At 39.7% G+C, this 144,179-nt stretch overlaps 1 protein-coding gene across 3 annotated transcripts; it reads left to right on the top strand.

Annotated features, from left to right (window-relative positions):
- Window positions 1–48,305: 48,305 nt before the first annotated feature.
- On the top strand, window positions 48,306–132,925 carry GADL1 (glutamate decarboxylase like 1). Of its 3 annotated transcripts, none has more exons than XM_074900578.1 (15): window positions 48,306–48,476; window positions 59,733–59,888; window positions 60,670–60,796; window positions 62,488–62,578; window positions 63,277–63,383; window positions 64,945–65,060; window positions 70,120–70,199; window positions 70,315–70,369; window positions 73,776–73,892; window positions 79,974–80,038; window positions 80,285–80,366; window positions 87,689–87,888; window positions 92,170–92,221; window positions 95,310–95,399; window positions 129,994–132,925. In XM_074900578.1, the coding sequence occupies exons 2-15, from the start codon at window positions 59,736–59,738 to the stop codon at window positions 130,165–130,167; spliced, it is 1,509 nt and encodes a 502-aa protein (XP_074756679.1). In that variant the 5' UTR covers window positions 48,306–48,476; window positions 59,733–59,735; the 3' UTR covers window positions 130,168–132,925. The 3 variants fall into 3 exon arrangements, with proteins under 3 accessions (XP_074756679.1, XP_074756677.1, XP_074756678.1); XM_074900576.1 differs by having other exon boundaries at window positions 48,367–48,476; window positions 59,716–59,888; window positions 129,994–132,924; XM_074900577.1 differs by lacking the exon at window positions 48,306–48,476 and adding an exon at window positions 49,950–50,061 and having other exon boundaries at window positions 59,716–59,888.
- The last annotated feature ends 11,254 nt before the right edge of the window (window positions 132,926–144,179 follow it).

The following is a 144,179-nucleotide window of genomic DNA, read 5'->3' as shown; positions in this document are numbered from 1 at the left end:
TTAATTTTATTTTTTTTCTGCCTTGCCCTGTCTTTTTCATTGAGCTTCCATTAAAGCAAGAGCAAAAATCTGATACGTTTAGCTGACTGTGATTCTTTAATGCCATTTAGAAAACAGGTTCACTGGCATATATGTGCAGTATATACCTCTGGTAAACAGAAATGGATCATCCACATATCAGCTTATTTTTTCCAGCAAGGATATTTTTAAAGACTTAAAGAGTTGAAAAGAGCAGAGCAGGCAAAGCAAGGGATTGTTTTATCAGTCCTTTTCACGCTAAGCACGTGACATTTTTCTGAGCAGTAAGAAATTTGTTTTCAAAAGACAACGTCAAGTTCACAGAACATTGACTCCTGGTAGCAATGTAAGATTGAGACAGTAGTGACGGGCTTTATTTCAGGACACTGCATATCATACAAAATAAGCTTCCTTCAGCTGGAATGATGTTTGAATTACGATAGCACCATGAAAATCAACGGCCATTTAGATCAGCCAAGCAAGAAGTATGCAGGATTTCTGATCAGTCACGTACAGCTCCTTTCAGCTTTGCTGGTGATACTTTCTGTAGGCAGCCTCTGTGGGGGCAGTCCTGCAGCTGAGCATCCTTGGCTCCCTCTCCAACCTGTCCGTCCAGGAACTGCAGAGAGAGCAGAATGTTGCGGCCATACTCAGGCATTAATTATTTTTGCCAGAAGGGGTTTGTTTGGCCTTTGATTTTGAACTAGCAGTTAATAGATGGGGCAGTTTCAGAACTGGGTGTGTTTCACAGCACTTGGCAAATAACTGCCTAAATCACAGGTACAGTTTGCAATTGCAGTGATATAAAACGTCTCTCTGTTTACTCTTTTATTCAGGATATGTATTCACAAAAAAGATATTTTTTTCAGTACAGTGAATGGTGTATTGGCATTGAGAAGGTGAGGTTTACAGAAAGTAATTGGGTAAATGTTATTATCATTGCGTTACAGGCCTGCCTGTATTTGGCTGCACAAGAGGTATGTCTACAGGCAGGAGCAGCCTGAGGCAGCCCTGTGAGGTCTGTTGGGGGTAGAGAGCCTGCATTATGGACTGGGGCAGCTGGAGCATGTAGGGCTCCATGGCTGTGTCTATACTGCAGAAGAGACTAGGGCCAGGGAATGAACTCCTGGGGCTGCTGATTGTTGCTCCTGCTCAATGCTTGTTTTGCAGTGTGGTGCTGTTGTGTGTTGTCAGGACCAGGTTTGTTTTCCTCACCCTCAGATGATATCCTAGGATATACTTTGCACCTTCAAGGCTTCTGCTACACCACAGTGCAACATACAGCCTCAATTTCATGCTGATAAAATGTTATTTTGATGAGTTGTGACACAGTCATCACATTATTCAAAATGCTCTGAACTGAGAATAATATGCAATGAAATAGTGTTTATGCATTCAGCCTATGAGGTGACTACAGGGGATCAAAGGGAAACTGTGTGCTAAACATTATGTAGTGTGGCCAGGCAATGCCTTGAGCTTTATTTAGCAATATAGATAAAGTCCGAATCCTCATCTTAGTATATCTGAGCTGATGTAAAATGCCGTCTGGTATGAAGTGTATTATCTGTGGTCATTTTCTAGCAGTCAAACAAAGGCGATAAGGTGGGCAAGTCAAAGAACTCACTGCAGCTTCTGAAAATACCCTAAGAGCTGAGATGGAATCTCATGAACTGGTGTGAGAGCAATTTGGACTTCCAGACTACCAATCCTTGTGTTCCTAATCTCCAGAAAATGCTACTGAAATACAATAAAAGAGGAAAAAAGCATCCAAAGAAGGTAAAATTATGGTTCCAGGTGACACACTTTCTGTTGTCTCATCAGTTGGATGGAGAATTGTGGTAGAGCAGGACTAGTTCTGCTCTCTGGAGCCTCTGGGAGCTCTGGCTTTATTTGCAGTAGAAGCTGTACTGAATTCTGAAGTAATAAGAAGTTTAAGTCAAATGCATTACTAAAATTATGTGTTATGGATGCATGAGGGATTAGAGTTTAAAAATAATGATTTACTCAAGTCAGACTTGAGGATCAAAGCTTTGGCTTCACGGCTGTCTCAAGGTGGACTTAGTACCTCATGGGATAGTTTCATGGCTCAATGCAACACAGATAATTTGGCACTCAAAGCTGTCAACAGCATGGATTAATAAAGCATTTACAGTATCTTTAAAGTTATTGCAAGCCAACTCTCATACCCTTCCTGAGTGCAGCTGTAGCCGTTTGTTTCTGAATGCAGAGTTTCTGCTTTTTTTTTTTTCCCCCTTTAGGGAAAATATCCTTGAAAGATGGGGATAGGTGTTCAAAACCATAAGGAAATGTATAAGGGAATTGGTGGTGGTCTAATCAGGGATTTAGAGACTCCAGCAGGGGAGACGTATTTTAGAAATTTAATACGAGGGTAAATAGTATTATCACCATTTTGCAAATCCAAGAATTTATTCATATCATTATTCATAGCTCAGGAGTTTTTGTGTTTCTTTTCTTAGCTAACTGCATCATGCCCCTGTCTCCAGCAGAAGGGCAGGAAGATGCATATAAACTGAACTTCTTAGCTGGGATTATCTCATAAGGCAACCTTAAATTTTGGCAGCAAGTCAAAGGTTTACAGCACATCAGCAAATGAAACATGAGGACAGTTCATGGTACTGCTATCAACTCTTTCTCTATCAACTTCCAACAAGCAGAGGTCAGAGTAATTATCTCCTTGTCACTTGTGGGATCTTTGTAGCAAATGAGGCGATCAAACTGTGCTATGGAAAAGCATTATAATGCTTGGGTAGTTTCAGCACAATGCAGTTCTTTTGTAAGGCTCCATGGCCCTTGCAGAGCAAACTCCTGGCCTGCTCTCAGCTTGCAAGGAAAAGATCCGATGGTCATTATGACTGGTTCCTCTCACTGAGCCTTGTCCAAAGTGGGAAATATGTGCTTCCTTGCCATGCACTTGCTGAAACAGAGTTCCAATCCTTTCAAATGGGTCTCTGAGGAAATTAATACCCTACATATTGAATACCTGTACTTTGCACAGGTTCGGTGCCTTAAGCGGAAGATGCTATAGACAGATAAATGGAGTAATTGAGAGGTGTTGTATGGATAAAATTTAACTGCTAACTTCTAATGTACATATGAACATTTAGACAAATTGAGAGAAAAGGCAACTTGACTACCTAATTATTATGAAAAATGGTATTCATGTTTTGTACAATTATGACTATATTAAGCTTATTTCAAGCAACTAATATGCAGATCTGATTCAGAAGAGATTAATTGGTGATACGAACATTTAAGCTATATAATTTACTCTGATTGAAGAGGCAATACTGAAATGTGGCATTAGCAGATGTTGGATGTGGTTTTGCTCTGAATCCATTTACTGAATATGCTAGGTAAAGCTTCCCTTATTCTAAACAATTAAATACTCTAATCCCTGGATTTGACTTGTGTCTGTGTTTTGTTTCTTTGAATTATTCTCCAAGTGCTGTTGCTGTAGCAATAGCCAGTTCTGTGGTGAAATGAAGCACATTCCAGATTCAGCTCTTAAGGTCTGTATGGTGGCCCTTTGGCAGGATCAGGCAGGGTGCTTATTAAAAAAACACCTGATCCTTTCTGTTTAATATTCAACACCATATTTTCTTTCTCCATAAACTCACTGGTCATCACAGGGCATGTCTCTGGGCATTCAACTAGGTGCTGTGAATTATTCACTGTCACTCTTCTCGCCCTAGAACAGAGAAAGTGCGCTTTGTGCATCATGCTGGCCCCAGCAATTCCCTAAATCCACATTGTCTGAGATGGAAGATAAGATGCAAGTAATTTCCTTAATTCCACTGACAATGAACTAGTTAAATACATTCATTCATTCAAGCTCCTAGCTTCTAATCCAGATCCAGAATTTCATGTTCAGTGTGGATACCCCTGAAAACTGAAGTGTGAAGTAAGGGAAGAGATAGACGAATTATTAAACTGCAGTATCTCAAATGCACAAAATAAAAACTGACTATGATCAGAGTTCAGCTGGGGGCCAACTTTTTCTGCATGGTATCCGTTTCATATGCTATAAACACAGAAATTACACCTGGATGCCAGCATACATACTATGCAAATTTGCCTTAAAACTGTAAAGTCCTAAAGTATTAGCAGAGCAGGATCCTATAAGAGCTGTGTCCAGAATGCCTAACTGTGTGCAGTTAACACAGATATTAAATTGAATGCTCCTTTTGCTATTATAAATGACTGCTTTGCTGTCTTTGTCAGCAGAGTTGTGGCATTCATCCTGTCACTAAGAATAAGATGACCATCTGCATTTCTGCAGAGTGATGGCTACCCAGAGTGAGTTCAATAAAAGAAAATTATGGCTTTGTGCTTTGCTACAGCCAATAAATCACAAGCCGGTCTTGCACTGAGGCAAAAAATGAAAAATAACATTTTGTGGAATGTCTCTTTATAGGGTACCAGCTGAGCAGCCACTTGAATTGTAATACCCCCAAAAAGAACATCATGCAAGGGTGATAAGTAATGACCTGTTTATGAGGAAATGAGCACACTGGGTTGTTAGTGACACTGGTGGATACATGTCTGGGAAACCCTAAAGGTATGCTGGTGATCTTTGTGTGAAACCATGTCAGCACAAGAACACAAGCTATCAGGCCATTTTCTGATCAGCTTCCATTTTCTTCTTTCAAAATAAATCTCTTCAGCACTAGTTCAGCATATCATTCTTTTCATTTTCTCTGACCTAGGGTCTTCTACAACAGCCCGTTCCTCTAGCATGAAAGACTATCCCCTGGAAATCAAAGCAGGTTAAAAGATGGCCTCAGGGACCCCTTGGAGGTGGTATAGGCCTCCTTTTTAGGGTTTGAATATACCATATTGGAGGCTGGGATTTTCTGACCAGACACATCACAGTAAAACCTTCAGTTATCTTATTTGTCAAGTAATAAAAGCCTTTCTCAGTGGTGGGGTCTCTAAAATCAATTGAAACCTAAGCAGAAGTTTTTAGTCTCCTGAAGAGGTTCTTCCCATAGGCAGTTGATTTTCTGGTTTTATTTCCTCTTTCAGTCTACTTTGCGTCAGTGACTAAAGCTCTAATGCTTTCTTCCCAGTTTAGTTATCCTGAGTAGGGGGTTCATTACATGCATAGCTTTGCAAATGAACACAAATATGTGCTAAATGAAGATGGAGTAAAAGCTGTGGGAAGTGGGTTTCTAAGTAGAGTTTTGACTGTCATCTCATAAATATTCATTGGGGTCTATAATACAGTCCGATATTTTCAATATAGTAGTAAACTAAATCATCATTTAAAGACTATTTGTAGCCATTTTCTTATATTAATAGGTAAATAACAGTTTAAGGCCAAATTTTGATCTGAATTTAGTAGGAATAGCTTAAGGGGTCTCTGTTGAAATCAGGTGTAATACAGATCATAGTGTGGCTCCAGATATTCAGAACTGTACTCCTATCTATTTCTTTTTCAATTTTACAGTCTCTGCTTAAATACCGTGGTGATTGTCAGTCAAGAAATGCCTCCAGGTGGATTTTCCCAATGGACCCAGCATGGTGTCAATGGGAACAGTGCTTTAGGAAACCTCAGCTTGAGCAAATAGCAAAAAGGACAATAATCACCAGAATCTGGTTATCTAGAAATACTATCAAATGCACTGTGGGGAAAAATGGAGAGAAGGGGGAAAATACTTTTTCTGAATCTGAGTTTATTACTCTTTATTGCTAATTAATAAACATATGGACCGTATTTATTTTCTAAAGGACCACTAGATGTCAGCACATATCTAGGTTAGCACAGCTGGCACAACAATCATCTGGTAGTAAAAAAACCTCTCTACCCTGTAATGATATGGTTTAGACAGCATAGTCACTGGTTTGGTTTGACTTTATAAAGATTTCAGGTACCCAAACTGTAACAGTGACTGTTTTGGCAATCAAAACAGGGGGACTTTTATGTATGCTACTTCTTGCACTTATTCTTGTTTTGCAGACTACATTAATTGTCAGCTGTGTTCTGTCCATTGTCTTTTAGGAAGCACTTCTTGTGTGACAGTCTACCCAGGTGCAGCTTTATAGTGAGGTTGCTATTGGTTTTTTATCTAAATATTTAATGGCCAAACTTAATTTAAACATGAACATGACAGCTAATTCTGTTGAATTTTCTGTGTGGAAAACCAGAAATCTGAATAAAACTTATAATATTCATAGTATAACATGAAGTGCAACTGTTCTGTGAGGTCAGGCAAAAAAACCCTAGTGTGTTCTGAATGTGCTCAACTCACCTGTATTGCATATAAGAAATAATTAAAAAAATTTAGATTATTATGCATTCAGCCTATTTAAAATGCATAGACACACTTCACTGCTTGCATTATTTTTAAGTTAGATCAAAAGCCTTCCTGATCAATTTTGCCACAGAGTAGTAAGGATTAGTATTTGGCCATATATATGTTCATATGCTGTGTGTTCATTACTTAATATATAGCTAGATCCAGTGTCAAAACAAGGAAGAGTTTGGGTAGTTTTGACACGTAATCCATTCTTCCTAACTACCCATATCTTCAGGACAAATACGTTTTGGAAAATTAGACATATAAACTGGAAACTGTTATTTAAACAGGTTTTTTCTAATGGAGTGGAATACAGGGTACTTAGCTATTGTAGCAATTTGAACAGACACAACAACTGCTGCTATCAGTAGTTAGGGGACATCGTGTCACGGCTGAATCAGGATGTAGTGAACTATAGTGCAACCCTTACAGTGCTGTCAGTCGATTAGCTATCAAAAAAGAGCTCCACGCTCTCATTCACCCCACTTCATCAAAGACTCTCAGTTAAAGCATGTGGGCTAGCGGCAGAACAAATTTCCCTCCAGAGACTATCTGAACTGCCTGCTGAAGGGCACGTACAGAGGGAGCCTAGGCATTAGAAGCCTCAGTGAAGCACCTGAAGTTAGCTGGGGTGAATCTGGGCCCATAACATGAAGTTTCTATGAAATGACTTGTCTCGTGACCCACAAGTCACTTACTATCAATAAAGCCCCAGTTTCTCTGCTTCCACTGTGTCTTTGCTGGGGCAGTGGTGCGCATGTATTCCCTGCACAGAGTTACAGGTCCCTGCAGTCTCTGTGGTCCTGTGCACCAGATACAGGTGATACCGGACAAAAAGTAAAGAGGCTTTTCACTGGCTCTGAGTGGCTTCCTTCAGCCTGCCCTTGGATGCAACCTGGTGTGAGGGGGGTTATTTCATAGCAGACACACCTATCTTATTTGCACTGAGCATATTTTGCCTGCCCTGTCCCAGCATCTCTCAAGGGTTTGCATCATGTATTTTCAGTACAGCAGAACATTCACCAGGCTGCCAGGCTTAGGTGCATTGCAATAATCAACCTCTTCCATGATGGCTGTGCTGAACGGAGTGCCAGCCTGTATAAGGAGGTGCTTCATCCTTGCAGCATTTCAAAGCTAATAAACAGGTGACCAAGTACAGAGAGGGAGACATGCAGAGTAAGGGGAAATTCGGAGTCAAGAGTGAGAGCAAGTCTGCTACCAAATTTTACTTGCAGAAAATATATGCCATTGAACTACAAACTTGACTAACCTTATTCACACTGTGCTTAAGGCAGGTTGCCTAGCAGCAGACATCTTAGCAGGATTTAGCCACAAACAATGTCTTGCTGTCCATGTCTCTCATCTGTTAGTAAAATTTAGGACGCATAGGAATTTCCATGCCAAAGGTGGAAGAAAGCAAGGTATGGTCCCCCTGAATGTCAGACAAGCAAAGCAATGCAAACCTAGGTAGACTGGCTTTATTGTGTCTGGAAAATATTTGGATCGCACATCACCTCATCTTTTTCTAAGGTGAAATAAAGAAACTGATCTGTTTTTTTTAAACAGATTGCTGTAAATTCTGCATATTTGAGCAGGATAAATAATGGTGAGAAGTGGGAAGGAGCTGAGGGGGAGTAATGCTTGGTTTAGAAGTAAATTTCATTGTGACTACTTGCTGTCTTGTTATCATGTGAATACTTGAGAAACCTGTGAGGAAACTGGTTGAATAAATGTGAATGTTGGAGTCTGCTGGAAATATTTTGGCTGCCTGAGATAAAATCAATGATTTGTATAATTGTCCTGACTTGGCACACTGATCCAAATGTCTCTTGTTCCTTAGCACAACCTTGTACAACTCTGTCCCCTGGCCCAAAGCAGAGGCTGATTGTCAGCAGTGCTAATGAAGAAATGACAGTATTCCATTAGCTGCTCATTGAGTAAGGAAAAGTTCAGCAAAGGGGAAGTGAGCTTTGCAGTTTTCCAATACTTTCAATATTCCCTGTCACTACAGCATCAGCCCAGGATGAACTGCCAAGTTTTTGGCTCACCATTGATCATTCTTCTTTCTCAGACTTGATCTTTCTCCATGGATGTCTTTTATTTCTAAGGAAAGTCTTTGGCTTCTCAGAGTTTAAAACCAGATAGATGAAGAATGCTCAAGAATTTTAAGACTGGTAAAATGTAGGATGATAATTTTCAGTGTTCATATGGCACCTGGAAGCATTTTCATTTCTGTTTGTTTCTAGAAGATGGGCAATGATATCTGCTGGTGGAAGTCTGAATATTTTTACTGCAGTCTATGTTGTGAATTAAAATTGGCAGATCATTTGACTGAATAGGTCTGTAAACTATTGTGATGTGATATAAAATACATATGTACTTACTGCTTAGTGTTGCGTTTTAGCTCATAAGACAGTAGCATCCTCAAAATCCATTCATATCTGCCCCTACTGCTGAATCAGACCTTCTCCTTGTTGGGGTTCTGTGAATTTTTACTTGGTAGCACTTCCTTGGTACACAAGTGCTGTGTTCAGTTTTGTCCCATTTTAGTGAATAATTGTTGGTTAAAAATAAAAACAAAACAGATTTTTTCAGTTGCTCTGTTCTGCTTCTTAGGGCAGAAAAATATCGTCCTTCCTGAATGAATGAAAAAGATTATAGCAACTAATTTCACATTCACATCTCTAATGAGATGGAAACCTTTAGTCTCCAGTGCAGTCACTGGGTATAAAGAAAAGGTGTATGTTTTGTGGGGAACTGTTTTGTCCAGTTCCTGACATCAGTTGCTTTTCCTGCTATAGCTCTGTGTTTACACCTGGAAGGATCCAAAAAAGATAATTTTGTAGCAGTTATCCATGATGGTGAACACTGGGATTCAGGGAAGTAAGGTACTTTTCTAAAAAAGAAGAGAATTGATCGCTGGAAACCATTTATGTGGAATAGTGGTTGGTCCTTGACAATTGCTAATTGTTTAAATCAGGATTCAATGTTTTCTTTTGAAAGATTTGTTCTAGTTCAATTGCACACGATCATTGGACTTGATGCAGGAGTTAATAAAGGGAAATCTTATGGCTTTTAATATTTTGAAGTTCATTAACTGTTAGTCCAAAATCATCAGTTCATTGCTAAGAGGAAATAGTCTAATAACGGTGCCAAGTACTGTCCTTGCTTCTCCATGCCAAAACCTTACTAAAAGGGAATTATAGGACCAGAGATGTATTCATTAATTACTATTTTTCTGAAATGAGAACATTTCTCCATATAGATAATATCCTCTTTTTATTTATGGCATTTATTGTTGTATGTATCTTGCAAAGAGGCTTATTTGCTCAAAGTAAGGCTAGTTTCATCAAATACCCAGCATGGTCACATCTTTTTGGACAAGTCTGTTTGAGGATGCAGTGTGCTGCCCTGTGTGCCTATAATTTTTGTGTGTTATGACAGTCATGGCCTTAGAGTGCTTTCATGTCCTAAACCGGCATAAGAACTCTGCAAGTTGAATGACTGCACTAGTGAATCTCTAGTTATTAATTCCAGAGTAGTACATGTAGCTTTAAATGATGAATCTGACAGAGTGAAGCTGGCCATTGGAGTGCACTTGTTGTTAATTGAAGCCATGACTCATTCATTTGCATTTTTCCTTCCCAGAAAGAATGTTTAAGCAAGACCCTTTGCTTCTTTTAAGATCTTGAAATCTGTGTCTTGCTATATCTCAGAGATGCTACTGATCACAATGGTTGATCAGGATGCTTTAATCTGGAATCAGGAGTGTGTTCTGCATTTTGAACTTCTTCAACTTGAAAACTGACCAGAATTTTTGGGCAGCCTGCTTTTCCGTGCTATAGGATACTGTGGCCAAGTGTGGGATACAGAGGTTGTTCTGGGTCACTGATTACACTGCATGTGAACAGTGTCTCCTTGCCCAAGACCTACTCATCTGTCTAGTTACAAATTGTGCACACACATTGCTGAAGTAAAAGGCAACCAAAGTCAATTTTCCATATTTCTCCTACTTTGTTTTTCTTGCTGAAGATCAAGTAAGTTCAAGTTGTAATGAGCACACCAGTGGATTGGTTACTGTAACTGCATTCAGTAACTGACAGTCCTGGGCTCAGGAAATTTTCAATATAAATTAATCAGGTAGCTGCAAAATAAGAAGCAAAAACATTGCAGAGCAGTGACAGAATTAGTTATATGTTACCCAGCAGTCAGGGGCCAAATAGAGATCCTGTCTCCACCAGGCAAGAATGGACTGGTTGGAATTCCCTAAATATCAAAGCCTTGAAAGAACAGAATGTCTTTATAAAATGTATCTCCCTTTTTATACCCTAGAAAAAAAAGTCCTGTAGTAGTGTGCAATAAGGATATAATTTTCAACCAAGTTGCTCAAATGGTCTTCACAGGCTTTTTTTCACTTTTCTATTAGATTCTAACAGACTATATAAATTAGAGATTAATTTGGCCCATTAAATATTAAAAGATTAACACTTTTCTCATTTTTCTCACAATTTAGAAGCTGCATTACAATCATTCCACTTAATTTTACTTTTCATGTCATTTTTCTCCCAGCATTAATTTTGTCCATGTTGCAGCATTCAGCTCAGGACATATCTCACTGCAGTCCATTATCTGACCAGTCGAGCCTGCAGCAACAGGGAATCTTACTTAATTGGAAAGATGCAGTGACGCAGAAAAGGTACATGTAACTTCTTGCACTAGCTATACCTTTTAAAACTGCATCATTACAAAGATGACAAACTGTCGTCTATTCTTTGATCTGAAAGATTTTCAGAAGCTGCTAGAGTCAGAAAGTAGAAGGGCTGAAGCCTAAAATTTCTTCCATGTTGTGTTATGGAATAGATGTGTAAAGAATGACTGTATGGGAAGCATAAGGTGAGAATTTTTAGAAGCTTTCCAAAGCAATCAGTGAAATCTGATTTAAGAGTACCACTTCATTTTGCACTTAATAGTTTTCTCCAGATAAACTGTATTCCAATATGCTTCACAAAGTTGAATAATACAGCTACTGAGATAAATAACAGCAGAAGGAGACAGTCACAGCAAATTATAGGCTCATGTGAGCTCAGGCAGTTCATTGCTAGAGTATTGTCCAAAATTTAACTGTCCTTGGAAATTGTGAACTCTGCCTAGTCTTATTTTCCTTGATCCTGATACCAGAGCAGGTTTCTAAATCAACTGTAAGAGCAGCATTCTTCTGGAGATGGAAAGCAAACCTCAGGGTTTTACAATAGAATTACTTCAATTTACAAACCTCAGGGTTAATACAATAGAATTACCTCAATTTACACCTCTGAGAAGTGTGCTAAAGCAGCTGTATCTGATCAGCATCTATATTCTTATCTCAGATTCAAATCATAATCGGAGACAGTTTTAAGATTTTGAATACCACAGGGAAAAAAAGATGGAGATATGTGCCATAATAGTTCATCTGAAAAGGTCTTGTAGGTATAGTCATCAACTGTTTAAAGATTTCACCATTCATATATCTTTTTTAACAGTTTCTTTCAAATGCTATACACTTTAGATTTGACACACTTCAGGCAGAGAAGTGATATCACTACAATACCATATCCCAAGCCTGAAGAAACACAAATAATGCTATAAAAATTGCACACATTTTACCACTGTCTCAATATTTTACTGCAGAAATGTTGGTTTAGATAGATCCTTAACTGTCTTTTCCCTGTAGTACCCTCAGCATCCCAGTAACAATGAGCCAGCTACTCAGGTACTTTTCCCAGCCTCCTCAAACAGGAGTCATGATGTGCACAGCATTATTAGGGCTCAAAAGGAGGAAATGGGCATACGTTCAGCCTACTTTTTAGGGTTTGCCTAGCAGCTTTGGAAATCAGTGGCAAGATTCACCCTGATGTTAGGGGCTTGTACACATAGACATTGCTCTACTATTTAAAAGACAATTTTTCAACTTTTAACGTGTTCCCCATAGCTTCCTCCTTCTACCACAATACCACAAGATGCACTCCACAGAAACTGGGGGGGGGGTGTGTGTGTGAGTCCACTCTAGGTATGATTTGTGCTCATTTTAACAAAGCAAATTAATCTGCAGTTATTTTGTGGGACTATGGTATTGTGCTAATAGTAATGACTCTGATGGGTGAAGGATATTACATTTGATGACGATTTGACAAGAACACCCATCTTTGTTAAGCTTAGTGAGCTGATGTTGTTAATGGCATTCTGGACATCAGTATTTGTGAAAAGAAAAATGGTTGTCTGTATCTGTTGATCTTTCGTAAGTGTTCACTCCTAAGTAACACACTCAATATTCAGGATGCTCTGCTTTGTCATTCCTGAAGTAAAGCCTTACTTAGGCATAATTCATTTTTGGTTTAATCTCCTTGTGGCTGAAAAGATGCATGGACTGAATATGGTTCATCATCCCTCCCACTTACACCACTTATGTCAGGTTTGAATATAAACAAGAAGTCAGTGTTGTACAAAAGGGATACAGTGTAACGACAAAAAAATACAGCATAGCAGCAGATTTAGTTTTTTAATATTAGAGCTAAAAGGATGACTGTTTCCTAGAAACTTGTTTGAAATTATTATAAAATAAATGCTCTCCTCAGGAAAATGACAGGATGCAACTGGAATCAAAAGGATAATTTCAAAGGGATAAAAACCACTGCAAAGCTAAATTGAAATGTCTGATGTATTTACAGGGAAAGACATTAGCAGTATGCTGTCTAAAACTGCTTCTCATTGTCCAGTATTTCAAAGTCTAACTTAGGAAAGGTATGAAGAAATGGAGAAGATCTGTAACCCAAAATTGTGAGGATCAAGAGGGAGAGAGAAAAACCTGATGTACTGTAAGCGTTCTACAGACACGGTAGGTGAAAGTAAGCTTTTAATAAACATCTGCCATCAAGCATAATGTTGAAATACATGTGGTGGTAAACATTCTGGAATCCATGTCTTTCTGGGCTGCATTCCTATAAACTAATGAAAACAAGTTTGATGTACATTTGGCTGGTGAGCATTTGGTCACCCACAAAGTCATCTGCTCGAAAGCATTGTCTTTGGCATTGCTAAGTGCCTATATCTCTAAACAAGAAGTGAATCCATCATGGAATTGTGTAGGGGAAGAGAGGTAGAGATTTGGGGTAAAACTAAAACAACATTTTAAAGTAAGACAAGTATAAAACCTAAAGGCTATCTGACATTCCCCTGAACTGGCAAATTCTTTGAGGTGAGTAATGGAATGAAGGTGAGATTGGCTTTTTCAAACTGTGAAGCTTGCAGGAGAATAAGACCCCTTTTTTTGTGTGTCTGTGTTGGTGGCAACAGTGGGGGGATATACCTTCAGAGGGCTGTGATGCTGTAGGTAATGGAGCAGAACACAGTGCTCACTGAAGCTTAGCCAAACCCACTGTTTGTCAAAGACATCCTGTTTGCAAATATTAAACAGATATTGAAAGCATGGTTGTGAACAATTTGTATTTTTAGCAACAGGAAAGCAGGACAGAGAACTGTGTTGCCAAGATCTAATATATGTAATATACACTTCTTGTGGAACTAATTATTGTTTTCCAAAACTACTGCAGAGTTGTATGCTACTGTGACTGAAAAGAGAGGTCTTTGTACAATGTTAACATCAGGAGATAAAGGTTCTAGTCCCAGCTTTTGCAAGAAATTAAAACTATTTTACTTCCAGTAGTGCTTATCTTCCCATCAACATTAGATTGGCTTTTAGACTGCTTTGCCCTCTTTTAAAAATGCTAGCCTAAAAAGATCAAAGTGCTTTGCAGGAATTCAGCAAGTAGACACCTACAGTTATTCTTACTACTGTGAAAACTGAGGCAGATGAGTATGATAGTCTGATTTTCTAAGGACTCCACTCACTTTAATGTGTCTAGTAAGATAGATGTCAGCATATGAAGGAAACAAGAAGCAAAAGTTTTCTATGACACCAATAGGCTAAATTTCTGGATTCACAGCAGAATATTAAAGCTTGCTTTCACTGAGTATTTTATTCTCCTCTGTATATTTTCCTCAGCATGAAGATTGCATCCCTGTGGTACATACATAAACAACTAAAACAAAGATCTACTGTGGGCCGTTAAAAAGTGCCCAGATCTGATTTCACAATTACAAGGTATGAACAATTTTGTGGCATTTTGAAGGCTGAATATAGAATGTGCAATCAGGAAAAATGAGTACTGATGTACCACAGACATTAATTGGTGAATGTGTTGCCAATACAAGCTTGAGTTTTCATTATGTTGCTAAAAACCAGGCTCAGGGAGGGAAAGCACCCAAGAAATCAAACTGTCAGTGTGCAAGATATCCTGCATCATCAAGCAAAGCTGCTGAAGCAAAGCAAGTGGGCCGATATGATTCCGGCACCTGATACTGCCCACCGGTGTCCACTGGAATGTGTCAGACGACCAAATATGAATGGGCTCCAGTGGGAGGAATGGCCTTTTCCTTGCAAATATTTCTTCAGCTCTTATGTTGCCCCTCAGCAATAATGGTTGGCTTTTTATAGAACACTGTCTGATTCATTGGCAACCTTTAGGTATTTTATTGATTTAACATTTCTTCAGAGATGCAGTGAAATATATGACCCATGGACAATGTGATTTTTTGAAAGCCGATGCTGATGTCAGGTGTATGTTGCCTGGTTCAAGCTCTGCTGTCTCTCGAGTTCATTAGAAGTTGTTTTAAATATACTTTCTGCTCTGTTTATGAACTACATTTCTTTTTCCACACTTGGTAAGGGTGCTGTTTTACACTGCCTTTGCTGTATATTTCAAACCTTCTTGCTGAATTAAGTCATTTCACGGTGAAGTAAGCTGAATGTAAGAGAAATATGCCTTGGTTGGGACACTGTGGTTTAGTATATCAAAGCAATAAAGAGTGAGGAACAGGTTGGGAGAACTTTCAGAATCCCCTTTATTTATTACTTAAAAGTAATGAAGCAAAATGTATTTGGTTGTGCCCTCTGAATGTTAATCTGTCCAGCAGCTGAAATCACAGTGCAAGGCAATAGCAGGCTCTGAAAGAATTGGGGTAGCTCATCTGAACATAAGGCTAGTTGGCAAGATACTGAATCAGAAGCTAATGAGCGGGAGGGCTGGGATTTAGCCTGTGATAGAAGTGGGTTCACCACACAAGAGTTTCAGAAATAGAAGCGCAGACCTGAGCAGCCAAGTTTGTGCTGAGACAGGGGCAGGCTAACTGTGAAAGCTTCTGAGTATGCAGCAGCCACCACTGACCATTTGATGCCAGTGTCTAAATGTAGCTCTGACTTTACGTTTCTATTTCTGAAAACTCTGGCCCAAGTCTTAAGGGGTTTTTAAACTGTGCTGTAAAGGACAAAATGTGTAGCAGAATAGAGATAATGGTATTCACTGTCCTTTGGCAGATACTTTGTAATACTGACATGTCAGGCTGACCATCCTTCGGCTCCTGTTCCTGTACATCCATATGTATCAAAAGAAGATGTGATTGAAGGAGCTCATACTTTCCCCCTCCCCTTCCTTACACTTACTTTATCTGTCCAGGCAGCCCCACAGGTATTAGCATTGCAGCTGCTTCTATTTAGCCAGTACTGCTGCACAGTCCCCATTCTTCTTTTCCACTCTAGAGATGGAGCAAGAAGAGACTTGGTAAACTTAAAGTTGCTCCTAGTCCACTGAAAGCTTGAGCCAAGAAGCTAGAAGACCACATAGTATGACAGCACCCTTCCACACCCTGCAGGGATGGCTCGGAAATGGCACTGAATAAGCAGGCCAGAAGACTGGAGTCAGTGTGTCTGGATTTGGTGGCAGAGAGAGTAGCTAGCTGTTGTTGCTACACATGACTAGCAAGATGTGGAAATAGCCCTGTGTAGAAACAGAGGGATTTCCAAAACTGGTGGGGCAGTTTCATGCTAGAGCCAACAGTAGTGTAATACAGACTGAAAGCAGCTGGCCAGCTGGCCTTTCCAAATTCTGTCAGGAGCTGTAAATCACTAGGTCCCCCTCTTACATAAGCGGAGCTACTGTAACACACACGGCTCACCTCTGAGGAGTTCTAAATAGCTAGGGCTGGAATAACTCCTGTGTCACTCCACGCTTCTGCTGATGCATGATAAAGTTACACGGGGATGGAAATGCCATGGTGAATCAGATTGGAGCACAAACGATAATGACTTCTGTGTGTTTGCTTAAAGCCAGGTGATAGCTGGTTCTACAGAAGAGCAGAGCGTCAGTGAAGTCTTCCTCATCCTGCCCTCTGCAGTGGCCAGCTATTGTGGCCAGTGAGGACCACATGTATTGAACAGCTGCTGGTGGTGCTGGTGCACTAGATTTCCCAAAAGAAAGTCTGAGGAAAACAAAACTGTGGTCTCTACTCATCCCTCCAGTGCAGGGAGAAAAACTAAGGCATGTGAAAGGCAGTGGATGTTATAGACCCTCTAAAGTGGCTCAGAATTTGTCTGACTTCTGCTGCCACAGGCACCCTCCCCCTCCTTTCTAACAAACCTGGTGTCTTAGAATTGATTCTGATGTTTTAATCTTTAAAGCAGGAAGCAGTGAGAGCAATAAGATTTAATCAACAGAGTACTTGTTTTATCAAGTAAATGGATAATTGTGACATCTGACATTCTTACAAGACTTTATTTCTTGAACATTTGCCTAATTATCTCCCTTTAAAAATTCTATTCAGATTCCAGTTTAGCAGTTACCACATAATCAGATGCAGCTTTTCTGAAGCATTTTATTATTATTATTACTGTTGTCATTATTGTTAGTTCATTCTCTTGGAAATGTCAATTATGTTGTCAAATATTGTACTAATTTCAGTTTCCTTTGCCACAGCCCTGGACTTTATTAAGAAAGTACATACTGTGAGTAGGTCATTCCAGTAACCACTCTATCCTGAGGAACATGGGATAACTCAGATCAGCAGCCAGAGAATCTCTGTATAGTTAAAGGCACTCTATTAAAGGTCCCTTTTAACTCTTATTTTCTTGGATCAGCTGTTTACAGCATGGTATCTTCCCATTCTAGAGGCATGCTTTTGGCAGTGAATCTGTGTCACCTAACTATAGTTGTCAGAAACTAGGCATTCATCAGGCTTTCTCCTAAGTTAATGGAGGAAGAAATAACATCTCCTGAAGGCAATTTATCCCCAGCGTCTGTAATACCTAATCTTAGGATGAGTGGAATTTCCCTCTGAAAAGCCTGCTTCTCCCAGCTGATAGAAGAAACATAGAAAAAAATGGCTTAGACTAGACATTCAAGATCTAAACAGCAGAAGTTAGGTAAAATTAGGCTTGGCCTGCCTGAGGGAAGTGTCATTCTGTACCTGACAAGTTTTTGTAGGTTCCAAAAGTGACAGGACAAATGCATGGACTGAGAAATAAAAATACATCATCAATGGTTCAGGAAGCTGTAAATTGCTGATGGCTGGCATGGTACTTTGGGACAGTTTCTCTGCATGTTAACTCTGTTCTTCTTCTCTTCCCTAAGCATCCAGTTCTGGTCCCTGTCAGAGAGAGGATTTCAGCAGAAGGGACCTCTGGGCACACCTGCTGGGACTGTTACTACATTCCTGAATTCCACCTGTGCTGAATATTTCTTAGTATTCACTCAGGTGTAGTCAGAAGGGATAGATGTTGTGTGTCTTTGGAGGATTAGTACAAGGACTATGTATCATCTGGGTTTCCTTTCTGCTTCAAATAGTCCATAGACCATGTGCCAGCCCTCTGAAGTTGGCATTGAGTCCACAGAGTGTGAGCTGGTTTCCTGAATGGATGAGAAGGCAGGTGGCAAGCCAAAAAAAATCTAGTTTTCAAAGCTTGTGACTGGAAAGACACAGATGTGTAAAGAAATATCTGTATTATAGATCTAGACAGACATTAATGAGTATGTGTTCTATCATACCAAGGTTATAAACCCCTGCTTACACACAAGACAGATCTAGTTTGTCTAGTTCAAACTCTGGCAGTTCAAACTCCCTCTTAATTACAAGATTTATGCTTTTGCCTTTATCCTAAGGGCTGACTTAAAAGAATGAAAGAGTCGTTCAGTCTCTTAAGTCCCATTGCTTCTTGTTCTCATTATCATAAAGGTAAAGGTGCCAGTTAAAGTTGGTCAGACATTTTTATAATTAAGGCTTAAAATTTAACAGTGAAGCAAATGTCTTACACTTTGGTACCTTTGGTTGCTCCATCAAATATTGTTTGTGATCTTCATAATGAAATGAATGCAGTGGGGTGCTGAAATACTTCAAATAATTTGTCCTCGGGGTTTCCTCCTCTTGATCTCCATTTTTGTTTTAAAAAATTGCTTTCCTGTGGTGCAACGGTTTGTGAAGTTCTGGCAATGTCACTCAGTAGTTCAGAGATTAATTTTGAGTCATCCCCAGGATAAGGAGTCACAGGTGCATGTCATGTGTGGCTGGAACTCCTCTGAATCTGCCAGCATCTCTGTCACTTGTCCCAGGGCCAGTGGAGAGTAAGGATGGCTCATTTAGTGTATTGATGGCAGGGCACCTGGAGCTTTTCATTCATTCAGAACCTGTTTTTTGTCATTTTAGAGTTTACTAATCTATCAGAGTGATTGCAAGTTGAGGCTTGTCTCACAGCTTCCAATTTGTTCCAATTTATCCTTAGAAAGACGAGGAAACATTTTGATCCCACTGAATTTGGTAGGAAGAATCTCAAAGGTACCCCAAGTGGAGCTACAGATGCCTCTTCTCTTGCCTCTGACCTCGTAGATAATCTTGTCCTTTCCCCTCTTCCTCCTTCTGCCTCCTTTTCAAGTACACTCACGTTTTCTTGCAGGCATTTTTTCCCCTCAGCAGTCCCACAAATGCTTTACGTGCTCTGTGCTCTGCTGATAAGTGCCTACTTGGTGGTGGTTTGTGCTGGAGTAGTTTGCTCGTTACCCAGTGTGTCCTGGCAGGTGGCGTGTCCTTCTTCAGAGAGAGGTGAAGAAGCACTGCACTGCTGTCCTTGCACACAGAGATCAGTAATTTCTTTACCAGTGGAGCAGTGGCTTTAGTGCTCCTTCATTGCCTGCCTACTGAGACTGACAGTTCAGATTATTGTGTACGTTCAGAGAGATCTAGGAAGAACATAACAAGTTCTCTGTGCCTCAGAAGTTGCTCCTTTTACAACACTGATTCTGCTAGATAGATATATATTGTTTATATGAAGAAAATAAATCAGTATGTGTTTGTTTTGAGAATGCAGCATCATAGAATAGATTTAATTTCATTGCAACGTTGTCAACATTGATAGCAAATAACTTTAAGGCAGAACAGAAGGGTCATTTATTTCTTCTTTTTCTCTTATCATCTTCATATTGTTTTCCCTTCTATTTGATCCTGCTGCTATAGACTAGGGAACCTTTGTGCAAAGCACAGAGACAACTTCAGTTCTCATCAGATTATTCCGTGCCTAGCAAAAATGGATTTTAATGGGAACTTGATGTCATGTTCAAAAAACATTATTTTGTGCTGCTCCATGGCAACATTATTTTTACATTTAAATCCTTGAAAAAAAATGTGCTTGAATGCTGATTGGATGAAAAACTGGATCTCACTTTTAGAAGATCTTTGGATTTTTTAGTAATGCCTTACTGAAAGCATTGATTATGGTTATATGTCCATCCAAGTTAGCATACCTTTTCAAATTAAATTATGAATCTCTCTTGAACTACGATTGTTTGAAGAGGCACAGGTAGTCCTGCGCACATGATGGTTTTTGAAGAGTACGTTTTGCTCTGTTTCACCTAAGCAGTCAAACGGAATCGAAAGGAAAATCCTCATGAGTAAATATAAAAAAAATCCACAGAGCTTTTTATGGCTGTGCCTACCAAGCAGTGAAGAGGCACAGCATGCATACACTTACCAGAAAGTATCCTGTACACCAAGGGTACTTCTAAAAATGGGCAGGCTTCAGAGGAATTCACAACACCCCTCTGTTTCAAAACCTTCATTAATACAAATATTTTTCTGCTTACCTGTGGCATTTCTGTAGTTTTTCAGAAGAGTATTCATATTTATCCTAACCTCTTGGGAGGAAATTCAGCTCCATTCAAGAGCCAGGAAAAAGTATAGACAACCATTTATGTCTCGCTTAAAGCCTTGTTTTGAAGGTTTAAGTGCAATTTTCTACACGGAGATGAATTTCATTCTCCAGTAGTTCTAAGTATGCTGTTAAAACTGGCTATATGTTACACCAAAAGGACAGCTCATCTCATGGTCCCTGCGATGTTCCTTAACCTTTTTTACACAAACAGTACCTATAAAATGCCTTTACCCAGAGCAGAATTGCCTTTTGCTTGCTTCCTACCCTCCTCCAATAACAAATAGGCCGTATTTGGTTGGTTAGAACAACTCCTGATTTTGAGATTAATACAGCAAATGATGTTGGCTGAAACAAAGAAATAAACAAAACGAAGAGATGGAAATGTTGACAAGGATAGTTCTGTTAGTTTCCAAACATGAGTATTTCAGCATTAATTTGATTGATTTGATTCAGAAAGGAACTTAGATACCACTTGCAACAATAAAGAAGAGGATGATACCTTCCTTTTCTCCATTAATAGCCCATGTTCCTGTGGTTCTTGCTTGGGCTTTAGATGAGGAAGTTTTAAATCAAGGCTGAACCTAAATCACAATAGCGGTTCTCACATCTTGGAACAGCCCTTGTTGCTCATCTCTGGGATGTGGTGTGTTGACTCCTCTTGATGTAACATTTTTACTGCATAGTAATACAGAAGCATTTATTGTAGCAGAGAGACCTGATAGCTTCCTTTACAAGTAAGACCTGAAACCATCCAGAGTGATTCTCACTGTCTCTCTCTCTTGTCAAACTATTTGAATACGCTCTATACTAAAGATAATTTTCAGATGAAACCATATAGTTTAATGTTGAGTCAAAATATTTTTTCCATTTCTTAGTTTGGTCGTCGAATCAGAAAAATTGGGTATTTTTGCTTCTTATTCATGACTGGGAAGAGCTTCAGAAGAATATGCATTTAGTAACGCACATATTAATTATAATGCGCACCACTAAATGCTAGATCAAGAAGCTTTAAGCAGGTTAAACAGTAGTTTAAATAGAGTATATTACACAGACATAGCTATTTCAGGTGCAAACCCCCACCAGAGGTAAAACTGATGTAAAATCTTACAGACTTCTAGTTAACAAGACATAGCTGAATCATAAGGGATTGTGGGGGTAACAGGCCTGACCTGTGAAAATCTTTTGTGAATCACTTCCCAGTTTTCCAGGAACCTGGATGTGGTAAACAAACGAATAAGTGGTCTTGTCAAAATAATTAAGATAAACCAAGTACTGAACAGCCCTCAGCTCCAGGTTCAGTGAAAATTCTGTCACTAAAACAACAGGCTGAAGGGAGAACCATTAATATGTAAATGGGTGGTCATCTTCTGCTGCAGCTGTAGCCCTGTTTCTGACTATAGCAAGAACAAGATAGAACTCAGTGACTAAGAAATGAATCTGGTGACGATGATTATTGAAAATCAGGTGTGCTCCTTCCTTTGTTAAAATCCTGCTAAGCAGTAACTTTTTGCAGGTTCCCAAGAAGTATTCCTTTTCGTACAGAACTTTATCTTTGGTGCAGAATCAATACTTTTCATCTTGTGGCTATGGAAGTTTGCTGAAGTAGGAAAAATTACGTGGCTTCAGCATTTTTTTGTTGTTAGAGGAATATATCCTGGAAGATCCCCAGAAGTTTGTCTTTAATATAGGATTATTTTTGCTCTACCTCCAGCATTTACAACTCTCCTTTGTCCAGCCAGTCTATTATGTTTAAAATTAAACTTCTGCTAGCATTTTGGGTAGCATGTCCCAGTTGTCCTACAAGATTTCCCCACATATAAGATATCCTCTTTTTAACAGTTATATCAGCTATCTTAGATTAAGTTTACTATATAAACAGCTTCTCCTTCTTTGCCTGTCACCCTTAGGAAAGAACATTAAGGGCTTCTGCTTGAATTGTTATCATTTCCATTGGGTTGCTAAGCACATTTTAAATGTAGGCTGTCATTTCTTTCTTTGCTTTCTTTCTTCTTCCTCTTTTTTCCTCCCTTTGTCTCCAAGTCCGTTTGTGATATGTTTGTGGAGTTGTTCTTCAGCTTCATTAGAGCATTGATTTTTTTTGGTTAATTTGTCTAATTCCCAGTCAAATTAGGACATGGTACTTGTAAATCATTTAGTTTCTCATTAATCTCTTCCAGTTCTGGCTCAATTTTTCAGCTGTCTTCCTATTTACTATCTCTAGCGAAAAATATCCAGTGTTCCCATCACTTGTCACAAGTAATGTCACGGTTGCTGTGAATCCATTGGCCTGAATAATCAACATGATTTTTTTTATTAGAAATCAAAATATTTGCTGCTGCTCTAGAAAGCCGCATCTTAAATCCCATGCAAGGAAGTTTACTAAATGAAATTGAATAAACAGAAGATCTAAAGCCTGCCCTGTTACTTGGTGCCAAATCTTATTCATTAGTTTTTATTTAACAATAGCTGTAGAATTTTAAGATGCTGTTTAGAAGAGCAGAAATACTGAGATCTGCATCCCTGATACCCCTCTGGCAGAGATCTCATTGAGATGAGAGGAATAAGGACTTCAGCATTCACTTGAGAGATGCAAGTATCAGCTTAGTCAAACCCACAGATAAAGAATTCTCTGCTGCTATCCTTGACTATAAAACACTGGTATCACATCAGACTTACAAGGTGCTTATAGGTAGATTGGCAGGCCAGGCAGGGTGCCTGCTCATATAGCAAACTAGCAAGAAAATAATTTTCTCCTGAAATGAAGATTTTTCAGGGCAATAGGTGGTACTCCACCTTCCAGCTCAGCACCAAATAGTGCCCTAGCAGGGTAGGAAAGAAGATTAAGCTAAATTCCCAGCTGAAGGGAATGGCTGTCATTGCCCATAGCTGTTATATTAGTTTTATTGTTGAGGTAGGATGGGCCTTGGCTTTAATGTTCCCTGGCCAAATCTATCCTTCAGCTGCATGAAAAGAGTAGACTCTTGTGTCCCCCAACATTGCTCTGTACTATATGACAGCTCTTCCAAGTGCATTTTCATTGCATTTCAGAGATATTTGCAGCTTATTTCTGTATAAGCATACATAGACTTTGTGATCTTTAGATTATTAATCTCAGACACTGATTATTATCTTATTTTGAAAAGAGAGATTTTGTCAATAGACTTTTTCTTGGTGTCAGTCATCCTGACTTTGTCAATAGGCTTTGTGCAATAGTCGCTGAAAACAACTTCAATGCCATGGTTATTTTAGTTGCCACTCAGTGACTCATCTTCTGCTGGCTGTAATGGGATTTAAGGAGCATTTAATGTTCCCTGCCATGTACGGGGCAGTTACTTAGCCAATAGCATGATAAGCATCTTAGATTTACTATAGATAGAGAAGTTAGGCTGATGGGAAGGATTAAAACATGTACACATTTTGTATTTGAGACAACAAATAAAAAATACTGCCTCTTCAAGAACAAAAGTCCTGTGTAGGGAAGATGAGGCCACCGTGTTTCTTCATGTGGCAAAAATATCAGAAGAGATGGAAGAAATTGGTGAAGCTTTGTTTGTAAAGCATGCACCGGTTAAATTGCTGCCCCTTGCTGATCGGTCTAATCCTTTTAATGAGGCTAGGTAAGCAAAAAGGAGGCAGTAATGATGCTGATGACTCAGAGATTTCTCTCTGTGAAAGAAAACAAGCAGAAGATGGTTGTCTAAAGAGTACAGTACAGTCACTCTCCAGGTGTCCTTTTCACCTGTAAAATGGTTGCTGGATGACAAGCTAACCAAACTCAGAGGGTCCCAGTGCCCCTAGGTACAAGTGCTAGAATGCAAATCAGTATAGTGTAAGAGTGTGAGACTTGTTATGTTTCAGCCACCCTTCACCTTGCAGCGTGCATTTTTCTTAAGCCTGGATTTGTGCTGGTCCTTTCTGTTTAAAGAATAATGAAGCAGCACAACAGCTCAGAGGCTAGAACCAGCACACAGAGACACCGGGACACTTTGTTCTGCTCTGATGGACGAGATTTAACTCATCTTGATGAAACTGCCCTGATCTGAGGATAAGGGATGGATGCTGTTTCTTTTCCATCCCCTCATTGTGTTTTTTTGTAAAATAATTAAAGATTTAGGGGGCATGCTTTGTATTCAGTGATTCTCCCATGGAAAGTCCTGGGAGACCATCCCTTCACCAGTGTTGAATTCACTGTTTATTGTAACATTTCATTGCAAAATTTGTAGTCACTTCTATTGATCTAGGACTGCAAACTCCGTGGGGAGAATCCTGACCACTAGGTGACAGAGTTAGGTTACTTTCCTTCATCCAATGAACTTTTAATTTTTTATGCAAAGTGAAGCAGACTCAGCCAGAGAGATAGTAAGGACTCCTGCTCCATAAAATAGCCAAACACTTGTGGTAAGAGCAGGGTTTTTTTAGAAGCCAGTTGAATCCTCTCAGGCAGAAGATGGCTTTGAACGTGTGTTTTCTGCCACTTCATTTGCTGAACTTACCACTAGATTGTGGTACAAATGGAGGAGTGGTAGTTGATTCGTTAGCTGTGCTTCAAAAGGCAGGAGTAACACTCTTCAGACTTTCTGATAGACCACCACCTGGATCACCTGTCAACTGGAACACTAACTGGTGGGACCCAGCAAGGATTGCCAACTGACGTTAAGTATCTGTGTGTATGGCCAGACATACTTGGGGAACATATATACATATGGCCTTTGGATACTTGGGGAACACTCATGTTTACACTTGAGTCCCTTGAGGGACTTGAGGATTTACATGCCAGTTGGGGAAGAAGGCAACCAGCAGTTTTATGTTTCTCAGCTTCAGGGCTGGGTGGTAAACACAAAGAAAAGTGAAATGTAGATGTCCTAGCCTTCTTGTGCATCTGGTACTTAGTAGCTTTATCACTTGAGCAACGTGGCGTTCTGCCATTGCAACATCATGCCAAGGAAACCACAGTAATGTATATTTGGTGCCAGCTGTACAAGTTACACAAAGAAAACTAGTTAGAGGAAAGTTTAGAAAATCTGAATGATTTCTGCAGGGGATTTTTTTTCACCTGCAAGGCTTAATTAGCAGGACTCCAGATTGTAACAGTGCGGTGCTTGAAAATGTGTTGGATTGCATTGAGACATGCTTTTTATGGGATGCTTTCATTTGCAAGTTCTGATGATATAGTGAAGTTGTTGAAAAATCCAGCAGCACTTGCTCAGGTATCTCCAGTTCACGCACACTGCTTTGGATATTGGAACCCGTTTCATTGCAGGCCAGAAAGCTTCACGTTTGACTTATTTTTCTTCATACAGTTCTTACAACAGTTTTATTTTTGAATTTGTCACTATAAAAATCTACATGACCTTTACTATAATCTTGTCTAGTTGTAGTAGGCTCAGAACAATGTATGTTCAAATGTAGCTCACAAGGTAGGTGAGAATGTCACAGAACATCTCTGTGCTTTGCCTGGGGAGCTGTTAGCCTACTACGCACAAGAAAGCAGAACAGAGCACAGTGCATTTCACAGTGCATATGGCTAGCTAAGCACTTGGTAATATTTTTCCCTTTCTATAGATATACTATAAAGCAAAAATGTCAGTATACATATTTCTAGGCAACAGTGCATTTTTGCACATTGATAAATACCGTAATTCTCTTCTGCTTGTCAAGATGTGCTACCTGTGAGTGTGGGGCTTCAAAGGAGGCCATTAAAAAACATAATTTTCCAGTCTTGATTGGCACTTACATGCCCCCCCCCAAAGCGAGTCATTGAGACTGCAATTTTGAAAACCTGCTAAAAAAAGGCAGTATCTCTCCCCTGACGTGTCTGTGCACTTACTGCTGGAAACCAGTTAAATCAAGAGAATATTTATAGCACCAGTGAGAGAATAAAGTTGGTCCCTTAACTGTGACACAGCCCATTTCATTCCTGTCAGCTGTCTCCTTTCTTAGCTGAACATCAGAAAGCAAGTTCCATTCAATGGTGGCTTCATGCTGCTCTCTGCTGCTAGCTGAATCTTCAGTCAATGTCAGTGTGAGTTGGTTATTAGACCCTTCTGTCTGTACTGGCTGCAGCTCCTGCTTTTGATCCCTGATCTCTTGCACCTAACATCTACTTGCCCTCTTCATTGTGTAATGCTTTGTGGAAGTTTTCTAGTCCATCTGTGTGTAGGATATTTTAAGTATATGCTAATTTTATTGTAAATTATTGACAAGATGAATACGGAAAGATCTGTTTGTACACTGCTTTTGATACTGGAGAAATCTGATCAGTCATTTTCCATCAAGGAAGCCTCTTGTCCTGTTTTCCCCTCTTTGTATGCTTCATTGCGAGTGTCTCCTGCTTGGCAAGTGGTCTGAGAAACTAAGAACTAGCCCCACAGTGTCCATAGCTGCAAATACATGAGAGGTATAATCAAGTTTAGGCAGCTCAGGCTGACTGATTATGTTGGTGTCTGCATGTTTGGCTCTGTGGTGTCTACCACGAATTCCTTCCCTGCTGGTTAGGATGAGGAGGCCTAGTGAACATCTTCTGATACATGCTAAAGCAAGCCCCAAGAACAGTGTTTAAGGCAGATGGATATCATTAACTAACACTCTAAGTGAACTTCCTTAACTAAACCTACTAGCAATCCTTTGACCTTTCAGTTATTGTGGGTTGTTATTAGGATTATTTTTAGGATGTTATTAGGATAATTGTCATTAGGATTAAGAGCCCCAAGCTCTTTTCCTCCTAAATGGATAATGTGTTCCTTTTATTTTAGATTAAGGAAATCACAGACCTGTCAAATCTCATGATTGCTCAAGAGGCTACTGCCGTGGAGTCACATCTTGATTTCCTCACCTGCCTGTCCTTTGTCTTACCCGTCCTCTATATAACACCCTGCTCTTTCTCCTGCTTTGTGGAACCTGATGATGGAAGATGTGCATGACGAATGTGATCTGAATCTCCCAGTAGTGGCACCTGGTGCATGGGTTTGTGGAGGGACAAGGCTGTGGTGCTACCATGAAGCACAGATATGGTCTTGCAGTGAGATCCAGTATTCAAAAGAGAATTCCACAACTTCTTCAGCAGGAACCTTTTTCCAAGATACTTGCCTGTCACAGGTTTACTAGATCATCCACTGAAGGCACTGGGACTTGAATATTGGGAAAGAAGCAGCTTGCAAATTCTGCAAAAAAACCAAATCAAAACAATCCAATCTCCTTTAGTGAAGGCTATGTGAACACCTTCCTTAATAGTCAGAAGTGGCTCTGATACAAAATGTTTGCTAGGGTAAGGAGTCTGAAAGCAGAATGCATAGAAAACATACTTTGGCTGCATAAATCACTGAATCTGAAAATATTACCAGTGTCCCCTGTGCGGTTCCCTGTTGATTATCTGTGCTGTAGAGAATATAGTTTTTATTTCCCTCCTGCAAACTGATTTTGTACACACTTGTTTGACATACAAACCTTTCAAAAAAAACTGATTTATTTTTTCTGGTCCAGACCCTGAGTTCCTCCAGTTAGCTGCCAGAAATTAAATCCAGATTCTTTGATTCATGACCATGTCTCTTTCCCATTATGACTGAGGACTGATACCCTAAACACTGAATTCTGGGAATTTGGTTCTGAACTTCACTGTCTTGGCTTCTCCATCTGTGTGCACATACCCAATGGGTACTATGTCCTTATGTGCTCTGAATTGGTATCTCTGTTTAGAGATTCTTGTCTGATATTTCTGGGACTTGGAATTTGCTCTTTTGGATTCTCTTGGCAGAGAGAACTGAACTTGGCCCTCTGCCTGCTTCCTTTGGCCTTTAGCCTTTTCAGTGGTATGTTCTTCTTTCCTGAGACCTGTCTTCGTCTCAGATGTCTGGGAGAACTCTCTGACTTTTCCCACCCTTTGCCCTCCAGTTTTGCAGGACTCTGACATGACTGTGATCTGCATGGGATATTGCAGGGAATATTGCAGGGAATGGGATTTATTGCAAATCTTGTCCTTGATGTTCTTTTTTTTTTTTTTTTTTTTCCATTTCCTTTTCCAGGTATCCGTCTTAGCACCTTTGTTTTTCACTTGGCCTTGATTTAATAACTCATGCAACTTCACACTTTTCCCACTTCACAGTATTTCATCTACCTGCTGATGTTAAACTAATTCAAAATGTCTTGCAGAGCCCTGATTCAGTTGTAAAAATATGAAAATATCAATATGGAGGACATTTCAAGAGGAACCAAAACAAAAGAGTTAGATACTGTCTTATTATTGTTTTAAAAGCCCCTAAATATTCACATCTATTGCACTTGGCCAAACATTGCTGGAGCTGAAAATGTCCTTTTAGATTAAACATTGTGGAAAAAGTTTACATGAGTTCATTAATGACTTCAAAATACAACAGTTAATTTTCATTTCCCTCCCTCTTGAAAAAAACGTAATTTGGTGGTATAAACTGCGATGATCTGAAGTCTTTTAGTAAAAGTTTTACAGACTTCCTGAGCAGTGTCAGACGGCTTTCATTGTTGGAAAGTTATATTCCTATCTCACCTAAATATATACCTATTCTCTTTCAGAAAATATATAACTATTCTCTTTCAGAGAACTTTTTAAAAATAAGTCTTCTTGACAAAGTTTCAATTATCAAAATTGCATCAGCCTCAGTGAAGAGACTCACTGAACTCCGAGAGAGATTAGAGCCCTTCTGGTAAATAAGCACACCTGTAAGTGTATGCATCCAAGGGCAGCTTGGCTCTCTGACCAACAATGGATTCAGCCCAGAGCCATCTAGAGTGCTTTCAAGGTGGCAATTAGTGTGGTAATTTGGCCTTAAGACAGGTCTCTGCTGCCCAGTGCTGTAAAGATTGTGAGGGGCAGTGGCTGTGTCTCTAATGATCGATAAAACAGTCCAGGGAGCATTCTCTGCCCTTAGGCCAGGTAGTGTTGCCTAGCTCATGTTCACATGGCTGAATTCTCTTTCCCTCTTCAAACATGATGACTGAGCCCAAATGGCTTAATAAGGACATGCCAATATGGTTCCATTCCCAAAACTGAGTCCAGGTAGGATGTGGGAGAGTGGGAGTTAGCATGGATGAGAACTGAGCTGGGAGCATGCTAACACCTAAATGGCACTGATGATCACAGATGGATGAGAAGACAGATCTGTACCTAGTCCTCCTTACATTACAGTATATAGTTTTTAAGACTGAACTTCTTGGATATTTTAAGTTCCAGTGCTAATGATGTTAATAATGTTAATCACATTGTAATGATGATCACCGTGGTGGCAGGGTTATAATGATGACAATTATCAACAAGGCTGACCAACAAGGAAAACAACCATTGCTAGTAATGGCTAACGGTTTCCAGCAATAGTAAAGAAACTTCGTGAAGAAAAGGTGTGAACACTTACCCCACTTGATCCATTGGTTTTGAATTGGTTTTGTATTCTGTGGCTATGAATGTGTAAGTGGGGTAAGACTGGAAAAACTTTGCTCCCTCTAGGGAAAAAAATGATGACCTCATGGTGCCCTTGCATTAGAAGTGTTGCCCCAGTTTGAATCTCCAGTAATTATTTTTGGACCGAAATAGTTTATTCCCATGGAAACTCTGCATTTGCACATTGCTGCTCTGAGCCAAATCCTTTCAGGCTTTTGCCTTGAGGTACTCTGTCCTGTACAATTCTGATCATGTAGCTATAGTCCTGTGCTTTGGTACAAGACTTCCTTTTCATTCCTAAAAATGCATGTTTTCCAGCTCAGTTATAAGATGACCTAACAATTGTATCTCCTGTAACCTCATATATTTGTTTAATGGTCACTGCAGCCCAGGAGGAAATGTCACAAATTTCACTCTTTTGGTTGCAGAGGAAAGAAGCAGAAGTTCAAAACATGGCATGTCAGGGATGGACAGAGAAGCACAGGACTAATTAGCATTCCCTAGGTGATTTTCATCCATCTTGGCAGGACAGTACCGATCTGGTCTCTGATCTGAAAGTCATGTCAAAATGGATCAGTGTTCTCTTCCTCTGTGTTGTGACTGTTATCTTAATTTATTTTTCTGCTTTTAAAGAATAATGATCATCACTCACTTGGGTTAAAATATAAAGGCCTCTGGGAGTTCCAGGTCATATTTTTTGCCAGAAAATTCCAGTTAAAATGTTTTCTGATAAACAATGACGTTGATATTATCTTTGAAATATGTGGGGGGGGTTTAGCAATATTTGATCATTTGGTGGTGAGATTTATTTATCCAGGAAGAGGTATGAGGAAAGAGCTTATTATGGTACATTTTGTGTGCGATTGTCTTTGACCCCAATCCTGCAGCTTGATCTTTGAAGAGGAACTTCTCTGAATGGTGTATAGAGTCACTTGAGGTCACGGAGGATGTTGCTGTATTATGTAATGAAACAACACATAGACCTCTGGGGTACTACTGGCCTGCACTCACACATGCAGATGACACAGAGATGCTAGCCCAGGGCTCTGCAGACCCCCAGTCAAGCAATACTGCTGAAGAGCTATACTGGTTATGATCAGCTGCAAAAGGGTTCACGGAAGTGAGGCCTAGACTAAAAAGGTAGGGAGTCAGCGGTCTACAATGTACCATATTGAAGGCTTCTGCAACACTTTCAGTTCCTAGCTGAATTATTCACAGGAATGGCCAAAGTGTTGTCAAATGCATGGGGATAGTCCTGCAAAGGGGTTTGGCTTTGACATGGACCTCCTCAGCCATAAAACAAAGGTCCCTCTTCTACTTCTCATCCATACATGAAGTCTGTACAATTTAGTACTATGTAATAAATAGTAATGAGTAGTAAGTAGCAAGTAAAAAGTAATAATTCCTTCTGACAAGGGTAAGGCTCCTGCCAGGCTGGTTCAGAGACTAGCAAATTGGGTAACTCGAATTTGGGTAACAAGCAGGAGGAGCTTGAAGCCATGATGAAACAGGAAAATTATGATGTAGTGGCTATTACAGAAACATGGTGGGATGTCTCCCATGACTGGAGTGCGCCAATTGATGGCTACAAGCCCTTTAGGAGGGATAAACAAGGGTGGAGAGGCAGTGGGGTGGCGCTGTATGTTAGGGACTGTTATGATTGCTTTGAGCACAAGTATAGTGAAGACAGCATGGAGTGTCTTTGTGTTAGAATCAGGGGGAAGGCCAACAGGGCAGATGTTGTAATAGGAGTCTATAGGTGACCCACCAAGGACAGAGAGGTGGATAAAATATTCTATAGGCATTTAGGAGAAATCTCACGATTGCTTGCCCTTGTTCTTGTGGGAGACTTTAACTTCCCAGACATCTGCTGGAAATGCAACACAGCAGCTCAGGACCAGTCCTGGAGACTCCTGGAATGTGTGGCAGATAACTTTCTGATGCAGCTGGTGAGTGAACTGACCAGAGAAGGTGCCCTGCTGGATCTCCTCTTTGGGAACAGAGAAGGGCTGGTGGATCATGTGGAGGTTAGAGGCCTACTAGGGCACAGCTATCATGAAATAATAGAGTTCTCTATTCTGAGAGAGGCCAGGAGAGTGGGCAGCAGAACTGACATCCTGACTTCCTGACTTCCAAAGGGCTGACTTGGTCTTGTTTAGGCACCTGCTTGACAGAATCCCTTGGGAGACGATCCTGAAGGGTATAGGGGCCCAGGAAGGCTGGACACTCTTTAAGAAGGAAGTCTTAATGGCTCAGGAACAGGCAGTGCCCAGGTGCTGTAAGAGAAGCTGGCGACAGAGACCACCCTGGCTAAATAGGGAGCTTTGGCTGCAACTCAGGGAGAAAAGGAGAGTTTACAGCATTTGGAAGATGGGGCTAACCACTTACAATGATTACAAAGATGCTTGGAGGCTATGCAGGGCAGAAATCAGGAGGTCTAAAGCCCAACTGGAAGTTAATCTGGCTTCAGCAATCAAGGACAACAAGAAATGTTTCTATAAGTATGTGAGCAGCAAAAGAAAGACCAGGGAGAGCCTCCATCCCCTGCTAGATGCAGGAGGAAACATGGTAACAAGTGACGAGGAAGAGGCTGAGGTGCTTAATGCCTTTTTTGCCTCAGTCTTTAATAAAAACACTAGTTGTACTGAGGGAATTCAGCCTCCTCAGTCAGAAGACAGAGACGGGGAGAACGACACCCCTGCATTCCAGGAGGAGATAATCAGTGACGTACTGCATCACATAGACATATACAAGTCTATGGGACCGGACGGGATACACCCAAGGGTGCTGAAGGAGCTGGCTGGGGTGCTTGCCAAGCCGCTTTCCATCATTTACCAGCAGTCCTGCCTGACCGGGGAGGTCCTGACAGATTGGAAATTGGCCAATGTGATGCCCATCTATAAGAAGGGTCGGGAAGATGGTTCGGGAAATTACAGGCCTGTCAGCTTGACTTTGGGGCCCAGGAAGCTGATGGAGCAGCTCATCCTGAGTACCATCATACAACACATGTGGGACAGCGAGGGGATCGGGCCCAGTCAGCATGGGTTTATGAAAGGCAGGTCCTGCTTGACAAACCTGATCTCCTTCTATGACAGGGCGACCTGCTCATTGGATGAGGGAAAGGCTGTGGATGCTGTTTACCTTGACTTTAGTAAAGCCTTTGACACCGTTTCCCACAGCATTCTCCTGACAAAACTGGCTGCTTGCGGCTTGGATGGGCACATGCTTCGCTGGGTAAAAAACTGTCTGCATGGCCGGGCCCAGAGAGTTGTGGTGAACGGAGTTAAATCCAGTTGGTGGCCGGTCACGAGTGGTGTCCCCCAGGGCTCGGTGTTGGGGCCACTCCTGTTTAACATCTTTACTGATGATCTAGACGAGGGGATCGAGTGCACCCTCAGTCAGTTTGCAGATGACACCAGGTTGGGTGGGAGTGTTGATCTGCTCGAGGGCAGGGAGGCTCTGCAGAGAGACCTGGACAGGCTGGAGCCATGGGCTGAGCCCAACTGCATGAGCTTCAATAAGGCCAAATGCCGGGGGCTGCCCTTGGGCCTCAACAACCCCCAGCAGCGCTACAGGCTTGGGGAGGAGTGGCTGGAGAGCTGCCAGTCAGAGAGGGACCTGGGGGTGTTGATTGACAGCCGGCTGAACAGGAGCCAGCAGCGTGCCTAGGTGGCCAAGAAGGCCAATGGCATCCTGGCTTGTGTCAGCAATAGCGTGGCCAGCAGGGACAGGGAAGGGATCTGACCCCTGTATTTGGCGCTGGTGAGGCTGCACCTCGATTCCTGTGTTCAGTTTTGGGCCCCTCACTCCAAAAAGGACATTGAATGACTCGAGCGTGTCCAGAGAAGGGCAACGAAGCTGGTGCAGGGTCTGGAGCACAGGTCGTACGGGGAGCTGCTGAGGGAACTGGGGGTGTTTAGTCTGGAGAAGAGGAGGCTGAGGGGAGACCTCATCGCCCTCTACAGCTCCCTGAAAGGAGGGTGCAGAGAGCTGGGGATGAGTCTCTTTAACCAATAAGTGATAGGACAAGAGGGAATGGCCTCAAGTTGCGCCAGGGAAAGTTTAGACTGGATATTAGGAAGCATTTCTTTCCCAAAGGGGTTATTAGGTGTTGGAATGGGCTGCCCGGGGAGGTGGTGGAGTCCCCATCCCTGGAGGTGTTTAAGAGTAGAGTTGATATAGTGCTGAGCGATATGGTGTAGTTGGGAACTGTCAGTGTGAGGTTAATGGTTGGACTGGATGATCTTCAAGGTCTTTTCCAACCTAGATGATTCTGTGATTCTATGAAACTGGCCTATTCAGTGTGCCCCTGAAGAGAGAAGAGTATGGGAGGGTGCACCACTGGGAAACTGTAGAGCTGAAGAGAGGCAACCTTGTCCACAAACCTTCTTTATCTGGAGTTAGACTGCTAATTTCCTTTCATCACAGGTAGCTCTACTCAGACTGTGGCCAAGCAAGGGAATGCGACAAGTGATAACTTATCACCCATTTGGTGAAGCTGCTAGAGCTGGTCTGTTTGCAAATAAGGCTGTCAGTTGCTAAGAAAACAGCTGCACTGGATTAAGCTCTTATAGTCTCTGCTGTTTGGTACCCTCCCTCTGCCAGCAGTTGTAGGAGATTGGTAATATTGTTGTAGGAGACCTGGTAAAAAGAAATGTGTACCTCTGCCTCTACCATTCCCATTTATCGTCTGTCATTTTAGTGGAAACCCATATTCTTTGGTAATGCAAACTATCAGGTTCATTGGGAGATTATGTGGTTTTGGTTTAAATTTGTTGAACAGGGTTAAAACTAACACACTTCATGCTTAAATTAATTTAAATTTTAAATTACTTTAATTGAAAATCATGCTTTTGGTTAAACTAATGTTAAACTTCATTATGAAGTTAAATCCTTAGATTCTCATCTGAATACTCAGAAATGTGAGCAGTTGTGGAGATTTTTTTATCATGGAATTATGAATTTGTTGCAGACAGAAGAAACAGGTTTTGGTACTGCGCCATCATAAATGTATGTTACTTGAATCTTTATTGCACCAGATCAAATGCTTCTATGCAAACTGTGAAAATGAAATCCAAGAAGATTGCCTTCATTAAGGTATAAATGAAACCATTTGCTGTACTTACAATGACATTCCCAACCTGCTTTTGGCATAAAATGTGTCTTTTACAGCCTATCCTGGCACACATATCTCCTGCCTCCCAATTATGAATGCCTCCGGGTAACCAAGTAAGCAATAATTCCAGCTGCTTCTGACAGAAGAAGACACTGCTGCACTGCATTATTTTTCTGATGAATGTATCTTCCCAATAAGCTGAAACAAGCTTTGCATCAGCAACATCTGCAACAACAGGGATTTAGAAAGTGGGTCAGGTATATTGATGGATTGGAGAAGGAGAATGGATGAAGGAGTGCGTGTGAGCAAGTGTATAAATGTGGATCTACTTTTGCCTTCATATTTTCCTCCAAATACTCTGCTAATTGACTGAGGTCCTCTGGCGGTAACCATAGAGGGAGCTTTCAGTATAAAGTGCTTTACTTGAAGCTTTAGTCACCATGGCTGAAAAATCTGACTCCGTTACAGTTAATAGTAATTAATTTTCTTGACTCATCTGGGCACAGCATTTCTCCTTGTAATTCCTAAACAAGTCCAGGGCAGGATCTAGGTAACACATTGATTATGGTATTTGTCCTCAGCACATCTCTTTACTATCGGCTCTGGAATTGTGTATGTGGCAATGACAGCAGGTTGCTTCAGGTGAAAAAATGTCTAAAATAAGATGAAAAATTTCAGGAGGGAAACGACTAAAATCTGCAGACCAAGGATTACAATCAGCTAGAAGAAGACGTAGATGGAAAACCTGTGTTGTTTTGAGTCTGGTGTTAATATATCAGGCAGCCAGGCGAGAGGATGTATTGTGAAAACATCTGCAGTGCGAAGTTTGATTCCCTGAGGTGAGAAAGGAGATGGTGGAAACAGCAGCAGCTGCAGTCAGACTGAGAAATTTCTGCTTTTGTTGTTTATTTTAACAACACTATTGAGCTTATGTTGTGTTGATGGCTCTGGAGACTGTTTAGTTTTCTTTTCACTGGAAAGGCAGGGCAGATTTGGAGCATGCTTCCTGGGAGCTGCCCATGAAGGTGGCTAATGCATCAACGTGAAGGGCCACCTAGATGGAACAGGGATCTTGAAGGAAACACCTCAGCCGTCAAAGTAATCCTTTGCAGTAGCAGGAAGCCCTGTGATAAATAGTACCAATAAGTCAACAGAAATGCTACTCTATGTATACCCCACAAGGCACAGAACACTTCCGTTAAATTTGTAGTAACATGAAAGTCCATAATACAAAGGGCAGAACCACAAAAGCATACCACAGGAAAAAAGCAGAAGAGATTGGCCATTACCAGCGTGTTCAGACTCAAAAGTATCAGGAGGATTTGTCCCATAAAGAAGTCCAGAAGGTCCTACAAAGTAAGCAACCCTTCATGATATTGAGAGAGAACAAAACTTTCCAAGCCTTCCCTGCCAATCTGCTCTGAACGAAATTTTGGCCCCAAACCTGGTGACCAGCTTAGCCCTTGATGCCTGAGCAAGATGCATCATGATTTGGAGAGCTGTTTATCCTCCATGTCTCTTGAGTTTTCTCACCAGCCTCTACCTTTTGAGACAGCTAATAAGGTTATCTGGTAGTATTAATTATGGATATAGTGATAGTGAAACACACTAGAAATTAACTGTACAGAGACTCTCAGACACATGTTGACCATTCACTCACCGTTACAGAGATCTTGTCAAATCTTGTAAAAAAAATATTCTGAAAATAAGCCCACCTTTTTAAAAATGTTTGTTTGTTTTCCAGTTAGACCTTGCTGCAGGATGAAGAAGGGCCTCATTAGAGACTAGCACAGAAGTCTTGTTGGTTTGCTTTCCCGCGTTGCCACCATATGTGTCTACTTTTTCACTGTTGTCTATAGTAGCAAGTATCAAACAGAAAATCTGGCCTTTCCTATGCACTTTTATAAATTAAACCCCTCCAGGTGGGACTGCTGTCAAACTAGGTTAACTTTTAGACTTTTTATCACAGATAGTGTCTCTTAAAATTACCCTATGGGGTTTTAAGGCAACTAAGAGCCATATGCTTCTAGCCTTTAAACAAAACAGAAGAAAGCAAATGTGTAGACACTATGAAAGAGAAATCAGCTGAAAGCTTCAGCCCATTCTTTACACCAAGGGGTGCTCTCTGGAGGAGAGCATCACAAATAGGGGGCTGTGAAAGAGTCCATTAGTTGTTGTGTTGTCCTTGGACAGAAGCAGGTAGTTCAGCACATAAATCACCAGGCATTTTCCAAGCAGACAAATTCAACTCTGAGTTGCAAACCCTTGAAAGTCTCATGCATGGTTCCCAATAGGTGGAAAAGATTGGGTTTATAATGCCTTAATATACCAAAAGTTCCGTATTCCTTTTAGTGCTGCGTAGATTCTGGAAACACCCTGAATGCAGTCCTGTTATTTACCATTTTGATGTAACCTTTTTATTGAATTGATTTTTTTTTTTACTGGTAAGGGAGAAATACTAATTAGCTCTCTCAATTTTTGATAGCTTGCCTTATTATAAAACTAATTAGTGTCTGACTTTTATTGTTGTGAGAAATAGAATACTGAAAAAAGCCTCAGAGTAACAAAATTAAAAATATGAGATTTTTCTAATGAGTCTGTGCTGGGTCAGACACTTATGTATTTTTTCCAACAAACTTTAATTTTCTTTGAAAAGGAAAAAGAAAAGAGAGTACTCCTTGGGATACTTGAAGTTCCCTTGTTACACCAGTTCTTAAGACTAGCCTCTGAGAAAATGGGAGCAGTAAACTATAAAAGATACTCAGGGCTAGAATTGTTAAGCAAAAAATCCCATTTGCTATCAGCAGAGGTTTCTGCCTGATAAACGAACGGTGCGATTAATACCTTCATTCTAGCACTAAAAATACTCAGGAATTTGTTTGACATCTGAAAAGAAACAAAAGCATCCAGAATGGAACAAAAGTCCTTACTTGTCACTCTGCCACTGTAAATGAACCAAGTAACAAGGGACTAAGATTAAAGAATATATTAATGGATTTACAGAACAGGGTCAAAAACAGTAGCAGTATGTGGCATATTGAAAGCACACAGCAGTGTTGTCTTTTGATGGCCAAATACTGCGATAAAAAGCCTTAAAGAGTCATCCTGAAAAACTGGAAGTAATCTGAGATGCCTAATTTTGCTACAGTGGGCCAATTTATGTTAAGGGACCATATTATTGAAATTTTGTTGAAAATGTCTAAACTATAGGGATTGACCTTTGAATAGGAATCAAAGAGCTATATGATTAAGAAGAATGAACTTAATATAAGTAGCCCTATTTTAAAAGACAACATGCTGATTTGAGCTACTGATTTAGCACTTCTAAATGCCAGTGGTAAGAGAATCTGTTTCAGTGGTTGTGTCAGTTTTGCTATGTGTGAACAGCTACACTGACACTAAAACTGTGCCTAGACAAACCTTTAGAAATGGGTTGCTTATGTGCAGGATGCAACGCAGATGATGTAAAGTTACATATTTTGGTTTTATGTCGCTGTTGACATTAAATGTTTGAAGATGGTTATGATTCAGGAGGGAATGTAACTGGTTTTAATGGACCACAGTTGGCTGTGAAGTATATAATTTAATGGCATCTTTATCCTTAAATGTGTTATATACCACTCTGTATTGCTCTATGTAAGTAGGTACTAAAAGAATGTGTTAAAATTATGCATTTTGTCTTTATGTAATTTTTAACAGTATGTATATTTATACATTTTAGGTTTATATACTAGTCAGATGTTCCCTATAGTTCAGTTGTAAAACGGTAGTGGCATCTTTTCTAAAACAAGGTGGAAGTTGATTTCTTTCCATTGCACTGCTGGCAGGCCCTGTATTTTGTGACTCACTTGGATCCATTCTTTCTGATATATCTGCAGAGTCTTTGTATTTGTAGTCTTCTGTGTTGTCAAGTATACAAGACCATGCAGTGTTGTCATCTCTACTATTTTGAATACAAGTGGTTGACTGAGCAATCATACTCTGCATTTCTTTACCTGTGAAGTCCAGAGAGAAAAGAAGTCTTGACAAAGAATAACTTAAAAGTTTGAACGGAGGATGTCTCAGGAGAAAATCAGTTCTGAACAATTAAATAAAAAAAGTATTATTAGAAATAATGAATCCTTCTTCCTGCCTGGGTAGCCTGATACCAGCACATCTCATGAAAGAGTCTACCTAACTGAAAAATCCAGGACTTGGAACCATTTCCCTCAAGTTGCAACTTTTGGTTTGCAGCTGACTAAGTTTTTATCTAATTTTCTTCCTAAAAAAAAAATAAATCTCAAAAATACTGCGTGAATCACTGTTTTCAAGAGACCAGTTCACATAATCCTAATATCTAATATTGCTCCCAAAGTGTTTGATGGTGAAAGAAATAGCAGCGCAGAGGCTCCAGTCCAGCTATTCAGTTGTGAATATCTTTGACAAAGAGTCTAAAATATCTTGGCTGAAAACAGTCAAAAGACCCTCTTGTTCAAAGTCCTTCTCTCATTTGCTTATATACTGACATTTCTACACCGGAAACTTTAGTTTCTTTTAAAATTAATATACTGATCATATTGCATAAGGTCTGTAGGTATCTGTGTCAGAAGTCTACTCTGTTGTGCTATTCTCATTAAGTACCACATCTCATGTTATATCAACGCCTTCCTCAGGTGGGCCTGTCCTACCTTTGCCTGAGCTCCATCAGCAGAAACAGCTGGTGCTTTTCATGGGTGTCTTCTTTGGAGGAAGTGGTCTTCTGAGTCCTTAAGAAGCAGAAACAAGGATTACAGTGTTCAGCAACAAGGACAGTTTTTTCTCCTAGTTAGGGGCTGGGATTTCTGCTTCTTCTTGCTGTGTAATAATTTTAAATCACTGGCTTATTCTCAACCTCAGAATGTGAAAGGTACTTCATGTGCAGGGCACTACGCTGGATGCAGGAGACAGGAATTCCGATCATTGCTCTCTCAGGAGTGTAGGAGGTAACTTTCAGCAATGCATTGGCATTGACCTTTCTGTTCATGATATTGTCTGTATGCAAGCTGTTTTCTTTAATCTAACAAAAGGGACTTTTAAAGTTATGTAAGAGCTGAGAATGCTAAGAAGAGTGAGCTGCTTAGCATAATTCTTGTCCTGAGAGGTGCTTATATTTCTTGTGTATCTCCTTTGATCTCAGAAAAGATGCTTTGTCACAAACTAACCTTTTTCCTCACTAGAAAATAATTGATGGAGAAATAACTACCAAAAACCCCCTAAAATTGCAGACATTACTGATATGCACTGTACTGTGCCCTACTCCCAGTCATCTCTGTTTCTTGGTCTTAGGCTTGAATTTGCAAGGCCAGCTTGTTGCACAGGTTACGTCTTTGTAGCCAGTGATGTAGCTCAGTGTTGTGAAAGCTATATGAGGTGTATCAGGATAGACTTGAATTGGAGTTGAATGTGTGTCCATTGGAAGTAACTGGTTGCTTTACTTTTTGCATGGGGTCCTAGATATTAAAACTGCTTCCAATTATCACAATAACAGTTTTTGGCATAGTTGTGCTTTTTAACCAACAGTGTACAGACAGACAAAAGGGTCATTGACATAATTTCTGCCTCTGCTAGCATGAAAGAGCTGACATAGGCCAGAAGTGCCTTCTAGTTTCATATAGCTAATACTGTCCTGAAGAAGTTAGGCCTCTCCCTATCACTGCTTCATTTCTTCTGGAAACAGAGAAGGAGTAAGCCACCTAACTCAAACCATCTCTCTAATCTACATGCGGTATTTACAATATTTAAAATGTGTTACCATTAAAAAAATACTTTGTTCTGGGTGTGGGATAGTGACATCTGTTTGCTTCTTGCCTATGCCTAGTCTCTGTATCCCAGCCGTGACATTAACTATTACAGTCCCTGCATACAGCAATTTCATTTTACCTCAGACTTCTTCAGCCACAACAGGTCTTTGGACAAATATAAGAAATAGTGCTCACTGCAGTGAAATTGTACAAGGTCACATCAGATATGAAGATGGCTCAAAGGAGCTTTTTTTTTTGTCCCCAAATGCAGTTTCATGATGGTTACTATACCTTGGTTGTACACAGAATTCTACATTTGCTATGCAAGCAAGTGTTGGAGTAATTTCATTTGCAGAACCCACAGACTTCTTTTTTGCTAAATAACATTGCTCAGTATGGTACTGAAATTGCCTGCAGCTTTGCATCCTTCTGAATGTTATGTGGTCTGTGACTCTTGTTTTGCAACAGGAAAAAATTCATATAAAATCTGTCTTGTATTGACATAAACTTAATTCTTTTCCTGAAGTTTACAGAGACAGGAAGCTCAGGCATTATCCTCCTTACTTAACATGGTTACATGCTCTGAAAGACAGTGTAGATGTGTTACACTTCCACTCCGCAGTATCTGCATCTGCTTCCAGATGGTACTAAACAATGCCCTGCACTGGATGGAGTGTTAGACCTGTTTGAGTGCATTTCTTGGACTCATGTTAACTTCTGGTGGCTGCAAGTTACAAAGAACATAAATCCTGATACTAGAAACAATATCCACGCCTTTTATTTTATGGCTTGCTAATGTGACAACTACAGCTTTTGCCACAAAGGTATTTCAGGATGGCATATACTTAGCCTGCTCAAAATTTGCTAGTTTTTATTTTTTTGGAAAATCACAAGAGTTGTTTGTTTGTTTGTTTGTTTTTTAGGTGGGGAACAAACATGCAAGCTACTTTATGTGGAAAACCAGGTATATTGGGTTTTCTTAAGATTCCTGTCACCACAAAACATGGAAGTGGAGAGTTTGCCCCTTCTCTGCTTCATCACCTCTACTGTTGTGATCTTCAGTTTATTGTCTCAAGAATATCTAGTGAAGCCTGATTCAAAATTATCTATAAAATATTTAGGAAAGGAGCCATTGTGGGAGAGTCTAATTGATGCAGCTGACTGACGAGTGAAACCTCGTCTTTTTACTAATTGCATCTTCAGCTTTTGTAATCTTCATACATGGATTTTCTCTCCTAACTTCCAAGATAAACCAAGGGCTGATCGTTGATCTGTTCTGCCAGCAGATATGATCATCTGTTACAGCCCTGTGCAGGATAGCACCCTGGCTGCAGCAGTGTGTAGCTTCGTGTGGGCCACATGCCAAATAGTCAGCCTTGAGGAAGAGTCTGCAGTTTGCCTTGAGCATTGTGTTACTTTTGCTACTTCTTTAGCAATATCCAAGCTTGATAGTTTAAAGATAGCTCATGCATGCCCACACTAGCTGCAGCGACCGCAGTAGAGCAGTATCTGGTGTTTTTCTAATTTTTCTCTATCCCTCCTCTGTGATCCCCTTTCTCTTTCTATGCTTCAAATAGAATGTTAAGATTCTTGCATTAAAAAAAAAAAAAAAAAAAGCTATATGCACTTCTAGTATCCTTTTGTTTATTAAAAAACATCGAGTACAGACACATAATAAGGATGAAAACACCTTGCTTTTATTAGCCATTTTTCCCTAGGCTTCTCTATCTAGAACAAAATATAACAGGCCATCAAAAGATTTTGGTAATGTTATAAACCATAAGAATGAAACTTGTATTTTTTTTGTAATCAATAAGATCTTGTGATACAATTAGAGTCTGAGATTTTAAATATCCTCATTTATTTGTTACAATTCTTGAACTGATTTCCTTATTGCTTCTGCTCCCTCTTTTGTCTGCCCGATTCAAAGAGCAAACAGAAGTCCTGTTCTAATCAGTTGATCGTCCTATTTTTAATTTGGAAGAGTGATTTAATCTCTCTGAATTACAGAAGGGGCAAGCAACTTCATAAACCTGAGTAATGAGATTTGTGAAGCATTGTTTTATCATGAGGATCTTTCCCAGAGCACATATCTACCCCAGGAAAATATTTGATTAAAACATAATGGGTGAAACAATATGTTGATTCCCATATCGTGCAAGGTTCCTCCTCCTATGAGGTTTTAAATTCTTTCTCCTCCCACCAAAACCAGCATTAGAGAAGGGATATGACATGACCTGGTTTGTCAACATTGATTAAAGGAGAATGTACAAGATGTATCAGTTATATAAAAATAGTATTACAATTTTGAGATCAGGCACCTTAGGTAGTCTACCTTTAATAATGTATGTTGCTAGGCTTCTTTTATTAAACATGGGAATAATAACAGATCTGTAATTATCATTATTGACTTGAATCAACAAAAGCCAATCTTGAAAGTTTGCATGCTCAAGTGTTATAAATAGCCCTATTTAGATTACCGTACTTTTTTTTCCAAGAAAATATAGACGTGATTTAATAGATTTAAATACACAACGTGGGTATCTAAGCTGAGTCTATGAAACCACGAAAGACTTGCCAGCAATTTGGGTGAGTTTCCATTTGATCAGCAAGCAGGGATAAAGCTAGCAACATGAGGTTGCCACAGGCCTGACCTGGATGTCCAGCCCAGGCCTGCAGTGGAGTGGTGGGATGTCCTTTCAGTGCTTCTGACTCTCAGGCTGCTGTTGTTTCCTGCTCATCCTGCCCCTGGCACCACCAGCAGGGACAGCAGGGAGTTCTGGTATTTGACAGGTCCTTGCCCTGCCTCCTAAGGATGCCTAGGCTTTTTCTGTTTGTGAACTGGTCCCTGTGCTTTCCTCCCCCTAGACTCTTCACAGTATGTAGAGACCTTTGGACATCTGACGATGTGCTGTCCAAAAGAAGATGTGGCCTGTGTGTGTCTCAAGGGAATGACATTTGATCACCTCTGATACACAGAATATAATCTCCAGGAAGGGTCCTGCAGCCATATTTTGCTGCTGAAAGTCAGTATTCTTTATGTTGTTTTCTTTGCTGATGTCTTTAGGGTCTGAGCCTCACCTACTGATGTTTTGTTGTTTTGAGCCTTGACATTCTGAACAACGTGTTTTGCCAACCAGCTAATGTAATATTGTTCCTTTGAAGGCATCAGATGCTGCAACTTGAGAGCCTAAGTACTTCTTCGCTTTACTGTATAGAATGATCAGTCTTCACCTTTGGTTGGCCTCCAGTAGCACAGCAACATTATTCCTCTAGGCATGAAAAAGGTAATGAATGCCCTTCAACCTCTTAATGCTTTTTCTTCCCTGTCTCAGTTACCTGCACCCGACTACTAATGTTTGAGTTCCGTAGGTGATGTTGATACCAATAGAGGTAACCATGACACTTCCATTATTAATTCCCCAGGATCTGATTTTCACAAGCGTAGGGATCCTGCAGCTTTTGTTTACTCCATTTGAAGCTGAGAATTCTTTGTAATTTTAAAAATGGAGCTCACAACTTCTCCTGGAGAAAAGACAGAGAAAGAGCTGAGACCCTACTTTATGCACCTTACAGTTTAGATTTGCAAAAGCATATGGTAATTTTGAAAGCTTCCATCTTTAAGACCATCTAAAGGGCCTGGCATTTTTCTAAATAATTTCTAGAAGTCAGAACCATTCACAGGGTGTTAAGGGCTTACACACCAAAATTAGGTAGTTCCAAATCTTTGAGTGTCTTTTAGATAAAACTGTTTTCTTGTTTGTAAAGCAATCTTTTTTTTAATTTTGTGGTAGCAGAATTGGAAAAAAGTTTAAGTGCTAACTCCAAAATGAATGCTCCCTCTCCAACTTTATTCTTTCTTCCTTCAGTAAGGAATATATTGTTATTCTACTGCTCTGTTTTAACTATTTGTTTAGAGCCACTGGTTTTCTGCCTAGTTTAGATGAGGTTCCTCACTTGTTGAAAAGGTTGCATCTTCATGAAACAAACTTCGGGGAGGAGGACAGGTGATGAGAACAGAAAGGGCACCGAGATGCACATTGCCATATCAACTCTGTAAGCAGAAGAGAGAAGATGCAAGTTCACATCCTGGCAAATACAACAATTTAAGAAGAATGTTAGTTCATAAATGTTTAAATGCAGTTCTCAATAGTTTATGTGCAACACATTCAGTTGTGTGGTCCTGGCTGCTTTCAGAGAGGTAGGTATTACTTGTCAGTGTCAAACCTTTTAGTCTTCACTGCATACCACAGCTCATTATGGGGGATCATAGCTTCAGGTGAGGTAACTTGATTCATTTATGCACAAGCTGGGCAAGAAATCCATAAATATTTAAAACTGATGTATATTTACTAGTGTAATATTGCATATAGAATTAGTTATCTGTTTTGTCTGCCAGCATTTCGAAGCTTGCAGTTTAATTATCACGTTACCTAAGTCTGATGGCCGGTGTTTTTAATGGACTCATGCTTCTGCCCTTTCCTTCAGCTTCTCCTTAAGCTCTTCTGAGCTCCTTTGTGACCCAGATAAACTGAAATCTTGTCAGCTTAGTGCACTGACAAATGAAAATAGGTGACTAATGTTGATTGTCTTTTGATATTTCATACTCTGCTTGCCAAGAATGTCTCATGCATTGTGATCATTTAAAATCCTACACACTCAGGGTAGGCATGTTTTCATGGAGACTGATTGCAGTCAGTTGACAATATAATCTTGAGCAGATGCTCACCAGTAGCCAACCCTTCTTATATTTACTTAGTATAACAAGAAAGAATGTAGTAAGATCACAAAGGATCATTTAGTCATATGATCTCATCTCCTCTGTATCCTATGTTACTAAATTTCATGCATGTACAAGCACTGAGGGCAGTAACTTGCATTTGGCTAAAACCCATCTTCTAGAAAGACATCTTGTCCCAATCAGGGGACATAAAACCATTAAGAATTTCTTAGTGCCTTTGTTAGCTTGTTCCAGTGATGTATTATCACCTTAAGAAGAAAAATTATGTGCTTCATTTGAATTTGTCTGTCTTCAGTTTCTGCCACAGCTTCTTGTTATGCCATTCTCTGCTAGATTAAAAAGCCCTTCAGAATTCAGTATTTTTTTTTCTCCATAGAGGTACTTATATGCTGTAATCAAGTCTATCTTTTTGATATGATAAACAGATTGAGCTCTTTAAGTCTCACTTAGCAGCATTTTTCTTCAGTTCTCAAATCACATTTTCAGCTCTTAATCTGCCCCCTCTCCAATTTTTCAACATTTTATTCAAAACATGGGCAGGAACATAGTACACAAGATTGGTCTCATCAGTGATACATCCAGAGACGAAACTATCTCCCCTACTTCCTACCCCCCTGATGCAGAATAATCCCTCCTCTTAACAGTGTCAGAGCGAGCATTTATGATGAGTTACTGGCTACAACCCCTAAATCTTTTTCAGCAAGTGCCATCTCCCTCTCGGTACACAGCACCTACAGTCCTTCAAACTTGTTACAGGGATTTAGTTACAATAAATGTATTTTGTTTGACAAGGCCCAATTTACCACTCAATTCAGACTACTTCACGTGGCTACTTGGTCCTTATTACCTTTACCGTTTCTCTCCTTTTTGTGTCATTTTTCAGATATGATGCCCTTTTTACAGAAACATATTCATCTGATGAAGCTTCCTTAGTGACAGCTACTCCTTGTCATCAGTCATTTAGGCAAAGTCTTAGTCAATTTAGCATCTGCTTTAATGATATCATGGGGTACTACATTTTCTTTCAGACTGTCTTAAAGTCTAAATCATCAATATGCACTTAACCAAATGAGCAATCTCATCAAAGGATGAATTTAGAGAAGTTTGATTAGACCTGGTTTTCATAAAAAAGACTGAAATCATTTCTATTCATTTCTTTGAAATCTTTTTACATTAAATCTGTTATTTCCATTATTATTTGGGGTTCTGATGTTGGCCTATATTTTGCTGTCATTGTAATTGCTCTTTTTTGACTACTGGTATAACATTAGCACCCCTCTGGAATTTCAAATTTGGAATTCCAAAGTTTACTAAACCAGGTGAAAGAACCCAAGTATCTATTCTGGAACTGGGAGCAAAAGTCATCTAAGTTTGCTTATGGGAGACTAGTCATGATTCCTATCTTTCTTAATTACTATCAGGTTGGAACAGTTCTTCATAATCCCCTTGAGATCCACCTACTTGTTTCTTTTGTAGCACAGAAGTACTTATTGAACATATTTACATTTTCCACATCAGCACAAAACCACTTATGAACTACATTTACTGATGGGCCAGTATCACCACTGGGGTTTTTTATATTCCTAACACACTTGAAACATCTCATTTGTCTTCAGCTCTTACAACCACAGATTTTTTTCTTGCCTATTAACTTCCCTTAGCAATTTTTGATATTGTAATTTATAGCAACTGTAACTTATCTAATTTCTCTTTGTTTCCCATTTTATTTCTAAGTGCCACCTTTTACAGGAAAGTTACTGCTTTCTGTGATTGCAAAATTGTAAGTCTTTTGGCCATTTAATAGTCTTTAAGAAAGCCCCTCTTTCAGTGTTTGTGGTTTTTGCGTTGACAGTTCCCCTTACTGTTTTTCTCAGTTTGTGGAAATTAGCTCTTTTGAAGCAGCAGAAATACATAGTTTTGATTAGGGCTGTCCTTCATTTACCCATGATGAATGCAATCAGGCCATGATCTTGTTCCTAGGCAACTACGAACTTTTAATTTAGTGATATCTACCATTTTTATCTAACACAAAAGGCTCAAATACTTATCTCTTGCGGTATAGCATATCTACTGGGCTACAAAATCACCTTCTGCAAGTTGTAGAAGTTATTAATGACTTCGAGTCTGCAGTTGAAGATAGAAAAGGGTTACACTTGTTTCCTCACAAACAAGGAAATTTAGGCTACTACGATTGAATAAATGTTTCATTCACACCCGAATGTTTCACTAGCTTCCAAAAATCTTTGCCAAACTTTAATCAGGCCCGAATTTTAATGGAAGACATGATCTTTTGAAGGCTTCGGTGGTTAATTTTTGGACACTCTCAGACTTCTCTGTGACATCAGCACTAACACCTTTTGTCAAGAAGAAAGCTTGTTTGCTTTTTTTTGTCTTTTGTTTTTTTTGAGGTAGCAATTACACGGCAATAAAGGGATGAGAATTAAGAAGGTCTGCGTCGTCGCGTTGAATGGGGCTGGTGTCCTAGAATAAGCTGGAACAAGGAGGTCAGCTACAGTGCACCTGGAGGCCTTAAAATTATCCCCGGCGGTGCCTTGAGGAGCCGGCTCCTGCCCGCGCCTCCCCGTCCCTCACCCGCGAAGGGTTGTGAGGCACCGAAACAAACTCTGTCACGAACAGCGACAGCACCGAGTCCCTGACTTCGGAATAAGGGCAGCGCCCGGGCTTTAAAAACTCCCTCCTGCCTTACCGCGGCCTCCCCGCCACCGGTGCCCTCACGCTCCGGCGGCAGCCGGGCCGGGAGGGCCTGCGGGCGGCTCCCCCCTCCGCCGCGCCCGGCCGCGTCCCGTCAGCCGCCCCCCCGCTGCCGGAGGAGGCGGCTGGCGCCGGGCCAGCGGCGCAGAGGGTATTAATAGGCGGCCCGGAGGCAGCGGCCGGGCGGCTGCGGGTGTGCGGGGCGAAGGCTGCGGGCTCAGCTCGGCACGGCACAGGACGGTTCGGTTCGGCGCGGGAGCGGCCAGGGCCACGCCGGGGAAGTGCCTCCCCCCTCTCCCCTGCGGTCCGCACCCGGCTCCCACCGCGAAGGCGAGATGGAGGGTAAACGCTGCCGGCCCCAGAGCCGCCTTCTCCCGCCTTTGCTACCCGCCGCGCCTCAGGCTGCGGCCGCCGGGGCGGCGCCCCCGGGGCCTGGCGGGGTGGCGGCCACCGCCGCCATCTCTGGCCCCCTCCACCCCTCGGGCGGTTTAGCCCGTCCTCTCCGGCCGGGGGGCTCCCGGGGGCTCCCCGCCACGGCGACCGCCGGGCCCCGGGAGGAGACGGACGGCGGGACGGCGGCGGGAGGCAGGGGCGGCTGGCAGCCAAGGGGCGGGAGGGGAAGGGCTGCCTTCGCGGGGGGCTCCCGCCGCCTCGGAAACTTCCCCCGTAACCTGCGGAGACGGGCAGGGAGGCTGCCTGCCGAGCATCTATCTGTAGCCTCCTTTCGTTAAAGCGCAGCAGTAACCTAGCCAGAACGGTTTAATAAGGTAGACCTTGCATCACTGATTAGAAAAGCATTGCAGCACAGTATTTCTGTCGAAATAAATGATTTTTAAAGACGGGTGCCTTTTATTTTTAGGTCTGGTTTTTGGTTTTGTTGTTTGTTTTTTTTTTTTTTTATTTCCCAGGCACCAGGTAAAGCGGGTGTGGCAATACAGTGATTTGTTTTGGAGCAAAAGGTCTCAGGAAGGGAGAAGTTAATCCTGTCTTATAAATGTATTATCAAGTTAACTTGTTTACCTGCATTAGCAGGAAGGCCTTTCATCATTGTGTAATAAAAAAGTTGACCATATGTTTATAAAAGTTGGGAATGTGGAAGACATGCCTAATACAATAATGAGACTTCTGGAGAAGCTTAGAAAATTCAGAGACTGAATTGTGGTATCCCTAGGCTTTAGGTATGTCATTATTTGTGACATTAAGAAATGAGGAATTCCTTGGTCTTGTGCGTGGAAGCTGGTTGCTAAGTCAGAAAACAGAGAAAGTGTTTGCAGATGGCTGTTCCCTCTCCCACAAAATCAATATTCTTGATAAGAATTTCTCCACTTACCCCAAGTTGGGAATCTGTTATGAAAACAGTCAAAAAGTCTCAAGACCTAGTATGTTGCTTTTAGTTTTACCCTAAGCATGGGTGAGACACTGAAAAAGATTTTAGTCCCAGGTTGGGAAAGTCTAGCTTGTCTCCCAGAAGTTCAGTGTCTTGCACTCATGGGTGACCCAAGTCATTAGCACTGTATTGATGGAGAATCTCAAAACAATATATTTGAAAGAGAACTCCTGAAACTTAGTATTTTAAGAATGATGACTCCCTTTCGCTTGATTTGATGTAAATTGAATGAGTGTTATGAAGTTACATGATAGTTCTAGTGTGCAGTAAATACATTCGAGCGTGCATAGTAGTTTAAGGCTGTACTGTGTGAGTAGCAGGAGTGGTACTGTATGAGTGACAGCTCTAAAAGTGATTTGCTTCTGACGCAGCTTATCTTAATATCCTCTGCCAAGACAACACCAAAGATAAGCTTCTAGTAGTCACTAAGATTGAGATCCTGGTGTTCCCTCTGGCTGAGTAGTAGTGCTCTTGTTCAAATATTGCCTGAAGTATGCTACCAAAAGTCTAATTTCCTTCTAAAACCATTGGCTTGGGCTGGTAAGACTGAATTTGTCTAGTGATAATATCATCTCCCCCTTGCTGCTGCAGGTTTTCCAGTCTCTCTGTCCTATTCATGAGTAGCATCTGTAACTTCTGCATACCTTATCTCTTCTGAGGAATTTTTTACTCTCCCTGTCCTCTCTTCCCTTTATCTTTGGTTATTTGCTGTTTTCTGCTAGGTTCTGTTGGATGAATGAGCTTCATGAGAGTGAAATGGTTAAGGAAGTTGGGCTGCATTGTAGCCTTTTCTGTGAGTATTGATTGTTGCCTTATTTGTGAATTCAGGTAATTTAGGTTCTGGAGAAAGATTTTGCTCCTGTTATCTTGAGCTGTTGAAGAAGTGGAGCTCTTTGGTTCTTGAGGTGGTAAGGTCTTTTTGTTCCCTGTGGAAATGTGGGATCCTTTTTTTTAGCAAGTGTGAATCCACAGTTAGAATAAGACCTTTTGGGCTGATATGTGCAATTCTCCTTTCAGTACTGGTTTTATGTGCTCTTAGCTTTTAAGATTATATGGGAAAACATCTAGGAGACAAGGACTGAAAGCACCTGACTGTTGCAGCAGTAGCATTGTATTTGCTTTGCACAGCTGAAGCAGCTGGCAAAGTGGAGGCTTGGATGTGCGTAGTTACCCTTGCAGCAGCTGCTGTGGTGAACACATTGGGAGCACTCTTGGGGTGTGTGTGTGTGACACATTTTGGTATTTTTTAAATTTTAAAGACTCTTAATGTAGAGAGAAAGCAAGCACTTGTGAGGTTCATATTGCTTGTTGCTAAGTGAGCTTAATTTCTTTCAGGCATTATCACCGCTGTCCACAAGGTCAGCCTTAATGACTCTGCAGGGATGAGTAAAAGGATTTTTTAGGCTATGCTTCCACTAACACAAAAGATAAAAATTCCATTAATGAGAGGGGGCCAGGTTGTGGATTTGTACTCCTAGCTGCAGAAACAGATCTTCACTGCTTATATCCTTCAGTCATTTGTCATCAGGGTAGCTTTCCAAGGTTGTTTTGGCATAGAGAAAGCCTAGAGAATTCTGTATTGGGACCAAAAAAAAAAAAAAAGAGATGTATCCTTGTGGGGCATAGTGGCTGGGTCTATTAAGCAGAGTCTCAAGGAAGTTACTAGCTCATCAAGTACAACAAACAGAGTTGGAGCTGGAAATCATAAGAGGAAGGGAGCAGCTGGCATATATGCAATATGATGCTCTTTTAACTTCTGAATTGCTGTCTGCTCTGTGTGTATATGGTGTGTTTGGGGTGTTATGTGGTTTGCGTCTTCCAGCAGGCTGGGGAGATGAGTCAGCAAATGTTTATTTCACGTAAGATGTGGCTGTGTTGCCATCTCAAACAGGTGTAATGTGAAGCATGGTAAAACATACTGAAAGTTAGGGTGACTTTAAAGCTCTGGTAACGTGACACTCAGGTTAGTATTTTGGTCAGAGCAGAGGGATAGGATCTCTCCTGTGTCTTAAAATCTGATCTGATAAAAAAGATACTAGGATCTTTGCTAATATCACTTCATCAGAGGAGGGGAAACATAAGTTTGCGAGAAAAAAAGTGCACCAAATAGAGCCATTCTGTGTGAGTGCATTCACTGTACTTTAAAGTGAATAAGACTTTTCTTGGCAGTTAATGAACGTTTAGTGAAGAAGCTTAATTTGACATTTGGGAAGTTCAATAAATAATTTTTCTTTCTTGATTAAGACATCTTTTAAGCTGTCACTTATGCAACAAAGAATTGTTGCTTTTTAATGCATTGAGAGATTTTGTTGCATACTGATTCAGCTATTATTGCCTGTTAAACAGATTTCATGTGCCTTAATTTCCCTGCCCTTGATTATTTTAAGCAGCCTGCTTCGTTAAAAAACATTTGTATTTCCATAAAAATTTTTTACATGTTCAAGACAGAAAAAGCGGATACATTGAAATCTATGTCTTTGTATTTCTCTGACCTCCCCTGCCCCCCACATTCAGGTTTGGGATAGTCAGTCCTAATGCTCACCCCCAGTGTTTACAGAAACTACTCCGTCAGGCTTTGCAAAAATCAAAAGTTAAATTTCTTATGGTCTTTTTGCTTCGGCTTTTGTCACAAACTGTAGAGGCTGTTGGGGGGGTAGTTGTAAAGCATTGATACCTCAAGGATACTCAGCGGGACATGACTAAATTGGGGCCATTTCCTCCCTTTTTTAATTCTCCCATCTGTGCACGGAAGTTATCTTAACATTAGTGGAGTTTATACATGTGCAATGGGGGAATAATAAATTTAAATGACCAGTGGTTGTTGCTTTGTGGCGTGTCAGTGGAGATTGTTTCTGTTGATGTTTATTGTTAGGGCAAGTCTAAGGGTAATAAAAGGTGTCTTAGACCTGGTTCATATGTGTGTATGTCCATCTCTATTACTGTTTCTTGAGTATATGTGATCTTGATTTTTTTTTTTTAAATAAGAAACTTGTCAAGTATCAGCAAATAGAGGTGTCTGTAAAGAAAAAGTTACGTGACCAGAGGTTTTTCGGTGCCATATATATGAGGAGGACTGGTTCTTAGAGACCAAGGTCTTGTCTTAGTGAAGTAGCAATAACTCTACAAAGTAGCTGATAAACCTAGATAATTCAGAAGAGCTTTTGATTCTAAAGCTTGAATGTCTCTGCCCTTTGTCACGTTTCACCTTATGTAAGCTGAAAAGCCTCATAAATATGATCTTAGCCATTGGCAAATGTCAGGGTTTCACCAAGAAAGGTTGTCTCATAAGCAGCTTGGCTTCCCTCCTCTAGTTACACTGCAGGACAGCTTTGTGTCTCATTGAGCTTCTTAAACTAATTTTTCTCAGGCAGACCTACTCCATTGTTCAGGGATTATTGAGCCCCCTTTGGGACCAGTATATCATGCTAAAAAGCTGTTACACTTGCCCGAAGGGGAAAGAGCAAACAACAAATGTTGTATGTACCTGCTATTTGGTTGCAGTGTTGATGCTGATCTCAAATGACTGATTGAAGTTTTGGCATGGTCAAAAAAAAAAAGCCGAATAAGAGGTCTGCTAGTGTTTTCTGCTGGTACTTGCCAGTGTTTACTGACACCCAACAGCTTGGCCTCTTGCAGCTCAGAACGGTTTCCCAAAACCACCCAGGAAAATCAAGGCAGGCACCATCTGAAGTGATGGATTCAGGGCCCTGCTGGGTTCCTCATCTGTGTTACTGGTCTCTGCTGATCTGACCAGCAATGTTATAATAGTCTGTGCAAGGCAGCTTGCTCTGTTTTGAAAGTGGATTGAACTACTTTCCTATACATAATATGCAAATAAATTATGAATGTCTACGTAGGAACTAGTTCAGAGGACCTAGTGGGCTGGAAAGTTACATCCTGATTTACTATGCACTAGCTTCCCCGTGTTAGTACATAAGGGCTTATCTCAGAGCAATATCAGAGACATCAGTTAGTGACCAGTAATTGTAAATCCTTCATAGGAAATGGAAAATATTGAAGAGTTTATGATGTTAAGAAACAGGAAAAAAGTTTTGACTGTCTTGACTGTAACTTGAGTGTAGAGGTAAAACTTCCTAAAATGAAATGTAGACTTTTCATCTATTTTCACATTTTAACTTGCATTGAATCCCAGAAAACTCAGCTTTAGTAAATTACTGCTTTCTTAGTTGATTTTTTTAAAGACTGGGGTCAAAAATTGTTTTTATACTAGGACTAAACATACAGCTCTTGCATGAAATTACAGGCTGTCCTGGACTCTCGAATCAAGTTGCAGGACTTCCATTTGGAAAAAAAACCCAGTTGTACTTTCACTTCTTCCACTTTCACTTTTCCAGTGGGAAGCAGAGAAGTCTCAGGGATTCTTTATATTCTGTATCTGCCACACATATATTTGTTACTTCTGTCTGAATTCTGCCTCCTGAAGTTAACTGCTATCCCATGCACAGTACCTGTAATTGACTTGAATGTTGTAAATACATTCCTTTCCCACAGAAAAAGGAATACTCATTAAATGTTCATTATCAGTGTGTAACTTCTAATGAAAATAAAAGCCCTTTTGTTTCTCGGATGCTTCCTATACTGTTGGCAGATGTTAAAAATTAGAACATGTGAGCTGAGAGTCTCATTGGGGTCAGGGAGTGGGGGTTTCCATTTCATAGTTGGCATCTGCTGTTTCTCAGTTTCGCATCAAGGTGAATTCTGATTCTCTGCAGCCTTTCTTCCTAATTGGAAATGTTACAGCATGAATCATTCCTGCAGTTACTTGGTTAGGGCATTGAGTTGTTATTAAATATTAACATCAATTCCTGAGGTTTGGCTACATAAAAATTCTTGTATCTTGTTTTTTAACTTTTGTCTGCCTCTTTTTTTTTTTTTTTTATTGTTTTTTTTAGCATGTCCTGCCTAGTACTGTTGTGTATAGCAGACTCTTGGCACACAGCAAATGGGTGCAACATGTCATGAGTGTTCAACTAATAAAGGTGTCCCCACAGGACTTTGGAAACATCTCTGAAAGCAGAACCTCTCTCCTAGTAGGGACCTTGCATTCCCTGTCAGATAGTCATTCCTGGGGCTCCTCTCCAAATTTCTCTCTCTTTTCTCAACCTTCCCTTTCAGAATGGGAAATTCGGGTGTGGGACAGAGAATAGGACCCGTTTGTTGTGCTGTTGCCATTTAGTGCTAGCAGTGTGCTCAAAGAGTCTATTGAGAGGCCTTTGAGCCTGGACACAAGTATTTTTATTTTGCTTGGGTCATGGTCTATAAAGGTCATGTTTGCATTTTCACAGTTGGAGGATTCCTGTGTGCGGGGGACTGTTGCAGGCCTTCTGAAGGGAAGCACCCAACTTATTCCCTGTCCACAAAGGGCCTGGTCCATAAATGTGCAAAACAGGAACATATAGTATAGGGGCAATTGCATGAGCCCTACCATACATGTGCCTACTTTTTTTTTCATATGGATGGGTTTGCCAGGACACCAAGTCAGCTTATATACTGGATTCAAAGAAACGTGCATCTTCTTTACTTGGCAACAGACCTGGGAAATCAGTTTACTAAGAAACAGTGTATTTTGCCTTAAAACGAATGGCTTACTTCAGTCATAGCCATACAGAAAGTGGTGATTAAAGAAACAAGTTTCTTTAAAGATTACATACGCTAAGGGACTCAAATAGCTGCACAGTACAGGACAGGTTTGTGTTTTAATACTTTGATACACGATATGGCACCACAGTAATCCATTAAACATGATGGTGTGGAGTCTTGACACTGAAGTTCACTTGTTTTCTTTTGCTGGACACACTGAAAGAAAATACTGAGGTCTTCTGAAAGAACATGGCTAGATCATACAGAATGAGAAATAATGCTGGCAATTATTGTTGCATTTGTTACAAAGCAGGGATCAGCTTTTGGCCAAAGCCAGCCTTTTGCATTCACTTGAATAGTCGGTGGTGTTAGTACAGCATAAACTGAACAGGATTTGGCTCTGGCATTCAAGCACAAGCTCTTCTTTCACAACCACCCCCTTCTGTTTCTGCCTTTTCCTTGTGAGCAGCAAATCTTTCTGGGCATTTTATTCTACTCTCCCAAATGTTGTCAGAACATGCCAAGTACAAGGCTCCAGTTTCTTTTTGTAGTGCAGGAGTTTAGCAGTGAAAGTTTCTATATGTTTATGGAAACACAGATGCAGCTTTTAAAATACTGGGTGGTGCTTGCATAAAGATCCATCTGAAAAAATGTTTATTTTTCTGTACATTATTTCAGCTCCAGTTAAGTGCTGGTTGGAAATCCTTAAGCTTCTGTAATAGAATATTTCATTCAGGATGAAATGTGAGAATTACAGGCTTGATTCTGCCACTGCTGAAGCCAGTGGCTAAATGCCCAATTGTCTTCAATTGGAGGAGGATTGAATCTTCTCCAAATGAAGAGTCTTCTCCTTTGCTGAAGGATATCTTGAACAGTCAGTAATCCTTAATCTCTGATTTAAAGCACTTCCATTTGGTAAAGTTTTAGTTCTCTTTCAAGCCTGGAGCCATTTGGCTGAAATTGCATTTGATATACTTTCTGGAAGTCTGTTTTCTGAGTCTACTTAAGGAGTCTGTTTCCGTATTCTTAAATAGAAAAAAATACATTTATTGCAGCCACATCTCTAGATTGTTGGTCTGTCATGTTTGAAAACAAAAAAGGTATATGTGACAAGATGCTTTATGTATGAAGTGGACTCCATGTGGAACATATTCCCTTAGTCCTATCAGGTGTATTTGAGGTATATATGTAAAAGGCCTGAAATTCTTGGAAAATAATGTTTTTAGCATGAGGTATGATTTATTTTTTTTTTCATTTTTTAAAGCGACAACATGAATTATCAGCTTGTAAAGACTGTGTTTCTTAGCTTGGGTTTCTTAGATTAGCTTGAGCTCTGAGCAGGTGTTAAAGGCATACTATTTATGTATTGTGACGTAAAAAGTGAACCGTGACTCTTTCTGGAGGTTCACCATGTAGAACATAATAAATTGGTCATAGGATCTTCTAAAAATGTCATAAAAAGAAAAAATCTTATGGAAATTCAGACTTTTATCATCTACTTAGTTTTCCTCTTCAAGGTTTTTACTGCAGCCAAGAGGAAACACATTTACTTTTCAATAAAGAAGGGTTTGGAATTCTCATAAGAACTCCAGAAGTCAGACAGTTATAAGTAGAAGATTAAGTATCACAGGATTTGCAGTAAAATCATGAGGGATGAGACTAGAATATATATCCAGCAGTGGTCTGCAAAACCTGAAGACCTTTACCTCAGAAAATGTGTATATCTGGGTCTTGATTTAGCTGCTGATTGTGAAATAGTTGTTCCTATTAATTTCCAGTAATAGTCTTATGGTGTTCCAGGGCAGAATTTAGCTCGGCAAGTTCAGCTTGAAATGGTGATAACCAAAAAATTATTGGGAGAGCAGTAAATAATAGCATGTTGTATTATTTCATGAAATATAATGTGGGCTAAGTCCTGAACTCTTTGCTGGAGCCTTACACAGGTAAATTGCTGTTGAAATGAAGGCTCTTTTCTCTCCCTTCCTTCTGACCCTTTGCTTTACCTTTCTTTTTTCATAGACTGTGCCTGAAGCCCAACACAGATATGTTGAGACTAGAGGTAGGCAATCACCTGTTTTCCAGAGGATGTCTTCTTCCTCAGGCTCCACAAAGTGTCCTATGGAGACTGTAAAACTGTGTGTAGAGGTGAACAGACTTGCTGCAGATATGGAGCTGTTGTTAGACCTATCACCCAGCCCCCTAAAGACCTGGTAGAAAAAGTAAAGTTCTGCTTTTGCTTTTCACAGAATCCCTGGAAGAGATCATTGTAGTGTCATGGAAGTACTAGTATAACATCTCTGTGCAGAAGTGTCAGAACTAGGGCTGATGGAGTTACCAACAGAAAGCTTTTGCACAGCTCTTGTTCTAGCAGAGATCTGAGAGGTGGGGGGGGGGAAGAAAAAAAAAAAGTTAGCGAGTTCTCTTGCTCCACTGTCTATTCTTCTTGTAACTAAACCAAGTAGCAACATCTGCGCTCTGCAATAGATATTAGTTCCCGTATACTTTTTTTTTTAAGATCCTGTCTTTTTTTCTGTAGAAACAAAATACCTTTGATATACATGGAGATGGTAGCATCTCCAAGTGATGCTGAGGCTGAAATTATTTTTTGTGTTTATGTTAAACTCTGGTTAGTACTTAAGGCAGCTATGTATGCATCAAATAACTAACTCTCAATCCAAAAATAGTCCCTGTTCTGTGTGCCCAAGGACCTGATGCCTTCCAATTCCTTTATTAACAAGGAATTGTTAATACTTGGCATTTTAAGTCTTGTAAAGTTGACCTCTTCTAGCTTGTGTTTTCAGAGAGAAACCTCTAAGGCTTTTTCAAAGCTGCAGTTTCTGTACAGTGCCTCAGCTGTGGTGTGCTGGGAAGCATGATGAGAATTGATGTTTTTTACATCTGTGGTTTTCGCTCTGCCTGTTGAAGATGTAATACTGTTTACCTGCTTGTTCTGTATCTGTCCCACAGGAACATTTATGCCTCTCCTATAATAATGTGCCAAAGGCTACTCTGTTAACCAAATTTAGTATATTGCCCCTTTGGATTAAAAATAGAAGTGATTTCAGAAATGTGAAGACTGGGGGTTTCATTTTTGTCATTGGTGTTATGGGAAACCTGAGGTTCCATCTTATGTTAGAATTTTATCTTGCTTGTCATACCTCTCCTGATAAGTGAAAATGAACTGAAGAGCTTCTCTGAGCTGTCAGTAAATAAAAGCTCATGAGATTGACAGGGTTTCTTTCAATCAATGGACCCTGAATTCATGCACCTTTCTAGGCAGCATTGTTGTTCTTCTATATCCTCCTGTGCATAAGGAACTGGAATTATGATAAGCATGATGAATGTGTCAGGCTGAAGTGTCTGGCAGTCTTCTGGAAATTCAGTTGTTTGTTTAGACTTGTGAAAAAGGCACCTTTCTTCTGTACTTTGTAACTGGAGCAAAAGGTAAAGCAGAAGATAAAGTTGTTTTGGGCATAGAACTTTCTCCTTCATACATCTTTACCCTTCTACCATCCTCGTGGTAGGTGAAGATGACCCTTCGAGCCAGTGCTGTCTGGCTTCATAGATCTTACCTATGCTAAGGTGAGATCAGTGGGCAGATGTTGTCTTTAACCCAGATAATTTGGATATGGTAGTTACGGCTTCTCCTTTCAGCACTATACTGTTTCAAATGTCTGTTCCCTTGATATCTCCAGATGTCTCACTTTCGTCTTTATCCTCATGTTGATTAAAACTGGAGTCCTGATCTTGCCATATGAAATCAATACATGAAATAGATATGTGGTTGCTGCTATTGGCCAGTGTCTTATAAGCATCTTGGATGTGCTTTCAGAAGTAATGTAGAGGAGGAAGTAGCAGTGTGTTTATGGAACATATCAGAAGAGCACGTCTCATGGATAAAAGTGAGGGAGAGGAAAGAGATCATTGCTGAAGTGAATAGACAAGATAATCTGCACAGCAAATTACTGTAATTAGAGACCAAGGGCACTTAATAGCATAAGAGCAGAAAGGAAAGAAGTACAGGTATGCAATATTGACGGCAATCTCAAAAGGTTTTATCTTCATGGAGCATGGGTCAGTGAGATGCTTTGCAGAGGACGCAGAAGGCAGAGCAATAGGACTGGCCGGTGGGAAGGAGCAGCATAAAGTCATGGAAAATAAAGCTGAAAATGACTTCATGAAAACAAGGAGCAGGAGGGATGACATGTGGAGGGAAACATTTTCAGCTAAGAAAAATGTCTATTATATTGCATTTTATTTCTGTTTATCCAGCTTTATCATGTTCTAGGCCAGAACTCTGATTTTCTCTGTGTTTGGAAGGTGCCTTGCATGCTTTTGTATGCTAAGAAAGCAGTAGATACCATACAGTAGGCTATTATTACCTACATAATAACAATTTAGGTTCGAAGTAACACATTAGGTATTTTGTCTGTAAAGATTCTTCCACCAGAATCTAGGATTTTTGTACACATGAAAAGGCCATTTGAATTTTTTCCTTAAGTTGACTAAATCTTCAACAATGAAATAATGTTTTTTTAGTTTATGAATTAGTTGTTCAGACCTTGCTCTAATGGTGAGTTATTTACCTTACAGTTGATATTTGCAAACAGGAGATGCTCCAGAAGAAGAAGAATGCTGTTTTGGTGGATGGGGTTATCCTAAATGGTCCAATAATGGACTCAAAAGCAGGAGAGAAGTTTGTGGAAGAGGCCTGTAAGATTGTAATGGAAGAGGTCATCCAGAAAGCTAATGATGTAACAGAAAAGGTAAAGCCATAGAGTTTTGCAATGAACAGTAAATACTTTTTTTTCTAAGCTGTATTTTATTGCATTTTAAGTAGCCTCAGAATTGTTTCTAATCTGTGCCTGGCTCTGAAATAGAAATACAGCCTTACAAATTAAGAAAGATCATATTATAAAACCTTTCAATAACATAATTAGCATATATATTTGCCAGAAAATAATGACTTTTTTAATCTCCGAGTTCAATGGTCACTTTCTTTGAGATGGGTGTAGTGTTTTTCTTGTTCGGGGTGGGGGGAGTTACTTGTTTGCTTCTCAGGGGCACTGGTATTGGAGGAGGAGGACTAGTGGATGTGGTACCACTGTGAAAGGGCAATATTATGAGATTGCTATAGGTTTTGTAGAACCCCTGCTTAAGAGGCTGTATGGGAAGAGGAGCTGTAAATGAATCATGCTTGCCATTGGGCATGCTCTGGTTGCTCATATCCCCTGACAGAACAGCACCTGAAAATGCTGTGATTACAAATCCTTACCTAAGGACAGAATTTGACCTGCAGGCCTTGTGCTTTTCTGCCTTCAAGCATTCCCCACTCTAATTTTTATGGTCAAGCAGTGCCTGAGACACAATAAAACCAGGATCCGATGAGATCAGTTTACCAGAGATATTTTCTGGTGGCATGCTGTCCTGCAGTGGGCAGTTTTGTGAAACCAGTGCTGATTGTGGTGCTTACCTTGTACCTTTATAACTTCTTCCTCTTGGCTAACCTGTTCACTGCTGGTGTCTCCCCTTCATCTCCATCTCTAGGTTTGTGAATGGCAAGCCCCTGAGACACTGAAGCAGATTCTTGACCTGGAAATGAGGGATACTGGAGAATCTCATCAGAAACTCTTGCAGCTCTGCCGGGATGTTATACAATACAGCGTCAAAACTAGTAAGAATGTGATTTCTAGTGAAGTTATTTTGTATGATAACTTAGGAAGACAGGATAATGTTTACAAAGTTCTGTCACCTTTCAGGAGACTGGGGATGTGAATGTTTGTTTACTGCCTGCCTATACAAGTATGCAAACATTTGACCCTATGTCCATTGTTTGACTGAATGCTGGTCACCATAGGTTTGACTAAAATGTGTGTAATCATGTCAAACTAATCGAAAACTAATTCCTGTAATGCCATTGACATCAATGGTGGATTCTGTAATTTTGAAGTCTTGTGAAAGTCACCTAGACAGGTATAACAGTCTAACAAAACAGGGAGGAGAAGGACCTTTGTATGTGATTTCCTTGCTGTCTGAGTGGTGAGGAGTGGAGTTTCCATCATTGCCCTCATACATTCTTAGTGAAGGTTACCCTACATTTACTCCTGGTGTTTTGAGCAATAGTCTTATAGGGTGTTAATTTGCTGATAGGAGGTAATTTCTATTCCAGACACTGAGAAGATAGCCTGCAGTGTTTCAGAGACAGTATACCACATGTCTGCAGGATTAGTTTTCTATGGCTAACCTTTCTGCAGCATGTGTATATTTCAGTTTAATTCAGTTTTAGTGGAAAGGGATGAACAACATCTGTTCAGGAAATAGCGCTGTGGATCAGTAGTTTAGGATTTCAAATGTGGCGTAGTTTAGGCTGTGTTTTGGAAAGTGAGAAGGACATTTGATATAGTTAGCTGTGCATTTCCAGGGCATGTTCCCTGCTACAGTCGCTGTTGCTAACAAAGTAAGACCATAAAATAATTTTGAGAGAGAAAGCATGCCTTTGGAAACCACAGAAAAGTAGCAATATTGATCTACAAGGGGAGTACACTACTAATATGCAGATATAATTACTGAGTTACTGGAAGGTGTTCTGTTTATCTTTTCAAATTGCCTTTAGATTTTCATTTGTTACACTATGTCATCTTAGAAAAGATATTGTATATAAAAATATGCTATGCAAATAGTCTTTAACATTTATTGAAGGCCCAGATACAATATAAATGAAGCAATACAGTTTACCTGGTTTTGCATGTAGAAATACTATGCTGTGGATTAAAATTTGGGTGGTGATCCCACTACTGAACTGACTTGTTTTTATAGTTAACAAGAGTATAGAATTTTCTCATAACTAGTTGTGTCTCAGTGTTTCAAGGCAGATAAACAAATTCTCTTAACTTGTCAAAAACTGTATCAGGTTTTTCCAAGCTGTTATACTGTGCCTCTCTCTGTTTCAGTGGGAGCACAGGCACAGATGCCTGGGATCAGCCAGTTCATGTATTCTACTGTTAAGCAAAATTTCACTGAGCATCCATTGTGGCCTCTGAAGACCACTGTTAAAAGCCACTGTGTATACTAAATTATCAATCCCTTTTTTAAAAATTTTTTTTTATTATTTGTAAAACTTGTGAGCAACTCACATTCATTCTGTGCACTACTTACATCTCAAACCTTGTTTTGGGACCTGAAAGTGCTTATTAAATTTACTTTCAAAGAATTGTCTAACCAAAGGAAAGGAGAGTAACTCCAGAAAATACTGAATGATGGAGGGAATTGTGTTTTGCAGTGATCAGTGCTCAACTAAGAGGGTCTGTGATATATTCTCTTTTCATGTATATCCTGTCATTGCCTGCTTTTCATCTGTATTTTCAGGTCATCCAAGATTTTTCAATCAGCTGTATGCTGGAATAGATTATTACTCATTAGTGGCTCGTTTCATTACAGAAGCACTGAACCCAAGTGTGTAAGTGTATCTTTGTCCTCTTGATGACAAATTAGCATGTTTTTTGGAATAACAGCTTTTTTTGCTCCCTCCCACCTCTGATTTCTGTTTTCAGTGTTACAGAGGAGGTAGGAATTGTGTAGGAATTTGGGAGAGAAAACAGTCTGGATTGGTTGAATAGTTCACCAGAAGGTTGGCTAATCTGATGAGGCCTTTTTTTGTAGTTTGTGAGGTGGGGTTTAAGAGGAGAGATCTTTGTTTTTCAATGCTTTTAAACCTAGACTTTTATCTTACTTAGTGAATCAAAAGGAATTAATCAGACTTACTCAGTTGTTCATTTCTTTTGAAGCATTCTGCATAGAGTTGAATGAAAATGGATTGTTACTTATCTACTGTTTTCTTGCAAATGTAAAGCCTAAACAAAAAGTAATTGTTGCTTTCGGTAGATTATTATAGTTGAAATTTAAGTGTGTGATTAAATTAAAAGCAAACTCTGATGTGTTACTTTGAGAGTGAAAGTGTCAATGTGATGCTGTCAGGAAGTAAGCAGTTGATCTACTGGGTCAAATCCATAGAGGTTTTACTGTAGAGTTCTGATGGTGGTCATTTCCTGATAGATTAGAGAAAGGTGCAAGAAACCTTCATCTCGTTTTAGCAATATTCTGTGGCATGAGTTCTGTAGTCTTAATATCAGTCATGATGCTTTTATTTTTGTACAGATATACATATGAAGTATCTCCTGTGTTTCTGTTGGTGGAAGAAGCAGTCATCAAGAAAATGATTGAGTTCATAGGCTGGGAAGAAGGTGATGGTATATTTAATCCAGGTAGGAACAGTTCAGATTTCAAACTGAGTCATTCATTATAAACCAACTAATACCAGTAATTCCACAAACATTGGATTTCTGTAGAATATTTGAAAATGCATGCAAAAATCCAGTAATGTGCTCACAGAGCTGTTTAGTCCAGGCTTATTTTATGTGTTTCTAGAAATAAGTCTATGAATCTGGTCATGAATGAATGAAAGCAGTTCTACATTAAATATAATTATGTGGAAATTAATTGCAACTGATACCCTTCCTGACCTTTTTAACAACAGTACCAACAGCCTCATTGGATTGAGTCAAACTGGTTGATAGGCAGGGAGCTGATTTATCAACTAGACACCAACTGGTGGTGCCTGAGGGCCCTGATCTGTGTATCCTTTTTATCAGCTGTGGGAGCCAGAGTTTATCTTGGTGGGAGTGTCATGAGCTTAACTCCTTTGAGTTTTGATAATTTTATTAAATGTTACGATAAGGCCAACCAAACAAATATTTTTTTAAACTTCTCGATAAGGCATGGCTGTTTTGTAAAGTAACATTCCAGTCCACTGTATTGAAATAAGCCGCCTAATATGATTCCATAGGTTATTTGGGTAATGAATTTTCAGGCTATGTGTGAAACTTTTCTATCTAATTTGCGGGTGAGAAATTAAACGGGTAAATGGATTTAAACTCCACCTCCAAAACCAATTCGATAGGTTATTTGGGTAATGAATTATCAAGCTATATGTGAAGCTTTTCTATCTAACTTGGGGGTGAGAAATTAAACGGGTAAATGGATTTAAACTCCACCTCCAAAACCAAGTCAGTAATTCTACCCTAGTAGTAGAAAAATAAATAACTAAAGAAACTAAAATCCCCTAAATTTTTTTTTTAAAAAGAAAAAATTAATGGTATGGATATTTTTTCACATCAGATTTGATGCGTATTTTCAGTAGAATCCTTGCTATTACAGCAGAATTGCTTAATTAAAACTTTCTGAGATACTGTCAAAAGAGAAATGAATTGTACTTTTTTGTGCTAGTTTTATGTAAGGGTTTTTCTTTTCTTTTGGTTTTGTTCTTTTAAGTGAATAAAGCCCATTCAGATCTTACCTTGCAGATCTTCCAGTTCCCACTCACTGTGTTTTTTTTCTCACAGGTTTTTTTCTCCCCATAATTCTCTGAGGCCTGGTTGCCCAAGAGATCTCCTAGGCTCTGTACGGTGCAGCCACAGCTGAGCTTGGTGTGGGCAGCTGAGCTGGCACTGCTTCAGTGTAAATGGGAAGGAGCTGCTACAGGGTATTGTCTGTTGGGGAGGACTGTTTGAGCACAGTACTTATTCTTCAGGAAATATCCCCAAAGAGCATTCAAACACACTGTTTCAGTGCATACTGCAGAGCCCAAAGTTCATTTTATGTCTGTAGGTTTTGGTGGAGGAAATAAGCTATGATGGATGCATCTATAGGCCTGCTGTATGTTTGTTTTTGTTTTGTTTTTTTTCCCTAATAGGTCAAGCACTCAGACACAGGACAGGTGTTAGGACTGTGGCTAATAATACAATATTTGTATGTCTTTTTCTGCAGGTGGCTCTGTTTCTAATATGTATGCTATGAACTTAGCAAGATACAAATTTTGTCCTGAGATAAAGGAAAAAGGGCTTTCAGGTTTGCCAAGACTAGTCCTGTTCACTTCAGAAGAGGTAAAAACAAAACAAAAAATGGTTTTTGAACTTTATTTTTCAATGACTGCAAAACTGTATCATTTGCGTATTTGATGGGACACTGGTACAATGAATTGGAGCTAAGTGGAGAAGTCTGATGGTAAATTTCCCTGCAGAAGCTTCCTTGCTTTCAGAAAACAAACACAGATGTTCCTGCTCTTGGAAACTGCTGATATAAGAAAAGATTGTATGTGGGGCAAACCTGAAGCAGAATGCATGTGGTGTGTTATGGAGGTCTGCAGCGTTTGATTTCTCACAGCATAATGTCTAGCAGGAACCATAGGTAGCTTTTGGATGTCAAAGTTTTTTTCTGTAGGTTTAATTTGTGCTAAGCTGAGCACTTGTGGACCTGTGAGATGGTGTTCTGTAGCTCCCACTGTGCCCTATGTCTAAACACAGATTGGTTATGGTACAGAACCAAACCTACCATAAAGCATTTCGGAAAAAAATGCTGGATCTTTAGACAGTTCTTCTTTAAATAGTTGAAAATATGTGGCTAGTTTTGGAAGTTTTGAATAATATCTGTCTGAACTGTCTGTGGGAAATTGAATTGCATTCCTATGTTTATTCTGAAGCAGATTTTTTGGTGGCTTTTTTCTCTTGCCTATCCCCCCAATTTTAAGTTTATCATTTGATTAGTACAGAGTTGTTAATTCTGACTCCACTATATAAAGGCCCTGGTAGAAGTAGGAACCTTGTTGTACTAAGAAGTGTATATATATATATAGTTACTGAAACAATTTCAGGTCTTTAAGTTTATGCTCTAAACAGTTTTCAGTGTAAATAGAAGAGAGGCTTATTTTGAAGAGGCCTGAGGGATGAAGGTATTGCATAAGTTGTCCAAGACAGCACATACATTTTGGAACTGAATCCAAATGTTCTAAATAAAGGTGGTGGTTGTGTCACACAATCTTAATTTTTTATTATTTGTTTTTATTTTGAGCCTCCGCCGCCTTTTTTTTTTTTTTTTTTTTTTACTGAAGAGGTACTTGGAGGAGCAAATGATTAAAAAAAAAAAAAAAGAACCTGGAGAAGTTAATAATCTGTGTTTGTCTTCAGTGTGATTCAGGCAAACAGTGTTGGGATGTGGAAAAGCCATGAGGCTATAATGAACTGAAAGTATTGATAAGGAGTCAAAACACGTGGCTGCTCAAGGCATTTGTGTGATTTTTAGGGCTTGGCTTCAACACTGTGTTCAAATGAAATGTTTTTTGCCTTGAGTTGCCAAGTCCCAGAGCTTCAGTCTGGCACTTGGCAGACTGAAAGAGTTGCTTTGCTGTAGAGCAGGGGAATGCATAGACTTGTCAGTGACTTAATTCTTTGTGATGTGGGGCTATGTATTTCTTGCATATTTGTGGATAACATGAAGATGTATGTTTAATACATGGCCCACCCAAGGTCCTTGCATGCTCTGTTTGGCCTTCAGTAATAAAAAGGCTTCTTGTTCCTGCAAGTAAAATACTTAACTACTTAAAATTATGGTGATATGCAATGAACACTGTTTACGCTACTACTCCATAGTTCTCATGCTGGACCATTGTTCCTCTTGAGACAGTAGCAGCAGTAGAGAAATTGTTATATCCCACTTTTTTCAGGGATGATTTGTGGCTCTGTAGGAGCTGAATACAGTTGTAGTTATAGGTGTCAGCACACATTTTTATCACTTTTTGTTACTTGAGTCTCATTTGAACTTTATTCTGACTCAAGAATGTATTGCATTGGTCTGAAAGGCAGAAATCTGCTAAATTTGAGTTAACTGATGGTAGAAGAGGATGTGTAAACAATTGAAATGTGCATGCTGATGTGAGCAGTTTTTGGATGCAATGAAACTAAATTCCTCCCCAGTGCAGCTTGATCATGAAAGTAATAAAGTGAGAGAGCACAACATTAACTCACCATGTCGTCCCCTGTTGAAATTACAATGGACAAAAATGAGTAATAAAACAATCTCGTAATAATGTAATTGCTTTATGCAATCATGTTTCTAAGAAACTTTTCAAAATCAAGGAAATACAGATTTATCTTCTGTTTTAATGAGCAAAGGGGGAAAGTACCTTGCCCTTGCAAACATTATTAGGAAATGAAAACTATAGCTATAGTTAAAATAGTACAGCAGTGCATTTTAAATGCACTGTTCCAATTTTATCTTGTGCTCAAAGGCATTCATTTCTTACTACAAATGGCTACAGATCTAATAATGTGTCCAAACAAACAAAACTGCAGAAGACATGGCAAGAGGAATCTGAACTCATTTTATTTAAAATTATTACTTAAAATTACATATATAATCTAGATACAAATAATACATTTTATCTGGTTATTTATTTCTTTTTTTTGGTAAAGGGAACTATGAACAAGTGAATTAGTTGACTGGAGCTGCTAAATGTTCTCTGGTTATTTTTTTTTTTTTTTAAATTATGTGGTGTAATTTAGCATAATGGCTTCTAGTAATGATAGCGGGGGAAAACAGAAATTGTTGTATGTTTCAGTCATTATAACTGAAAAGACTTTTTTCATCAAAGAAAGCATATTCCAAGTCTATGTAGTAGTGTAAAGTCTTGTCCCTTTTCTGTCCTACTGAAGACCTGACAAAATTTTCCAAGAGGCACAGAAACACTTGTGGAGGCGAGAAATAATGTATCTTGCAGCCTGTTTTATTTTGGTATTCCCTTTGTTCTTCTCTTTCCCTCTGCTTTTTGGTATAATCTTTCAAGTGCTCAAGCCTCTTTCATCTTTTTCCCAGTCTTCCGTAACATTTTTTATAATAAACAATATGGTTTAGTCATTGCTGTTTACTAGTATACTGAATTTGCAGGTCTGTTCTTTCTCGGTTTGGAGCAATCTGATTATTCCTGGTGATTCATACCTTTCATTTGAACCTAATAGATAGAAATCAGTGATGAAGGCAACTTGTATTTTAAGTGATTCACTAATCAGTTGAAAACATCTCCGAACTTCTACTGAACAACACACAGCCACTCTACTATCACTGTTACCATTATTGATGTAATTTGGTATAATGTAAGACTAATTATCCACCTATGCATGTTATTATTCTTGTAACAGTCTAAATGAATGAGCCCTAAGGGCTTTGTGGATGTGTCATGTTACAAAATTAAGCTTTCTTAAAACCTGATAGTATCAGGTAGTGTCTTTGTATGCCTTTATTTAAAAAGTGGGTGATGGTGGGGGAAACCTTTTTGTCAGAAAGAAGAGCAGCCCTTTGAGATGATCCATCTCATCAAAATAAGCATGACAGGCTTTAATACCCTTAATATATTCATGCCCACGCATTAAAATATTGTACATTTTTCATAATTACGTTCTGCAGTAACTTCATTTGTGTGAACTCTTTGAAAGAAAATGGAATTAATTAACCACCTGGCTTCACCTCCTGTATGAAACGTAACAATTCTAGACATCTTCATGGTTGCTGGAGTATGCGTTATTTTAACTTTTCAGTAATAATGCGAAAAAGAGCCAATTTTATTTTCTGAGAAGAACAGTGATACTCCATGGCTTGGATGATCTTGATTCTGAGAAGAACTGTGTAGTCCTATGAGATGCTGTGTACTCTCAAAATTGACTCCATTGAGTGGGTAGGCATTTGACATGCTGCAGGTTATTCAGAGTGGTTTTGACATCTAAAAATATCTTCAGATTAAGAAGGTTACTGTATCTTGAGTTCCCAGGCTAATCTTGAAGATGGATTTAGCTGAGATCAGCATACTCTTGTTTTGGAATTAGACTATAAAATGTTATGCTGGAATAATAGTATCTACAGTAGAGTAGGTGTTTATAGAGGCAAATGTTGGAAATATGGTAAGATATACCTCAAATATTTGTTTAACAGAAAAGAGCTTGTAAAAAGTAGAGTGGACTGTGGGCTTGAGTATCCTACCAGACCCATTTTACCACATTCTGATTGAATAAACACCCATTTCTAGCATCCTTTCAGAAGGTGAAGGGGCTTCTTCTTTTATGTTCACTTCACAGGCTTCATATAGTAATGACCTTTATTCAGCACAAAGTGAGAACTGGACTGCATGGATCTTTACTTATTCAAAGAGGTCTCTGATGAGACATAGATAAAATTCTTTGCTGAAATAATAACTTCCTTTTCTGAAAAATGCAGACCGGACCAGACTGGAGCCTTTTACAGAAATCCGTATTTACTTTTGAAGATGTGCTGAGTCCTGTCTGAAGTCTGCTTGCTTTCATTATATCTTCTAAGATTCATGTTCATGTGACAGACTTCACAACACCATGATTTTCAGACCCTTTTGCAGAGATAGGGCATTGAAAGCCTTGGAAGTCCCAATTGTAGCACATCTAAAGGCTTTGGTAAGTCTTGGGACTTGAGCTTCTTGATCCTGGGAACAGATTTTTCTAGATCAGGCCAAGGGTCAGTTTAGCATAGTATCCTGTCTCTGACAGTGGCCAACAGCTGATGTTTAGAGAAAGCATATAGAAAAATTAAAGGATAAAGTAATGGAGGCTTTAGATATATCCTAAGATACATCCTAATTAAAGGTCCAATTTCCAAGGAGTGGTGCTTTTGGACTTTGAGACTTATTGATTGCTTCTAGCTGAACTCAACTCTGTTGAGTTCAATAGTCTTTGGAACTTTCTGCTCATGCATTTCCTAACTCTTACTTATTGATAATTTTGGCTCAGTTCTACTAAACCAAACAATTAATAATTCTTCCCTGATGACACTTCAAAATTTTTACTTTTCATTTTAATGCAGAACTAGCTTTAAAAGAAATTGTATGGAATAGAGCTTTTTAATTTTTTTAAACCCACATTTTAAACATTATACAGATCTCTGTCTTATTTTTCCCAGTCTTCAGTGTGTGTTAAATACAAGATGGTCTTAGTGCTCTGTAGCTTTGTTTGCATAGAATATGCTGTTGTCATGACTGTTAGCTGCTGTTAAATTAATTTCAGTGTCACTGTTCCCTATGCTAAGAAATGTCTTTCTTTCATTTTAATTGTGTACTTTTTTTTTTTTTTTTCATGCCTCTTTCATTTACAGTGTCATTACTCCATGAAGAAGGCAGCCTCCTTCCTGGGTATTGGTACAGAGAATGTTTACTTCATCAAAACAGATGAAAGGTAAGCAAGCAAAAGCCATGGCTGTGGTGTCTGAGCCTTTTTAAAATGCAGTAGTGCTGTACATAACCAACCTATTTAAATGTAACTGAAAAAGTTTTAAATCTGTGTCCCTTAGAGGTAAGATGATACCTGAGGAACTGGAGAAACAAGTCCAGCGGGCCAGGAAAGAGGTGAGAGGGGGAGAGCATGGAGGAGCGAGGAGGAGGAGTGTATGCAGACTGGGTGCTTTGTGTCTGAGTGAAAGGAAGAAAAACTAAGAGTGAATGAATTTTAAAAATAGGGCAGTTAATGTAACAGTGTCCTTGTTATAGGTGCAATCTGTTTGCCACAAACTTGTGGAACAAGCCAAGACTTCTAAGGTGCTACAGTCTTACAAGAGAGAAGAATTCCACAGGGTGTTTACTGCTAATGAAAATCCCGAGTACAATGCTGCTCTGAAGTATTTAGCACATTTCTTCTAGGATTTCTTTTGCCCTTGATCCGTTTTTAAATGGATGCAGTATTTGTTTTCCTTAAATGGTAAATAAAAACTAGGGTTTTCAGTTAATTACAGCAGCTTTTGCTCTGTCCTTTGCAGTGAGCAAGAATTGTAACATGCGGCTTAGTCTCTAAAACTATAATACAAGCTACAAATGCTAAATTTGTTCCTTTCTAGTGTTGTAGCAAGAGTGCAGACATTCAGTTCTTTGCCTCTTTTCCCCCAGGGACTTTGCCAAACAGAAAGTCAAAGGCTAGCATTTGGAAATGTACTGATGTTTATTTGGAAAACATTAACATACATTCCCACAGTCTGTAAGATGGCAGTTACTATAGTCAACATAATTTAATTTAGGTAGCTTGGAGGACTGAATGTGAATTCTAAGGTGCAGAGCATCTTCTCTGAGCTTGGTTAGCTCACTTTATTTTTCGCTTCCAGTTTGTGCATCAGCAATAGGATTCAGAGCTCAGCCCTTAGTCCACAATCTGTGAGTACCAAGCAGCTAGTCCAGTGTCCGTGGTCGGGATGATACCTACCCTGGAATCCTACTTTGGGGAAACCTAATTTTGTGGCTGATAGAAAAGCCAAGGCAGTGCTGTCCTGTCACGCACTGCATAACTTAGAAACTTTTGCTAAGATCTGATTTAGATACATCTTCTTCCAGACAACCATCGTCTTTGACTTTCATGTTAGAGAGCATAACTATTGATACATAGTGACCCTACTGACCTAGCAAACTGTCCTGCTTGCTTTTTTCTGTACTTTTCTGTGGAGGACAACCTGTACCTTACTCATTTGAGCAAGCTGGAGGGAAAAAGACTGAAGTAGAATGTAGCAAGAGGAAGCAGGCTGACACAGGAGAATGAGCTCTTTGCTCTTGCAAAACCAGAATTTGTTTGTTGATGTAATAATAAATTCAATGGTTATTTGAAAGAAATCCTCTGGCATTTATAATTTTTTAAAAAAGGTCAAGCTCAGTATTATGCTCTGCAATTTAAAAACATATTCTATATTAAAATGCTCTGCTTACAGGAGAAATTACTTGCATTTTAATGGAAGTTACATGTATATTTGAAGGTTTTCATTTCATCAGAGCTTCAGTAAGTGTGTCTGTCCTTGATAAAGTGCTACTTTACAACTTTTACAGAAGGACACTTCAGTGAATTACAGTAAATATTCTAATGACTGTAGACAACAGAGGATGTATTTGTTAGTGATAGAAGCACAAAATGATCACTGGCTATGAATAGTAAGAGCCTTAGGTCTCTTTTTAGAGAATTCAGTCAGGAAGATTTATTTAACTATATTGTCAATAATAATAAAACTTTAATTCCCTTCTTTGTGGGGAAAAAATGTAATGGTAACAATCTTTGGAATTCATAGAGATCCTAGACTTGTCCTGATATTCAGTCATGTTACCTGCTGGCTGCTGGGGGACCTTTGACTTCAATATAGCTGTGGGAGAAAATTGGTGAGAACGCTAACAGAAACTAGGTGCAGCAGATACATCTTTGCCTCACTTGCAAGTTTTGTACTTGGGCTTCAGGCTGGTTTGTAAGTTTGATTAACTTTTGTGGTAGGTTGTACTAGGAATGAATGATCAAGAAGTGAATTATAGTCTGGTTATTCTTTGTGAATGTATGGGATTAATTGAAATTCATTCCAAGGTTACTTTTCACTGCTGTAGCAGTTTGTAAAGAATTTTAAAAATACAGATAAATCATAATTATGTACCATTCAACCAGTTCTCTACACTGTTAAAGAAGTATAAAACTGTCAGAGTGTAAATGTGAGTCAAGCCTGTCTGTCTCTGTAGCAGGTGTTTAAAGGTGGCAACTTTTTTGTAAAAAAAAAAAAAAAAAAAAAAAAAAAAAAAATTGGATTTCAGCTGAAGTGAAGATACATAAGACTTGTGTAGAGTATGATTTTTTTTTTTTTCAGCTGATGTCTGATTTCAGTGACGCTACATTGAGTTACATCAGCAGAGAGACTTGCATCATCTGAGAGATTTAATTCACTGCAAATGAACACCAGGGATCCCAGACTGTACAATTTAATAACTTTAGTGCCTCTTCAGTAACTGCATTGTCATGGCGTGGAACAGATGCTGAAATGTGCAGAGAAGTTCCTTCAGCATGTATTTACCAGCAAGTGAGGTCGCATAGCCCTTGCTACAGCTGATACCCTCAATTTCATGGAGTTGCTACAGACTCCACCAACTCTTTTTCATTGTTTCAGTTTCTGCTTTTAAGTAGACACAGGCACACACATCTGCAAGGGTACATGACCTAGTCTGCTATTGTAATTGCGCCCCAATATTATTTGAATGGGAAAGCAATGAGCAGAGCCACTGAAATCAAAATGTATGGCTTATGATGGCTGCCTGAGACTGCAACCTGACAAAAGTTTTCCTTATCCCACCTGTCTAACTTCAAAAATGTCTGAGATTTCCAGTGATCTCTCTCCTTACATCAGTTACCATCTACAGCCCTTCCTGTTTTCTAGACAGGGGTAGGAGCAAGAGCCTAGTGCTTTGCTGTAGATGGGGGTCAGTCATCGATGACTGTTGCGGTCCTGGTATGTGCCAGTGCTGCCAAAGGCAAATCATCTTCCCTAACTGAAGGTTCTTCTTCACCAGGCAGAGAATAGGGGCATTTTAGAGACAATGCAGGTGGAACCCCTCGAGGGATGAGCTCTTGCATGGGTAGCCTGCTGGCTGAGCTAGTAGCTTTATTTTATTTGGCAGAAAATATGGTAGTAAAATGTGTAAGATTGAGAAATGAAAATCAGTGTATAAAGAGAGATGTCAAATATGCGGTATGTTTTGATCTTGACAAAACTAGCATCTGTCAAAACAGTCTGAATCTGGTGAAGTCTGCCCTGGGATGGTGTTAACTGGAAATGAAAAATGCTTTTTTTTTTTTTTTTTTCTTTTTTTAGTCAGCACTTTTAAATGCAGTACCTTCTGTTGGGAAACTAAAATGTAGACTCGCATCTTTGTCCTACATTCCTAGACCTTTTTATACTTTAGCTCTGCAGATAAACTGGAGGAAATGAGCAGTGCAAATGACAGTTTTTTGTTTTGAATCCAATTGCAGGGGTCAGCGCCATTTCTTGTCTGTGCTACAGCAGGCACAACAGTGCTGGGAGCATTTGATCCTCTGGATAAAATTGCCGATATCTGTGTAAAGCATGGCCTCTGGCTTCATGTTGACGTGAGTTTGTATACTGTGTTGTTTTGCATTTCTTTTTTATAATTGCTGTTTTTCTTGGACTGTTGATGTTTCTTTGTAGAAGTAAGTTGGGCTCTAATAACTTTTTTTTGCATAGAGAATACATTCTGATTTCTGTTACATGTGCTGAGAAACAACAAATAATTTGGTTATGAGAAACAGTCAAAGCTATTTTGTCATTGTCAGATTATATTTCAAACTGATTTTAAAATCAGTTTCTTTTTGCTACTTCCTAAGTATGCTTCAGGGGTGATTATATACAACTTTGGATTCTTTCCACATTCTGTTGGAGAACGGACACATTAGAATTGTTGTGTATGGTTCACAGAGGTTAAAATAAAGGTATATTTCTGACTGAGCCAGTCATAAATTATTCTTACAGGCTTGAGTTTTCTGTGGATCTCCTTATGTGTTCCTAAATTGTTTAGAAATTTTTCTTTTCTCATTTCTTTATATTTTTAGGTTTGAATATTAAAATCCATTCATGATTTTTTTAGGGAATAATCATTGAGCCTTTTTATTACCTGAAAAAATTACATGTAAACGTGTTTTTGGAAAACCAGGTCACTTCATAATTTCTAAAATTGCATTCTCTTTATAATTGCAATGCTACAAATCAAGAATGGCTAGATAAAAGCCATGAAGCAATGAGAGAATTTGGAGCAACATTAATGGAGACTTTTAGACTTGATCTAAACTTCTGAAGTATTTGTTTAACTTTGAGTGTCTAAATCACATAGGCAGCAATGTAGGTTTCAAATAAATATCTCACATAATGTGTGAGTCAAAGGAATTTTCTTATTGTCTTGGAGACAAAGATACAGAATTTAGCCCTAGTATTTAAAGTGCCTGCCTAATGGCTGTGTGCTGGTGAGAACAACCTAGCAGATTTTCAGCAGAAGTGCAGCATTCACATTAGGTGCTAGTCTCTTGTATGTCTGCTTGTAGCTGGTGGAAAGAGGGATGTATTCAGAATCTGTGTTGGATCTTAGGTGAGTTGAATAGACAGGGTTGGAGACATCTGCAATGGCTGTAGGAGGACAATGAGTAGTCTCCTAACACACTCCATGTAGCTGAATAACTGAAATTAGGTGGGATGAGCATGGGCTGTATTTTGAACTATATACTTGATAGGCAGTTGGTAGTGTTTTGTAAACTTCTTCTGATTTTTGCCTTATGTACTAAGGTAAAAATGCCAGTGAATATCTTAAAGTTAATTTGCTGTTTGAATAGTGACTGTAGTTGTCAGATGTTAATTGATTCCCAGTAGAAGGACAAATGTCTGGTAATAAATTGGGTTTATGGTTTTGGAAGACCATTTGTTCTGTTAAGATGTGATTCATATTATGAACCTCTCAATGGTTCTCAGGAGTTCTGTCAGTATTTTTTCCATCTTTCCTTTCACCCTCTATGAAGAATTGAGTGGATATCTGTTTATTTTTGTTTAAATTTGCTATCTGTATTTATGTAAGAACAGGTATGGGGAAAAGACTGAAAGCTTTCCACATAAGTGATTTTAGACATACATGTACATACAAATGTACTATGGTAAATGAACAGATTGTAATTCATAATATGACCCTTTTTTCACTCACAGCACCGTTAAAAATAGGTCTACTAGAATAATATGTGAAAAGGTACAGTGAGACCAGGCATCTGCCATTCAGAGAGAGTGTACAGGAAACATAGTGAAGAGTTGGATTTTTTTCTTTGTTCTTAGGCAACCCTACCTCCTTTTAGCCTTATAGGCAAGAATATAATATTTTTTGAAAGCTTTGAGGATCTACATGCCTCTGAAAGGCCTGGCTTCTTGTTGAATGATTTACATGTTATGCAGTCTAAGTTATAGCAAGTAAGTACTGCTATTTGGGCCTGCTTTTACTTTGGAGAAAAAAAAGATACAGTACAATTAAAGATTAAAAAACATGGAAAGTCCTGTCTAATTCAGGACTTTTCATGTATCATGATGGGAATCAGGATTATCTACTGCAAATGGTCTCAAAAGCTGTTTATAAGAATATCTTACATGAATGTCAGTGGTGTTATTTCCAGATTTACACTGATATATCTCATTTCAGAATGTTTTCTGATCCTGAAAATTGATGTGTTTGCCTTAGGGAGACTTTTCATTAAATATGAAATGATAAAGCTCATGATTCTTAGGAAGGGCAAAAGGGAGACCATCAGCATAAAATCAGTGCGCTTCAGGAAGGTAAATTTAGGTAAAATCAGAAATAGTAGATAAGCTCTCACATGGAGACAAACCTAAAGAGGAAAAGGTAGTTACGGAAAAAGTTGTTTTAAGAAGATAATACCAGTGAGCCCAAAATGTCTCAGCTGTCAAACCATTCGACAGCTTAAGTGCAGCGACTATAACCAGGCTTATTTTGTGCACGTTACAGTATTCATACACACATTCCAGTTGCTTATTGCATTCTATTGTACATCTATGATGCCTTAAGGACTTGTTTCGCATCATCAATATGCGCTCAAGCTCCAGCACTTATGTCATGTATTGTGTTCATGCAATTTTAAATACTATGTATATTTATTCCCTGCTGGTCCTTACTTTGATTTTTTTGTTTGTTTTTGTACTAGTCTAGCCATATGAAACAAAATTATGTTTGACCTATTAGCCTGTGCTTAGGTAGTTAGTTTAAACACACTGTGAACACTGATTCCTGTCATTCAGCTGTAAGCGGCTTGTTGCATATGAAACACCGTAATTTTCTCATACCTAGTTACCAATTACATTGCATAACATAGGTGATAATCTTTGTGTTTTGAGCTACCTGCATTGCTGTCAGCTGAATCTGTCATAAACAAAATGTGTCAATCTAGTTTGATCAATCTACCTTCCTTCTCTAGTTTCATGGCTGGAGGATAAGCAGTTAACTTTATTGTGTCTTTGAATCTCATCAGAAAGCCAAAGAAACATGCCAAGCTGCCCCTGTGCTAGTGAGTGAAAACCTGGTTTGAAAAATCATACCTAGAGAGAAGTTACTGATGGTTCACTGCTGAAAGGGGAGAAAATTTTGAGCAGGATTCTACAAAAATCCATTCCAAGTTAGAAGTTATCTGGTATTTTCATTAATAACTTGGATGAAAAAGATTATGCTGACTAAATTTGAAAATAACATAAAACTGCTGCAAGAGGCAGTGGGAGGACAAGATTAGAAATCAAAGAGATCTTGACAGTTTGGAGAAAAAAGTGGAAAAACTAGGCTACAGTTCAATAAAGATAGAGCTCTAAGTTTAAGCTGTAATAATCAACTGCACAAACACAGGCTGGGGATTGTTGGCTAGATAGCAGATCTTCAGACAAAGGTCTGGGTTTTGCAGTACATCACAGATCAGCAGTCATAAGCATTTCCAAATAAGGTTAAATGTCTTTCAGAATTGAATAAAGAAGATATATAAAATAATTCTCTCTTTGAGCACCAAGCAGAATCTGCTTTATCTAGATTGTGTCCAAATAAAAAGCTGCATTGCAAAAAGGTTAAGGACCTACAGGAGAAAGATTAGAAAATAGTAGAGCAGTGAGGATAAACAGAACTGTATCTAGAAACTATGACCAATGAGGAAAGATTGAAAGCACTGATGTTATTTAAACTAGAAAATACGTAATAGTCTACATATGCTTTAAAAGCTGCTGCAAAAAGAAAAGGAATAATCTGTTCCCCTGACCGCCACAGGTATGACAAGATGTAACAATGTTTAGAACTGACACTTTAAATCAGTAGGGTTGTAACCGTTAAACACAAATTAAGTGGTTAAATTGTGCAGCCTCCATCATTAGAGGTCTTTAAAACCACACAAAGCCAGTGATTCTCCGTCTTAGGGGCCTTCTCACTAATTTTGGGAGGTTTTTGCCAGCCCTGGATCCCTAAGCAGTTGGTCTTTGAACTGGGTAATGCAGTATGGAGCACAAATTCATCTTATAGCACTGTGGCTGGAGAGACTGAGAGGTGGTAGAGATGCCTGGACCTCCAATATTATCATCCCTCTCTTCCGGATCTCCAGCAGTAATTTTTAAAACAAAGGCAGAAAGTAGCGCCAATAGTGCTGTGGAGGCAGAAATTGTGTGTGTGTCTCTGCGCATTATTTTTCACTTTGATGCTAATCACAAGCTGGGTGTGTTCATTGATTAATAAAATCTAGAAAAGACAAGTGTTTGCCAGAAATGAGATTAGTATGACTGACCCTGCCTTTGGGTGTGGCACACTGTTGACATGACCTCCTGAGGGCCTTTCTAGTCCTGTTTTTCAGAGACAATGTGAAAATGTCAACTTTTTCAAATACCTTTGGATACAGATTTATTATTTTTATTATTTATTAAATTTATTATATTTATTTCAGTGGGTTGCTTATCAGTTATGAAAATCAGGCAGTAATTTAGTGACTGTTTTGGCTTTATTGAATTGCAGAATGAGAAGGGTGAAATTTGTCTATGAAGATGAAGTTCAGTTTCATTGTCTTCCCATAACATAGCAAATTTGGGCTAGCTGGGGAAACTCAATTTTAAGTTATGGTTCTGCCACAGGATTACTGTGAAGTTTCAGGCAAATAATTTCCCACCATAGGTACCACCTGTACATTGAGCAGCACCCCTTTCCTCAGCAAGGATGTTGTGAGCATGACAACATAAAATATGGTGCAGTGCATTAATGTACTGCATTAATGAGAACGACATGTGTTAAGGCAAGTTATTAACCTTTCATTTCCCTTGTGAGCCTTTACCATGCCTGTCTCCCAGAGACAGCAGATCCTATTCCTAATGTATGGCCTGCAAAGCAAATACTGATGCTAAGTTCTTAGATCAGCTATCACATCTGTTTCTTTCAATGGAAAAGAAGAACAAAAGCCAAACAAGCATGTATTCTTCATGCTTAGGTCAGGAATCTTCACATCAGTGTTTTGTTTTTTTTTTTTTAAATTTCTTCATTAGCCCAAAATGTATGATTTTTTTTTTTTTTTTTTCTTTTTTTAAATAAACTGAGTTCAGATGTTTTGTGGACTGATGCATCTCTGAGGAGCCTTGCTTACTTCACAGGGAATTTGCTTAAGTGGATTCTGCCTACATGAACATTGAAAAATCACTTTTTTCATATTTAGTAATATTTTCTCAAATGCATTGTATGACATGTCTACTGTTTGTTGCATCTTCTCCCCACCCCTCCCCTGTGGACAAATATTGTTGTTTGAGAATGGAAAATTCACAGCACCTACCTGATGGGTGAAATCTGATCCTTGCAGAATTCATGGATGAGAATCACCTTCTCTGACTCCAGCTGCCCAGAATTTAAACTTGTGTAATAAGTTTGTCTGGGACCTGTGGAGAGAGGCATCTGCAAAAGGTGTCACCCAAAGACAGGTATCTAGAATAGATAAGATGACACTTGATAAGGAGTTTCATTGGAGGGTGCTTCACTACAGAAAAAGCCTAAATGACCCCTAGACCACACAGTTCTTAGATGACCCAAAGGAGATGTGGTGAATCTTACTCCATTTTAAGGTCAGTTGGATTGCTGGTAACAGAAGTGCTGCTATTGGTGACCACTGACTTTGCTTTTCACATCCAAATTCTGTGGAAAATCTGAGCCTGGACTTTACAGTTGGCAGAGACAATCATTCTCCACCATTTCCCTTGTGAATGTCTCAGAAAGAAAATGTCTAGCAGGAAGAAGGTATGCAAAATGGGGCTTTCTGCTCTCACTACTTAGGTTTAGGCTGGGGAAAAGGAATCACCCCTGATTCAGTATCAGGTATGTATCAGGTTATGCAAAGACACTTTGTTTCATACCCTTGCTCACAGAGAAAGGGACAGTGTAGTTTGTGGCTCACATAGTGCAACAAAAACCATCAGCTCCTCTATTTTAGGCATAGCCCCAGGCTGTCATCTTTATTTCAATAGATGATACTACAGGCAAAATTTAGCTCACTGACCCTGTAATAAACTAAGTTTTAAATGAGATAAAACATCATCATAAATTATTACTTGAAACATTATCAAAAGAACTTTATACCAATAATATTGTCTTTGCTCTATAAATATTCCAACAGGCTTCTTGGGGTGGCTCAGCTTTGATATCAAGGAAGCATTGCAGACTTCTTCATGGCATCCACAGGTAAGTCAGTTGGGCACACTTACCCATGAAGTTGTGTGGCCCATTGGCCTCCATGAGAGCTGCATTTTCCAAATTACATATTACTATTAATTAGGTAGATTTCCGAACCTATGGGGTTGTGTGGTGAATTAAAAATTGGAAATCCGATTCGTCTGCTTGGATTGTGTTTGCCCGGTTTTGATTCTCTAGTATCCATGATTATAGGTGCAATTTCCAACTCCCTTTCTCCATTTATAAATTTTGCAGGGCTGATTCCGTTGCCTGGAATCCCCATAAAATGCTGTTGGCAGGAATCCAATGCTGTGCTCTTCTGGTGAAAGACAACTCTGTAAGTCCTTCTGTTCTTTTTTCTTCTTTTTTTTTTTTTTTTTTTAATGTAGTAGGCTGTCATTGCTGTAATATGGAAGTGGAAACAATTAGAAAACAACTGGAAGTCAGCTTTACTACACTGCAGTGCAAATGCTGAATGATATTATTTTGAATTTCACCACAAAATTAACAAAAGGGTGAATAAGAGAGCAGGGTCAAACTGATCCAAGTCACTGTACTCACCAGTGGTCAAATTTTGCAGCTGGTGCCCTTACTAGTTGACTTCTGTACATGATTTGCATTCAGAATTTAGTATTTTGTCACCTGGGTCTGCAGCACTTAAACACTGAGCTCATCAAAGTCCTCAGAATAGCTGTCATCCATTGGGACTGCAGCAGTACTGCATCTGTTTAAAGTAGACAGGGCTCCTCTTTGCATCCCCTTACGTGGGTGCACCGGGGTGGGAAAGGAGATTGATAGGAATTGAAGCACACATACGTAAAGGTACTGAGCCTTCTCTCTTCACTCTACTAGTTCTTCCTTATCACCAGGGTGATTTAGGCTTTCCAAAAGCCATGGCTAATTAAAAGGTCTGACAAGCAAACAAAAGAGCTTTGATCTCAAGTGGCACAAAAGTGAGATGAGTCTGCAGTGTGGTGAAAGTCCCTGCTTATATCTTTGTGGAATTCTTCTATCTTAATGAAAAAAACCCAGAAAGAGGTCAGTTATTTCAAGTCCTATTTCAAACTCGGCCTTGCTAAAACTTATGTCCATTGTCCACCATCAGGGGTGAGTTTTAGCTTGTACATAGGTTATGAATGATTGAACATCATGAAGACATGGAGCCTCTGAGGTTTGCATCACTATTTTGTGGCCATGGTTTGTAAATCACTTTTATAAATCTCTGTCAAAACAGCTGATAGTTTCTATTCAGCTGCTAGTGGTTAGCTATCCATGTAATTGGTTACTAACTTCTAGTAGTAAGAACTCATGAGGACCAAAGAGCATAGATGCTAATCAGTGCTCTTGTGGAGCTGATTGCTCCAAGTCAGGGGTGAGACTTAGCGAGACAGCAAGGAGAAGTGTGCCTTCTCAATTCCTTAGACTAGAGTCTGGTGGGATTAAAGAGAATTAGACTCCAGTACTACCTGTCCATCACTTTATTCCAGGGTGAAAACCAAGCAGAATGAAGTTATTGACTAAGAGAAATGCACTGTCTTAATTGCAGGCTTGGGAAGGTTTCAGTGCTATATTTTTAACTAATTAGGCCCAGTACATAGATATAGCCCCAGGTGATGATTAGACTATTGGGGCTGCACAGTGGAAATTTCTCAGGAAGAAAGAGGAAAGAAATGGAGAGGAATAAAATATTCTAGCTGTCCTGGCATTTATAGTCACTTTACAAACACTCTTCCAACTCCAGGGCTCTGGCAGCCTTTCTGTATTCTCCTTCCAGGGAATGTAATGGTAGAGCAACCCTATTCCACTTCTAAATCACAGCTAGGCAATGTTGTACTGGAAATACTTGTGGAATTGAATCTTAGGCCACTGAGAGGTGGAAACACAAGTGTTACTGATCATGCAATCAGTTTCTTTTGTACAACAAGATGCATTCTGAAAAGTAGAAGATTTCTATGTGGGAAGGAGAGGGCATTATACTCAGTGTTTACTTTCTGGAAAATTGGCACTTACGTGTGTATGTGCCAGTGCAGTCTGTATATACAAACAGATGCACATACAGATTTGAATACTTTCTTACCAGTTTTTTGACAGTATTGGAATATAAATCCTTAAGATAAAAAAATCAAATGCATGTTAAAGATGCTTTGGCAGAAAGACCTTGCTTCACTTTGATCCTCTCCATACCAGAAAAGGCAGCTGAATCCAGTTTCCCATTAAAAATGCTATTTTCACACCATTAAGATAAGGGAAGAATATGTGTATCAGTTTTGCACCTTGAAGCTTGTTTCACTGCTCCTAAATCACATGAATACCTATGGCTGCAGGTGAAGCACAGATTTATTTGTGAACATAATTCCTTCACTCTGTGGTTAGGATGTCAGTGAGAGCTGGAAGAGTTTGGCACACATTACTCTTCTAGTGAATGTTCAAGGAACCTTAGGTGGTTTCTGAAGTGGTGAATTCTGCAAGAAATCAGAGCAGCAAAATGCTAAACACAGATGTTAAAACTCATTTATGAATCAAGCCCTAGACCCCTTTGAAGGTCTGATTAAAGAAGTTTTTTAGCCCGTCTTTTCATTTGCTTTGAGATCCATTTGGAAACTGTGGACTTTCTCAGGATTAGAGTTGGGTGGTTATAAGTGGACAAATAATCCCCTTCAGTTTTTCCTCTCTCCCTCTCTCTCCTTTTTTTTTTTTTTTTTTTTTTTTAAGGAATAGATAGTTTAACAAGCCCAAGCACTGTATTTTACTTTATGTATGAAAAGATAATCTTGAGAAGGAATCAGTATTTCTGATGTAGTAGTGACACCCTGATTTCCGATTAGCAAAAGTAATAGTGACTGGTTTTGTTTGGTTTGTTTTTTTTTACTGCATGGCATCAATAAAGCTATGTGGTTTAGCAGTATTAATAGGCTTAAGACATTGCAGCTAGATTATTAGAATGAAACATTGTATTTAAATATTTTCCTATACAGATTTAAAAAAGGATAAACTGCAGTGACATGCCGATATAAGAGAGTATTTTCCAGCCTTAGCAAAACAAAATTGCAATGATTTCCAAAGAAGGTAGGGATAGAAGAGAGAAATATGTGTTTGACTTGGTTAGAAGGGAGAAGCCTTTTCAGCAAGGGGAAAGAGAGATTGGTTAATCCTCTGGAAAAGCTCAGATCAATGACAGTAGTTCGTCAGTGCTTAAAGCACTCAAGAAATGCACAGTTATTTCTTTTTCACTGCCATACACTTAGTAACTTTGATCACTTCTGTAATAAGATAGACTTATTCAGAAAACACTTGTCTTGTTGTGGTGTGAATTGCAGTGACTGTTTAAACACAGAGCAAGGTGGACCATTATTCTCAAAACATTAGTAATTCAGCTTTGTTCTTATATGTTCTTAAAATGCTATGAATCAGTCTTGGGTTGTACATACTCCCTTAGGACCACAGACCTGCTCCGATTTCTCCTTGCTATAATCCATATAAATGTGAATATTATCACCATATAGAGAACTGATGTTTGTCACCAATGCCAGAGTTCTGTAACTTGTTAGAATGTAGCACTAGGTTAGGTAATTAGCAATCAATTCTAGGTGATGAGCAGAATTTTCACTTCTTACTTAAAAATAAAGTCTCAAAGAATGTAGGTAATGAAATCCCAGTTTAGCACAGAATAGAATTGATTGAGGTGATCATGGTAGCCATCTACAGTGTAATCTTTTCCTCATTAGCAGTATCACAAAGATGTCTACTTCCCTGATTCCTTTCCAGGGCAGCTGTGGGAAATAATCTATTCCCATTGCTTTCTGCTTGGGGTTAGTACAACTGAGAGATCCTTCTCACCTCTTGAAGTGAATTACAGGGGTGGCCTTTTGCACTGCACAGCTTTTGAGAATTTTCAAGTATGCCATTTAAAAGATTGTCCTTATTGCTTCAGATGAGGCAAATCAGAAAGTTGCTTGTCTCGGGGGAGAAAAAGCTTGGGGAAAAAATATTTTGTTAATGAAATTGAAATTCACTTTTAACTAACAATGGAAATGGAAAGAGATCAGAAGGCTTGCTGTAGGTAAGTGCGTTCAATGAGAAAATTATGTTGAATTATGAAGCTGAAGCTCATCTATATATTGATTTCAGTATCAATAATTACTCATTTATTTGCCTTTAATTAGAATACACAGCAACTAGCATTTGGTTTTGATGAAGTCTATGGATATTTGAAACTTCACAGTGGACTGGGACTTTCATGAAAATAGTATTTCCTTTTTCTAAAATTAACAGGTCCAGTGTAAGACAGACCCACTACCATTAGTCTCTGTACAAAGGTTAGAAACATAAAAGATGCTGAAGAAAGGATCTCAGACTTGTCAAATGGAGCAGTTCTAATGAAATTTTTGCAATTCTTCTGAACAGATGAAGCAGCTCAGTTACTGTGTGCAATAATTGGGTTGACATAGCGCTGAGGGATATGGTGTAGTTCAGAACTGTCAGTGTTAGGTCAATGATTGGACTAGGTGATCTTCAAGGTCTTTTCCAACCTAGATGATTCTGTGAAAATGTTGGGGTCTTCTTGTGACTGAGAATGTTAGAAAACATACTTTTTTCCTATCGTTTTCCTACTTTTCCATCGTATGACTAGGAAAACTGAGATGGCTTTTTATGTCTTCAACATGTTTGAGTCTATTACTCCTGAGACAACATCAATCAAGAAATAACTGCTTTCTTGAGCATAACATTTTATCTTGGATTTTTTCCCTCTTCTGTTGTCCTTCCTGCCCACACCGTTTTTTAACATTGTCTTTGTCTTCTCTTTCTCCTCCACCTTGCTTCTTGTATTGATCTGGCATATTTCTTTTTCTCACAAAGCATGATTTTTTTCTTCTGTCTGCTCTAGTGACGTGCTGGAGGATGTCACTTTACTTGCCTGTGGAGATTGACAGTAGGCAATATCTTCAGCAGGATTTCTTGAGCATGTTGCATTATTAGTAAGATAAGCACATGGAAAAGGATCATCAAGCTAGCATGTTTTGTCAGCTTCAGATGTATTGGGAGAGTGGGACAATACCCACTTTTTTGAAAAAAAATGTTCCCAGGAATTTGAGTTCACTCAGAGAGATTGAACTGTTTGTTCTTGTTGTGTTTTCACTCTAGAACATTTGTGTTTAAACCATGAAACTCTGCAGCTGTACTGTGATCTTAAGTGAACTTTTCACAATCTCTCCATAATATTGCCAACTGAGTTTAGGTTCCTTGTGACAAACAAAAGTTATTAATTCTTGGACGACAGGTATGAGGGGAACTAATATCCTGTGATGTCCTCTATTGTGCAGCTCTATTACATTCTGGGAAGACATAAGATAGTCCCACAGTGATCAACCCTGCTATACACTCACTGCAGAAACACTGCAAAATTTTCAAGTCAGTAAGAGACAAAGCAATTAACTTAAATTTTTGGATGTTGCTAGCTGTTTGGATTTTTGTGGTGCGTTTTTTTTTTTTGTTGTTGTTGTTTTTTGGGTGGTTTTTGTTTGTTTGTTTTTCTTTTAAATGCAATGTCTAGTAAACTTTTATTTACCCTGAAAATTAAGATATGAGGATGTAAATGAATAGGGCACAGTGGCTTGACAAATAGACTCCTGTTCCTGTTGTGCAGCTGCTAGTCAGAGAACTCAAAGCTGCAGAAGAACTGTAAAGGGCGGATGCTTCACAGCTTGACTTTTCTTTGGTTTCTAGTGTCATCTTCTCACCTTTCTTTTTCTGAGAAAGTTGGAAAGTGGGTGTGAGAATCTTGATTACTGCAAAAAGAACTGTGCCCACCATTGGCTTTCCAACTAGGGCTACCATGTGCTGCAGCAGCACATATTATCCCTCTGACCTCAGAGGGAAAGAGGCCACTGCCCCTTTTTTCTCAAGCTGTCACATAAACTGTCTTTTCACAAGCCTGAATGTGCTGGTCCTGTAGCTAGAGTTTAGATGGAATTTGCTGTCATTTTTGCAAGCCAGCAATATTACAGTGGGGTATTCAAACCACTACAGAAGTTGTGGAGAAACCTTTGGTGTTCTCCTTTTGTGCTCTGTGAAAAGGTGCACAGGTTGGGGTGTTTTTGTTTTTAGTATTGATAGAGGGAACTGAAAAGGCTAGGAGAGAGGAAGACTTATACTGTGTATGCCAATGGATTATTTCTCCTTTGGATTTTTTTGTCTTGACTTTTTTTTTTTTTTTCTATTTTATTGTCAGTTCCAAAGTTATCAGTAGTGTGTTGTAGTGTAGATCAAGAATTGTACCTCTGGTATGGGAATATGACACTTTGATTAAGAGTGATGTCAGACACTGTTTGCCATTTTAAAATCAGACTTGCAGCAGATGAAGAGAAAAGGATGAAATGTGAAATGCTTTTTCAGTTGGTTCAAATCAAAGAGTGATGTTGAGTTGGAAAAGGAACTGTGCTCTTTGAGATACTGTTTAGCAACTTCTGTCGTGCTGTGTCCACTTCTGTTCCTTGATCTGTTCTGCATGGAAGACTTCTGGTTCAACTGTCACTTAAGTACATGTTTGTAGATCTGAATCAGATGCTCTGGCCATGTTTTTAACCGCATCTGAATTTCTATTCTAGTATTACCTTATAGATTGTGGTTTATTTTTCTTAGCCATTTTTAGTATCACTGACAAATCTACAACCTTGTCAGTCTGCTGGGCTCCTTGTTAGGGCCACCCTCATCTCTGTTCTCATTACCTGCTTTCTGCCTGTCCTTCTCTTTACTTCATAGTATTACAGAGTATACTTTGTTATTTCATTCTTTGGCCAGTGGCCAGTCCTATGTTGCTTCTCTAACCTGCATCTTTAACAGCTTCTGTGCTTTCTGTTTCCCAGCTTTGTTCCTTGCTGGAACTTGCCACATTTGTTTTTGCTGCTCATACCTGCCCAGGCAGCCTATCAGAATTTGGAGACTGGAGATTGCTGAATAAAAATAATTTCATTAACAAACCATAATTAGGGTATGCTAAAGTGCCTTTACTGAGGTTTATTTTTAAATGTTAAAATGTCTGAACTGTGAAAAGAGACAAAAACTGGGGTTGTGCTAATCTCCTCATGGTGTTTACACTCTCAGCCTATGCTAAATCCTCAGTGACTTTATTTTTTGTAAGGGCTAAACATTTATTCCTTGGGGCTAAAACCTTCCTATGTGCAACTAACTATGCTGTATATAAGGTTCTTTGACAAAGAATGGAATAGATTGAGCCATTTGTGAACATGTAGGAAGCTCCTTGGGCACTGTTCTTCCATTCTGTTGACTGCAGCAGTGGGCAGAGGCTTCTCCTTCTCCTCCCTCTTTCCCATCCATGTATTTCTTTGGGCAACTGTTTCTGTGGTACTCACTCCCATGGCTTCTTGAGTCAGAGTTCCTCTTCAGTCTGCAACTCTTCAGTGATGTTAAGAAGAAAATAATTTAAAAAAAGTTTCATTGTTGTCAGTGCTGTCTTCATTGGTTTCGGGTTCATTCGGGGTTCTTAAACCACACCATAAGCTTTGGATAGTTTCCTGCACATCCAGTTGTGTTTTACTAAGCAGTTGGTACAGACAGGGGAAAAAAAGGCTGTGGCTTGTGAAGAATAAGAGGTTTCAAAATGTTTATCAGCAGTCTAAGTCTCTGTTGTCTTTCTAATAGGGCCTCCTGAAGAAGTGTTACTCTGCCAAGGCTGCATACCTGTTCCAGCAGGACAAGTTCTACGATGTCAGCTATGACACTGGTGACAAATCCATTCAGTGCAGCAGGCGTCCAGATGCGTTCAAATTCTGGCTGATGTGGAAAGCATTGGGAACCACAGGCCTGGAGGAGAGAGTAAACAGGGCACTGGCTTTGGCTAGGTACCACCTCACAATTTTGAATATGTCTAGTCTGACTGAAATGTTGACACTGCTGATACACTGCTGATAATCCTGGAACAGACTACACTTTTACTTTTTCCCCGCCTCTCCTTTTGTTTGCATATAATAGGAGGAACTAATAGGAATAATAATTAGTGTTACTACGTTTGCTACAATATTTCATAGTAATTATTATTTTAGCAATAAACATAGATGTTGGTAAACACAGACATCCAAATTAGACTATCAAGCTACATTGTTTAGGGTTTATGTTATCTGAACTAGACTTACCTATACACCTTCTTCTAACTCAAAACTCTGTGTTCTGGTGTTAATGTAAAAGCAGCCCTATATGCCAGGCTCTGAGCTGCATCTATCAAGAAGTGAATTAGCCCTTCTTCTGTTAGCTTCATCCCTCATGGCTGAGGAAACACAGAAAGCTGATGTGGAGAAGTTTGTAGGACACTCTGTTAATGTTAGGATTTAGTAGCGGTATATGAAGCCATACTGTTTTGAGATGCTGCTTTTTTTTTTCTCCACAAGTTTGCTGAAGTTCTTCATGCTTTTATAGTATGCTCTGTTAGGGACTGAAACACCTTTTTTGTACAACCTTCCCCTCACCCACCCTGTTCAATTTTATGAAGTTTCTGGTTTTGCAGAACTGAGTTTTACAAATGAATTCTGCAAAATTCTTGCTAAAAGGTGTTTCTAAAGTGATGATGATGTCTCATTTTCTGGGAAGAAACTTCCATATACAGCTTGTTTTGTTTTCTGATAGAAGAATCAATATTGAAATAAGATAATGGCCCATTAAAAATAATTGACTGGAAGTGTCGTATTCAGAATTTATACAAGACAAACCACAATGAAATCTTCACCAGTTTCTGGGCTAGTTACACACTACCATAAGTCAAATCATTAATACTAAAAAAGTCACCCATATCACATTGCTTTTTTTTATGAACTACCAAGTTGAAAAGAATTGAATGTTTACTCCAGTGAAAATTAAAGGAATAGCCTCACTTCAATGAAGTCACTTAAAGGTAAAAATACCCATGTCCTAAACCCAGAGTGGATTAGAAAGGAATAAAAAGAAAGAAGCAAAACCAGAAAAGCCTAAATGAACTGTGGCTTTTTTCTCTACTTCTTTAAGGCCACTCTTTGTTTGGCTGGTTGTGTTCCTTAGTATCTTCTGGTTAAATTGCACCTTGTTTTTGTTCCAAAGCATTGTACTGTTCTGTGTCTGTACAGAGTAAGTAATTCATTCCACTATCAGTAGGAGAATTCAGCCTTATCAAGGTCACTGGCCAAGGTTGTTTGAGAGTGTAGTGATTAATGACTTTTCTGGGATCGATATTTTCTTTAAACGTTAGGATTCAGCTGGTAGTGCTTCTAGGGAGTGACTGGGCTGTCTTTTTTTTTTTCACTTTAAGAAGAAATTCTTAGTCATTATCTGATGAAACATATTCTTTACAGTAGCTTCATTGCTGTCTTGAATTTACATGGACATGGGCACTTTGGAGCAGACATTAGGTTTACTGGGCACTATGCCAGGTTTCCTAACTATTCAACAGCTGTGCAGCCCTTCTGATTTGTTACAGTAGGTGTTAACTTTGATGTTGCAAAGATAGTATTTCAGTGTTCCTGAACACAGACCTGGATTAATTCTGAACCTAGTCCACTGACTGTAGAATTTAAGAGCAAGATTACTTTTTTTTTTCCTCCATGGTCAGGCAGAGCTGCAAAGGTTTTAGTGTAATTGCAGGCAAATTTCTATTGCATCAAACTTGGCTTATTGGCTATTCCAGTAATTTCTTCTTGCTCTGAAGATGAGTCACTTTTTCAGTGTATTGGATATCCCGGGAACATTATGATGCTACCTACTTGGAAAGGCTTATTTTAAAAATACCTACAGTAGAGCATCCTGCTGATCACTTCAGAAAGTCTTTTGCTTTTTTTCTTTTTTAAATTATTTTTGATGCAGGGATGTTGCTTTATGAAGTACACTAAAAAGAAAATAGAATTAAACTGCTTTTAGGATAAAACTATAACCACCTCTGCGTTTTATGCTTCAGCATCTTTGCAGTTTTTCTGCCTGATTCCTCTTCTGACACCCACTCTTAGCAGACATATGTCTACTTTCACTGCAGATCTCCATCCCTCAGTTTCTGTAAGGCTTAATCATAGCAAACACCAATTCTCTGTGCACTCTAGGCCTCACTGAGACTCAAGCCCTTCTGACATTCTACAGCCATGACACAATGATAAAACTCCACTGTCAACTGTGGAAAGATGCACAGAGTAAATTGCTCCACTGCCATCAAATGGTCCTGGCAAGATAAATCATGGGTGATGGATTTTCTAATGGCTGCCTTCTTAGGCTATTGGCAATGTAGTTAAGAACATGATTAACAGTGTTGTGAGCTTGACCAACATCAGATGTCCTATATCAGATGGTGGTATTAAAAGAAGGCACTTACAGTAAGAGAGAAGAGTATAAAGGTGAACATACATAAGTTTCTTTTTCATGATTTATTAAAAAAAAAAAATAAAATTCAAGGCCACTTATTTTTTTCTGATTTCACTAAATGTTGGTTTTATGGGCACAGACAAGTACCTTCTAATCAACAGGACAAAAGCACTGAGCTTGTTTTACTTAAGCCAGTTTCCCTACAGAAGCAGGTTCCCCCCAATACGCTCACATGATATCTAGCCTTCTGCTTACCTTTCAGCATGCCTCTCTTTCAACCTAAACAGTAGTGTGGGCATTTTCAGCCAGGTAACAAAGAAATGCACACAGTAGGATCTAAATGATCATATCAGAAAAGGCCCAGAACCTCAAATTGTTACAGTGAGAAGAAACATCTCAACAGTGCACAGTGCAGTGCAACTCCGAGCTGCATGTTGTGAGAGCTGACACTCCACCACAGCGATCATTTTGCAGAGATGTGTGCTAAGAGGTAATGAGTCAGATGCACAATTCTTGTTAATAATAAACAGTGTGACAACTCCCTATGCTCTGTTTTGAAAAATGTATACTATCTAGGGTATTGATTACTGCCTCCCTAGCCAACCTGTTTCTGCTGCATGTCTACCGAATAGCAGGTGTTGCAGATACAACTGTGCTAGAGGTGTCCCTGTAGGGGCAGGTTTCTGGTATGTGGATAGGACCAAGGCGGGTTATTTTGACAATATTTTTCTTCTTCAAGTAGTAGATAAACAAATTATTTGTGTGATGTCCACTAATGCAGCTGCAGGTAAGAAAATGCCAAATAAATGCACCAAAAGAACAGATTCATACACAATCAGTGTTTAACTGTCTCAGTTTTATTACTGTTAGACAGTAAAATCTTTGTGTGGAAGACAAAAGTTCTGTTGAAATGGAAAAGCTGTGTGGATTTGAGGGTGATTTCTTTGGAGTTTTCCTTTGGAAGGCTTGGGGGATGGGGTGGGTGGGGAATAAAGAGAGAAATCCCAGCTATGTCAGTGTCCTCTTTGCTTCAGAATTCCTGTGTGATGTGTGCCATGGCAAAGTTGAGGTCATGTGTTAAAAAATGTCTATAAATTGAAGCTTTTTGGTTGCAAAGTTTTGATTCAAACTTATCTTCCCATTGAGGGCTTCCATACTTTTCATACTGACAGGTGAAAGAGGAAAGAAATAACTATTTCAGTGCATTGTTAGCATAGGATGCCCAGGGATTATTGTGCATCAACAGTGACTTACTGAGTGGAAACGTGCACTGTTGTGTAGAGGCTGGAACACTGGGAAAATTTCTGGGCTTGAAGTATATGGAAACTTTTAAATTCTGGGCTAAACTAAAAGATTGCAGTTACAAGAGTAACTGAGAGTTAGTGCAAGAGATGTCAGGGTAACCATGAAATAACGTGGCAGCACAGCATCAGCACTCGAGAAAGAGATGGAGGAATTAATTTGTAGAGAGCAACATCAATGGAAATTTGCATTGTGAAAGTTCACAGTCTGATGCAAATAGGATCAATTTGTGCCATGTGGCTCCACTGAAAATCTGTGCCTGAGGATAGACTTTGGCCTCTCCTCAGTGCTCCTTGGATGGCTGTAGCCTTCATTTGTTTCCAGGAACTGATAGCTACTGCATTTTCACAGCAGGTAGAAATGAGGTTTAACTCTGGTTTCTTTAGGGGGAGGGGAGGGGGAAAAAAATAAAAGGGAAAAAAGTGTATACATGTTCAAGACCTTTTTTTGTTGTTGTCTGTATGTATTGTTTTGTTCTGTGCTTTAAAACCCTGCATTTTTAATTACAGATATCTAGTGGAAGAAATTAAGAAAAGAGAGGGATTCCAGCTTCTTTTGGAGGTAAGTGAAAATGGAACTGAACGGTTGTTGTTATTGGGGAGGGTGTCTGTTGTTTGTTGTTCTTTTTAACCAATTGCCAATTTGTATTTGAAGTATGTAATAAGTTTATGTACCGGAGATACACTATTGAACACCTATAACATGTGCTGTATTCCCTATCACCAGTCTACCTATTTTCCTAGCTTCTGGGCCTGTATTGCCTCAGGGGCTATAGATGGAGCACTTTTCTGTGAAAGTGAAGAGTCTGATTGCAAAAAAACCCCAGTGCTTGTCAGACTGTGTGCTATACGGAAGAATATTTTGATCCTAAAATGGACTTTTCATTGTTAAAGCTGATGTTTTTTTCCTTAATTCTTTTTCTACACTTATCTCCATAAAAACTACACAGAAGTTGTGTTTTTCACTCATCTTTGCTAAAACTGTCAGTTTATTACCTGTTGGTGATCTTGTTTGTGGGAGAGTGAGTAAATAGGGCAGAGCTAAAGCTCTATTTTTCCACGTATCCTCAGCTCTTTGGTTAATGAGACTAATATCTGAGGATGTTGCAAAGACCTGTCACTTTTGGAAGAACCTTCTGCATTGTTGGAAGTGTATATGTGTGAAAGACAGCTGGGTATGTAGCATGGGGAGGAAGAGAACACATGGAGGAGGAAGGGAAATGGAATAAGTGCCACACATGAAGGCCGACAAACCATAATGATGCAGGTTTGGTTTATACTTGCTGATGCCGTGAGCATTTCAGGTTAGGATAGAAGAAATGTGAAATATGAAAATATTTTATGCTATTCATACAATATAAACTTTTCCCTTTAACACTGAAAACTGAATTTAAAAGTGCATACTGGGAAACTTTACGTGGAGCAAAGGAGTTTGGACCAGCAGCACATGATGAGATTACAAAAGTGGCAAGTCTGTTCAAAGCTCTCCATTTTCTGTTATTGTGGAGTTCAGCAGAGAGCTTGGATTTACTGTAGAAGTGAGAGCAGAGGCTGCTGTTTAGTTCCTGCGGGAACAGGACACCTCTATTGAAAGTGGGACTGGAAGGAGTGCTACTGTATAGTATATTGTGTATATAATGTACAGTATAGTACAGGGCTATAAGAAGGAAGTTGAGCAAGGGTTAAGAAAAGGTTTTCAGGAGTGCAGGGAGACAAGCGGTGAGAATTCAAAGACTGCTGGGAGGCAACTAGGCCCAGTTGTGTGAGCCCTTTCTGAAAGGAATTTGGACTTTGGACAAGAAGCTCAGGAAGATGATCCTCTGATACATGCAGTGAGGGAAGTCCTGTAACAAGAACCGCTCTATGGCCTGGAAATGCCTCTCGCACTTCAGTCATCTTGAACTTTTCTGTGGTATAATTGCTTACCTGCTTGGATAAGAGCTGTGACAAGATAACCAGAAATAGTGAAGAATGGCTGGGGGCAGTTAAGTTTTTTTCTAGGATGAATGGTATTTTCAGAGGGGGATGATGTATTTGATGTGTGAAAGGAAACTGATATAATCAAGAAGGCAATATAGGCAATGGCAATATGGTAATATATGCCATCTGTCTACTCCTGCCATCTGATTTTAAATATTTTTAAAATAAACCCTGTAACAGTGAGCTAGTGCTTGCACTCATGAGGAAGCCTCAGCCTTTTCAGGGTCTGTGTTTATGTGTGTACTAAATGCATGCTCTTTGGGGAAAGAAATGGGACTTTAAGAACTGAGCTTTATTTCATTCAGTGGCAGCAGGTGGCAGGTTTGCAGCTCTGTTCCTGCTGACAACGATATTCTTCTTGATGATTAAATTGTATTTAATGCATTCTTTGAAGTGAGGCAGAAAATGATATGAGCAGGTCTCAGTGCCCTTTCATGAAAGAACATGTCTCAGCTGGTGGGCTCTCCTTCTTCGGGGGACTGCCTGGGATTGTAATAGCAGCCGCATTCACAGTGGGGCAAAAGATGGTGTGACCCAGCTACTAACGTAATTTTTTTTTTTTTTCTTTCAACCGGTACTAATGAGGGTAGCATGTGGGAGGGGAGAGGGGTGTGGGAGTTTATAATCCATGTTATAATCTAGACCCCACTTAAATACTGTGTTGCAAATAATGTAGGTCAAGATTGACTGAGTAGTTTTATGGGTAGTATTGGGTGGGATTAGCAGGCAGATCTATTCCTCATGCTATTACTATCTGTATAGGTAAAAAAAATAAATAATAAAAATTGTTCCAAATTAGCTGGAAATGTGGACACACCCTGGGCTGGTCTGCTGGGAACATTTCCTCAATCATATCTGAAACAGAAACCTCATGAGCATAAAATGCCTTCTTTTATAATGCATGGTGAACAGCCATTCTTGTTGTGAGTCTTACAGCTAATTCTCAGCTGAGTTTAAAGGCAAAATTTTTCTGGAGGAAAGCAGAGATGTGGAGTCTCAGTCTTTGCTCAAAAGGCCTGCTTAGATATTGGACAAGGTATATCCAGGGTATGGCATATACCCTTCAAGGAGTCCCAAGATTCTTGTAAAATGTGGAGACTGAGAAAGCCGGCATTAACTCCAGTACTGTGTAGCATGCTATGTAATATAAAAGGAGATTAGCATTGTTGAGTAAAAAAATGACTAGGTGTGCAAGTGTTAAATGGTGACAAAAATTGAGTTTGTGTGTGTTCTGTAAAATGCATCATAGGAAATTTCCATTTTAAAAAAACACTAAAAAGAGTGCTGCTCTCTTTCAAAATGGAAGCAACTTTAAATCTTTGTTACCTCTGTATGCCTCTCTTACAGTTTTTTCCTAACCAAAGTTTTTAGTGAGCAAAGCAGAGTTAAATATGTATATAGGTAAAAGAAATGAAAAAGAAACCACAAAAGGTTTCCTTTTTCTGGCAGCAGGAAGAGAAATGGATTATATGAAAATTATTTCTAGTTTCAAAAAAGGGAAACAAAACATGAGTCGGAGAAGGAATTTTTAATGAAAAGGGTATAAACTCCAAGGTATTTCACACCACCACCCCTCCCCCAAAATAAAGCAGAACTTTTTGACGAGCTATAATATGTATTCCTGTTCCATTTGTTACATCTGGTAAACAATCATTTGTTCTCTTGTTTAGCCGGAGTATGCAAACGTTTGCTTTTGGTACATTCCACCAAGCTTAAGAAAAATGGAGGATGGACCTGAATTTTGGCAGAAGCTACACCAGGTGAGCATCACATGAACAGTGTTACCTGTATCTTACTGACTGATCTGTGTGTTGGATAAGAATGTGAAATAGCCCTTGGCTTTGCTCACCATTAACCTACCAGTAGAATGGGGATTTAATCCTTAACTAGATGTTGGTAGGATTTAAATTTGTTTCTTGTTTAGACAAGGCTAATTATTTTTTTTCTTAATGTAAGAGGTGCAGGCATTTACAAGTATTCAGCTTACTATCAAAGCTGTTAGCTGCTGGCAGAACTGAGAGAAGAGGAACAGTGTTGTGTGCATCTCTTGTCTAGACAAGAGTATTCATTACCTGTTTCAGACACTTAATGCTGTCCTTGGAACTTGTCTTGCATTATCTATGATGATCTATGATAATGCAAGTGAAGAAGTGCTTAAGAATATATTTCTGATGTTAAACAACCCATAAATGACAACAGGAATACAATGGGAAAAACTTCACTGATGAGTGTTTTGGTAACTATTTGCCATCCTGGTAGTAGAAAATCATGAACATCTTAAAAAAGCAGCAGTAACACTCTGAAGTTACTACTGGGGAATCAGTAAAGACTTAATTAAGATGCCAATAGACACTATGGTATTATGTTTTACTGAATAAGCTGTTCTGTGAGGAATTGAATTTAATTCATTGTTTGCTCCTCTCTGTAGCAGCTTTGGTGTTCTACATTTATTTTTTCCTAGAATTTGCTATTGGAAATTTAAGCTAGAGCATAGATGTGCATACCATATTCAAATATGTGTATTGTATACATACTATATATACATGCTATATGTACTACATATAAATGCATGCTTCCTCTAACATCTGCTTTCCTCTCAGCAGCTTTTCTTTCACATGAATTGCTTTCAATTTATGCTGGATGCTGATGTTTTTAGGGCTGAGGTCTTCCTTAACATGGTCTGTATTGTTTTGGAAAGTATGTTTAACTTTTGCAGTACAAAGCCATGCATAGCCACAGTGTGGATACAAGGGCTTTGCATTTACCATGCTTTCACAAAGCATGGGTGGGGTATGATCCTTTCATATGGGGCTTCCCTTTCTCCTGTTAAGAGTGGAAGGCCTATATATATGTATACATATATATACACACACAGAGAGCTGTATAACAGCTCCTCTGCTCATGGAGGGATGAGGATTTGGAAAAGAGCAATGGGAAGGTGTAGAAGAAATAGTGCTGCAACTGTCACCTTTTGATTTACGTGTGCTACGGAAGGGACCAAGGAGGGAATGGCTGAAGCGCAATGAATGGCTTTGAGCACGTATATTGTGAGTGGCTTATTGAGTGTAACTTACTGGTTCTTTGCTCTGCTGCTTTATGGTGCTTCCAGTCAGGGTGGGGAATAGATGCCTGGCTTTATTTTATGTACTGGTATAGATAGACTGATGCTGGAAATGTGGATTTCCTAGCCAGTGTTTTGTGGGAGAGAACTTGGAGGGAAAGGAGCTTGTGTGCAATTTCTCCCAAGAACTGAGCACCACTGCAAATCTCAACCATTCTTTTCATGTGAAAGGTGACATTTTTTTTGCTTCTTATGCCTCCTCTGATGAAACACTAAGAAACACAGAATCCTGAAACATAACCTATTTTCTGCCTCTCCACAAAAGCCTGAAAAAAAACCTACCACAAAACAGACTAAAACTCCCTAGCAAAGCAAGGCACTGAATGGCACAAATTCCTCTCTCAGAGGAGACAACAAATGATGATTGTTAGTTGCGTTGTTTTAGGCACTGCTGGGAAGTTTTTGGACACTACAGAAATGAGCCTGTTACACAACTAAAACATGTTATTTCACCTTCTTGATACTCTACAGGGACAGGCCTGGGGTTACTTAGCTTTTTGGATGCTGAGGGCCAGTTTGGGGCACAACATGTACCAGTGAGCATATGAGATGACAGCATTGGGTCACAAAAGATCACTGACTTTTCCATCTAATGTCAATTTGTTGATTGCAATGTTGCTGATGCAAACAGCATAGTCATTATATTACATTAATCAGCACAAATAATGGGTGTAACTGATAAGAAGATGAAGACTGGAGAGGTTGTTGCATTATGCCGTTGATGGGCAGATGGGGACGTATACAGTTTCTTGACTGCAAGTGTTTCCTGAATATTCTCATCATTTCACTAAAATGAGTATTAAAATGCTTTAATTCACAGTTTCTTTCACACAACATTTTAACATCACAGTTATTCAATTTATCCAGAAATCAATCTTCCTTTTTGTTGACCTGCATATCTGACAATAATTAAGGAAATGTGTGTCTTAAAAATCTCTTGAGCAGGTAATTGATTTTATTCAACTGTTTGTTCAGCAATATTGTTCAGAATAACATGCTGTCTTCTGAGGTTAGTTACATGAGTTTCAGTGCTGGCAAAAGTTGATAGGCAAGTAGCTGTGATCTCAGGTCTTCAGCTTTGTGAAGAATTTGCATTGTCCTATGCAAAATAACCCTGAAGGTTTTCTGCTGTACTGGCTCTTCTCTAGCTTCCATGGCCCACTTTAGGTGAAAATATGTCAGGGCTGACTGAATCACAGTATGATACCTGATTCTGATGTCAGTCTTGTAGCTGTCCTACATAAAGTGTGTGTCTCGGAAGCTTTTTTTTTTTTTTTTTGGTGGTAAACTGTTTCTTTGTTTGTTTTAAATTCTGAGGCTTTAGATTTTAGGTGTAAAATTAGCCCTCTTCAGAGTCTCCAACATTCAAAACAGAAAAGTGATAGGAAAGAGAGGCCTCAAGAATTTGGGACAGCTGCTAGCTGGTCATTTGTCTCATCACCTGAATACTTTAGGGGAAGATGAAACAACAAGTTGGTGGGGAAGTAAAGAACATCATAAATGGTACATTAGTCCATTATGCAGTGAAACCAGGAATTCTCTGCACATCCGCAGTCTTACACTACTTTCGTCTTTTGGGATTACATTGGTAATTGGCTGTGTAGCGAAACTTGTTCTACAGGCTGTACAGCAAGGTTTTGGATGCAGTTGGGTGGTCCAAGATAGTCTGTGCCCTGAGCATTTTGCAGTACACTGAAGGCAGAGCAGATGGCATAACCTAAAAGGAAGCTGCGATGTAAAGTGTTTTTCAGTAACATTTTTCACAAGTAGGTGAAGAGGGATTTCTACTTGTAGAAACCATACAAATGGGCACTCGCTGGTAATTGGGGAGCTGCTGTTACATTCATCTAGAAATATTTATAGGTGGTGTTATTTTGTCATTGCAAACAGGGGGCAGTTGTCTCTGACCTGGAACTGACATAATTGACAGGATGAAGACACAATTGCTTTGCTAGTACTGTACGTGCCCTCTAGTGGTGGTTTTGCTCCTCTTTCTCTTGTGACACACCGTAAGATTTACTTTGTTTACTGCTGAGGATGGTCAGTATGTCACAGGGTCACAGTGAGAAGAGTGTAACTGGAAATTACAAGCCACAAATGGAAGTGAGGAAAGTAAGAAATTTAAGCCCAGATCATTCCGATTTTCATACTTTTTCCGTAACTACAAATGTTATGCATATTCTTACTTGTAACAATTTTCTCTTTAGAGAAGTCAGCTTTCTCAGTTTATGTTGAAGTGTCTCCAGATGATGCAGAATTAGCTGATTGTTAGTAATACTGTCTCTGGAAAGCCTCCTGGCAGCACAGAGGGTGCTAGGGCATAAGGAAGGGTTTGGAGGGATGCATCTGGTACTGTTGCCATCCTGTTGCTAACCCAGCCAGCCAGACATGCCTTGTGCATTCTGGATGAGCTTGTAGTCTGCTCAAACTCAGTGTGGTCTAGGAGACACAGAAGTAGCCATCTTTAACAGAGCCCTCTTCCTGTGGGAGCCTGACTTTGCTGAAGGATCCTGGAGCATAAGTGTAGGTAGACTACAGCATATTGAATACTGCTCAGTAAAGAAGGTTAGTGTTATATTGCCAAGTACCGCTTTAGACATTAAAATTGGGGTTAAAAAGGTGTCAGTAGGTTCCTGGTAGGTCTTTTATGTTTTACTAAACTTTGCCTGGTCTGTAGTTCTGAACAATTTGTGCTGGGGTATCAGATTTCCAATGGCTCAGTAAAGCTTTTATGCACAGTTGTTGGTTCCAATTTCTCAAATTTCTAGCATCAGTCTCACACTCTACTTGTGTACTGTGTTTGAGGGTTTTTGTTTTGTTTGCTTCTTTCCTGCCCTTTTGTGTGTTTTTGGCCAAACAATACAAAATTTATTGACTGTATTAGAAGGCTCAGGACACAATTTCATACTAAAGCCTATATAGCTTTGAATGCAAATTTTGTTCCTCCCCTCTTCCCCTTAGTGAAAGGTAACCTTATTCCTGCGTTTTCCCCCCCACTTAAGAGAATATATCTGTCTTCTATCTGAAGGCATATTTGTAAAATAGCCTGTCATGCTGACTGGTGTTGTGATACATTTATATAATGAGAGGTTTCATATTGAAGCAGAAATGTAAGGAGGTTGAAGTGATGTTGCCTTGGCAACCTCTGAATCTTCTGGTCTTTGTGGTATAAATCAAACACTAATCAAGGACCCGATTCAGTATTTATGTATTCAAAATACCTATTGACTATGGTAAGAGGTTTGAATGGGAAGGGAAAACAAAACCTCCAATTGGTGATATTAATAACGTTTGCCCTCTATGTTTTGGAAGTACAAGGGAAAAGTGACATAGATTATAACCACCACAACATTACATGCAGTGAGCCCAGGTTTATACAAAAGAAGGGTCCCCAATATGTCACTGTAAGTATATTTTTCACTTGGGATTTGAGTGCAAAATGTTACTTGAATGCCTGTCATCCTTCTGTACTATACTGTGAGGTTTTTTCTTATGCTTGAACAAGAAAACAATTAAACAAATTTTTTTTATATGTGTGTTTGAAGAGTAATGGTAGAGACCCATTCCTGTGAACTTTTGCTTATGTGAGTAATTTTTAAGGTAACAAGTAGCCTACTGACTCCAGCATCTAGCTCTGTTTGACATGAGTTTCTGTGGAGGGCCACATCAAATGACAGGAAAATCAATAGTAAGATTTACAGAGAAGTCTGTGGGAGTTAGATTGGCTAAATCATTATGACTGACAGATCTGGAACTGCTCATCAGTTATTTGCGAATACTGTATGTTGATCTAATTGTTTCTGATCCCATGTGCTTCCTTGTTGCATTGAAATAATGTAATCATGTAGAAGTACGTTTGGAAAAGAACAGAAAGAAAAAGAGTGGGTCAAGTTCTGTTGTGTTTTTTTCTTTTTTTGCAACATGTAAGGATTGTTAAGAGGTGGTACCATCCCCTAACCTTTTTGCCTTCTCTTAAAGCAACCTACAAATCTGTTGTGCATTTCCAAGAAACAAAAATCTACTAGTGGAAGAGATTGCTTTGGCAGGTCTAAAATAAAGACCGCCCAGGGGGATGGATTGTCATTTTAGCAGATTAGATGGGAACCTCCGAAGGGGTTGTCTGAAGAAACTTGGTTTGTCAGGGAACTCCTCAGGGTCAACAGAAGCTCCAGATGCATTGTATATAACTTGAGGTAGTTACCCAAGGAAGCTACTTGAGGAATTGGCACGGTTTTGCTCCATTTTTAACATGGAGAAGGGAAACTCCCAGAGTGTGACTTAGGCAACCTACAGTCAGAAGTACCCTTGGGAAAGACTTGTCAGTTTTCATTATTCAGGAGGGGAACCTTAAGGATGTCAAGGTCCTAGCTCAGCTGCTTTAGTTAATAAACCCAAGTAAGAAGAACCCAACGCTAAATCCTCATCATGCTGTGTGCTGTTTTCGGCCTCTATTTTACAGGCTCCTGGAGGGAAGAGCTGCAAAATCTCTTCCTAATTCAATGGAACCAGCTGAATTCTCAGTTTTTTGTTCAAGAGGGCCAGAAATGCAGCATTCTGGGAGAGGTGAGAGCAGGAAGCCTGGTAGAAGCAGGGCTGCAGGCAAAGGCCTTAAGGGAGAGAGGCACAAAAAGCCCTGAAGTCACAAAATGAGTAATACAATAATAACCAGGACTTACATCACAGTGTGACCATTCCTCAGCAGAGGATGGTGCTGAGAAATTTAATAATAAAATAAGCAGTCACTTGTTAAAGTAACAACATCTCTTATTTTGCAACTAATAGGACATAATATAGAGCAGATGAATAAAATCTTTGTAGTTTACCTGCATGTAAATGACTCTTATTATTAAGAGAGATCTGGGCTCTGATAAATGAGAAGGAACAGTACAGTGTAATATAATAGCAGAGAAAAATTATAGCAGTGTTTCAGTACCTTGTTAATGAGGGATTTGCACACTTTCCCTTTTAATGTTTTTTTCCTGCAGTTTTATATCTCATCAGTACGGAAGTGGCTGTAGCTGTTAATGAAAAAAAATATTTAGCATGACTGTTTTAAATGTCTCCTCCATAGACTTGAATTGTAAGAACACAAAACTAACATGCCTTTAAAAAAAATTTGTTAATTCAATATGGAATACTTTGGTTTCTGACTGCATATCTGCATATAACTGGAATTTATGTCTTTGTTCTCTGTTATATTTATTCTTGCATGAGTGCTGAAGTAGTAGTGCTAGACTAAGGGGCCAAATTCACTGTTAAAGTCTCCGTCAGCAGAATAAAGCATCAGAACATTTTACCTTGATGGTGTCCATCTCACCTTAGCATTAGACCCAGGTGCTAGCAGCGCTTTGGTATATATTTTACATTGTTGGGTTTGTACATCTGCCTAACTTTTGGCCCCATATAATGGTTTGTGAGACTGACCTGATCTTACACTTGCTCTTTCATAGGATGACTGACATATCAGACGTGTGTATGGGAATAGAAAGAAGGAAAATTGTATGACTGTATTGTAACCTACAATAGATATAAGCAGATATGTGACAATAAGGCAAATATGTGAACTGCTTCCAGCCCATGCTTTCTATAATAGTCCTAAGTGATATTTTAGTAATTCCTAATACAGCAGTTGTAGAGACTTCTGTTCTAGCTCTCTGCTTTGCCCCTCTTCCAGACTGACTTTTCAGGAATGGGTAGTACCAGTTGGGTTCCAATTAAATGCAGTTCTATTCATGCAGAAATCTATAGGGTTTTTTTAGGTTGGTGGTACTGTTTCAATTGAGGCAAATAGGCAAGAATAAAATCACTAAATAACCTTTAACTTCATTTTAACCATTTAACTTCTGTCCTTTGGTTAGTTTACTATTTCTATTCTACTCCTCAGTCCCTTCCCAAACATGTAATACCAGGTGTTATCTTGAACTGACAATATTTACGTCCCATCCAGCAATAATAACACATCTGACAGCAAAACATCTCTATTGTAAGGGTACTGTTACACAGCTGCTAAAACTACCCCTCCATTCTTAGAACAAAGAGAAGAAACCCAAATGGCTTTGCTGCTGTATTGTTTACTAGATGAGTGCAGGGCAACTTTTGTCAGAGGCTTAACACTGGGCTGTGCATGTTCAGGGCCCACTGGGGACTGAGGTCTATTGATCCCTAGTGCTCAGTCTACAGAAGAGATTAAAACTGCGGTGAAGGAGTCTACTGCAGCTCCATGTGTTGCATTCAGGCTGAACAAGGATTTCCTCTTCCACCAGCCACCTGCAGAGCAAGATTGCTCAGATCTCCAGAGGTGAAGTAGGTTTCACACTAGTTGTTTCTTCTTTGATATCTTTTAAGGATTAATGGAGGGTCCAGTCATTTCTCTCTGTGGCAATACACATAATGGCGTGAACTGAAGGTGAGAGGGAGATAGACAAAGTGGAGAAAAATATTGTGAGGAAATAAAATCATGGGAGACTGACAGAGTCAAAGTAAAGGACCAAACTTTCAGGCATATCAATGCAAGATGTATTTTCATCACAGTATGTAACACTTTCTGAAGGTACCTTAACTAGCTCAGGTACTAGGAGCAGTATGGCCACACGTAAATATGGTACTTAATTCAGGTTAAGAACTATCTCACAAGGACTGGTTAGTTAACATGACTGTTCTGTCAGGACCCAAGCAAATCACCTACGATAGTGCGGTATGTTTTGTGTAGATATACACCGTTTTTATAGGGGAAGCGTAGGTTCTACTTGTCTAATGTCTTAAAATTTTGCATACTTCCTTGCTAAAACCTGAGGGTCATTCTGGCTATCAGTTCAGATATGGAAAACGAGGTGATTATAAACCTTTGCATTGTTAAAATCTTCACACATAATAAATCTTTATGTTTACATACAGGAAACATCTAAAAAGTGTTATTTTCTAACTGAAAGATCACAGAAACAAAGGCTGTGGGGATTCAGTGGGACTGCATTCTCTGCTTTATTGCCACAGATTCAATTGAGTAAAGGGTGCTTAAGCACTGCATAAGCGCTTCTTGCTACTTCTGTGTGAACAAGGACAGTACTATTTAATTTGTATGGCTTTCAAATAGATACATCACTGTTACCCAGAGCAGTGGACATTTTGCATCCATTGTTAGGAGTCTCACAGATTGTAGAAGGTTAGTCCTTCTAGGATAAAACTTAAACCACATTTCTTTTCCAGAAAAGTGACTTTTTTGGGGCTTTAAGTGGAAGTGGCACAGTTCGTATAAATTAAGTAGGCAGTTCGTGACATACGTCACAAAGTCATTCAGACCTGCTTGAGCATGTCTATGTCCTTATGATGGAGGCCACAACTCCAGTACTGCAGGTGAGGTCTCATGAGAGCAGAGTAGAAGGGGTGAATCCCCTCCCTTGACCTGCTGGCAGCACTTCTCTTGGTACAACCCAGGACACGGTTGGCTTTGCAGGCTGCAAGCACACATTGCTGGCTCATAGTCACTTTTCCATCCACCACTACTCCCAAGTACTTCTCCACAGGGCTGCTCTCAATCCACTCATTGCTTGGCCTGTATTTGTGCTTGGGATTGCCCCGACCCATGTTCAGGACCTTGCACTTGGCCTTGTTGAACTTCATGACGTTTGCATGGTCAAGGTCCCTCTGGATGGCACAGCCCTTCCTTCCAGCATGTCAACTGCAGCACACAGCTTGGTGTCATTGACAGACTCACTGAGGGTGCCCTCAATCCCACTGTACATGTCCCCAACAAACATGTTAAACAGCGCCGGTCCCAACACCGACCCCTGAGGAATGACACTCGTCACTGCTCTCCACTTGGACAGTGAGCCATTGACCACAACTCTTTGAGTGTGACCGTCCAGCCAATTCCTTATCCACCGAGTCATCCATCTGTCAAATCCATGTCTCTCCAATTTAGATACAAGGATGTTGTGTGGGACGGTGTCAGATGCTTTGCACAAGTCCGGGTAGATGACGTCAGTTGCTCTTCGCTTATCCACCAGTGCTGCAACCCCATCATAGCAGGCCACCAAAATTGTCAGGCACAATTTGCTCTTAGTGAACCCATGTTGGCCACCACCAGTCACCTCCTTATTTCCCATGTGCCCTAGCATAGTTTCCAGGAGGATCTGCTCCATGATCTTTCAGGCACAGAGGTAAGACTGAGCAGTCTGTAGTTCCCTGGGTCTTCCTTTTTTCCTTTTTTAAAAATAGAGGTTATGTTTCAATTTTTTTAGTCAACAGGAACTTCACTGGTCTGCCACAACTTCTCAAATAGGATGGATAGTGGCTGATCCACTTCATCTGCTAGTTCCCTCAGGACCTGCAGATGCATCTCATCCTGTCCCATGGACTTGTGCACCTTCAGGGTCCTTAGAATGTCTCAAACCTGATCTTCCCCTACAATGGGTGGTTCTTCCTTCTCCCAGTCACCACCTTTGCCTTCTGCACCTTGGGCGGTGTGGCTGAGCACTTGCTGGTGAAGACTGAGGCAAAAAAGTCATTGAGTACTTCAGCCTTCTCCATAGCAGGGTGACCAAGTCTCCCGTTTCCTTCTGGAGAGGGTCCACATTTTCCTTCATCTTCTTTTTATCACTGACGTACCTATAGAAGCTTTTTTTGTTGCCCTTCATGTCCCTGACCAGATTTAATTCCATTAGGGCTTTGACCTTCCTAACCTGATCTCTGGCTGCTCAGACAATTATTCTGTGTTCCTCCCAGGCTACCTGTCCCTGCTTTCACCCTCTGTAGGCTTCCTTTTCGTGTTTGAACTTGTCCAAGAGCTCCTTGTTCATCCATACAGGCCTTCTGGTGTTTTTGCCTGATTTCCTCTTTACTACAATGCATATTTTTGCTATCTTAATAGTCTTTGGCTACTTTTAAGGGAAAAACATTATTCCTTGCAAATATATGCTTTCCAAGAAATGGTGATCTGTAAATCTATGGTTTATTCTTTGACAAAAATACAGTATGTATTCTTAGCCTATTTACAGTCAAATATTTTTTATTCTGAGCTATGGGAAATTGCTATACTCTTGATGTATTTTGTTGGTTTCAGCTAGTGCATCCAAATTCCTGACTACATAGTACTTGTTTGCCCAAACAGCATGTATTTTTCTCTGCTTAAATAGGACTAATTACTCTTCTTTTCCTTTGCTTCATTTTGGTGTTAAAACATATTGACTAATATTTTAAATGTTCTTTTGTGCCCGCCTGTGAAGAGAACTGCTTTTAATAAGAAAGCAGAGTTTGAAGACACTCAACACAGTTAATTTAGTTCTAGTTGACCCTATTGACTATGTTCTTATAAGGCAGCACTGGGTTCCTGCATATCTGTGCACTCCTTCATTATGCTCTCTCAGTGCCATATGCACATTAATAACCAATGATGGGGAAAAAAAAAGTTTGAGTTACAGGCTGAACTCCAAACTGCAGCTTCTCTGAAAGTGTCATAGATCATGTTTAATAGCCTGTGGATCAAAATGAAACCCAATATACATCACAGGGGAACTCAATAATTGAGGCATCCTGGGAATGTCTAAGTACTGGAGTCTTGAGGTCACTAGAAGCTTCATTCGGTGCTCAGTTTTTACCTGAATAAAAGCTGTCTCCCCCCCTCCCCTTTTCTTTTTGTAACAAATAGTAATCATATTTTAATCCACTGATTTAAATTATTTTATCTGGTATTTAGGGGAATGAACATTAGGAAACAAGGAACTCCTTTTTCTTCCCCTTTCACCTGTTAATTTTATGTGAAATGAGAAAAACAGTCATTCAGAGGCATTAGCATTTCAGAGTGTCTCTAATACACTCAACTCATGGCTATCTCCTCTCCGTGCTGTGTGCCTGCGGAGTGGTCCCACAGGTGCACTGAACATGTTCTCTGGGTCTGTGAAGCTGGTCTGCATGCCAGTTGTGAATTTACTCCTTTCATATGAGAAGCCCCAGGGGCTCTCTGAAGGATTCTAACTGGTCCCTCGGTGATGAGAACACAATAATTTGCAACCTTGTGGCTGCACAAGTGGTATTGTGTGAGTATGGGGAGGATGTATAGTCTTGTTTCAGGAAAACAGCAGTCACAGAAGGGTTTTGTGGACTTGGTGCTCTGCAGCTGGCACAGGGATAAATTCTATTCCTGTGTGAAGGTGGTGGAAGGAAGGTTGACTTCTGCAGCATCCTACTGACAGAAAAAAAACTTGGAATGAAACTGTAGGAAGTCTGGCTGGATTGAGACCCTTGGGCCTTTCTTGAGTTGTAATCATGGGGCTTCTGTGCCAGGGCTGCATCATGTGATTGTAGCAGAACTGGGCTGATGCGGGGCATGCTGGCTGACACGAACCCTTGGGGTTAGAGGTAGTGAGGCAGACGTGCAGCCCAGATCAGTCCCATCTCACGGTGGGAAGTGGTGCTCCTTGAGGACCATCATTGTTTCACCCCTTGTTTCCCCTTGTGCCTGTAAGCTGCTCCTAGAGCTGCCCTTCCCTCAGCAGTCCAAGCGGTGGGTCCCTGTCCCTGTGAGGATTTTGGTATGCAGTTCAGAGGATCAGGAGTTTTGTCTTTTCTGTTATAAAGTGGGGGTTTGAACTGAATGGGGTTGATGACTGAGGAATGCAAATGAGGGAAGAGCAGATGATTCTTAGGTGAGCACTTGCAGTGAACATTTTAGGATGCACTAGGGATTGATGAGATGACTGTCCAGCAGAGTCACTGGCTTGATATATGGTACTTATATATATTCCTTAACCTTGCTAATAATTGATATTTCAATGCTGAAGGATATGTGTGGGATAAAAGTAACATCTGCCCCTCCTATTTGCATAGGATGAATCTCATTGAGAGTGAAAGCAAAGAACGTGGCTAAACAAAAATTATTTTCAGCTGTTGTTTAATTGTTAGTGTATGATTTTAATAGCTTTTGCACACCAGCAAAACTGTAATGTGGAATGGAAGCCATTGCGTTTTGGTTGGCACCTTTTTTAAATGCAGCCTCTCTCTCCACAAGGGTGTGGTAACAGCTTCTCTGAATGCTTTAAATATCTTGTAAAGGTACTTGAATATCAGAAATTGTGGGTTGACTAAATGACAACCTCGTGAATGAATAATGAGTGCTAGTGTGGTCTGTTGGTAGTGGCTTTTTAAATGAACTCTTTCTACCCTACACAATAAACTTTCCTCCAGTTACAAATCTTTCTGGTGGCAGCGTGACCATTCTGCCCTGCCAGCTGGTACCTGCTGTGCTTTCTGAATGAACCAAATGTTTTCTAGCATTCTGTTGGTTTTGGCATGTTTAATAAATAACAACAATGAATTGGCTATAGTGCAGTAATAGCGATTACAAGATAAATAGCACAGTGATTTTTTTGGGATCATTTTATAGGGAATTGGACAGAAGGAAAATAAAATCTTTGAGTTTCACCCTTAATTAATGGACCCCTACAGTGTGAGTTACTATGTATTTGGTGGAAAACAAGATAAGATATCTTTCTGCCTTATCAGCCAGAAAACCAGAAACTGCTTAACAGGATAAGCCTTTATTTTACCTCACAGGAAAGGTAAACTACTGCTGTGGTCTGAAACATGGGTGACAACAGCAATGCTGGCTTAACCTATCTGGGGAAATATTTCATTGTACTTGTTATATCAGGCATAAGTGCAGAACTCCCATGTTGGGTGGAATTGCAGAGGATGTGGGCATTTGGGCATATACATTTCTAGAAAAGAATGACAAACATACCTGGGTTACAAAGATTTGATCAAAGAATTGTTTAATGGTTGTTTTAGGGTCTGAATGAAACATTTATGGCTTTACACTTCTGCTTATACTGGACAGCTTATGTAGATTTTGTGGAAGAGCAGTAGTGCATGGAAGTGTCCTTACTTCGTCCCTGGTTGTCCAAAAGATGCAGGTTGTTTTGTGCAGTGGAACAGGAGTGCAGGTACCCCAGAGGAAAGCATGCTCTTTGCCAAATAAGAGCAATGAAGTTGTACTTTCCCTGCCATTCCCCTCTTTCTCTGCCTCTTTCTGCTGCTTCCTGCAGCCACAGCTCTTTACCAGCACAGTTTTTGTGCTCTTACTCTCTGAACAGACCAGGTGTGCTGGAAAAGATGGGTCTGGATAAGGGGATGCAGTCCCTCTCCCCTTTCCCTCTTCTGGGCAGACTACATGAGCAAGCTGCAGTCAGTCCAGGGATCTGTGGGAAGGTATCAGCTGGCTTTACCTTTTTCCCTTGAAAGTACACTTAAGCTCAATTGTTCTTGTTAGACAGAAATGTATTTGCTATTGTTTAACAAGCTTCAGGTTGCTACATGCGACTTATGAAAATAAATGAATCAACTAATTTACATGTTTGTAGTTGATTTGCATCCAGCCATAAAATGGAAGCCTATGATCAAAAAGAATTTAAAAACAAAAGGAATTACCTGGTCACTTCTGTATTTTGGGGACTTTTCTCTGGGTAGGCCGGTGACTTTTATATAAGCACACATCTTCTAGAAAGGTATCTATTCTTGACTGGAAAATATCAAGAAATGATAAAACTACCATTTTTCTGGCACCTTCTTTCAAGAGCTAATTAGCCTTCCTGCATGAAAGGAGACTGATTGAGAAGAGAGGAAAAAAAGATGGTGAAGAAATACCTTTCCATACTAAAATAGCCTCCTCTATTCTATTTTCCCTTTTCACATGCTCATAAGCTATCATCAAGTCACCTCTCATTCTTTTGTTTATAAACCAGATAGATTCACATCTTTAAGTGTTCATTAGCCATTGAATCATTTCTGCGGCTGTCATCAGCATCCTTCCAGTTTTTCATTATTATTTGGAAAAAAAAAAAAAAAGCAAACATCTGAACTACGTATTGTTTGCCAGCACCTGAGTTTCTCCTACTGCATGTGGAGATAAAATTGCCTCCTTAATGCCTGTACACTTGTTTATAAAATCATGAATCATATTAACTTTTTTCTTCTACCATATTTCTTTGGGAACTCAAGCTGATGAGGCTTTGTTATGTATATACATTATGATGATGCATGCTGAAATGAAAACTTTTCTTCTTTGTATAAATGACTATTTCAAGAACAAAATAAATTAAGACATCTTGGGGGTTTGTTTTGTTTTGTTTTTTCCCATTGGCCCATGGAAAACAGGCTGACATCACAGATTAACCAGTGGTCATAGGATCTGTGGATCTGAGAGCAGCCCTAACTGTTTTGAAGCATCTACATAAATTACAAAACTTTGTAGTCTGTTTCTTGCCAGAGCTTTGTAAAGCTGATTTTGGCTGTGATGTAGAGTGAAAACAATTGCAGAGAAGTCAGTTTCTTGCCAGGAAGGAATCTTGGTTTCTGATATGTGACCTGAAAGCTCATATGAATTTTTTTTTTTGTGTACAGTCTTTTCAGAGTCACTGTTTTTGTGATAGTTATCCATTCTGAGCTATCTGTGGCTTTTTTTCCTACATGCACAACTTAACTTTTGGCTGTATTAACAAGCTGTTGCTGGAGCTGGTTTGAGCACTCCAGGTCTGTGAAATGCTTTGTCTTCCTCATTTTTCTCCCTTTGCAAGCCTCTCACTCACAAATGGTATAACCTGCAATTTATTGACTTCCAGAAAACCAACAATGAGGATTAGCATCAAGGCTAATCCTGATCTCTGTGAAGCATCACTAGCAGCGACATTTGATTGACACCCTATTTACTACACGTGGAGATATGCTAGTTATTCAAATGTTGCCTAGATTTACTGTATTGCTATTGTGTGGTCCTAATTTTTTTTGAGCTGTTGCTGTTTGAGATGTTCCTGCTATTTTTCATCTAAATGGCTTGTGTAAGGCTTTCTTATTAAAGTTCTAAGTGCAAGTAAATTATCAAGAAAACTTGTACTATCAGCAAAATAATGAAAGCACGCTGAACCAAAAAATGGTGTTTGTCAAAGATATAAATGTAGCTGAACACAAAAGACAAAATTTTAAATCTGTTTATATCAATTTTAAAATTGCTATATATTCTTACCCTTTTACAAATTAAATCTTATACAAGTGTGGGGTTTTTTTAACTTTATGTTCATATTGGCTTAAGCATCCTTATTTCACTAGATCTATCTCCTTACCACTTCTAATACTCATGCTTGTTTTCTGAAAATTCTTTGATGTTCCAAAAATCATCCAAAGATTCAGTGAGCCTTTTTTAATCTTGGGTACAAGCCATGCAGGCCTGTAGATCTAAAAATTTGCGCTCAGTAGATCTTTAACATCCCAATAGCTGCTGATGACTTGGAAAGTTAATCAGATTTGTGGTAGGAATCCCTCCCTGCAGAAACTGAAAGCTTGTTGAACGCTTCTGCGTTGCTTGCATTTTCAGTGATTAACCATAGGTAGGGTTTAACTCATCCCCAATGTACATACTGAAGTGTTTCTTCTTTCCTTAGTCCTGTCAGTTAAGGATTTCTTTTCCTTCTGATAAATTTTCTCTGTGTCACATTTGTATTGATTGCTATCTGATCTGCTTCCCCCTTTCAACTTGTTAAATATTGCTTTGCTATCTTTGCTTTGCCAATAAACCAGGATGGGCTTTTAGATAAAGCTGTCTTCTTTCTTGATTGAAAGATTGCAGCTTTTGGCCATCTAATCTCTTCTTAAAGAGCTTTAAGCTTTCATCTATCTTTTCCACCTGAAGTTTTTTGGAAATGAAGTCTTTTGAAACACCCTTTGTGACTGGTACCATCCTTTTCCTTTGGCTGCAGTGACTGTAGTCGGGTTGTGATCACTTCACGGAGGGAAGTGCTGATTTATAGAGCGATGATTAATTTCTCTCTGTCACGATATGGTTGGAAATGAAGATGTATCATCCTAGTTCCATGCCACTCCTCCTGCTGCGTTGGGACAGGATGCATTGCTGTGCAAAACTGATCATTGTATGAAATGGGGACTTTCTGGTCGTGCTAGGTCAGCGTGTGTGGCAATGGGATGCGGCAAGTGGGGAAGGGAGGGAAGGCAGGCACAGCCAGTGCTGGGTACCCAGGTGTCTTAGCTGCTTGAATGATGCCTCAGTTCAATTAATACAGTGCAGTTTCCTACGGAGACCCTGGATGTAGCATTTGTGCTTGTGAATCAGGTTAATTTTCACCATCAACAGTAGCTATGAGGTAGTTGTGTTGACCTGGAGGGCTCCCTGCTCAGGCTGCCCAAGCACTCTGCTGGAAGTGGTTAGGGGGGGTGGTTAGTACCTGGCTGTAGGACCTGCCCTGCACGCCCAACTCTGGACATCTGCGGTGCTGGTAGCTGTGCCAGGATGCCGAGCTCGGGTACCCCCGGATGAAGAGCTACACGTGCCCTTGGGGATGCCATCTGGGGCACAGCTTTTCCAGGAGAGGGTTTTAAGCCGTAGCTAGTAGTAAAGGCAGGCGACCATTAGGGGGCACCAGAACAACAGTAATATGTCGGACCCGCTAATTAGCGCACACGCTGTTAATGTCTATTTGGTGCAGTCGGGAAAAAAAACCCTGATGTTTGCGGAGGGGGGGAAGTTTCTTCCAGTTCTGAAATAAACATTCTTTCTTCAGTCATACTGTCGGCTCTGTTTTGAAGGCATGAGCTGGTAAAGAATAAACTATAGCAAGCATGAGTTATCTCTTACTTTCCAGGCAGCACTAGCTGTTTCTTTCTTTTCTTTTTTTTAAAATCCTCTGTATAGAATTATGTATTGCGTTATTTTGAATATTTTGAATAATTATCACTGAGAGGTCAGTGTCTAAGAAACTACAAAACTGCTTGTAAAGATTTTACAGTTCTCTCCTTCCTAGGCATTTGAGTGTCTTATATGGATTCCGAATTCAGTAATGTTTGAGGAGTTAGTCTACAGTTTTAACAGCAGTTAAGTGACGGTGTTTGTTTTTTTTTTCCTCAGTGGCAATTCAGCTGATGATCTGAATTTCAGATGTGAAGGGATACATAAAGACATCCCTTCTGCCTAGTTGCTCTATGTGGATTTTAACATGGGTAGATGTTGTATAACAATGACTATAGGCTACTGGTAAATCATGGTGTCAGAGTATCTTTTCCTGCTCCCTGACCTGGCATCACAAGAAAAGGGGAGAGAAGTAGTATTTTTCCATCTAAAAAGAAGGCTCTTCTTCTGTCTGCGGGCAAAGGCTTCTTCCAAGAGTCTTCTGAAATTCCTCCTGCTAGTCATTGATGAAAATTTACAGTATTATTATTTAACATTGAAGGTATTACCCTGTTTCAGTAAAGATGTGTTTTCTGGTTTGGTTTAGCCTTTTTAAGTTCCTCAGTATAAAGATGCTTCTCTGTGTTGAGTCACAGCATGCTTTCTGAAAGGCAAGGCTGCTGGCCAAGATCTGGCCTTGCTTGGCCAGTGCTGTTGGAAAGCATTGTCCAAGTTATCCCGAGTCATCTCCAATGGTCAAAATCTAAAGCTGCCAGGGACTTTCATCCCCAGTGGTATGGGTGGTTTTCATTTGTCCAGTCGTCTTACTGATTTACTGGCCTTGAATTCCACATTGCATGGGTGAATGTTGAAGCACAATCAGAATGTGAGTTTTAGTTATAATGACACACACAATTTTTTGTAAGTGAAAAATTTTGCAAATACTGTTTCTGACAATTTTGACAAAAATCAGACAACAAAAAAATGAATGTAACATTTAGACACCTAGAAAAGACACAGAGACTTGATGAAAGAACTCATTGCCTGAAACCATGTTGCTTTTTCTCGCTAAGTAATTTGTCCTGGAGAAGATTCTACTTCATTATGCATGTCTTGCTTTCTTAATATCCCTAGACCGTCATAGTCACAGACTACTAGAAAACAGTGTCATCATTAAACATCTGGCTTTCATCAGGCAGCTAGGGGCATCTGGAAATTAACGTTTTTTCAAGTTCACTAAGCCTAGCTGAGGTCGTCTAAAAATGATAAAAATTGTTAATCCTACTGCTGTTTCACTTTAAATCGGGAAGTTACTCCTTAAATTTGTGCAGTTCCTTAATTCATGCACTAGATGGTGATCAAAATCAGTCCAAGTTGTATGGTCTCTTCCCAAAGTCAGTTGACAGTGGAAAATGAAAGCATGTGAGACTGACCGTTTTTCGTGCCAAGCTTTTAAACTTTTTTTCTCTGTTCATGAATGATTAATCTATTTAGCAGAATCCTTTTGAAGATTAAGGTAGTAATGAAAGTGTTTAGGGGCGCTGCTAAATTCATATAACCTGTTTGAACTGTGATTTTTAAATCAATTGTCTGATAAACACATAGGAAGTACTTCTGTCTGTGTGATCATGAAATATTTATAAAATATACCATAATTTCAAGCTGGGGTTAGTGTTGTTTCCACAAAACAGGAATTCAAATATACCAGTTTTTAAAATAGTTGCTATGGACTGAAACTCAGTCTCTGAATGTACAAATTGATTACTGACAGTTAATAAAAGGTAGTAGTGGAAAATGGGGAGCACTACTCTGAAAACATGACTACAGATTTTTATAAGATTAAAAACAAACCAAGGAGAAACCATTTCCATACTGCTTACCCTGAAACTGTAAAAGCTGCTGTAATCCTGTACCTTCGGGATACAACTGGCTTCAAAGGAAAAGATTGCAAGATGTATTTTGGATTCTGTAACTGGAAAAATGCATTCCACTAAAAAGAATCAGTCAAAAATATTCCTTTTGCTAAAAAAATCAAAGTATTATTTTCAGGATTGGAGGCCAATAGATGGATTTAGACAGATTCGGGATGTGGGGAAAGCTAGTAGAATACCATGTAGAGTAATGGCAGGTAGGAAATATCAGTGGTGCAGTGTTTGGATAGTAGAAGGGGAATGTAGAACACAAGGGACCGTAAGATGCCATTGTATAACACACTGGACTGTACTACAGCCATTATAGGCCAACAGCATAGTTCAAATAAATGGTTGAAAGGAGGAGGTTGTCACATAAATAGTAAATCTTAATAGCTGTAGGCTTCGTTTTTGGTCGTCTTTGTATGTCTGTAAGTAAGGAAGCAGAAGCCTGTCTCAGGACTGGTGCTCAGGGCCACTCTCATGTGTACACCCTTCCTCTGGCAGGGTTGAAAGCTGGTGGAACCAACTCTCTTGCTGTTCCAGCATGGGAGGAGGTCCCACAGGGTATGGCTGTGGCAAAAGATACAGTGCTGTGGAGCAACTTTCATGTGTGGAAATATGGAGAAGATCTGATGGTGCATGGAGTAATAGCATGGCTTAAATTAGGTTTAAACTGAGAGTCCTCTTTTTTCCTTCCTCAGCACAACTCAGTCAATGCTGAGGCCTTATCCCAGAAGCTGGATAAAGAGATACCCTTTGAGCAATAACCTCAAGTTAAATATTTGTAATTCTTCGTGACTAATGTGAGGCAGGCAGGGAAGGCACAGATCACCTGTAGTTAGGAAACTGGGTAACAGTAAATAAGCATCTGCTCACATGCAATTGTAGGGTTAAATGGAACAAAAGGAAATTTGATGCAGCTACAACATGTTTTACACTGCTGATCCATGTAGCAATGAGGAAATGCATGGAAAAGCAAGATTCCAGACAACTGAGTTGATGATATGATTCATACACTGACTTTTTAACTCAGCACTCGGCTTGGTTATAATGAGAATCATCTGAGGGAAGTAAAATAACAGTTTGAAGCTTGTAGGAGGGCAGTAGCCTGTAGCCATGCTAGATGCGGAGAGTCAATTGCTCTGTAGCACGTTGGAGAGATGGAGGTTGTGCCATGTACTAGATGGAAGTTTTTCTTTGGTCTGTTTTTTGTGTTTGTGTTTTTTGGAGGAGTCCACTGCAAGTCTGACTTTTGTTCTAAATTGGTCCTACACAGCTGCATGTGTACACTTGCGTGCATGTAATATATGCATGCAAATAATCTGTGTATACACAAAAAAATGGATCATTGCATGTACATATAGCCAGCTTGGCAGCAGTGCACCGAACGGATTTGTATGCACTAAATTTATAAAAACTGGCTCTGAACGTAGAAGGGAAATAGCATCAAGAGAGCTGGGGCACGCCCTTAGTATGGTATTAGCACGTATTCTCACAACTGTTCTTGGTTAAATATGGCTCTTCCTCAAACAGAATCAGAAATGCAAACCTCACATTGTCTCATTCTATGCATTTTAAGTTTTCAGTCTTAGAGAACTTAACATATGATAGGATAATGAGGTAAAAGCATATGTGGATTTAATCCTAGTCTGAAGTTCCATTTCAAGTTCATGCCAGATGAACCTCCACCCTGAAGACAGAGTTTTTTAATGATCAGTATGCATGTGTAAGACTAATGGGATGCTCCTGGGATCAAATGCAAATGAGTTCTTAAATATAGAAAATGATTCAAAGCACATGTCCCCACCATTTCAGTCAAAATTGTAAACTGTCAATTGTCGTCCACAGAAAAGACTTCAGGGCAGTGGCAATTCAGTACAATGTCAGAAGGTGGCTAAATCCAGGTGTTCTCAGGACCCAGGAGCTATTTCTCCTTTTCCAACCCAGTAGGTGTGAGGCCATTGTGGTTCCTGTCCCCAGGTCCAGTGAGTACACTTATTCCAATAGATGCACCTGTGCGTGCATGCACACACAAAATGCATGGTATACACACAGCTGACTGCACAGATCAACACGGAGAGCAGTGTCTTTACTGGCACTCCCATAAACACACGTAACTGTCATACAGACATGAACAGTATGAACAACCAAATTCTCTTCAGCTGATAAGGACTGAAATCTCGCAGGGTAAATATACGCACAATATGGTCTCTCTGGTATCTAGTTTTAGAAATTGAGTCTATCCACTTGCTGGCATCTTGGTCTGCAAACCTCTCAGGTTGCAGGTACTCAGACCTCTTATCCTGCTAGCTGGCTTGTCCATCTTGAAGTTCTCTGTTGTTCACACTTCCACAAAGAAGAAAGAAATAGAATTTAATAAGAATAAAGGATAGTCTGCAGTGATCAAGTGCAGGGTTCAGCTAGGTGAGTGTACTGACCGCCCTGTTTATCTTCCTTTCCTTCTGTTTTCCCACACTTGTTTCTACTCAATCCTTCTTGACCTCTCTCTGTCCACACTTTTGGTCCTTCACCTAAGTATCCCATAAAATGTTTTCTATAGTCCCAGAATCTTCTTCCCTCTGCATCCCATAGTAAGCACTGTACCCCTTGCCTGGCATACCTGTGAGAGTTTTTAATTTCTTTTTCTTTGTGGGTTTCACACTAGGGGCAAGTGCTGTCCTCTGATAGCCAGAGGAGTAGTCAATGTGATGTGCTCCATTTTCACTGTTCAGGTTACCAGGGTTCCTCTGCTTGTTCTTGTTTCTCTGATCCTTGCTGGGTCTTTGTAGTTAGCTTTTAATCACATCACCTAATGCACATTCACCATGTTAGTCATTGGAGCACTTGGTTCCCCTTGATTCTGCTTGTACTTTGGATATCTTCCCTCTGCAGGTCTTGGGCCTGTCCAGCAGTTCCATAGCCTAGAAACAGCAGAGGAATGTGGATTTTAGATATATTTAAGATAAACTGTCTGCATAGACTTTGTCTTACCTTGCTTTAGCCATCTAAAACTTAGGTAAAGCTCTTCCACTGAAGCCTATGGAGGAGGAGAGAAGCTTTTTCAAATTGACCCCATCTATCTTAGTTGCCTACTCTAGGATGAGATGAAGCACTCTCTGGAGGTACCTCTTTTGCTCTTTTAATTAAAGGCAAAGCCTAGGTGACTAGCTTAGGCTAGATGTCTAACTTTGAGACTGCCAAAATGATGGGACTGGAATCCTACTTTCCACATTTTAAATTCAGTGCTGGAGGCCACATCTCTGGGTAACACATGATGTACTGTTCAATGCACCTAACACTTCCTTTCAAGCTATTACTCCCCTCATGTGTGAGACTCTTACAGAAATAAGAAACTACCATCTGTACACAATGCAGGTCCCAATGGAAAAATACTGTCAAGGATCAATGTAAGTCAATACATGGAGCTGAAACTTGGGAACTGTAGTCTATATTACTGATGTGTGTGGCATAAAGAAGATGGAACAACCAGGCTTTGATTTTCTGTGATCCCTCATATCCTCACTAAGTCTTCACCAACAGTAAAGTTCACAGCAGTCGGCAGCCCTAGGTATGCACTGTGAGTGCATGAAGTGCTGACCACTGGAGGACCTGTGCACAGAAGGACTGGGGCACTCTGCATTGCACCCACACTGAATTCGGCTGTGGTTCCTTCAAGAAGGAAACCTCTTTGACTCAAGTGATGCCAAGTTTTTGTGTATTCTGCAAGACAAATTTGCGCTAAAAATACCCTGTCCTGCTCACTGACTCACTAATATACTCGAGTGATATCTAGCTTTGTCATAGAGTTGTGATTAAGATCTTGGTTGCTATTTCCTTTCTGTGTGCCTCAGTTCCTTCCAGAGGTTAAGATGGAGATGATAGTATTTCCTCTTGTCTATGAAATACATTGAAATGTGGAGATAGAAAGCACTGTAAAACTCCAAAATAGGACTTTTTCACTTATGCTTAGGAGCATGACTCCTTTTACTTTTCCCTTTTTCTTTTCCTTGACAGCAGCTACTTATTGATTTGTATCCCTGCTCCTTACCTGCCTAGTGCATGAATAGTAGATGGATGTGGCTTTAGGAGTATCAGATTTTTAAGAAAAATGAGAAAGTTTAAAAAATGGTGTAATTCGGAGCTTTTGGTTCCTTAGTTGTGCTGGTCCTCACAGAAGAACGGAAGGAAGGTCTACAGCAGCATGAAGGAAGAATCCAATGAAATGTATAATAATACAGTCATGGTAGAGAAAAATAAGTATTTCTGTCCCCAGATATTTAATTTTATTGGAAATGATATGATTTAATTATCAAAGCACAGTAATTATGACCCATGCAATACTAATGACTATTGGCAACAAGGCTCACGAGGAAACACAATCTAATTAGCTTTAATGGGATGGATTTAATAATACATTGGATTAACATCTATTAGAACCAAGTATCAAGATTTATTGTTCTCTGAATAAATATTGACCTCTTGCTCTCAGGTCAATAAATCTTAAGCTTGCCTCCACTTAAATGAGTATCTACTTACTACGTTAGCACTCTGTTTCCTATCAACAGCTTCAGTAGGAGGAGAGGGGAGCTGCACTTCCTTCCTGCTGCATCAAACAATTCTTTAAGAAATTGCAAGAAAAAATTGAATTTTCAAATAGAGGAAGAAGGGTTTGGGCCCTAAACTCTTTGTCCTTTCTTCATGTAAAACTGCCCTTCCTTACTGTTGCTATATAAGAAATTTTAGAAATGTTCAGAAAGAAATCTATTACTAATAATGCCACAGTAAAGGTGTGTGGCTTGCATCATCTGCTTATTTAAGTAGTCTTTATATTTTGTGTAATGTTGCGAGTGGTGTCAAAAACATTTGTGGGGATGAGTGGGGAGGAAATCCTGCTCCTTCATGTGTACTGAAAAACAAAGTTTTTCCTAGGACTTCATATTTCATTTTGTTCTTCAGATAGTTAAGGATATATTCCTTTCTAACTGTAGGCGTCTCAAGAGGATTGAGATGGAATGTTTCTTTTTCATGCCTGCAAGGAGGGAATTTCTTGTTACTCTCCAAAGGGGTCAGTATGGTTGGAAATATCTACCAGTCTTAGAAAATTTCTTATAACTGAGGAGAGTTCCTCTAAAAGCAGTAGAAAATACTTGAGATTGATATCCATTCAGCAGATATTTAGACCTTCCTTTAAAATTTGATAGTTATAAGGAAATGTGTTAGCCTAACTCTACTGCAGGTGAATTCAGCAATGAAACTCCTCCTGACTTCAATGGCAGACTTCTGTAGGTGAATGCTGATTAATGTGGAGAATCTCTTCCAGAGCCACTGATCAGTTGGAGACTTTATACATTTTGTAGGAAGATTATTTGTATTTATTGAATTCTGTGGATTTTTTTCAGTAAAGGAAGTGAAATCTAGGAGACTTTAATGGATGAATTTTATATAGTAGATTGTAACTGCTCTCAAAGAGTAAAGGATTGCTGTCTCTCTTGTAAAAATATCTATGATGATGCAGAAGCCTGACAAAAATGTGCAAGTTTTTCACCCTGCTATTATTTTCCTTCTAACTGTACCATTTTTCCTTTTTGGTGTGGTTTTTAGGTAGCTGTGGCACTAAGGGAAATTCTGGCATTTGCCATAGTCCAGAGTGAGTACCTGGTCAGACTGGCAAAATAATAAGGTTCTCAAAGAAATTTAGTGTACAGGATTAGAGGATTTAATCTGTGACTCTGAATGCTGAGCCATATCTATTGGGGTGTAGCATAGGCCCAAAATTAGCAAATTTTTTATTCCATGTATTCTTTTGAGATTGCAAAACAGATGCTAAGTTTTGAGCTCAGTGTGCCTTTCCCCCTCCAACTGCCCTTAAATTATCTAGGGACTGACTGCAGTCTAGTTCTATTTAGGTAAGACTTTTATTAATCATAATTACCTAGATTTTGGTTCTTTAGTTTGCAAATACTCATAAGTGCAAATCATTATTTTTCCCTTCACTTTCCACCCTTTCAGACTGCAAGATGATTTGTGAATTTTGAAACCCTAGGGATCCTGCTTTGTTCTTTCAGTTTCCTGATTTTTCATGTAATTAAGCATAGATATTTGTAATGTATGTTGCTTTTAAATTGTGGGTGAAAAAAAGCGCAAAACATGCTCACTGGAGATGAGGAGAGGAAGAAGGCTGAGATGGAATGAAATTTGTCCTGGGACAAGATGCACATGGGAAAAGTGTCGTGACTTTGATAGAGCTCCATGCGGAAAGGTTTGGTGGCCTTTATTTCATGGCTAGATTGGGCGTTAAATAAATGAGTCTCAGGTAGGCAAAGCAGTTCTAACAACTAGGTCCTATATCTCACTGGGTGGAGGGAGAAAGAGGATTATTTTCTTTGTTAAATTGAGTGATCAGATCAGACATCAGCCTTGCTTTTGTGCTAGTGGTCTGGGTCACGGTAGGCACCATCCTCTCATCCCGTGCAAGAGATTGTAAGCAGCCTTGGAGAAGATCATTGTGATGTTTTTAATGAGAAAAAAAAGTCACAAAAGATAACTAGTTTTGTTGGAATACTAATTTTTATTTAGATCTGGTTAGAGAATATGAACAAAGCCACATTACTGTGCTTTAATCCTTACTGTAATGCAAATACAACGGTGCTGCTACCTTATGCCAGAAGCTGACTTGTGCAAGTAGTAAATAAGATCTTAACAGTTGGGAATCCATTTAAAGTTTCTGAAGCCACATTCCTTTTTCTACACCAGAAGTGTGTTGAGTTTTTGAACTTGTGTCACCATATAATGTAATCTTCCTGTTGTGTAGTGCTCCTCCCAGGCCCAGACATTCACATTGCACTGTGATGGCTTTTTCCCCCCAATGGAATAGAACAGAAGCTCATCCCTATGCATACTAATTAAAAAGGATATTTTTTTTATTAGTTACTCTTGCTTTCAAGATGACAAGCTACCCTTTCATCCTGGATGGAGACAGGGAGCTTATCTTTGGCAGGGTTGAAAGCCTGGAAAACTTAGTCATTAAAATGAGAGCTTAACAAAATGTTGCACAGAAGAACCTCATGTACACTATGAAAGCTTTGAAAACAATTATTTTTATAAAAGTGATAGTGCTCAACTCTCTTGCTACTGCTTATACAGATTGTAGCACAGCATCTGTACTATTGTGTGCAAGTCTTTGGAGTTTTCTTAATGCCTACACTTTCTGCATGGCATGTTAGTAAGACCTCGGTAAAGCACCACAGAAATGACAGGAAAATAATAAGAAATCCACGTGAATTGTCTTGAAAAGCCACGTGGGCTCAGACAGAAGACGACATTGGGCTGTGCACCTGGAAAGCTGTGTTTTTCACCAGTGTACATTATAGCTGTAGCATAGACGGACATCTTTTTAAGTGCTGATTCTGTTCTGGTGCTGTCTGTTCTGGGTGCTGTCTGTTCTGCCTCCTCCTTTTCAGAGGCAAATACCATTAGTGTAAAAGCCTTTGTCTGAAGGCTATTTTTTGTTGCATAAATGGCTGGCTGAAGAAGTCATTTAAGGCAATCAAAATCCAAAGCCAACCAGCCATCTCGTGTTAGTCAGGTCATTTTCAGTGATTTGTGGGGTTCATTAATGTGTCTTCTGGCAAAAAGCGATGGTTAAGAAGATGATGTGCAAAATATGATAGCTTAGGCATACTGCACAGCTCTGAGTTGAAGGTGCACAGAGAGTGCCAGTATCAGGACAAAAATACAGCAGCATCTGTTCTCCTTTGATGTGTTAGTTTCTCTGAAGAATGTGGAAGTGGTTACTGCTATTTTGACAAATGCACTTATTTCTCCTTTTGTTGCCTGGTGTGGCACAAGGGGAACACTGGCGCAATAGTGTACGGCAATAATTTATTAGTGGTTTAGGGATGTGGGCCCAGAACAAATTCTAGACAAAAGAAAAACATGTTTGGGTTTTACAGAGCGCCTTGGCTACAGGAACAAAGCTGTGATTGGGTGTGCAAATATTTGGTATTTCGATTGTCCCGGTTGGGGTGACAGCTGACAAATGGTCTGAGTTTGTTTTTAATTATCACCAAAAGGGAAAAAGCCTGTTGTTTTAAAGCCAGCAACTGATGTTGCAGCACAAGGCAAGGAAACATATTTAACAGTGGAGGATATACTCTCAGTGTTATAATATGTTGAGAACAGTTTTACTTCCAAATGTTTATAGTATTTAGCTAATTTTGTGATTACAACCAGCCAAGGAAACTGTTTTGTTCACTTGTATTGTGTCCAATGCAGTATTACATATATTAACTGATATTAAAATGCCAGCTACTTTCCTTAATACTGACTGGTATCATTGATATCAAAGTTCTCTTCTGCAGTTACACTGGGAAACGCAGCAGATATGCTGTGACAGATGTTTGTGAGACCTATTTGGCACAGAAATTATTTAATATATATCATATCAGTGTACAAAGCACCCTGAGGTATCAGGGCTGATTACAATAGATGTGTGAACACATAGAGACTTTGCTGCCTGGAAGGGTTATATGCCTTCTGTGAAGGGAAAAAGAAACATGTTACCCAGAAGAGATGGAGTGATTTGTCCAAACAGCTTCTGGCAGATTTAGGGACCAGTTCTATTTGTTGAGTCTGTATCCAGTACTTCAACCACTGTGCTATCGTTTAGGCAAGATAAGAAACAATATTGTGAAGACCCACTGAAATTAATAGCCTGTATGTAAAATTGCATCCAAATCACTGAATTGGGGGTTTGTTTACTTTTTTGGTGGCAATGCTGTACAATAGTCGTTTTCTTATGAATATACATGAATCTGAACTGGTCATTTCTAGCAGAAAGCGTAACTTGTCAGAATTTGAATAGCCAATAAGTTGCCTTTTAAGTAACAATCACGAACTTCCAAATGAGAATTTGCCCCTACTGAGGTGGCTAAAATAGATTTTTGTGGTCAGATGAGAGGGGACTCTTCTGTATAAAATTGGTTTTCATTGCAAGCAATAATTGAGGCAAGAACACAAAATGTGTTTTCCATTTTTGTGAAATCATGAGAATGTGATCTTTCCATTTTGTCAAAAGGGCAATTTTTTTGTCTTCTAGATACAATTCTTTGGCCAATTTCTAGTGCAGTATTCACTACCTCGGAAAATTTCATCAGGGCTGTGTTTGAGGAAGAGAAATAGTTTGAGCTGCTAATATGCTCCTGTCCTTCCAACACTGTCTAGCCTTCTTTTGTGGATCCCTAGAAAGGTTATCGATTTACTGCGAGTGTGGCTTTCTCTAGTAAAAGCTGAAGGCTGTTTGCAAACTGCCACCTGAAGCAGACACATAAGGAGGAAATTTAGATAATTGCATTTTGCTTCCACTGAAGTCTGTGGCAATTTTGAAATTAATTTCAGGAGGAGCAGAATGGGGTCTGGTGGCTAGGAGTTGCTGCTGCCAGCAGCTGGAATAGCTCTTCAGCTTTATGTTGCATAGATGCTCAGTGACCTGGGGACTGTCCAAAATATTTGGAAAAAATGTTTCTGCAAGCAATTGCCAGTATTAACACCAGTTTTTACAGACATTCTGACTTTGTAGCACTTGCTGGGATAGCACATTTAGAGTCATCCACACTGCTCGAGGCTGTTCACCTGAGATTCCCAGCCACATTTTGCTGACAGAACAGGCAGTCCCATGAATTTTCTCATACTTTCTGTCTTTTCTGGGGGCCAGAAATTCTACAGATGTTTCAGTTAAGCAGTGTCATCACTTTTGATCCCACATATTTATGGTTGGACAAATAATGGATTTTTTGGTTTGGCCATTGAATTAAGAAACTGGAAGCAATTCTTGGTTTTAGTTAACAAGAAGGAATTTTTGTTTTCAGACAAACTAAAATGAAGCAGTTTGCTCAGTGTTGGTTTCCTCAGTCCTTTTCTACTTTCTGCAATAACAATGGGTCAATTTCCAATTTAATTTAAGATTTAATTGAAAACAGTGTTTTGAAACAAATATTCTAAATACTTCTTTTAAAAATGTAGAAAACCTTTAGGTTTTTCTGGTTTCTTAATTTTTCTTGCTAATGCTGTCTTTTCACTTGGGCTATTTCTCAAATTTGAATTTTTTTTTTCCCCTGAAGCAAAATATTTTTGTAAATTTATTGCTTAGCAGAATATTTTTACACAGCATTGTTATCAATTTACAACTCGTTCCTGTTACTTTAGTGTTTAAATACAAAATTTACAGAATGTTACTTTTAAAGAGTATAGCCTCTAGCCTACAATTTGGAAAAGCTATTGCGACATGTCAACATCTGGTATGACTAGACCAATAGGACTAGAGTCTGTGAGATTGACTGCAGTACAAATAGCATTCAGATAACAGAGGTACAGTGTCAGAGGCATAGAAAATAATTTGTGATGGAATGGTTTGAAAATACTGTATTAGGCCTAAAAGGAGATCCTTTACAGATTAAGGGAGGGCATGGAGAAAGAAATTGGTTGGACATTGTCTTCCATTATCAGTAAACTATTCTGCAGTTGTTCAACCTGAGCTATCTTATGCTGTCAGAATATCTGTTAATTGCAATTGTCAGAACCAACATTAGAGGAAAAAAATAAGGGGCTAATTAAAACCAGTAGGTGCTTATTTCTTTATTTAAGCAAGAAGAACAAGTTAGCATATTTGTTGGGAGATTCTGCTTGTCCTTAGGACAACCTATTTGGCTATCCATACCCAGCAGCATTAGTGTAGCTGGGGTTGAGGGCTTAGTGGATTTAGCACATATGAACGGAAGAGCTACATTACTCTTTTTCCGTCCCTTGTTATCAGAAGGCATCAGCTATTTTGAACTAAGTATTGGACTTGAACTATAAGCTGATAATAGTGGGGTATGTATTTTAGCAGTTAATGGGCTTGTGTGGTTTGAAAAAGGTAGGCACCTGGTTATCTTATGATATTATCCTTTTTTTTTTTTTTTTTTTAGTTAGAATAAACTTTTACAAACTAATTCTAATTACAAATATCCATACTATTCTGTAGGAGGCAGCTTACAGTGAATGAATTCCAGAGCATAATACTGTGCTGTGACTAGTACAGAGGGAAAAATCACCTGTTTAACAGAGCTGCTCTGGAAATTTCACTTTACATAACAAACACATGTGCTAGGAAATTGATCTTAGCTTAAGAACCAGGCTTATATAACTTGACCACTGTGAGAATGGTTCCAGAGGCCTTGCTAGATGGAAGGAGAAGAAATTATCTGAAATAGTTGTTTCATCAAGTCCTCTGAAAGGATTTTAAGTGTCCAAACTTGGGAACTAGCTTTTGGAGACACTAGGTACATGATTACCCTGCTGAGAATGTGCTCAACTCTGTTGATGAGTCAGTCTTTAATGATGGTTGCTGAAGGGTGTTATGTGGTTATGGCCTGAGCTTGGTGAAAGTTCTTGAAGTGCTGGAGAAATGCATTGAATGCCATTGACAAATCAATTAGGGGCAACACAGTGTTTTTAAGGTATTGCCCTGTGGTATAATTGTGCAGAAACATTTTTCTCAAGAATACTTGAGATATGGAGAGGGAGATTTATTGCTTTCCTGATCCTCCTGGTGCACCAGATACTTCAGCTGTAGTGTCCAAGGTTGTCCTAGCTACTCATTGCACTGCTCTGTGTATGTGTATGTGTATGTTCTGGGAAGGAACATTGCCGTCTTCTATGTGAATATATATGAGGGTCAGCTGTGGTCTGGACTCTTGATAGAAACATCTTAAACTTTAGGGCTAAAACTTTTTGTAGTGTGGCTGTGTGCTGGCTGAGAGTGGGAGAAGAGATTATCGAGTCACCCAGGTAAGTGGAGAAGGAGCTAATGACTGTGTCATTGCTTCCCTACTTTAAAAACCTCTGCTATTAGAAGTAAGGGAAGCATGAGATGTTACAGACTCAGTGTAGGTTTGCATGGGGAAACTGTGATGCACCCATCAGTCTTCAGGCAAAGCAGCTCCCTGGGCCTCTGGTTGCACAGTGCAATGTGTGCAGCTCTGCTGTAGGATGGCTTTTCATGCACTGCACCTTCTCTCCATCTTCCTAGGTGGAAGAAGGGCATGTCTGATAATTAATATGCTGCTGAAGTGAGCATTTGAAATAATAATCTCCAGGGTGGATTGGCAGGGGAGGCCAGCGATGGGAAGGAAGTGGTGAAGAGAGCAAAGAAGAGGACTTCAGTTTTAGGATACGTTACACTTAAAATTCTGAGGCTGTTCCACTGACGGGTAACATAAAGAATTACATTTACAATTTGAAGTAAGTTCTGTACTAAAATAATTGGACTGGTGAAGCAATCTCACTCTCACTAAATTGCTTTCCGAGAAGCCTATCCTGAATGGGGCTGTGCAGCTCCTTCTGATATTTGAGCATCCTCAGGTTTCATTGACTTCGATGGGAATTAAACTCATTGAACTCCTCACTAGGCAATTAGTTCCTTATAGGTCTAATTTTTCTGCTGCAAAGTGGTAGCTGCCTTTACTTTCAGTTAGCAGTCATACCCTGTGATCCTCAAGTTCAAGCCTTAGCATGCATGTATCCTTTAATGGTTCTTTTGTGAGACATGTACTTAAGCATTTGTGCATATATTTTGTTCCTTCCTGTTTTCTGTGGATAGGGACCCTGATAGTTTTGTTACACTGACTGCATCCCACTAGCAAGTACAACAAGCAAAGTAATTCCTGGAAAACCTTTCCAAAAATAATCCTCTCAAAAGCCCATAAGACAGTTTTATGGGTTTTGTTGTTTCTTTTAAGTAGGAAGTGCTTGTTTTGCCATCAAAAAGGGATGGATGCACTTCAAATCGAGGACAACTTCATTAGTATGGGGGATGAATGAGCTAATAAATGAGATAATGAAAATGAGATTTTTCTTTTTTCTTTTCACGAGAGAAGACCTGCTGAAATGCAGTATATTTACAGTCCTCATATTACTGAAGCTCTAAATGTTTTTGCTTTCATGGTCTCCATTTGTGCTACTGCACATTTTGGGATGATGGATTGTGGAGCACTGGGCGTTGAGATGAAGAGAATCAATAGTGTGATACAAAAGATGAAATAATTCTGATGGAACATCAATAAAGGCTAAAAGTTGCCACAGGGATTGGAATCTTAAAGAAGAGCTTGAGAAAGTGTATTAAGAAGAGTTCACTTCTCCCCTTGCACTTGTAGTGTCTATATTCCATGAGTAGAAGTCGCTTGGGGGTTCTTCTCAAGTACAGGGGTGGAGGAATTTTTTCTTTTCTGTATCTATATGGTGTCCAGCACAGTGCCTCCTGGGTGTGATGTCTTCTGAGCAATGTCACAGTGTTACTGGTATCTCAGGCCATAGCTGGCGTGAATAATAATGGAAACGTAGAGCTCTTAGGCTTGTGTGCTGTTCAAGGGTGCAACACTAGCAAACTGTAGGAGAAGTAGGAAATTTTTTATCGTGCCAAAGTTACTTACTATTTAAGAGAAGATGTGTTGCAGGTATGTACAGTGGTGTACATAATCAGGAGTGTTCCCAACCAAGAGTCTTCCTGTTTGACTCCACCACTGGAAAATGTGCAAGGACAACTGTAAGACCCAGATTTTGCCCGAGTGCTGACACTGCACAGTACTGCGTTCTGTGGCTTGTTAGGATGCAGTTTGGAATATTTTACCTGAAGCAAAGAGGATTGTTTGCTGAGTAACATACTTTTCAGGTTGAAAAAGTCTGTCTCGTGCAAAATAGCTACCATCTCTATCTGAGCAGAAATCCAGTGTTTAATTTTTTCTTGAGTGTGGACTAAATGAAGTTAGTCTGAAGTCATTCTGAGCTATAAGACAAGAGAATTGAGGAATCCTTGAATCATTTTCTAGGCAGACAGAAACCCAGGTGGATGATGGCATAGAGATATATTTGATTACCTCTAATTCTAAACGATGTACGCATTGCAGATACACAGCAGAACTGTGCTTTCATTGGTAGCTTTCATTAGGATCTTTACGCAGGAGGCACACCTGGAGCTCCGCATTAGATTTTATGAATTTTATGGGAAAAGGTGCTATTGAATGTGACTGAGGGTATCATAGTATGCCTCTTAACATTTCTGCTGTAATTCTGAGTGTTCCTGTCCTCATTGTTTTCTTCTTGTTTCCCTAATGTTTATCGGAACTACTTTCACAATTAATTTCTAGTTTGTTGCTTGCAGCAATGGACAAAAAAACCTGAAATTGCACAGTGCTTTTATGTGCATAATTCATACTGATGTCACACTGGACTTCAGTTAGAATTCTGACACCATCACTCTCATAGCTTAGAAAACAAACACTAAATAAAAGACGTAGCTTTGTCACAAAGATTAACCAAAATCAGGGAGGCAAATTAAATTAGAACCATAAACACTCCTCCTCTGAATTGAATCTACATTCTGAAACAATGGTAATTTAGACATGTACCACTAAACAAATATGGGAAAGCTAAGCTGTTTATGCTGAAAACCTTAGCTGTTTCTATCTAAGCAAATTATATGGGACTTGCCTACTAAAGTGTGCCATGAAAAAATAAAGCTATTAAGGCAAGGTTGGCATCATCATTTTTCTTTTGCAGATCAGGTGGTAGTTTCTGGCACTAACTTTTAGAGCTGAAATAAATTAATGCAGAAACCAAGGTTAGGTCATATACCTATTTACTTAGTTCAAAGTCAGACTGTCACAAAAGGAAGAAAAGAAACACACTATTCTGAAACACGTTAGTGTTATTAGTAATATATTAAAATGCAACACATTTTAAAAAATACTACTTCTGTAAAATTACTTATTTATGTTGAATTCTGTCTTCCAAGGAATAGAGTACTTAATCCAGCAATGTATTTCAGTTTATGACTGATTTCAAGCATGAGAATATGGAGCTAATCACATTCTTAAAGTTAAACACAGGATTAATTGGACAAAGTTAATAGCCCTGCTGGGATGAGATCAAGTGTTCAGCTATAAGGACCTGACTCTGCCAGTCTTACCCATGGATTTTTTTTCTGCTGTGAGACACCTATGAGGTTTTATCCCATTCCATACAAGAGTGGTGTAGCCAAATGCTACTTATGCCTTGAATCTGAGAGATGAAATCTTAAGCTCCAGGATCAAGCCTTCTCCCTTAACATTGCATCACACTACTTTGGCAGTTTAGGTTTCACAGGGGTTCAATGGAGAGTGTTCTCTAGGGAGAATGGCTTTGCGGATGTGGCAGGAGAAGGGCCATCAGGGGTGAGTAGTCAGGCTTAGCCTAGTTAGCACAAGGAGAGAAACCCTGCCTTTTACCAGTTGCAGCTGATGTTATTCCTGAGTTCAAACCTTTGATCTAAACCAGGAAGACTAGGGACCTTAACCCAAGCTTTCCCATGTTGCAGATGAATGCCCAAGCAGCAGGCTTTTGAGAGTTTTAGATCTTGCTCTGATTCTTCCAGGAGTCCGAGAACCTGAGGGTCTCAGTGCACAGCCTGCATCTAAACCTTTAAGTCTGAGCTTTATTGTTTCTTGGGGCAGGCAGTGGGAAGGCAGGCAAGGGGTGCAAAACTCATACTTCATAAAAACTTCAGAGTCACAAAATACAGTTCCTGCCTAAATCTGCTCTATTTTTGTGTGTGAAATCAACCTTTTTTTGGTCTCTACTTTCAGGTTGCTCCTATAATTAAAGAAAGGATGATGAAGAAGGGCAGCATGATGCTTGGGTACCAGCCTCACCAGGGCAAAGTCAACTTCTTCCGCCAGGTGGTGATCAGCCCACATGTTAGTCGAGAAGACATGGACTTCTTGCTGGATGAAATTGAACTGCTTGCTAAGGACTTGTAGCTGTAGCTCCACAACACCAGGTGCTGCTCACATGTGATATTTATGGAGAGCAGCATTCTGGTGCTACTTTGTGAAATGTAGCAAAAAGCTTGACATATAGTTTGGAAACTGTCATTTTACAGAGTGATGTTGAGAGCTTTGCAGGTAGAACACCCCATTCACAGGAAAGTATTTGCTGATGGCAAATCAGCTGAGTGGCCAGGAGCAGGCCGGTGCTTGCAGCACCACTGCCATTCTGGGAAGTGTTTCCTCAAGAAGGGAGCACTTCTGAAAATGGTGTCTGTGTCCCAGGGAGGGCAGCTATTTATGGGGTGCCTGTGCACAGTGTAGCTCAAACTGGTCACTTACCTATGCAGGAAATACTCCTCCAAAGTTACTCTTAGGAGTGGATTTAGCTCAGTGAGCCTTAAAATGCTAATTAATACTCTGTCTACTCTGTCAATATTTTACTTTGGTATGTGTTTAAGGGTAGACGCCTGGTTTGTAATTACACTGATAGGACTGGAAATTGTGGACTTACATGAAGAGTTCCTCAAGGTCACTAACTAGGTGGATTGCCCAGGTTTTCCCCTTTGAGCACAGGCAGACATCAGAACGGGGCTTGGTGGGGTTGTGCGGTCACCATCCCTGGCGGTTTGCAGGACTCTCCTGCACAAATCCCCGAGCAACCAGTATTGACCCTGCTTTGAGCAGGCTGAACTAGATGACCTATTAAGGTCCCTTCCAACCTCCAGGATTTTGTGATTCTATGAAATACAATCATTGGGTCCCATCAGTGTTTGCCAGTGTTGCCCACCCAAAATATCACCACCACTTTAGCAGACCTGGAAATGTTGGAAGAGCACTTAGAACTTCTTACCTCTTTGTTAACAAGAGTTACCTATCATTTCTGAACTGCTGTTCACCTTCCTCTGTTTTTAAAGTGTAAAGATTTATTTAGCAGCTTTTAGATGCACTTTAAAATTATAACAGGAAAAAAATATATTTACCTGAAAGATGTGTATTTTTTATGCATGGTGACTACATATATTAAGAATATAGCAAAATTACTTATTTGTCATTGTCTGTATTTTCCTACAGATTTGAGATGACTCAGTCTTATGTTGTCAGTGTATAATTTATATTTTGGCACTGAAATTAAGGTGGTGGTGATCAGCAAAGGCCTGCCTGTGTGTTTATGATATGAACAGCTTGAACATTTTTTGTCAATCTTAAGTTGCAAAATTAAGTTCTAAACTTTGTCTTTGCATTAAGAATTACAATATACTTTTGATCTGTTTTTATTCTATAAAATGATCTATTTTATAAAGATAGAAATCTATTTCTTGGGGTGACATTCTTGCAGCAAACTAGTGGAAATAACCATGTCTTTCACCATGTAATCAACACCTACTTAACTTTAATGTTTTGATGTTTGTTCCTTATTCTGTATTTGAGGTAGCACTGACCAATATGGACCTTACTGCTATAGTGTTTTCTGTCCTGCTGAAAGCTGTCTGTAAACATAACGCTTTCTTGCTTTTATTTCCTACATTGTATTAGGATCCAACATTGCGTGACATTCCTACTTCCAGTCTCCAGGATGATGGTGTGGAAAGTTTAACAAGGTCATGATAACCAAGGAGGTCACACTATCAGAGCAGTAGATAGGAGCAAGAGTCACCCTGCGGCACTTGACAGATGCCTTTAACAGTGTCCTAGAAGTGAATATTCTTGTGCTTTTATAGTGATCCACTGGACTTTAAGCCAAAATCCACATTGATATTAATATAAAAGTGAATATCACAATGTGGCCCCTGGATTCTGTCCTGTAATACCCACAGAGCATTTTAACATTTATTGCCTTGTGCTTCTGGCTGTACCAGCTATCAGGGTCTCGGAAAGCCCTAACTAAATTCAAGGCCTATAAGGTTTATTTAGCTCCCCAGCCACTCTGGGTGGAGTGCAGAATACACAAGGGGAGCTGGATGGATGGGATGACTTTGCTCTTTCTTCTTGAGTTAGACCGGACTGTTACCCCTTGTCCTTCTCTTTTTTGACCTTGAAGGGAAAGGCAGAATACAGTGTCAGGATGTTTTGGTTACAGTCCAGATGCTTGGTGAGTACTTGATTTGTTATTCAAGGAGAGCTGTGTCACCTTCCATCAGCTAAGAATGTGGTCCGTGGTGTTTTGTGACACCACTGCTATCAATAAAAGTGTTACCGTCTTGTTTCTTTTCATGTTATCGCATTTCTGTTTCCAGATACTGTGACACTTATGGCACATGTCAGACAGAAGTAACAGTTCCTTTCTGTAGCAGTACTGGCTATACTATTTTTAAATGAGAGCAAAATGGAACTTTTTTAATGTTTGCAGAAAATAGGTCTCTGATCAACATGTGCGCTGATTTCTTCAAAGGTATAGGTTAATCTTCCAGTGTGATGCGAGTACCCTATCTAATCATCATACATTTTCTATTATTTCTGACCCCTTATCACGTCCCAGGTGTGCAATATGATGGTCTCATTTCAGGACTAATGTCATTTTCTCATAGTTGCCTATTTAGGAGTAGTATGTACAAAATGTCTATTTTGTAGCTGGTGATTTTAATAAAAAGTGAAGTAAATGACACCGTTAAAAATGAAGGCTGTGTTTGTCATTTGTCAGTCTAAAACTGCAGAGATATATATATAAAGAAGGTACCTATGAGCACTCCAGATAGAGAAACAACAAACTGCCAGCACGGTTTTAAAATGTGAAACCTAGTTTAACCCTGCTTCAGGATGTGGTTTATCTATGTGCTGTGCCCATATCATCTTTAATAAACATCTTGGATGAAAACGTGTCACAATTTATCTTCCTCTTCCTTTCAGTTGCAGAAAGTAAGCTGTCGGCAGAAATGGCCATTTTATTTATTTTCTTACTATTCTAACTATGGCCCATGAGCTCCCTCTCCTAGTTACAGACAAACACCATCTCTCAAGATGCTAAACCAAATTCTGGAAGTCTGTGTAGAAGCTGATCCACTGGCTGTTTGTAATTTCTTGTGTCTACTTCTAATAATCTTTTTTTCAATAGGAAAGGAAGGAGATATTTAGACAGAAGTGATGCTGAGGCAGTTTTTGCTCTTAGCTGTATGGATGTGTCTTGTGAGAACTTTGGACTGGGTCCATGTGCAAAATCACTCACACAAATCATTGTGCCTGAAACAAGCAGTCCTTGTCTCAAGACTTCTAATATGATTTTCTATGATAGATTAATACCAGTCAATAGACTCTAGTTATGTATGATTTTAGTGCTTCTCGCTCACACTGATTTAACTGGAAACCCTTGCTGGATTGGGCCCTGAATTTTATCACCGTGATCTTTCATTTCAACACCAGCCGTTTGGCACTCAGAACATCTCAGTTTATCTACTCAAGGTTTGTGCCTAGAGAAATTCAGATTTATCTTTATTTCTGGGAGACTGAATTGAAACGAATTTTCATTTGTATCCTTCAATGATGCATTGAAATGCTTTTCAAATATAATTTGACCCTTAAAGGACAAGAAATGTCCTTTAAGAAAAGCCAGGTAGAACTGGTAGAGTTGCATTCCCAGAATGTCAGGTAAGAGCATGTAAAAACCTGTTATGTGCCTGAGGCTTCCTCATACACACAGATCAAAGAATTAGTTCATCTTAAAGAATTTTTATTTTTTAAATCTTTGGGTACCGTGATTTGGCTTACAGAACTGATATGAAATGCTGAAGTCAGAGGATAATTCAAAAACACTAAATGTTGAGTCTGCTTTCTCCTATTATGTCACATATGAGCTCTGTGACAAGCCAAAGGTAAGCTAAAAGTGTCATTTGAGTCCCCTGTTTTCAACAGTGCCAGATCTGTCCAGCCTCTCTTCCCTGTTGGCTACTTCCATGGGCTTTCAGTGGGAGAGTGAAGTGTGTTCATCCTGGAAATCAGCTGTAGGTAAGGCCCATTCACATCCATGCCCTCCTTCCTGGGGCATAATTGCTAAGTGCTGATAAATCATTTGAGCTTATAAGCACTGTGTCTAGTACAGTAACTGCTAAATATTGCTACTGTTACATCCTGAAATAATGCAATTGCACACATTCATTATGTCTTAATTGCACATGCTAATTGCAGGTTAGATGCAATCAAAGCAGCACTGCCTGGCAAATGCACTGTGCAAACCATGAGAAACCCTGGTGGAAGGGTTTTCTTTCTTTAAATTGAATCTAGTCTCCCACAATTACATGTTTTTGCTTCAGATGTACAATTAGATGTTATTACTCTAATTCTGTAACTACACAATAATCAACCAAAAATTACTTTGAGTAGCAAAACAAAACAAGGAAATTTGCACAGCAAGAGGTACAATAAAAAGAACGTCAAAGGTTTCGAGGCAAACCCACAGAAGGAAACAATGGTTGTGCGGATGATTAACCTCTGCTAAATCTAATGTACATGAATGCACCACACGGCTGTGCTGCAGGAGAGCAGCAGTGAAGCTGTACCAATCATGGAGTCATCAAAGAGCTTGCATATACCCTGACACTGCAGCAACCTGCCCCAACACAGCACGGTCCATCCACTAATCCTAGACAAGTCCTTTCAGAAGGCAGGACTCTTCGTAGTAGAGTAATGATTTTTGTATATATCAGGGTAAAGTTTGTTTTAAAACGGTTTCAGTAATGAGTGATACTGAAAGGGTAATCTTGAAAAAGTCCAACAGAGATGACTACTTTAAGCCTTAGTAGCTCATCTACAATTGAAGTACAACAGATCACATTTTAAAAATTCATTTAAAAACCCAGTAAAATATTTTATGAAGGATAAAGAAAGTGAAGGACATGGACCCTTAATAGCTCTGTCAAACAGAGATGTTCTGTTTTGGTGAAGTAATTTCTTTTTTGTAAGTAACTTGGAGAGCATTAATTTCTACAGAGCTATTTAAAAATGGGAAGTATGATGAAAGCACTCGCCATGAAATAGCAGGAGCCCACGGAAAATAACATCTGCCTTTGGGACTGTGCAGTCTATATTGTCCTCTGCACAGTACTGTTCTTCCAAGAAGCTTTCATCCAGCATGTCATTCTGGGAAGTGACTCCTTAGATCTGACAGGCATTGGCACTGGCAGCTTTATACATCCTTCCTCTTTCATGCCAGGTGATGCGGGTTTTTACTCTTGCTCTGTTTCTGTGCCCTCTCTCACGCCTGGACATTTTTTCAGAGGGAAATTTTCAGTATTTGGCACCATCAGAAAAATGTCAGAGTAGCAAAAGGGAGAAGATTGAAAGCTGAAGAAAAAGTAGCGCTCAAGTTGGTATCTTGAAGTGACATTTTGCCTTCTCAGCAAGGGATTTGTCTAGATGCTCAGATAATTGCTCACTGCTCCTGTCAGAACTATGGTAACACCAGGATCAGGACTTCTCTGTGCATGTGGGAGACCAGTTTGGCCTTGGGAAACTAAGTAAGACAAAGGGTGGGAGAAAGAAATGTTAGTTGTCCTGTTTTACAGAAGAATGATGTGCAAGGAACTTGGAACTTCTGGTTTTGTGAAAGCTTGAACTGTGGCTTTAGAAAAATTGTTGAAGGAATCACTACCAGGAGACACCAGTGAGTGAAAACTGGAACATGGTGTGATATGGGTTGAGCAGATAGTGATGGAGCTAGGATAACCAAAGAGCTTTTTTTGGGGGAAAAAAAAAAAAAAATCTAGACTGTACTCTATACTGTCAGTATTTGATGTGGTATCATTTGGGAAAACCTGCATAAGACGGGAAGGACGATGGCAAATGTAAGGGGGGTAGAACTATCTAGTGATGGAGAAAGGAAGATACCACTCAAGTACTGGTATTGATTCTGGGGTAATTTACCTTCATACTCTCATCACTAACCCTTTGAGAAAGATCAGATGTATGTTCATGAAAATTTCTGATGAAGCTATGTTGGAAGTTTTAAGAGTTTGACACGTATGAAGAACTAGGTGATTTTAAGAGCTTGTGGCAGGAGAGACTCAGTCAAACAAAATGCAAAATCTTTGGGGACCTGCAGAAAAGCTGCAAGAACTTTTTGGTTAGAGATAGAATGTACTAAACACTTGGAAACAGAAAATTGTGGGGATAAGTATACCGATGGCATAAATAGTATGAGCTAAGTGTAAACGCCATATAAATAAGGCCAGCCAGCCAAGAAATTCAGTGGTAAACATCAAAGCAGATCTAGCCTCTCAGCTGGAACAAGGCAGCAAGGAAAGCCTACATGGGTGGCAGACTCATGGCTGGTCCAGGCCTCCATCACCCAGCTCTGTTGCCTCAAGCTGCGAGCAGTGAAGTGAGAATATTAACTGGGGTAACAGAGCCAAAGAGTGGCACTCCTAGTGGTGTGTCCTCTGGTAACCAACTGTACCACACATGGGATGTCTCTTCCAGTGAGCATTCCTGGATGTCTCACATGTGGCAGAGGAGGGAGCTGGAACTAAAACTTCCTGGGATTTTTCACACAAGAATGATTTGTCAGAAAGTGTTGCTTTGTTTTAGTCAGTGTCCTGTGAAGATACTGGATTTCAATGGACTTCAGGGAGATGCATGCAGAACTGTGATCATTTCTTGTCATCCTGCCTAAATAGTGATGGGAATGTGTTTCCAATGACAACACTGGTGTGTTTGGGACATCCAAGCTGAGAAATAGGGAGGTCAGGGTGCCATGAAAAATGCACTTCCCTGACTCTGAACCCCTCAGCTGAGCAGCGATTCCTTAGTCTTGCTCTTTACCAGAGTTAAAAATGGAGTTAGGAGCATGCAAGCCACTTTTAAGCTGTATGTCCTCAGAGTCCTGAGTTTCCAGGCTTGGTTTTGTTCTGGGGTAATCAAAATGTATGGTGTTTTTTTTTTGTTGTTGTTGTTGTTTTTTGTTTTTTGTTTTTTTTTTAATTTTTATATATTTTCCTCTCCATGAGAAATACTGATGTTCTATGGTGAGTTACAAAAGAGAATGTCTTTCCTCCATGCTCTAGCACGTTTTGGTATTTCCCATAGAACAAAATTTCCAGCTTCCTGACCATCCCAAATTCAGACCTTTAGAGACACAGACCAAACATGGAACATCAACCTCTGTAGCAGGAAAGTGTCTCAAGATGTCATTGAGATGATATCACCTCCATCCTGAGGTAGGAGCAGTGATACCAGAGAACTAATGTCTAACCTTTGCCTAGTCTATAATTCATGACCCAAAATGCTGGACAACCTTCCCATGAGCTTTTCTTAATGGATAATATAGATTTTCCCTGCTGTGGTTGATCATGATTAGGGCCAACACACATTTTTGCTCTTTGCAACTTCTACATGTTTAAAGATTATTATCTTATTGCCCCTTAATTATCTTCTTTTCTAGCCCTGCATTACAGTCATTCCTCCTACGTTTCCTCAGAGGTCATGTTTGAAATTCTTCTGATTATTCTGTTGCCTGAAACAAGACAGAGCAGTTCTCCAAAACCTTACCAGGTTTTAAAAGGGAGGCAGGATCACTTTGTAGATCTCTCAGTTACCACTGCTTTTTATACATCAGAGTGTGATGTTCAACTTCTTTTGTAACAGCAAGACACTATTGACTCTCGTCAGGTTTGCGATCCACCTGAGCACTAGAGTTTTTTTGTCCAGCTGCTCTATCTAATGGCTTTTCCCCATTAGATAGCTGTACGTTTAATTACTCCTTTGTAAGCGTTCCCCCTAAAGAGGATATTTTTTCAAAACATTTATTCAATCTGTCAAGAACAATTTGAATTATCAGTCCATCCTGCAGCACACAGAGTGATACAGTTTGCAGATTTAATAAGCATATATTTTTGTCCATCACCTAGGTTATTATTTAAAATACTGTATAGGAGCTAGACTTGGGTCACTGTGGAACCATACTCAATACCTCCTAGAGAACTACATAGTAACTATTATATCTTTCAATCCAGCTTTGCACCCACTCTGTACTTGAATTTAGACAACATTTCCCTAGTTTGCTAACAAGAATATCACTTGAGGTGATGTCAAAAGCCTTTCTAAGCTCAAAACCTATGATGTTTATTGTATCTTCTCTGTTTTACTAGAGTTACTGCTCTGTAAGAAGAAAAATACTCCCAGTATTTAGTTTAACCCCAGTTTTTTAGTTGGCTGGCTTTCTTTAGAACTGGAAGACAAAGACATTGCTCTGGTCCCAAAGTATTGAGCCTGATGAGGTATAAGACATTAAAAAAAAAAAAGAGCTCCTCCCCCTTGCTCTATTAAGAGCCCTTCCCCCATAATTATTGTCTTAATGAAAGCACTACATGCAGCTCACAATACCTATAATTTAATTTTAATTACTCCTGGTAGGCAATTAAAACAGTTATTTAAAAATGTAATTCTTACTATCAAGTATAGCAAAATGGAGTCACAAGCATGCACAGGTTATTAATCAAAGCATTTAATATCCTAAAGTTAATAATTTTACTATTGCCATGATGTGTGGCTCAAGCAAGAAATGTATTACTATGATGGTGAGAGGAGTCATTCACTCTATAGCATTCATATATTCTAATTGCTAATGCATTGGCCGCACATATAGAAAAGAAGATGAAAAAAGATGAACATCATCATTTGACCTGTCTGACCCTGTAGCCAAAGCTTATTTCATTCATTTGTTCATGAAATAAATTTCCATCTCTTCTAGAAGCTAATATGATTGATTTTGCACATCAGGGCAAGTAGTGCAAAAATACAGAGCTCCAGCCTAGCCAACCCACGTGGCAATCAAGACTCACCAAGGTTTGTCAAAATGTTAATTAGAAAATTAAAAGGTAAAAGTTTATTTGTAAAAATCCATTGTATTTCCTTGTAAGAATTTTGAACCAAATACTTTGTGTCATTAGTACTAATATGAAGACATGTAAAGAAAAGAACAACCAGTATTTCAGCTAGTCTGTGGCACTCTCCATGTTGGTGGGAAAAGCATGTTGTCCATACTAAAAATCTGCCTATAATCCATAGACATCATAGGTCAAATTGCTGAAGCCAAACCTAGTGAGTGAGGTGAAGGGATGGTCTTAATGCAAGCTCATGAATACACATGGAATAGGCGTCATCTCTCCAAGGTTCAGCTGTCTGACTGTTGGCTGCCCGTGCTGAGGCTCCCTCCTGGCTCCCTGCACAGCCCAGCTCCCACCTGGGGAGGGTCTGCCCTCCATAGGACCCAATTTGAGGCCAAGCAGCTGATGTGGTAAACATGGTGAGACTGCTGCATCACTCATTTGCTCTTGGGAGAGTTTTCCTGAGAATGTTTCATACTGAAAAGTGAACCTTCTGCTGCCAAAGTGTTTTCCTCTAGAGCTAATAAAACCAAATTAGATTCTTCCCCAGATCAGGAATGAATTTTGTCTGGTTGTGTGTCATGGATAGAATAAACAGTTTATACTTGAGCAAAGGCTGTGTTTAAGTATGGCTGAATCCTGTTTGGTTTACTGTGATTAAACTAAACAATTTATAAATGGATGAAGTAAGTTAATTTAAATTCTTTCTTCCATTTCCTATGGCTTTGTTAAGATTGGGTTCTTAAAGCAACCATTCCAGAAATTATTTCAAGACAAGCAAATTAATGTTAACATTCCTACATTAAAATGAAATTGCCTTATTCCCCCCCCCCCCCCCATTTAATAAGGATTACATGTCCTTTGCAGAAGTACTCAGGCTAAACAACCTGCTGCTGATTGGGGGAATGCCCTTAATACCTTAAAACATGGGAACATTTTGCTATGCCATTCAAAGCATTAGAAGAAAAATTTCAGACAAATCCCCTGCAAGTTGCTTCTGCAAATGACTCCTCAGTGGTGAGGCTGAAGTGTCAGTGACGTTGTCATGTTTAAGAAATATTTCTCCTGCTTCTCACATGGGAATTAGATGAGCAAAAGGGGTTGTAGCCAAAGCACATGAGCAAACCTGTGTAAAAGTGTATGAGGCTTAACAACTGGAAAATTAAAAGTCTTGGTATGAGATTTATGTCCTGTTCAAAACCTTTTAGATAATTAAAGCTATGGCCTACTTTGCCTCCAGGAGCACTGGATGGCTTATAGAAAGCGAGTACCTTGGTTGAAGAGAATTGGTACCCTGGCTTTAATTTTACCAAAGGAAGAAACCTCACCTTTCCAGAAATAAGGCTGGATTCAAGTATCAGTAGTAATCATCATCTTTCATTTCGTAAATGCTGCTCTTCTTATGGATGGCCTGCTCCTGAATATGCTGTCTCTTAACCCATGTGCCAAAAGTTGTAATTCTCCTTGGTGGCAGCACTGTGTAGCTGTTTTTCTTGGTGGTGTGAGGATATGGGCTCTGTGTTTTCTTTTACTAGATCCTTTCTCTGACAGTCTTTAGTTCAGTTTTGTTGGATCAAAGTTGGAACACTTTTTGTCATTCCAGGCATTCATATACCCTGTATAAAAGGCTTTGCTCTTTCAAAAAACAGTGTTTTACTTTAAATGATTTTCAAACAATCATTGCAATGATGCACTAAAAGACCCCAGAGTAGGCCTTGCATTTTCATCTCAACCTCTAAAGCAACAACCCTTGGCATGTGTGAGTCTGTGGAAGCATTTTTTGTATGTTGTCAAATGATGTATTCCCATTTTAATATCAATATTTTTATAATCTTATTTTTCTGGGTAATCATAGCATAGACAGTCTTGCTAGATGATGCAGCGATCCTCTCAGCGTTCACATACGTGTATAAGGAAGCCAGTAGATAAAGACCAGCCTTTAAGAGCTAAACATTTGCAGCCACAGACAGAGAGATGTTTATCTTGGGAGAAGTTTATACTGTCTTCTGTGCGAGAATTAGAAAGACAGTTTTCACCTTCAAGCGAAGGCAGGAATTAGATGCAATCATTATCTTCTGTAAAACATTTTCTAACCTTAAATGGTCTCCAGCAAGGTTGACATGAAGACCCTGGCATCTTTCTAACAGAAGATGTCTATTTCTGGAGGTCTTTGTGGAAGAGAGAAAGTGCCAGACTTGGGCTTTGTTGGGGCTGTAAGGGGTGATGAGGAGCTCTGCTTCTGTAGCCCACCGTATAGCTCTGATAACATGTCCTGCATGTCACATCGGTTTAGCTCATCCTAAAGAAAGCACTTCCCTAAACCCCCTCCACAGCCAGCTGGTGGCTGAGGCACTCTGCAAAAACAGTGAAAGCGTCACTCTGAGGTGCCAGGAGGTGATGATGTGGTCATCCTCTCCTTTGGAAAACTAAAGAGACAGCCCTGGTCTGGGGAGTCTCACTCAACCACTCATGCTGGAGCAGAAAGGTAGCAAACCTGGCTGGAGACCTGCTTGGCATCTCCATTGCACATTGGGTAGAAACATGATGTGAATTTCCTTTGGTCTTTGCTTCCTCTCCATCGCTCCAGCCCTACATAAGCAAAGTGGTGGTGTATGAAACGGGTGTATGCAATGGGTTTACTCAGGCACTGTTTCCAGAGGAGGACAAAGCCTGGTTATCAGGAAGTCCCTACTGGGGAGAGGAGGAGGCAGAGGGAGAGAGGGACGCTCCAGCCTAAGCAGAATGATGGTGAGGTGCCTTTCAGGAAGCCACACAGGGCTGAGCTCAATGCTTAAACCCTGATATTTGATGCAAGTCTTGTTCTGAAACACAAATACCATGAGTTACTTTCATGAGAGAAAGACCAATGCCCTGATCCAAAACCAGCGGCAGGAGGGAGGGCTCTGCACAGCCCCCGTTCAGGCATCCAAAGGTGTGTGGGAGGAGGAGAGGAGCAGCAGGGAGGGGAGGGCAGCAGCCTGGGCTTGAAGCCATGGATGGATGAAATATAAGAGGGCAGGGTGAATTGCTTTTTATTTCTTCAGCAGGAAAGCTTTGCTGCAGTGGAGGAGGAAGAGGGGGAGTGTTTTCAGCTGTGAGTGATCCCTCCTCTGACACACACGACAGCTAACCAGGGAAGAAATGCCAGGGATTTTTGCTTTACCTGCATTCACACGGCAGCACGTTTGCGAAACAGAAATTTCAGCAGCGGGAGGTTAATTATGCTGACTTGATCAGGTGGATATTTTATTTTTTAAGAATTTAGCTACAAAAATGCAACTGTCCAAAAAGATTGGTTTATCACCACTATAACTGAGAAAATCACTCACAGCAGATAATTGATGAGCTGCTTTTTGCCTTTGCCTCTTCATGATGTGATTAGAAGGTCCTCAAAGCATTCATTAGTTAAGTGTTTTAAATTTATTTCCTGGGCTTGGTCCTCCCAAGACCCTCCCAATTTGGCTGAATTTCAACAAACCGCTGACTGTCCTCAACTTTCTGCTCATGAGCAAGTCCTTTCAGCTGCTGGAGGCCAAAAATAGGTGAGATCTGCCAACAGGTCAAACCACTGTGGGGAAATGGGGTCTGGACAGCCATGTTGGGCCACCATGGGCTAAGGCCAGCTGGGTCTCGTGGGTCATGCTATGAACTGTTATGACACAGGTGCCTAAAATTACCCCACCAAAATCTTTCAGTGAGGTGTGTCACTTGTACTTACCCAGGCAGAGACCGGAATTTTTGGCACTACCACCCCACCCCCCTCCCAGCAAGAGCCTTCTGAACATGCATGTGGTGTGCACCCACTTGTATGAACATTTGCCAAGTAATATGCAGCATAAATGCAGCCAAACTCATCCAGAAACAATAAGCAGACAGTCTGGAACAGAATTCACTCCATCTTCTTTGTGACCAGAGGGAAAAATTGCCATAGGCAGCGTTTTATTAAAAACATAATGCCAAAAAAAAAAAAAAAAAAAAAAAAGCAAGCAGGAGAGAGAGAAAGAGCTAAGGATCAGGAAATAAATTAATCAATGGTCCTCTGGAAGCAAAGGAAGCCCTTGGGTCTGAGCACAGCTGGCTTGACAAGAGGACAATATTGCAGGTGCTCTACATGTGGCCCAGTTTGTTTCCAGGAGCATTCAGAATGACGATGTCTTAATGCCTTTCTTTTTTTTCCCCCTCAGGAGCTGGGTCATGGTTTTTTATTCTTTTGTCGTTCATCTCTATTCCAGTAGCAGTTGGGAATATCCTAGAAGGGGATGAAATCCCCGTTGTGCTGGGAATTGTGTGAACTGGTAACACAGAGGCAGGCTGTGCTGGGAAACTGCCATCCAGTTTAGACCATAGCACGGTTCAGTAGTAAACCCAAAGACTGCCTTCTGCATTGCACAGCTGGAGCCTCCTTGCCTTGTACCCTGGTGATAAAATGCTGATTGACATGCTAATTAAGAGCTGCTTAAGAAGGATGTTGCAAACTATAGTTAGGATAGCGAAGGTGGGCAAAAGCCGTAATTGAAAAAAAAATATTGAAAGGATATAGTGTACTTTATTTCAAGGATACTGTTTATTTCAAGTCTGAAAGGTCTGTGGAGTTTGCCTGCTACGTTTCCTTAATACATTTTGTATTTGATTTTGCAACACTTGCTTGCCTTGTTATGCCAAAAGGACTTTTAGACTGAACCAGTGTAAACAGGATGTCAGGGCTTGAAGATATTTGCCAATACATGGTCATCGGTGGGGACTGGTGAGGGGTAGCCACTGCCACCAGTGCACCAGCAAATGCTGGGGCCAACTTCAGTGATGCTAGGCTTGCCTAGAGCTCGGCAGGACACTGCTGGAAACCACAGAGGTGTGGGCAGTGAGGCTTTGAATGCCTGTAGGGAAGCTGAGAGCTGATTTGTACCTGACCTTTACAGAAGGAACAGAAGAGACGGAAGGTTGCAAGTTAATGCTTGCTGGGGAGGGGGCAGGCTGTTGAGCATCCCACCGTCCCTCAATGCTAGACCAGCTACAGCCAGGATGGTGCTTGCAGGCACCGTGCAAGGCTGGTGCCTTGCGCTGGAGGGGTGTCTGTCCTGACTGCACCCTCGGCAGCAGCCCTGCAGCAAGGTTCCCTGCAGGCCCCTCCATGGTGTCCCCAGGCAGGCTGGTTTCTGCTGGCTGCAAAGCACCCTCACTGTGCAGCTTGATTTA

The sequence above is a fragment of the Athene noctua genome, chromosome 2 (assembly GCF_965140245.1).
Source record: "Athene noctua chromosome 2, bAthNoc1.hap1.1, whole genome shotgun sequence".
Lineage (NCBI taxonomy): Eukaryota > Metazoa > Chordata > Aves > Strigiformes > Strigidae > Athene > Athene noctua.
The sequence above is the reverse complement of the archived record's forward strand: the minus strand, read 5'-3'. Positions and strand labels throughout refer to the sequence as shown.

What these genes read in the sequence shown, in the direction of transcription:
- GADL1 (XM_074900576.1), top strand. An exon ending in AGGGCACTGGCTTTGGCTAG is followed by an intron (nt 87,889 to 92,169) that starts GTACCACCTCAC and finishes TTTTAATTACAG; the next exon opens with ATATCTAGTGGAAGAAATTA. An exon ending in TTTGGCAGAAGCTACACCAG is followed by an intron (nt 95,400 to 129,993) that starts GTGAGCATCACA and finishes CTCTACTTTCAG; the next exon opens with GTTGCTCCTATAATTAAAGA.